At 39.1% G+C, this 139,074-nt stretch overlaps 1 protein-coding gene across 2 annotated transcripts; it reads right to left on the bottom strand.

The window, feature by feature from the left end:
• Positions 1–58,563: 58,563 nt before the first annotated feature.
• On the bottom strand, positions 58,564–134,461 carry HIPK3 (homeodomain interacting protein kinase 3). Of its 2 annotated transcripts, none has more exons than XM_061999790.1 (16): positions 134,247–134,461; positions 117,181–118,276; positions 83,099–83,222; positions 78,728–78,847; positions 76,841–76,927; positions 75,805–75,989; positions 74,951–75,110; positions 74,438–74,561; positions 70,263–70,384; positions 69,973–70,097; positions 69,703–69,864; positions 68,442–68,738; positions 67,448–67,588; positions 64,629–64,864; positions 64,232–64,359; positions 58,564–62,640 (listed from the first exon to the last, which is right to left on the bottom strand). In XM_061999790.1, exons 2-16 carry the CDS (start codon positions 118,272–118,274, stop codon positions 62,170–62,172), a joined length of 3,576 nt encoding a protein of 1,191 aa, XP_061855774.1. In that variant the 5' UTR covers positions 118,275–118,276; positions 134,247–134,461; the 3' UTR covers positions 58,564–62,169. The 2 variants fall into 2 exon arrangements, with proteins under 2 accessions (XP_061855774.1, XP_061855775.1); XM_061999791.1 differs by lacking the exon at positions 134,247–134,461 and adding an exon at positions 133,529–133,579.
• Between the last annotated feature and the right edge of the window lie 4,613 nt (positions 134,462–139,074).

Below are 139,074 nucleotides of genomic sequence, written 5' to 3'. Positions count from 1 at the left end.
GGGATCAGCAGGCAAATACAGAATATACTATACAGTGCAAGAGAGGAAAATAGATCATGCTGTGTCTATTTGAAGATAAGTTTCTTCTTGTGGTACCTTTGTGCTACACTGCCCATCACTCGTATGCACAGGCCAAAATACATTATTAGACTAGTTCCTTCAAGACACTTGTGTGCATCCAACAGGAACACACTGGAATTATTGTCAGTATGGCATTTTCACTCTATCAAAAAAACAAACCAATCCACCACCAATGAAAAACAACAAATAAAAAAACCCAATCACACCCCAGATCTTCCCTTTACCTGTTTATTTAAGAGCTTTATTAAGCCACAATGAAGAATGGTATTATTATCTTTCCTACACTGAAATTCAAGAATGATCATAGAATCCTGAAGCAATTTGTTTTAGAGAGGCTGCTGCAGAATGGGTAGCAGAACAGAGTTCTGCCCTTCTAGTAACCCAAGTAGTCTCCAGGCCTTTCACTTAACACAGGGTAACTTGCATAGCAGCACTCAGGAGAAAAGCAAAGGTAGGCAGACACAGGGGTACCTACAGCAATGAGAGATAAGCAGGCTATGGGGAAGCTCAAACAGCCTTTACGAAGCTGCACCAGAAGAACAGCAGGCTGGACAGGAGGCTACAGAGTCCAATGGGGAACTTGACCCACCAGGAGAGGTTTGCAGCATAGAATCACAGAATCAGAGAATCTTAAGGGTTGGAAGGGACCTCAAAAGATCCTCTAGTCCAACCCCCCCTGCCAGAGCAAGGCCACCTAGAGTAGATCACACAGGAATAAAGCTTTTGTATTTATGCTATGGCTACTGATGTGTCATGGGGAGACCAGAGACCTAAGCAACTACTGTGACCTGATTTGTGATGTGCTACACACTCCAATATGTGCTGGGAAGCACACTGTGACTTAGACTGGTTTTGGGGGCCACTTCCTTTCCTGTTACAGTCAGGCAGCTTTTTAGCAGAGGTAGGAGAAAAGATGATTCGTATTTTGCTCAATCAGAATGGATTCAAACATATACTTGAAACTTAAGAACGAGAGTATGCTTTGAAAAAATCAGACCTTAGGCTATCTACAGTTTAAATTTCTGTGAGGTTCTCAGTTGATGAAGTTAATTACCCAATCTGTTACATCTCAAACTGTCATTTCACCTCTAAACTGAAAGGCCTTACTGAAAAGTGAAGCCAAAGCCTTCGCATGGGATTCCTTCAAGCACTTAGCAAACATGAGTCCTTGAGGGAAATTAAGCACATCAATGTTTACTTGCTTTCTAAAACAGCAAAAACTGACAACATCAATCCACACACAGTGTGTGCTGTTCCTCATATTTCTTCACACTTTGGTTTAATGAGAATGAATACGCACAGAGAGACAATACAAACCTGGAAAAAAAGCAATGAATTGATGTTATCACATTTTGACAAGAAGTAAAAAGCTCAAATACAAAGACAACAAAACATTAAATAAAAAAGTCCTCTAAACACTGCTTATTCTAGTCCTTCAGTTCTTGTTTCTTTCATTCTGTACCAACTGGCAATTTTTCTGTTTATATCCATTAATGAAGCAAAGTTCTCGAGTTGCCTAAGGTTTAAATGCAATTACATAATATTCTTCAAGCAATATGCTGATATTACACTGCAGCAAATTTCCTTTGATTCTGTCTTCACAGAAAGATACTATCAGTATCTATTTCAAACTTCCACCATAAATTCAACACCCTGGTAGTAACTGGATGCAGCATACAAGGCACAAAAAATCATCTTCGCAGTATATGGAGTGTAAACTGCAGCACATATTTTTTGCTGGAAATTGGTAGGATGATATCAACAACTACAGATCTTCATGAAATACTATGCAAATCAAGACTGTATCATGGAAGTGGGGTGGACATGGGAAAATATTTCACTTCTACATCCATTAACAGCTGAAAACACTTCATGAAAGGAGAAGACACCCAATTCAAATCAACACAGAAGTCGTAATGAGAGAACCACCTCATGTGCATTATGCACTGAGACATTGCTTGTACCTACCAATAGCTGCTTCTCATGTCTCAGAACTATCTGTTATTCTTTAATGCTTCAACCTATCCACAAACTGCCACCTTTAACAATCCCAAAATCCATTTAGTACTAATCTCATTACAACAGTTATCACGGATCAGGGATCTTTCCATTTCGAATAATGAGAAACATCTCCAATATCCACAGCAGGAAGTTAAAAACTGATCCCATTTAGAGAAAAAAAAACCCAGCTTTATTATGTCTGAGCCCTTTTATGCATATGCATTAGCACAGGCACCTGTATTTGTCCAGAGGTTGAAGGTGATGCATATATCCAATGTGCAAGAGTAAAAAATGATAACAAATTATGCCCCTCTGGAGCAAGTGAGAGGTTTCACTTACTGTTCAACTTTTGTCCCTGCTCCTGAGATATCATAGTTAAATGTTATTCTTCACATAGGTTTGTTTTTCTCAAGTAAGACAACTCATTGGTAAGCAATAATTTCCTGATACAAATAGACAGGCATTCACTCTCATTACCCATTACTTTTTATTTCATGCCTGCAAGATTTGTATTTCAAAATCATAGAAAATGTCAAGCTGGGGCTCATAAGGATCATCAAGTCCAACTCCCTACTCCTTGCTGGACTACCTAAAACTAAATCATAGACTAAGACCATTGTCCAGATGCTCCAATTCTGACAGGTTTAGCTTCATAATCACTTCCCTGAAAAGCCTGTTCCACTGATCGACCACCTTCTCAGTGAAGAACCTTTCCTAACATCTCATCTGAACTTCCCCTGACACAGCTTCCTCTAATTTCCTCCTGTCCTGTAATTAGAGAGATCAGCACTTTCCCCTCTGTTGCCCACCATGAGGAAGTTGCAGACTGCCATGAGGTCACCCTTCAGCCTTCTCCAATTCCAAATAACCAACTGACCTCAGCCATTCCTCATTCTTTCACTATCTTCATTGCCCTACACTGCACATACTTTTTGATGTCCTTATCCCGAGGTGCCCAAAAACTGCACACTGCACCCAAGGTGGAGATGCAACTGTACAGTCTACGAAAAGATCAAATTGCTTATCTGTGCTGCTAGTATTTGAAACCATGATCCTGTTTGCCTTATGTCATAAGGCAAAGATTTATGTGAGCAATGCGAGCATTCTGCAGATGCTGCAGCACATGCATAAGCCTGCAGGACCCCAACAGCAGAGCTTCTCTTGGGACAGATGAGTATCTGTTAATAGGCTCACTAAATTAATTCAGCTCCAATGCAAATTAAAAAAACAAGAGACAAAAAACTTCATACCACGTTTGGAAGTCAAATGTTTCCCTCCATAAAAAAATCTAAACCCAAAGTTTGAGAATCTCAACTGAGTCACAGCCTACAACTCTAATGAAAGAAACATGATGCCTATCCAGAGCTTTCCTCATTGTCATGGCTGCAGAGTAATATTATTTTGCCACTTCTGAGTAATTATGAAATACCAACTCAAAGGAATCTTCAGTGACAAGATTTTTGTTGTCTTTACCTCCATTTCCTTACTCGCAGATCATCTGGATTAATAACATTTAAGAATGAAGCTGATAAAGACAACGTTTGGAAATTTTATTATTTGGCTGACCAAAGCATTTTCCCATTATATGTCAGGTATATTTCTTTCCAAAATCTTCAACACACTGAAGGCAACAGTTCACTTTTCAAATTCATTTGCTTTAATTATTAAATTGAGACAAAAAGAAATTTACTAAATATATTTCCCAAATGCTATTAACTATTGAAAAGGCTCAATTTTAATAATACAGTAGTACCCACAGAAGAGCAATGACAGACATCAAACAACAGAAATCCAAACTTTAAATTACACAAGCAATCTGGATTTTATACAGGTCAAAATCAATCAGCCCAAAGGCAAAGAATTCCCAATACAGCCAAAAAAAAAAAAGTCAGTCTATGAGAAACATAATTACTTACAAACTTTATAAAAATATATTTACAAGATAAGTCCTGCTGAGAGAGACCATTTACCACTTCACCCCAGTCTACCCAGTAACAGATAGTACTATCCTAGGGCTGTAGCATCTCTTAAAAACAATGCTACTAGTGTATTAAAAAAATGCTTGCTTCTTTTGCTTTTTTTCCTCATAAGTATAAAGTTTCCTGCTTATTGTTTTACCATGAGATACTGAGTGATAAGGAAAAAGGCATCACTCTAATCACAGAGTTCTGCAATAATCTTCAACTGAAGTCAGTTAAGCCTACACAGTATGATAGCATCACATTGTCTGAGCGACTTCAGAGTTTCTTCAAGTGTTTTTTTTAATTATTGCTTAAAAGTTTACAACTGGAAAAATGGCACAAGTAATGCAGAGATTTCATGGGTCAAAGGATGTGAAAGATGCTACCACTAAAAATACTCGAAGTATTTATAAAAATAGCTTTGTGGGATATCAAAATTCTGCTCTTTCTTACTGTGCAGAAGAGTAAAACTTAATAATGCCTTCATTATATCTGTTATTCCAGCCATACCTGGATGAAGTCATTACATCACAACCTATGCATCCCACACGTCTCACTTTTGGCACCATTCCACACAAACATTTGCAGCTTAAGTTCACACCTTTTGCGTAACATTTAACCTGCGACTTCCAGCCATGTTAAAAAGCCTACCACAAATACTTCTCCTGAGCCCTAGTTCACACATCCCCAGCTGTGCCTGTTTCTGTGGTTGTTGTGGTTTGACATAATCCCCCACAGCAACCTGCCCAGAAGGATCACCAGGCTCAGCCAATGCACTGGAAGAGAGAGCACACAGATACACGGATTTTTGGCAGTTGCCAACCTGCAGCTACTATAGCAGAAATGGATTGTGAAGGGGTGAAGAAAACAGCTTCCTTGGGATTGCACAAATGTAAACAAACCAGCAAAATAAATCCTGTTCTACATCCTCCTTTATATCAATTTCCTTTACACAGATTCTGGGAAAGGTTTACAGTAATTCAGCAGACCAACTCTCATATTTGTTTCATTTGTATCTTTTACCAAATTAGATATTGACCTTTCAAATCCAAAATTCTGACCTGGAGGATCAAAACACAGATCATCTTGCCAGCACCTGAGGTTGTTTACATCCTAGCCTCTGACCGTGGTGAACACCTACAAGAACCAGCCATTAAAAACAAGCACTGCATCCCATCAAAAAAACCCCTCTTCCCAGTGATCTTCAAAAAGGGTATCAATTTTTAACAACTAGGGAACATATTTTGTATCCATACCACCAGAATTCTTTCTGAAATAAACAGTGTTTCAGTGAGAGAAAAAACTGTGTCAAGAGGTATCATATTGCACATAATTTAAGAAGCAGAAAAATGTTAGAAGACAATATTCAGTTACTTCAATTGCACTGCTGTACTTTTGCTCATGTGAAAAATCAGAGCAGCAATCTCTTCTGTTAGGAATGTTTGCCCACTTTCCTCCCTCTCACAAATTTCTCCTTGGTCACCAAGGGAAATGCACCAGCAGTAAAGCTTTGCATTGAGGGCAACCTTTTAGCTATGAAAATAAAGAGCTGTAATGAAAATGTACTTCCCTCCTGTTTTCAACATACCCTGCCTTCACTGCATACTCAGAACAAACATAAGCTGGCTGGAATTCAGGAGGGTAGAGCTGAGCCCTGGAAATACTTCCCAGCTGTCATCAATATTGCTTCAGGAACTGACAGACTGGAGTGACTTGTACCAAGTGCCAGCCTTGCCTGGGGGCGAAATGTCCTTGGACAGGTGCTTTGTGTCCAGCACAAGGACAGGTGGAGGTGAAGAGCAGTATAAGAGACAATACATCAGCCAGGGTAAAGTAACACGCTCCTGTCCTCACAAAAACAACTGTGCCACCAGCAAATCGAGCTGCATCATCTACATGTGGTATTCACAGAGCAGATGTTCAGCAGGATCATTAGGAAACACAGGAAAGAGGAGTGTGGTACAGGAGGATTTCATTGTCACACAGTGCTGGGGGATAACCGCACATGATCATGGAGAAACCAGGATGTGGCATGGGGGGCTCTTGTCCATGCTCCCAATGAATGTACCTGCTACCTCTTCTGCTTGAGTTTATCAGATGATTCACAGAATTGAAGTTAAAGACACTTTTTAAAAATCGCTTGTTCAGCAATATTTTAGGATCAATGCTTGTGAGCCTCACAACCTGCTTTACAAGTAAATAGGTAAGCAATGTGCAAAATACATTTGTACAATCTCAGGTTTATGCAGAAAAGTTTATACAGACACTACTAGCATTAGTGTAAATGATTTAATGAACAGTGCATCAAAAAAATTCAAGGCCATTTGGGAACATGCAGTACCCAAGCTGAAAGTTCTCATGATTTTTTTTCTTGAGTCTTACAATATCCGAGGGATCATTTTTACAGAAAAAACAAACAACAAACCACTTAAAAACACAAAAAGCCCCAAAGAAAACAAAACCCACAAACCTACCAAAAAAACCACCAACCACAAAAAACTCCAACTAAACAAGAAACTCATTCCTTAAGTGAAACAGACAGTTTTAATATCTCACCTGTCTTTTTTAACATGAAAATTACAAATTCTTTTGTCCCTGGTATAAAACTAAAACATTTTTTAATGCCATGATTTTTGCACAACACCCATTTTGAGGACTGGTGTGGGATTTTGTTTTTAATTTCCAGAGCCAGGACAGACTGTAAAGGTGGTACCAAATTCTGACTGAGGACGAGAAGACGAGAAGAGTGTTGGGGCCAAACCCTGATCTATGCAGACTCTTTGGGATTTAGATAGCAAAGTATGGGAAATGTGGACTCAGTTTAGTTTTTCCACTAATAGTTACAGTTCAACAACACAATAGCTATTTTATGTAATAACTACAAGCTACTATAACAAAGCTTTCAGAGTTTAAACTCCCCCTGCAAAATCAAATACAAGAGATTACTGAAGAGAATCCCTGCTATATTATTCTACAACGGAAAAAAAAAGGACTCTAGAACTTTTTTAAAGAAACAGTGGTGCTTTCAAAAGGTCAAACTGTGCACCAAATTACATAATACTATATATTTTACATGCTGGTTGATTAATTGTGAATGTCCCCTTGAGCCAAAAAGCTTTCTGGTCACCAAACCAAGCACATCTTCAAAGGAATCTTTTCTGCACATAACAAGGCTGTAACCTGCAAGAAGATAAGGCCCTCTGGACCACTCTCTGTCGGTGCCAGGTCTGCAACAATCTACTGCAGCTTCTGCCACTCTGCCTGAAATTCCACTCCGAAAGATGGGATGCATCACTTCAAGGCTTCAGCAGAGGTCCAAGCCAGGACACCAGAACACCAGCATTCAAGTACATGTTCCTCTGCTGCTGCAGCTGCAATAATCTCCAGTAGCGAGCCAGTAACAAGCAGGTACGTAGCACAAGCACTTAAGCACAAGCCACTCACACTTAACTGAGTCACTGAGTGTTGCACATTTTACAGACAAGTAAGCCTGGGAGCAGGGAGCATTTGGATTACTGCACATTATCAACCAAAACATACCGCTGATGATCACAGCATCACTCTACCCAATACATATGTACTAGAGGCATCAACTGTGAAGGGCTAAACCATGTGCTACCCAAACGTGTAACACCCTAAAACATCTTCATTTGTTTCCTGTATTTCAGAGCTTTGAAATGACAGTTGTGAGGTCCAACGTGCACACAAGCACCAAGGTTGGGGGAGGACGAGCTCTCTGTGCTTTCCAGTGACTACTTGAGGCCAAGACATGAAGAGCAGACAGGGAGCCTGTGCCATGAGCATCTCCGTGATTGTCCTGGAAGACACTGAGGTAAACTCCTTGGCATGTATCTCAGCAAGATAATCAGGACAGAAGTTAATCCTCTCTAAGGAGAGGATAGCACAGTCTCAGATGTGCCATCTATACAGAATCAATACAAAGTTTCCACTATGACTTTTGTTTTTCCTAAACTCTTTCCACTGCTTGTGGCCTCTGACTTTAATGATGGATAAAAAGGTGAAGACCAGGAAAGAAATATAGGTCACACAAAGAAATATCCTGCTTTCTCTATCTGCACAGTGTTCAGTACTGCTCCACTGATAATGCTTTCCAAATATCAGTCATTGCTCTTAAAAAGGGGTTTTTTAAACAAATATCGGTATCTTACTGCATTTTAGAGTTGAAAAATTCCTGGTCACAGTGAGAAGAGTGTCCAAAAACATCACTCAACATTTGAAGTGGACCAAACTAATTTTTTTTAGAAATGTTACAAAACAATAATCAAGTCCAAATTGTATTCTCCCCAGGATTTGCCCAAAGTAACTAGTGTTTATCCATCCTGGTACACAAGGCAATTTTCAAATCCAAAACAGCAAAGTCCATTACTTAGCCCCAGAATGCATGAAGGTTAAAATCACTGAATGTTTATGATTCACTACCACAAATGAGCTAACAGAGAAATACTAAGCCAAAATGTGACACATGCTTCTTTGGTGGGGACTCCTCTTAATACCAATGAAGGAGTCCTAGAATTATAGAACCATTTTGGCTGGAAAAGACCTTTAAGCTCACCAAGTTCAACCACTGACCTAACTAAACTCTTGCTAACAAAAAGTTCATGTAAAATGGATGGTTTTTCCTTAGCCTAGGAAAATTGTTTTCCTGAATAGGCTTGACAGCAAAATAAAGGACAGCATAGAGAGCTGCTTTTTAAGGATCTCAGATTTTTTTCCTCCCTCTCCACTTAAAAAAAAAGGACAGAAACTAGGAATAAAGCCTTCTGCATATCATTTTAATCTTTCTTATGTACTGACTTTCTAGAAATTAATTCCTTTAAATAAAAATCTGTTATTTTCTTTAAATCGACATTATCCTTTGATTACAAAGGCAGCAAGGGCTCTCTTTCAAGAGTAGGGAAATCACTTTTCGATGAAGGAAACTTTCAGCTTCCAGCTGTCAGCTTCTTGAGGACAAGTCAGGACAACAGAGCAGAGACTAAATTCTCCTGAACAATAAAATCAGCCTGCAACTTAGCTATGACTTGCAGTGAATAGTCAACATGAAATGCAATTCATCTTACAATTTAAAATTACATCTTAATGAACTACGCATATCAACTAGGAAATTAATTCTGAAGCTCCTTGTCTGTTCTACAGTAGATGAAGACTTGGCTCTGACTAGAAACTATCATGCAAATTCTTAAAAATTGTTTCCATTCTCTACGACTTTCACTGTGCTTTGCACAGCTCATTAGCCTTTATTTTCAGGATCTTTGCTGCATAAAAGTGGCAATAGTTCATGTTTACAGCAGTATGTCGTCTCATTTCACTTTCTCACCTCTTGGAAATTGCTGCAAATGCTTGTATGACAGGGCATCATTACTGTCAGTAATTAGAAAAAAATCCCACCAAACCACCCTCATCCAGAGACTACAAGAGGGTAAAAGCATAAAAGAGGTCCAGTCCCTGGTGCTACAAAATTTAAATAACTGCCCAGTCAAATCTAACTTTTCAGTCATGGATTAAAATCCAGAAGAAATGTTATACAAATGAAAATATGAGAGTCTGAAATGTAAATGGTAACACTGGCAGACGTAGGGTTCCCAAGAATGCTGAAGAAATCCTTTAGCTCCCAGCCCAGCGCCAGTATGAGCAATGCACACTCAGAACACCACCCAGATGCACCCACTTTTCATCTATTTCCCTGCAAAAGCAAAGGACGTCCCTGCATCATTCAGGAAGCCACATTACTCATACAGAGCTTGGTCCTATACAGGTTATACCCCTGCACTTCTGACACATTCAGTGCCAGTTATATATTCTACAGTGGTTCAATATTTAATTTACAGGCATCAGCATATGAGTACAGGCATCAAATGTAGCAAATCCAAAGCTCACAAAGACCCAAACACATGGGTTAAAGAGGGTAGATATACTTACAGACTGTAGCTCTGCTCTTGGATTGGTTGCCTAAACACAAAAAATGTCAGTGTTCATCACTGATATGGTAGTAAAAAGTTCATTCTTTTCCCTAAGATATAGGTATTGACATTTTCTGTCAAGTAATTAGCCAACATCTTCTATGTGAAATGACAAGAGCTCTTTAAAAAAATAGCCATATCAAAAAAGCAGGACTGCAAGTACAATCAATTTTTAGTAACAGCTGAAGTCATTTTTAATTATAAAACCAGTAAATAGTTCAAGTTACTAAAGTGAGCAGCTGGGTTCTCAAAAATAATATTCATTGCCTGAACAAAGGGCATTATTAGAAAGAGAAGATGCTGCTATTTCCAGATGATGCCTGAATAGCACTGCGCAAGTCCTAATTTTAATTTACCAAAGCCCTACAGAAAGGTTTGGAGCTCATGATAGAAACAATTAACATATTACCTCTGAAAAGTTTTTAACAAGCTAAATAATATATATCTTCTCCTCCATAGCAGTATGGCTTACTTGGCTGTCTTCTGCTGTTCACAGGACTCACGTGCACCACCACATACAGCTTACAGAATGGTAAAAACGGCTCTGAGAAGAAAGCGATTGAAAATTTTCCCCCCTTGGATCCCTGACTGAAATCTGTCCCTCTAACTTCTAATTTCACTCAAAACTAAACCCCCCAAAACGCTGTGTCTGTGAGCCGCTTTGGGTACTGCCACAATACTTGTCACTTGATAACTGCTCTTTTTGCTCAAGTTTCGTAAGATTTTGTTTTCTAAAGATTTCTGGAAGCTATTTCCAAAAACAGCCTCTAACCAAAACAGGTCCTAATATCTTTCCAGCCACTCAGCTAATCTTCAGAGACATGCATGGTCACTTTCAACAAAAAGAGAAAGACAATGTCCTACTCAGACAGGCTTTTCCTTTGTACATACACTATGCAAACATTTTGCACTTATGTAAGCATAACTGAATATCTGGATTTTAAAGCTCTCAGTTTAAGACTTCAGGAGCATTACTGCTACACTGTCAAACACATACACTATTCAGCATTTAAGAAGCTTTTCCAATGAACCTGTCCAGTGCTGGTATTGCTACTGAAACAAGATAGGGATAACTGGGGGAAACCAGTGAATACAGAATAAGTTTTTTTTAATGGAAGAAAGCTATATGAAGAGAAAAGGTAAGAAGGAAGAAGGTGCTAAAACTGCCAAGTCACCCAGTCATTCATTACTCTTATTGTCAATTAAGAGTTGTTCAGGTGTCACAATACCAATGTTGTATTGTGACCCAAGTGATGCTACCAAAAAAGTTCTGACCATCCAAGGCTTTCCTTTAGTAAGATCAAAAGTATAAGGTGAAAGCTTCTTCCCATAACCTTCCTGACAGGTGACTTATTGCATAGATCAGGGCTGTGCTTAAGCAAATTCCTTAAGTCAGATTTATGCCACTTCCAGGTACTTTCTCAACACACACCCTTCCTCACTGTCGAGATTTACTGGCCTGGATGCCAGGAAAACAGGGAACAGAGCACAAACAGATCAGACACATGAGAACCTATGACACATCAGACCTATGAGAAGCAGTTTTCGTTCAAACATTGCTGCTCTTTGATCAGTCATGACACTGTTATAGTAAATGGGTGACTTCATGGCTGAGCTGCCCTTAAAGTAGAACTAAAATTCTGAGTACAGTAAAGAGTCAAAATGTGGATGCTGAATATCAGGGGAGAAGAGGAACACTAGCATGTGCTCTGGGACCTACCCTGCCCCTCAACAGCTCTCACTACATCTGCTGCAGCTCTGTCTGCTTTCCTGCTGCTTTGTGATGCTCTAAGACTCCTAGGTATGAGCTTAGATCACCTGGAGAGTAAAGGTGAGGCTGCACAGAGAGCTAATACAGAATTAGAGCCAAGGAGAAGCCTTGTTTGCACAACGGCAAACATTTGTTTGAAAGAACAAAGAAAATCAAAACCCAGAGGATGAGTAGTGAAAAAACACAAACAAAAAAAACCCAAGAAAAAGTTCTGGCTTCCATTATCTATGCTTAATACCAGTTCAGATCCCAGTACCAATGGATCTCCAAGGGACACCCAAAATACTCCTTTGCACCTATGCAACAGCAGCACAATGAGGTGAACACCACTCTGAAGGCAGTCTCTCAACCTGCCAGAGGCTCCTCTGGCACCATGAGGAGAGGGACACACCAGAGACACCCACCCGGCATCTGAGCTGAATAGCAGGTGCTGGTTTGAATTACCTTAAACTGAAGGCAAATGCTTCATTTGCAAGACAGGGTAGAAATGGGACTGTAGATTCTGGTCCCAGTCTAGAGGTTTGTCTTGCTGACTTTCACGTTAATTCCTTTTTCATGGTTTTATTAATTGGAATCTTTTAAAGACTAATAATTCATTTCATTCTTCACTAACCACCACTTTTTCATTAACAGGTGATACTGAAAATAGTACAAGGGATGTATCCAGAATTCCAATTAAAACACTAAATAGTAAATTTTCTGTATGAATCAAAGATTTGTCATCTCAGAAACTGTAATTTCGAAGTGATGCTTCTGTTATATTCCCTTTCTGCAAGCCACCGGGCACCATGTTTCTCATCCAAAAGCCTCTTTTATAGCAGCAATTATTTTTAAAATCTGCCTAGACATATTAAAGTGTTGACAATAACAAAATTAATTTTGACAACAGAAAACAATATATTACATGACTTAATAGCCTCAATCACAGGATCTCTGTGTTTGCAACTATCACAGTGAGGCTGAACTGCTATGAAATAAGATGGTAAGCTGGCAGCACAAAATTTAGCTTGAAACTAAAACACTAATGCTACACACTTATTCCCATGATAAAGAAACAATGCAATAGCATAGCAGTGGATTAAAAAGGGAGCCTACACTACAGGGTGAGCCAGGATGCGTGTAAGCTCCGTCTCCCTGTGCATGACTAGTTGTGTTCTACCATGAAAGCACAATTTTCTTATCATGCAAACACAGTTTTGCACAGCAGGAGAGGTGAAAATAAAATAAAAAAACCCACACATTGCTTGATCCAAGCTGTCAATTCAATTTGTTTATGAGAACCACTTCAATCTAAATATGGCCTTTCTTCTTACTCAATTTTTTTTTAATTACATAAATACATCCCAACCTGTGGTAAGCATAGTAAATATAGCCCACACTGCCCTGAACCTACTGTTACCACTTGAATTCCTGTAAACTAAGCATAAAGCTCAGTTTAACTCAGATCACTTAATACCCCCTCACCACAGGAGGTGACTGAAAGTGCTAGCTAGCATTATTTCTCAACTCCTGTTTTAAAGCCCACTCTTTCTAAAACAGTTGCATAAATCAGCCTTAATGCAAATACAAATGAGCACTTATCTTTGGATCCAACAGCATTTCAAATTTGCTTTGCACAGCTGCAAGCAGCTGCAAGAGCAGCAGGGCAGGGACACATCAGGCCCACTGCAACTGTAGGTGCTTCAGCAGTTTGCTGCATCTCAAATCCAGTGAGAAACTGGCAGGATGTGCTCTTGAAACTTAATGGTATTTTTTTAAAAACCCATAAAAATATCTCAAAAATCATCAACAACTTTTACTTTATTATTTACTTTATAGTTTATTTTTACCTTTGGGATTTTTTTATTACGCACTTTCCCAGAGACATGAGGCTAATGAGAAATCACTCAGTACCACAGGCAGTCGGGCCAGGTGGAAAAGCAACAGAAAGTAGTACTTGGATACCACTAAGGGTGAGTTATACATTCTGTATTCCAACAAGAAACTTATTATTTTTTATTTAAGTTACCGATGGCAGCTTTTTTTTTTTCAGTAAGCTATTGTGTTAATTGCCTTCAGTCTCCAGGTATCATATAATCATAAAATGGCAGGGTTGGAAGGGACCTTTAGAGATCATCTAGTCCAACATCCCTGCAGAAACAGGTCAACCTAGATCAGCTCACATAGGAACATGTCCAGGTGGGTCTTGAAGACCTCCAAGGAAGGAGGTCTCCACACCCTCCCTCACCTGAACAGTAAAATAGTTATAACAAAGCATACTATACATATGCAAGTAATCTAGGTGGAAAAAATTCCCTATTTGTATTTGATACTCAGTAGATCAAAATTACTGCATAGATTACAGACAGCAGGTTAAAATGAGACTGCACCTCTGCTCAAGCCAACTCAGGAAATCTAATTTACCAAGAACAACATAATAGATGCAGTGCAATTACTGTAACTGTCAACATCAAAGTATTGGTGCTATCATACATAAAAAAGAAATCTTCAGGAACTTTATTTAATTGTAAATGCACATTAGTCATGCTGTCACCCTGTGCTTAGCTCATACAATGTGCCTAGAGGTATGCATTTCAGTTACTTGAGACATATCATTGCAAGCTAAGTGAAAACAACATTTGGGAGGCAACAAATACCATTGAGTGGGTTCTCTCAATGCAGTGAAGGGTTCTAACATTAAAAATAACCCAGCTTGTGCACCCTTCCATAAGAGTTGAGGCATACTGTGCTGCACCGATTCAATCTCCAAGCTGACCTGCAGCCAAACTCCATTTGCTGGGGGGATTTAAAGGAACAGACACTGGCGATTTGCCTACATCTTTTCCTCAGGCTCCAGCAAAATTAGTCCTCACCAGCATATAATTCCTCCAGGAAAATGTGCTCTCTTGAAAGACAAATAAATGCCAGGGTAAGGTTTGCACCAATGCTGAGAATAACATTGCTCCCTGCTTATAAGACAATGTCAAAGAAAAAGCACACCATTTACACAAATATCCTGAAGGAAATACCATTCCCTCAGAAGTATAGCCAGTGGAGGAATTGGTGTTTAGCCATCAATGACCTCCAACTCACTTCTAGGCTACCTGCTAGCCCATGCTTCAACACAAACCAGTGCATTTTCAGGTAGATGATGTATAATGTTTCTTTCTAGATTTTATTAGATGTTGAATTTTATATATATATACATATATATATATATATATATATATATATATATATATAAATTTCTTGGGTAAGAACTTCAACATCCAGGTGAGTCATAAAGCATCATCAAGAAAGTTTCTATTGAATATATTGAGTATTTACTTTAACTTAGCACAAATTTATTTATTAATAAGAAACAAGTCAGCTATCCAAACTTTCCTTTAGCATACCAATTTCTCCTCTTCATCTTCTCTGCTGTCTCTAGAAGAATTTCAGACCTAGTCATGGGTACCAGGCATCCCAGGTAATCTAACATTAACCACAAACCTCACAGAAGGACCAGTTTTCAGGAGTGGTTTGGATGCTTTGGGCAGCTCACCCTTTCCAAACCCATTTTTCTGCGAATTGTTTCTCTGCTGAGGCAAACGCCACTTCTGCGCCCATCCACAACTACTACCTTGTGAATATACTCACTTAGAAAGGACATGCTGAGCACAGACATGTAGATATGTGCTGTATCTTCGTGAAGACATTTATCCTCTCTGTGAGAAGAAGGTGCTTACAGAAAAGCACTACTGAATTCTGTGCTCAACCTGCCCTCCTACAAAGTGTGTAGGGACCAGCCTGGAAAACAGTGACAGTGTTGTGTGACATATTCAACTAAAACTGCTCCAAGTCTGACAAGTCAGTGATAGTATTCATTTATGGCAACATGTACAAGTTTGGTGAATTAAATTCCAGATTCAGGTGCTGAAACAGAGCAGTCTGATTTCCAGTGCTACTTACCTTTTGCAACACACATTCATTACACAGTGGCCTGGAGATGCTCAACACATGAAAGATATGCTATTTCTACAAAGATAACTAACTGTGGAATTATCATCCCAGAATTAAGACCTCCAAATGCATGCCTTTCAGCTATTTGGCCTACAGTATATTTGTTGCTGAATATAGACAAATTAATTTCTAAAAAATAAAACCCCAAACCATAAGCCAAGGAACCCAGAATTAAGAATATTGCACTGATGTGGAATTTCATCTCACCATCCCTTTACAATGAGGCCATTAAACAGTAACTTAAAATTTTATGCACATACACAATATTAGAGATTCATACAGTAGATAAGTCTCCAGCTTCTGAAAATTATAAAAACAATATGAAGAACTCTCAGACATTTATCACAGGGGCTTTGAAAGTGATTTTGAATTTTTTCCTCTCTCACCAGCCTCACAGTGTCCAGATGAAGAGCTGCAAATCCCAGTTATAGTCCCAGTTACCCAGTGAGGCCCTTTGGCACTTCAGAGAGAGCAGCCAGACTCTCAAGGGAAATGCCACTACAACACAATGAAAGGCCAGGCAAGAAATACTGCAACAGAATCTGTGGAAGAAGGTTGAGACAACGGCAGCTAGGAGGCAATGAGGAGCAAGGTGATAGTGAGGGAAAGGGAACACCCAGGGGGGTGAGAACGAGAGGGAGCACATCATGAAAGCACATCAAAGCACACTCATCATCCAAAGAAAGGGAAAAGTGCCTTGGCATTTCTGGCAGCGTAAAACAGGCATAAAACCAGAAAGCTTTGCTAGTTGTTTTAGACTACCTCAACTCACTCAAGTCAATCTTGATGTCTTGATACCTGGCTCACCAACTTTGAAAGTCCAAGAACAACAGCTACACATACACACCATATACCCTTAAAAAGACAGGCTCAATTTGAAAACTACTCACCAGCTGAAGTCTCTGAAAATAATTTGGTACATATCTAATAAGTACTTGGCATTTACAAGCTGCCAGGCACACGGTGATCAACATTTTCAAGCAGAGCATGGCCATTTGTCCTCTACTAAACCATTCTGATACTTTATTTTTCATATATTTCCTTGTGAGTTTTTTGCATTTCAAATTTTCATTTTTAAATAAAGCATTCTCTTTTAAGATATGCTTGGCAAGTAAACTGAAGGCAAATAATATGAAGATTTAGTTCAACATTTCATTCCACATCAATCTGAAATACCAATGAGAGGGCTAATTAGCTTCCTCAACATTTACATTTCCAGTGAATCTTGAAGAAAAACACTTTTTGCTACTTTGGCCAGAGCACAAATAAAAGGGCCCATTACTCTAGGGAATTTTGAACAGTGTGTTTTCTGTCTTAAAGTGTTTTATACTTCTCATCAGGTAAAGACAATTAAAATAATCAGTCTCTGAGCAGAGACGCACATTTTGCTGTAAACATTACTTATTGACAAGGTCAACCATTGGACTGTTGTTTCTGTAGGCTCTCACATGTAGCATCAGGAACGTAGAAGTGAAGTACCAGCCAGGGAATAAAAGGTCATACACACCAGTCACACCTGCATCCAGGCTTTCAAACTGTCCTAGTTTAAAAACACTCAGCATTTGTAACTAAAGCCATCTTCTGCCCTTGGCTTGGACCCTTCTCTGTGGCCCAGGGACCCCCACAGCAACATTTCCTGGAAGACTTCTCACCTCTGTCCTCAGGTGAAAGGATGCACAGCTCCCTTGAAACCTTGGCTCTTAAAGCACTGTCCTACTACACCTTATAAAGCAGTTCTGTTTTTTCCAGAATATTTGTATCTGACAGCAAGAGAAGATAAGGGCTCATGAGTGGTGTCTCAAGGTAGCCCATAGACCCAATAGAGTTAGAAAAAAACAAACCACATCCTATGTCAATTTAAACTGCAGTGCCAGATGCTAAAGGTGGTAGTGAATTTGAAACAGCAATAAGGAGGAGCACTAAATATTGTTAATGGAGCAAGACACGGTTAATAGACTGTGTTAACAGGTTAACTCCCTATGAAACATGAAGGCTTTGTTTGAGTATAATCTTTTCAAACATACCAAAATGCACCAGTCCAAGTTTCATGAAGGTATAAAGCCACTCCCACTGCTAGGGCCATAATTAAAGCCCAGACATTTAAAGACCTGACATACATACCATTACAGAACTACCACGTAGCGCACACACGGCAGCAGGCACAGCTTCGAGACCATCCTCTTCAAGTCCCCAGGGCTGCCAGTAGTGTCTGGTGCCAGTGGCCAAGCACACTCCCTAAGCCACTGCTGACTCCCTCAAGCCTTTTGTTAATCACCAAAAAAAAAGTGCTCTCCTACCTATGGGAGTCTGTAATCATTACCCTTGGCTGTGCCTGTTAACTGCAACACAAAAAAAACCAACCTTTGATCCTCTCACTTCGAAAGCTTCTAGCAAATAATGGGCAAACCACCTAATTGTTATCAATGGAGTTTAATAGGCAGCTTGTTGACACCTAAATAGACTCACAGAAAGGTAAACACATATTTCTATCTTGGATGTTCGTTTTGGACACAATTTATGAAAAAAAAAATAATCCCACAAACTGTGAAAACAGATGTGTTTGTAGACCAGAAATAAAAGCAGACCATGCTTAGACAGGGCTTAGGCTGAGAAAAGAAGAAATATTTTCTTCTGACATTAATGGAACAAAGTCTCTACATTTCCACTGAGATTAAGAATAACCTTTCCTGCACACGGAGGGGCAAGATTTACCGAGCATTCACCCAGAACTAATGTCACTACTAGTTCCCAGTAGCTGCTCATTTAAATGTTACAGCATTAAAGACAGGGCATAAAATACACATTTTCCTAAGTTCTTCAGATGCCAGAAGATGAAGAAATGCCTCTCAGGATGTCACTCAGGAGAAGAACAGTTATAACTAGAAGACAAACAGGACAGGTTCTCATTTCAAATTGCTGAGCCCATATAAGCTTGCATTACTCTGGTTCTTTAGTTTGAATTCGGTGACTCTGGTGAGTCCTAAGTGGGATGAAGCGGCTCTGGACAAGCCTGTTGACCATACAGCAGGAAAAAGGAGACAATTTCTCTTTCTCTTCCAGCACATTTTTTTTCTAATTCAACAAGATAATTATTTACTCAGAATCACAAGAAAAAAAAACCCAAAACATTATTTTCTTTACACAACAAGGACAGAGTCCTGCATGCATACCCAGACCCCTGAAAAATCCCTAATATTAAAGACCCAGAAGAGATCAAACCACCCACACCGTTTTTTACACAGTGCCTCATGCCTCTAGAAACCAGCTCTGTAAATTCTGACTGGGCTTTACCAGAGTTTATATTGGTTTTCTGTGATGATCTAGCTGTTCTCTAGTGCAAGTTTTTATTAACATTAAAACCAACACTGCACCACAAGCAAAGTCACGGCAGGATGATTTGCACAGCTGTAGAGAGAAACATTTTGGTATTCTTTTCCTCTGTCTCTAGCTAAGCCACTCAGCCTCCTCATAGCATCTGCTTCACACTGCAATGACCATTTTTCTCCTGCTAGTTCACGCTGCAAAACAAATTTCCCCTCTAGGACAGATACTTTTCCAGCTACATATGTTCTCAAAGTACCAGCAGAAGCCCTTCAGCAAGTTGTCAGATCAGCCAAAATATATGGGTCCAAGACCTCTACTAGGCACAAATCAGCCTGGAGCCTGAAATTAAAACAGGGATGAAAATCAGTTCACACCAATAAAACCAATACTTACCTTTATTTCAGATCTGGTCTATACAAACAGCTGCCTTCAGTCAGGCAGAAAATTCAGCCTTCGCTAAAAACAGGCCATTTCTTTCAAGGGTAGATAGAAGCAGAGAGTGTGGCACCAGATGACTACACACAGACAGAGATTTTTCAGCCTATTGCTGTGATGGTCCCAGAGACCAAGCAGCCATAGACAGTGCTGCTGTAACCTTGAAACAAGCATTTGCAGACCACAGCACCTGATTAATAGCCCTGCCCTCATCTTCTCAGTGGCAAACATTTACAACAAGAAAACTCATTATGGGAGTGGTAAAAGAGACAGCAAATCATCTTCAGGGGGCAACTGACCTCATTGTGATGAAGCTTACTAATAGGTTTAGTAAGCTTTTACTAAAAAGATTTTCTATGTGAAGGATTTTCTTTATAATCCACAGTCCCAGGACACACAGAAAACACACTTTTCCAATTAGTTAATAATTATAATTTTCTTTTTCAAACTGCATAAGTAGCCACAGGATGATAAAAACACCCTGCATTAAATGATTCATTTATGCTCACACACCTACCTCTACAGAACCTCCCACAGGACACAGTCCTACAGAATGAGTACACCAAAATGGCACTGAAAGAGAACTTTAAGAGTCAGAAGCCCAATTTTGCTCTGATTGAAGACAAAGAAAATTTACAACTCAAACCTCCAGGTATCTAGAAGGTCAAGTACCCTTATATTTATCACCTTCCATTTCTTGTGTACTCACTGAAAGACAGGCATTGGCTTTAGCAGTTGAAGAGCAAAGTGATACAATATATGCCTATCGTATTTTCTTCTAAATGAAAGTACAGTTTTTAAAAACTTCTAAGAATACATGATGCACACATTTCTTGCATGTGTCTTTACTATGAACTCGTAGACAATTGCAGACTGATAGGTCCTGAGAAAAACACCTCCAATTCCTCCAAAAAAAAGGAAAAGTAGAACATGTGACAAATTAAAAACTCAAAAAATGATTAAAATGTTGTTCTTTTCCATTTACCAGGCATGATGCATGCCGCTTCATTAGGGAGAAGAAGGCATGTTTTCCCATTATCATTAATACATCTGCATGATTCCTCAGCAAATTAAATGTAATTACCTGCCACTTCCTTTGAAAAAACATTACATGAAGATAGCAAATACTTTAGAAACTGTTTTTCCAGAGAGAAGTAGTTTCATTTTGGACACACTGAATGCTGTGTGTATGCAAAGGTCAAAGCACATTCCCCTGTGAAGCACAAATACATGTTGATGCTTTACATTCTGAGGGGTTTTTAAACTGCAGAAACTTAAGGACAAGCTAATCCACAGAGGCCTAAGGTGAGGTGGTTATACAAATCTGAGCTGTCAGCATCACAAAACCAATCCCTCTGCCTTTTGCTGCTAGTATCAGTTTATCTGTGCAGCTCTGCATTGGGGCATAGGTATTTTTACAATGTCAGGTAGAGTTTTCACTACACTACTAATTCAAACAAATAACAGGAAATTCTAATCTTCTCTATGTTTAGACCAAAGACCTAGAGATGTTCAAATGTCATTACTTCAAATCATAGTAGTATCACCCACATTTCATGCAGACAACCTGAAGCCCTCAGTTACAGCACTAAATGCACCTTGGTGCAGAGATGGTACATTTAATGTGTGATTGGCTAAATATACAAAAACATGTTTTATTCCTTTAAACATGATTTCTTTACCTTTTTAATTTGTAGACAAATCAATACACAAAAACTTTAGCAATAACATTTGTGATAGAATGATGATTTGACTTGCATGACAACCCTGTGTTCCCTTTTATTCCCTGTCTGTGGAGCAGATCTCCTTTCCTTCATCTAGAAAGGAGATTAGAAGTCTATGATGATAAAATCCTGGAGTTTGTCCTGATTCTTCACTCTTCAGATAGCCACAAGAGATGTAGGGATCTCACCAGCTCTTTGCATGCACTCTAGTCCCCTCCTCCAGCCTGACACTTAGGAGCCTGGTGAAAGTAGAGCTTCGTCTCTCAGCAGTTGCATCTCACCTTTCCATTTAATGGATGGAGAGAGGAGTGAAATATCACAAAGGGCTTTCTCAGCACATATAAAGAAACTGAAGATGTGTGAGGCTAATAAGTGGTCACTGCCCTTCTCCATCAAACATGGAGATCAGCGCCACTCCCGAAGCCACCACCCTCCACACCACTTTTGCTGAAGGCAAAAATCAAACTGGTGCTTCCAATGTGCACATCAGGTTCGTATTTCTTTATTGTAGAATGAGAAAAGATACAGCATAAGGAGTAAATGCTAAAAATACATACCATGCCAGAAACGGGACTCACACCCACAGCTGATCTCTTGCCAAACTTTTTAAATACTCCCTCTTCCCCTCCCATACCTGACACACTCCTGTTAATTCTTTTCAGACAAATAACTTCTAGAGGGCACAGACTCAAATGTGAAAAATGTGCTTTATTGGCCATGCTACACTGTCTCCTTACAGGCACTGCAAGGTCACAGCATAGCAATTACATTTGCCATACCGTAGCCAGCTGCACACAGCTCAACCTGAGGCTTCAGGTCAGAGTGATTTTAGGATGATTTTATGTTAAAAACAAAGCTGATTTCACTCGCTCACCTCTCCTGACCCATACCCCACATGTATTGAGAGGAGTGTGCCCCGGCACATGCCCTACGGCTGGCAATAAGGAGCACAGCCCCGGCCATGACATTTGCACCAGGCTCCCCACAGCAATGCTGAGGGAAGGCCCCATCATACCTCCAGCACCTTCCCAGACTTGCAACCTGATGATTTTTGGGCTGACATGGGGCTAAGATTTCTGTCTCTTCCTGGACTCCAGCCTTTCTCTTTATCCTCCTGCAATCACATCTCAGTGAAGAGCTGAGCAATTCACAGAATCATAGAATGGTAAGGTTTGGAAGGGACTTTTAGAGATCATCTAGTCCAACCCCTCTGCCAAAGCAGGTCCATCTAGATCAGGTCTCATAGGAATGCATCCAGGCAAGTCTTGAAGACTTCCAAGGAAGGAGCCTCCACACCCTCCCTGGGCAGCCTGCAATTCCCTGTTGCAGTTTGTGCTTCATTTCAGTCTGAGTGCAGGCTATAATAATCCTAGAATTTGCAATCTTTAAAAAAAAGTCTCAAAATTGTCAATATAGAGTGGCACACTCTGTAGCCCTTTCCACTGGAGCTGGTGCTAGATGGGAGGTGTAATCATTTCTGCTGAATTTGGAAAAAAATAGCTATTGATTGCAAGGGGTAAAAAATAGCTGAATCAAGTCATTAAAAAATCATTAGGATTTGTATTTTCCTTTGTTTCCTTTGTTCCTGTTGAATGACACAAATATCTCATTTAGCAGAAATATTCATAGTTAAGAGATGATTTCTCTGCAGAAGAAAAACAGACAAATGGCACATTTTTAACAAATGCTTTTAATTTACAGAACGGGTTTTGATGTGCCTCCGATTATCTATATTTCTGGTTTGCCCCTAGTTACAGAGAGATCAGTGCTCTTCTAGAGGAAGCTGACTTCATATGTATGCTCTGTGGTATTTTACAATTCAGCATTAAATCAGGAGGCATGATTGCTATCCTCTTCAAAAGACTGTATAAATGAAAGCCATTTCTACATTTTATATCTATATATATATTATATATATACATTTACCATTTAAATAACACTACAAAGCGTTTAACAAGTAGTGCAAGCCAACAGCCAACAGCCTATTTGGTACTGTTGCAAACTAAATGTAGACTTACCTCAGATTCACACACTGAAAGTCAGCGGCAGGGTCAATACTTGGCTGAAATATGTATTAATCATTTATATTAAATCAAATTGGTCAGATTTTTATCTTTTATAAATCAATATAAATCCACTGATCTAATAGCCAAATCATGCCAAGGAAAGATCTGTCCACTTTGATACTGTTTCATAATCACTTAAGTACATACTCTTAATGGAAGCCAGCATGTAATGTTCTCCTGCAATTATTTACCATTTTAATGGTTTTCTTCCTTGTGATCAGCTTATTCAGAAAGTATGATGTTTAAGAAAGAATTTTTTATTTCCCTTTGAAATAGATTTAAATGCTTGGGAAAAGAACAGTGATGCCTTCAGAATAAACTCTGACTGTAGTACCTGAGCAGCACCAGCGGCATCTCTGCTGTGGTTATGGTGTCTTTCTACTCAGAATAGAACAGAAAAGAAGATCTTCCACCAAAAAAAAAAAAAAAAAAAAGCAGAGGCCTTGCCCAGACAAAGGGAGCTTTCATGAGCCAGAGCTGGGGGAAAGCGGGTAGGACAGTCAGGCCAGAAGGAGATGGGTAGTAGGTAGGTGGTGTGTGCCAGCAGGAAAAGTGTGAGAAAAGAACTGACATGGAGGGATCATAAAAGTGAAAATTATGCATCCACACATTTTATACAAACTGTTTCCAAGTACAGGCTGAAATCATTCTTCATATATGCAAAGTGAAAACAGAGTCCTAAAATCAGTCTTACTGGGTGGACAGCAATAAAATACAAGAAAGATTTACAACTGAAATTGGCAAGCTAGGAAAGGACTGTGGTGCTCTCTGATAATGGGTGATACATTTATTACAAATGGAAAGGATCAAATGAATGCAACATTACAAAGCAGCTGACAGTGCATGTGAGAAAGACTAGGATATCTTTTAAAGACCATCTCAGAGGGAAGCAGGCATTTGCACAAAATGTACAGACATTGTACAAAAAAATATAAAACTATTAAAACATTATAGAAACATAAGCTAAATCAGAATGTGAAGAGACTCAGCATTTCATCTAAAAATGAGGGTGCAAGACGAAGTTTTTAAGGGCAGTAGCTCGAGTTGCATTTGACAGAGTGAGCAGATATTCATCTGAATGTTACCAGCTAAAAGTGCATGTGCTGCAATTCTATTCCACTTAGAAAGGCGTTTTCTGAATGAGTGTTTTAGAAACTCACCTGCATTAAAGTCACAGAATGCTTCACTACTGCAAGAGCCTTTGCAAATATATAACCATGCCCCATTTTTATGTTATGTTAGCTCCTACAAACTTGAGATGCATAAATCAAAATTCTGGTATCTTTTCTACAAAGAATCTTTAATTAAGCATGTCGTAGTTAAATCAGAGATCAAAGATATTTTCATTTTGTGTATATTCAGCACCCAAGGGAATCATGTGAGGGATTTCTGAAACTCTGAGATGGATTCAGGACTCCAGGGCTCAGCTTCTGACAATAATTCATTGTGTGAGCATCTGCTCCACTTGCAGTATGTGTAAAAAGTCATCATTTGAGAGGCAGTGGTATCATCTGAATAATTAAATGTTAACAGTTCAGTGGGATTCTTGAATATATGGAGGACAAATAGAATAGGAAATGCTCTGCTTCCCTTCTTAAGAAAACTGCAAGGGGGTTGGCATACATCATCCTAGAAAAGCTTTACCTGAATAGGTAGAAGAGTGAGGTATTTCAAATCTGAGTAGAGTAGGCTTTTATTGGGATACTGAGTCTGCCACCTAGGATAACAGCCTCATGACATAGAAACCTTTCCAACAAGTACAACACATCAAATGAGAAAGAGGTAAAAAAGAGCATCCTAAAACTGTAAAATAATTAGCTTTTGATGTTACTGTACAAAAGAACAGATCATGAGTCAGTTATTCTGGATGGTTTTTTCTTACCAGAGCGGACATAATTATCAGTTAGTAGAGCAAACACCTCCATGCAGTTCCCTGGAAAAGAGCTCCCACTAATAAATAAGGCACAAAATAAACATATCTTGCAGGAAATTCACTCACACCACACATAGTTTTAGAGATGCTTTTATAAATCCATTGCAAACAGTCAAAGCTCCCATCAGCCAAAAAGAATCTGCCCAAAACATCTGGCACATGCAAGAGGTTATAGGAGGTCTATCATGATGGGATTAACAACCCATGTCTTTTCTTCCTCACTTCTTGCTCAGAACATTTGTATCATCAAAAACTGTGAACTGAGTCTTTGAGGTGGTCTCCCTATAATAAACCTTACTGTTTTTTAACCAAAGGATATAGAAATTGCAACACACATGTAAAAATCATTATTTAGTTGGCCCTTTGATACTGTGACTGAGGCAAAAGTATTCATTGCTCTGAATAAAGTAATAATTTAGTATTTGAAAGACTCATTTTACAGCATGCAGGACCTAAGCAGAACTCCAATGATTTATTTTATGGCCTTAAATAACTAAATATTGAATATCTGAGAAAATGAGCATTTTTCAGTATTATTTTTCAAAGCAACTCTGAAATGACTATTCTTTGTATTTACTGTAATGTAATTGTTCCTGAATGAGAACTGCTGATGTTACTGACCAGAGGTAGAGTCAAGATCCCTGTCAATAAGATGCAGATCTTCATGTTTCTCTCTAATTCCACAGCTAAGAAAATATTTTTATTGAGTAAGCTGTTCTGAGCAAACAGCTCTGAATTTTCTCCTCTTCCAGCACAAGCAAGCCTTACTCATGGCAATGAAACAAAAAAGAGTTATGAGTCTGGATCACATCACTGAGAAGTGCAGCAGGATTCACCTGTTTGGATAAAGAACCCTAATTTGTCCCTACTTTCAGTCACAAAGCCCATAAGACATTATTACAAAGTGATAAGAAAGGAAGTGAAGTCAGTGATTCCTTTCAAGTCTTTTGTAACTTAAAGCCTGTAAAATAGTCCATGGATTAATGGAACTTTTACAGTAACACTGAACTTTTTTGGGCTTCCATTCTACTCATAAGGTCTCCTTCTCAGTAAATCCTATCTGAAAATGACTGATTGTATGTACCTCACAAAACAATTATGGTAATACATAGATTAAATTTGTATTTATTCTGTGGAGGGAAAAAAACCTGCAGCAATAAAAGTCATCAAAGGCAAAAAAGTGTGCTAACAGACTTCCCATAAGCACAGATTAACATGAAGAGTAGCTGGTGAGTGGGAGGTTGCCTAATAGCTAACAGCAAGTGAGTTAGTAGATGCTTCACTAGAGCCACATCAGCTAAGCAATGAAAAGATTAGATACTGGTTACATTTTGTCAGTATTTCCCAAAGGCCTTACAGCTCCTTTTCTGTCCTCAGGCAAGAACATAATCATCATGCAGTCAGAAAATCTGCATTACGTGGTGCACTGGTATGTATCCAGTGGGACAGAGAAACCTGTGTTAGCTGTACCACAGAAAATGTGCCTGTAAAATGGAAGTCAGTTGTGAAAAGACTCATGAGTTAGGAGCAGTAAATAAAATGGTCATTCTGGTACCAAACACTGATTCATTCCTCTAAACCTCTCTACATCATCAAAATTACTATTACAGGCAGCAAATGCAGAAGAAGCATTAGGTAATACCCTCTCAGGCACTATAACAATGTACCGTTCCCATCATAAGTTGGTGACACAAGAAGCTTCGAGGTTTGTCTGGAGCACTGAATTTGTCAGGCTATCCAAACAGAAATGTATCAGCAATTCCACGTTTTTCTTTACAGCCCAGCTTTCTTACACCAGTTCCTTCAGCTCCCTTTCTAGTATGTTCAGATAATGTTAACTTTTTTTCTCCCCACACACACCTCCCATTGCTTTTCTTCTTGTGAAGTGTTTAAATTACTAATTTCATGGCCTTTCCAGATAACTTCTGAGTTAGCCTCCAGAAAATGCACTGCTTCTGTCAGTTCCTAAGATATGAGAACAACTAGGAGGCAGTTCTTCAGATGGCAAATGATTTTTAGTAAAGTTAATTCCCCTCCCCAAAAAAGCAGTAGAAAGGATATACTAATAAAATTTTCTACCTAGACAAACCTCAGGACTCAGCAAGTGCTTTGAATGGACACACTCAGTGTTTCCACTGACTTGGACATAATTGCACTGGAAACAACTACAAATACATTTAAAATAAAACACAGAATGAGGCCAAGAAATTTAACAGCTAATCTATTCCATAGCACAATGGGTATTTAAATAGAAGCAAAATTCCTGTGCTAAGATTGTAGCAGACTATTCTCATAGTCTGGTTTATCGAGATTGCTAAACATAGTTCAGCCTATTTGTGAAGGTCCAAATTGTATACATTTTTCCTGATCCATTTCCAGCACTGGATTTTTTTGCATAAAGAATTTGCAACACAGAATTTCTAAGGAGTTTCTTACTCTTCCACCACTACACTATAATCTGTGTGCTATGCTGTCCTATTTCTCACTTAAATGCATCAGATTTTCTTGCCATTTGTTTAATTTATAATGAAATCTGAAAATATTGACATATTAGAGTCTAAATGTACCTATACTAACTGCAAGGGATTCTCTATAGATGTTATGAGTGATGTCAAATGACCAAATTAGGATTTTCTTTGTCAATAAGCATTTTTCAGTAGTATTTGCTAGATCCCTTACAACGCTCTGACAGTAAATGATACCAAATCAGACTGCAGGGTTTACATGCAAAACCAAGTGAAAATCAAGTACCTGTATACTTCCCGTATACCCTGGAGAAGGACGTTTGAGGTTCTATATTGATTCACTCCCAGAAAATACCAAATCAAATACTCATAACTGTGGTTAAAAAAGATTTCTCACCACCAGAAAATGGCAGACGTGCAGTCAAGGACTTCTCCAGCTCTAAGTAAGCTCCACCGTCATACTAAACAGTCAGCAAATACTGTGGAAAAGTAAATCATCAGGCAAAAATGTAATTTCCAGTTGAGTGAAACAGTTAACAAGTTTGATCAGTTATTTCAGAGAACATTTTGTTAAATGTATTGAAAATTTCACTGTTTCTCCCTGCAACCATGTAAGTTGAATTCTCCTCCAGCTAGCAGTCCATCTAAGGACACACCATTTTGGAACAAGTAAATAAGAAGTGACAGGTGTGACTCAGCCAACTCCAACTAAAACTGAAGCATTACAGTAGCTATTGACAGATTGAGGAGAAAAATGGGAGAAAGTAGAGTTATGGTGATGGTCTCCAGAGTCCTAGAAGTAATCACATGGTCAGCAGATTGACTGGTACAGTCAGGTCTAATTCACAATAGGACTACTGCAGCAACAGACTATGTTTGTAAGAGACAGAGAATGACAAGGCCATGTCAAGATTTTTGTGTTGTGCCTAACTGCAGTACAATCAGTCCTGGACAGTAATAATACCATCAGCTGTCACTGGCAAATAGACAGATTTTATTTCTAATATGAAATTAGAACCTTTCACAATGAAAAAACCTGATGAATCTTAAGTATTAACAGAGTCCACAGTATTGTGTTGTCCTTTCAAAATAAGTCTACTAGCTGAAGAAGTTCCTGGGGCAGCTTGAAAAGGACATCCTGATTAGGCTCTGGGATTGCAAGTGCAAGGTCAGCATCATCTCATGTTTTCTCTGTTGTCTACTGGAGTTTTGACAATTCATATAACTCTGTTCCTGTATACCAACTGTTTGGATACCTTAGCTGATTTTAGAATTACAACTAACATATTTTGTCTTGTCAAACAGCACTTGTCTCGTGAGAAAAGTCAAAACTGCAGTGCCCCAGAGCAGAGAGGCCTACGGGGTGAAAACTCTTTGATATCACTTGACATCCTATGGACAATAGCAGGAGAGAAAGAGATATGGCAGCTGGGAAACATGCCAGTGAAAATGTAGACCTTCAATCAGGTCAAGTGTGCTGTATCAAAAAAGAACAGATTTTGACTAAGTGGTCCACTGCTCTGCAGCAGAGGAGAGCTAAGATACCAGAGCAGGCCTAAGAGTTTGTAGCACTGCAAACCATGTAAGACATCACTCATTACTTCCACTGGAAATAATGGCTTCAGGAAACTGCAATACACCAAAAATCTCCAAACCAAAAACCCACAGATGCTTTATCTCCTGAGAAGACCATTCACACTAGCAATACAATTCTGCGTTGCACTCAAAACCAAAACTTTGGAGACCTTTCAGAGTGGGAGCCTGGAAGCGGCTGTGGGATGAATTCTGGAGGTTGCATCACAAAATGCCTGGGCTGCACAGAGCCAATTTACTGCAAAGAATTTTGCTGCAAGGCAGCAAGATTGTCTACTTTCCTCTCCCCCACTCTCTGTTTTGCTGATAGTATTTTTAAGGTGTTACTGGATCACTCTCTGTAATGACTCATGTTGAAATCATTAGGAAACAGTTCAGGTTTTTCTACCTTAACACATGACAAAATAAACTGTGTCTTATTTAGCTTTTCTATCTTGTGAGCTTACAAATGTAACTTTTCAGAACTGCCTTTATTTTTCCCTGCCTTTATTTCTAATGGCCTTAGCCAAATCACATGAGGAAACTTCCAGCACGAATTATAAATTTACGTAATTATTCTGTGGAATAATTCTGATATGCACATGGATAGCAGAAATTAAGCAACAAAGACAAATTTTACCACCATGTACATGCACTGGATGCAAGGTAATGTTATTTAAATCACTATCAGTGGTGTTGAAGGTCTGAATTTGAATGCCTCCACTCATTCTTTTTGGAGTTATTCTACCAAATGCTACTTTTCTTTGGGCTAATCCCATATAACAACTAGGTCTATAATAATATAATCATGCATGTCCAGTCTGAGACCTCCACTTCTCTGTAGCAGTCCTAATACCTCCAACCTGCTCCACGTTCAAACATCCATCAAGGAACTTTGGGGTTCAAGCTCAGATCCTGCATTCTTCCCTCTGCACATATGACAAAGAGGCTTGGTGACAGGATAGGGTGAAGCACTCACAGGGACAGCACTAATGACAACAAACAAAACAAAACAGAAGAAAGAGCCAGCAGCTTCCAGGGCTGCATTAGGCAGCACATTGCTACTTCCCCTCTGATGGGGACTGAAGAAGATAGAGCCAGAGTCCTCTCTGGTGCTTGATGACAGGATGAGAAGCTATGGGAACAATATGAATACAAGAATCTCCATTTAAAAATAAGAAAAAAAGTTTTTTACTGTCAGAGTGGTCAAGCTCTCAGTTTACCCAGAGGGGCTTTGGAGTTTTCATCAGTAAAGATATTTGTCTTACCTGGTGCAGTAAAACTTCAAGTATTTCCACTGTATTTCATCACTAAATGTTCAGGCATCAGCTTGTGCATTGAGGACCAAGAGAGCTGGCCTCAAGAAGAAAAAGTCCATGCTCACTATTTGGCCACAGGTTGCTGTCCCTGTCCATACCTCCCAGCAAAAGTCACCACAGGAATGTCATGCTGCAAAACTGCTGGCTGCTGAGTGGGCTGATTTGATGGAGATCATGATTATTACTGTTACTCTACAGGTGAAGAGACACAAATGCCATTCTGATGTTATTTACAAGGAAAGGTTTGCCTAGCTCATGTATCTCCCCTCAAAAAGCCTGCCTGACCCCTACTCAGACACCACCTGAGCCAGGCTTGCAGTGCCTAGTTAAACACATCATGAAGACCACCCACCCATAGTTGTGCCTCCACCCCTGTTACCAACACGACTTGCCCCACTGCAGAGAAGGAGTGTGTGCAACTCTGCCTCCCAAATGTCCTTTCAGACTGTGAAACTGGAAAGGACCCTGATGTATATAGTTTTAGACAGACTATCACATCAGTCAATATGAACCCATTTTCTTACTGCTTCACATGCAACATAGGTACCAGGAACGGGTAGTGATGGAAGGACAGGTTTGGGTGATGCAACAGCTGCCAGGTTAGCTGGGGACCAGCTTCATTGCAGTGTTTTGTTTGCAGCCTCCTCATTTAGGGATTTCAAATCCACCAAACTAAGATTAAGCACCATGTAAGCAAATCTTAAATTCTCTCCTCTGATATAGGACTTGAATATTGTCTTCTGGGAATGAAATAAACCATAACCAAACAGGTTAAATATAGTTTTGTTAATAATTTCACAAACTGCTGTGGAGGGATTCTTGTCTCTGCAGTGATTCTGTGACTTTAAGTCTCATATACTGTGTCATTTTATTTTGTGGGTGACCTCCAATTCTGCAAAGGCTTTTAGGTGTGGTGTTATAAATTTAAGCCTGAAATGAGCTGACCTGCTTAATTGGGATGTCTATAGAGTTTAATGAAACAATTTACTGCTTCATTTTTTTTCCATCAAAAGGACTGTGATTTCTCACAGCTACAACAGAGATAACTAAACTCATATTGCAATTTATAATGCTGTTTAAAAAACACTTCTGCACAATTTGGCCATATCTATAAAGCTTATTTCCCACAATTGCGTTCATTTTTCCTTTGTCATTTTTCTGATATCTTCCTAGAAATTCTTGTCTCTCTTTCCACACTTAAAGGGGGAAAAAAAATGTATTTGTCAATATCAGGACATCATGAAGCCTCAGACTTGGTTTTGCTGCAGCGCAAGACCTGTGGTAGCTGGCATATTGACTTGAAAAGGTATAAGATCCACTTGTGTAGTGCAGGGGTTAGCTCCTGGCAGGGGAAGAAAAAATGAGTAGGTGGTTCATATGTTTCTCTATAAACTTTTGTTCAATTCTTTCTTGCTGGCAGATACAACCCTCTGTAGACAACATCAACTTGGACAAAAGCTTTGGCAGATCATGTCTATGAGACCTATGAGCAGCACGTCACCTTCCATGCATGGGCCTCACACAGTGGAGCATGGTACGCTGGGATCCTGTTCTGCACAATGGAGTGCCTCGCAGGAATAGGCCTGTAAGGAGAATAGGCAGTTCCTGGTTCTGTATAGACAAGACCTAGCATTGTACATCAATGCAACGACACCATTGATTATCTTTAGTCTCTATACAAGTACTAATATTCATTCTTTGGAGACCTTGACAAAGGGAATTGTTCAAGAGAATGAGATTGTGGGTCAGATCTCTTCTGACAGACACAGAGTTGTTGTGAAGGGTCTCTGCAAATCCTATAGAATAGACCCTGGCACTTTATTTCCTTACTATAGTTCCAGTTGTATACCTGTGGGGTAACTGAAAGAGGACACCTTAAAGAAAGTCCCACAGCATGGATGAGGTTAGCAAGCACTTCTGGAGATCATCAAGTCCACCATCACCCATTAAAGCAGGGTCAACCAGAACAGGTCGCTCAGAGCCATGTCCAGTCAGGTTTTTAACATCTCTGAGGATGGAGACTCCATCACTTTCACAGGTATATTTGGAGCATTTGACCACCCTTACAGTAAAAAAAGGTTTTCTGCCAAAGAGAATGGTACTTTGGCACAATGAATAAGCTAAGGTTGTAAATTATTCTTTTATGGTGAGATAGCATGAAATTCAACAGAGAATGATCTGTTTTCTATAGAACTCTTCAACCCTACAGGAATACACAGGTTGCTCTCTGCTGAGCTGTAGATGGAAAGGAAGTTTAATTTCTGTAAAACCTACCATTACCACCTTTCTAAAATTCTACAGGGCTGTTCTCCTAGGGTTTGTTATCCCAGAAATCCAGGTCAAGAGCAGTATTCATCTTCTGCTCACTCCAAAACCTCAAAACTAACTGGAATAGCTACTATGTAATGTCTGCAAACATTTACCCACAGAATATTCTACAGCTGAGCAGATGCCTTGATCAGCATTAGTGCTAACACTGCAAGCACTGCAGATTCAGATTTCTGTTTCAATAATGAACCAAAACAATTTAACCTGAGCTTAGCACATTGTCACTCTAGAATTGTTCACTATGAACTAGACATTTTCAAAAGAGACATAAAGCTAAATGCCACTTAATTTTTGTTGCATATTAACAGGCTTTCAAAACCAGTTTATGTGAGCTTTTGATGCACCAGGAAGTTTAATAGGTCGAAGCAGCCAAAATCACAGCTGCATTTATGGTGCTAAACTCTTGCCCCTCATGCCACAGGAGTGGCAGGAGAAGCATTTCCAAGCAGGAAAAGAAGGACAGTGTTTCTGATCCTCTGTTTATCATCACAGCCTCAACAAATATTCTGTAATTAAAAATTTTCATTTTAACAATATTTAAGAGCTCTGGAGAAATAGCTGTAAATATTTATTACTATTTCAAGACTGAAATACTTTGTTCTGGTTTGGCAAGGAGCAGCTTTTGGCTTAGTAACAGGGGGAGTGGGTTGCAGTCAAGACCCGGTAAAGAGTTTGCGGACTCTCCCCCGGCTCCTGGGTTCACACCCACCTCTGGCCCGGCTGGGCCAATCTGGCGCCTCTGCCATCACTATTTAGGGGACGGGAATTTGAAGTGCTGGCAGGAGGTGTATGAGTGATACAAGATGGAGGCGACCACGCGGACCCTTCAGACAGAGAATGAGGAAGGAAGGAGAAGCAATAGACCAGAGACCCCTCTGCAAGCCGTGGCGAGAATGCAAGCTGTGCCCCTGAAACCTGTGGAGATCCATGGCAGGACCGAGAGTTACCAGCAGCTCCGTGTGAGTGAGCCCGGACGGGCGAGGGACTGTGTGGGGAGACGGCCATGGCCCAGGCCGTGTTGGAGAGCCTGCACGCCGCAGAGCAGCCCCACACGAGAGGCAGAGAGGAGCTGCAGCCTTTGGAATAAGTGCACGTCGGAGCAGCCCGTGCAGGGCTGCCATGCGTGTGAGTTACCCCACAGACTTGCAGGGAGGACTGGCGTGGAGTTCACCCGTCCTGAGGAGGGACAAACGGCAGAAGCTCTCGGGAACAGACCAACTGAAACCCCCACTCCCCCCCCGCCCCCCAAACCGTTCAAGGGGGGACAGGGTAAAAACACCGGGAGGAGGGGAGGTGTGGCAAGAAGGTGTTCTTAAAAAGGCTGATCGGACTCTTCATTGTATTACTCTGTGTTGTTTTATCTTGGTTATGTTTTGGGTTTTGGGGGTATGTTTTAGTTGATGTTGCATTAAATTATTTTCTGTTTTCTTCCCCAAACCGAGTGGCCTGGTCTGTTTTGTCCTGAACCTTAAGCGGCAATTCAGCTCTCCCTGCCCTTGGGCAATTCTCAGCCACTTCGGTACTCGAGGCTAATCGTGGTCTTTGTTCCCTGATGAGCCTAAACCACCACATACTTTTACACATTGTATCCAGCCAGGTAACCTCATTTAGAGGGTGAAGTCCTTTTCCTAAAGCATAAATAATAACCAATTGAAGACTCAAAATGAAGGAAAGGCAAAAAATACCCCATCACTGATGGACTGGACTGGGACCCAGGACATCCAGCTTCAACTCCCAGAGCTCATCTACATCTTTCATGTGGACACAATCAATGTAGCAGAGGTGTCACTGGTGGGAACTACTGTAGCTGAGGTTGCTGAATTCTTTCCATAACACCCTATTTTCACTCCCCTGAATGTTTGCTAAATGGGAATATTCAAGAGGAGGTTTTATATATACATGGTTCTTAAATCGCACTTGGAAGTTTAGGGATGTGAGTTTTCAGTAAAACAGATTATGTTTTTTTAAGAAAACAAAACTAGGGAGGAAATTTGCTATTTTGTCCTCTCAAATATTACTGCAGCTCTTTCCGTGAGAAATATAAGCGTACAGATGCTTTTGAGCAGGGGTGTGAAATACAGAAATGGAGTTATCTTTCTGTAAGAAATGTGTCAGTTACTGTCTTTATGACTGTCCAGCCAAATCTACTCATTTTAAGCCTCTGAGAAATGCCATTAGAATTTGGCAGTATTGTCAAAACTCCCTCTTCTCAACATGCATGCAAAATTTGGCCTTATATTTCTTAAGCTAGACATTCAGAAAAAAAGAGGCCTCAAATTTGGTTTAAATTATTTGCATTAGCATCACGAACTCTCTTGTGTTCCCTCTTTACACTCAAAAGCACAAAGCCATCTCAGCTGCCTTGTGCCAGGAGACCTCTCCCTTTCTGTAGTTCATTGTCCACAGCAGAAAATATCTTCCAAATCCTACAGCTGAGGCAGCAGTCTTGCAGACAACAACCTGCATTTTACAGCCCTGGTTTATTTCTAGTGCTTGATCCATTCTTTACTCAAACAGATAAAAGCCTTCAAGCACTTAAAATACAAATAAGGAAAGAGAAAACAAAACGAATGACAGAGAGATCTGTAAGTATTCAAAAGGCAACATTAGCCTATTTATTTGCACACTTCTGTACCCTCTTCGCAATGTCATTGCTATGTCAGTGCCACTACTCTGGTTATACACTAATAAAACAACAGCAACAACAGTTTCCCCCCACTGCCAAGTGATTCTCAGGTCTGAATATTGTACATTAAGGTAATAGCATTTGTCTACTCCAAATATATGACCATAAAGGGGAAGCTGGATCATACAAGGGTAAAAATTAATAGTACAGTTTTAATGCATTAATACATCACTTTACATTTCTCAACTGTACAAGGTTAGGACACTATAAATTTCACAGGAAATATACATAATAAGCAATCTACTAAACAGAGAAACCTATTTTAAAATACTAACTATAGAACGATCCCCATTTACTTTCACACATAACACATCAAATAAAACACTAATGTCACATTAAACATAATAGCAATTTCTAGGAGATAAGAAATTAAAACCTTTAAGACAAATCCTGTGAAATGACTTTACTCCATAATTTGAACTGCTGTCTGGTAATATTATGCAAGTAAGAAACAAAAGCAAGTTATCTATCTTAGTTATCTAAGCAACTATTGTGAACTCCTTACCTTGGCTATAATTAATGCAGTTTTGAGCCATAAATTCTACTGGTTACATTTGCAACTTAAAATACAGTCACCTCATCACTTAACTATCAGCATACATAGTTAATAATTGTTCACCTATTTCATTTCTGTAACAGGGAATTCTGCTAAATATGTTAAGAAGACAGTAGTTAGTAAATCACAATGTATCACTGAAGTGCCAGGATCAAACTAGACTGCTGTCAATGGCAATTCAATAAAAAACAGTAACATGGAGGCTTCTCCCATCCTGATCAGCAATATTTAGCAGCTTTCAGTAAATTAGTAGCAAGTGAATTCTGCTTGTGATGCAGAAAGTCCCCACGCTGAACACACTTCAGTGGAGACAAGCTGCACAGAAGGTACTTACATGCCTCTCCCCAGCCACTCAGCCCACCCAGTAAGCCTGTCCAGATGCTGCCATGAGAAACAAACTGCCTGGAAGGTTGAAAGCAGCCAGTGCAAAACCAGGTATCCCATGTTAAGACAAAAAAAATCATCAGGTGTGTATCAAGTTCAGGTTTCCTAATGCAGTAAACCATTAAAAATAGTAACACTATCACTGTACACCCTCAGGCATCACTGTAAACTACTCACACCATAAATAACACACTGATAACACAGACAGTACACTGAAGGTGAGGAAAATCAACACCACAACAAAATCAGTGAGAGGTTCCGTAGCTGTATTTAGAAATTAACTCATTAATAATGCAAAAAGAAGTAATGATTAGTGCTACCCTACACATGCTTTTTCATTTTGATATGAACATGAGTTTATTACACTGCACTTATAATCCAAATATCTGCCATAGCAATTTGATGTAATTGTTTTTCCTGTTAATTTCATTACATTACTTTCAATGCTGTAAGTAATAAAATGCTGACTCTGTTTCACTGCTGGCTGACAGACACTGCTCAATGTATCTTCTTCCCTATCAAGATTTAAACTAGCCTTATATAATTTAAAAGCTCTGAAAGCCCTAATCCAGCAGAATCTAATGTTTCCTGAGGCTAAGCAGCAGCCTACCATCATGTCATGCTTTACAACATCTATTCAGAATTCATGAGTCCAACAAGAATTAGGAATACTGGAAAAACAGAGTTTATGGAATAAATGAGAAGAGATTTGATTAAAAAAATATCAGCTTGGCAGAACAGAAGGTATTTATAGAAACCCTTCCTGTACTACCTCTCCTCTACATTTACACAACGCTAACTGGAAAACAACCCAAAGCCATTGAGTTTAGTTCCCATGATCTCAATCATGTAATGCAATTTCAACTTTTATGGGAAAGATTCATTAAAAAATATTCCATAAAATAAATTGGCTTTACTTTCAGCTAGGAAATGTGGAAGACAGACATTTTCTCATTTGCAAATCATGTCATCACCAAAGCAAGCATCACTGGGAGAAAGGAAGCAAAAATCACTTCTGTGGTACCAGAAGTAGATTGTTCACATTTTATTTCTCAATACTCAATTTAGGAAATACGTTACCTGGATAGTACAAAAATACACATAGTCATTTGGGAATCTGAGCTGAAGATAAGAGGAAAAGTACTCCAGATTAAATTTAAAGCAATGAAGAAGGGTTTGGACTATCAGCAACAGACTGAAGAGGACATGGAAGCCCTATGAACTTTTGGAGAAGGATTACCTTTCAGTCTGGTATTTGTACAGCAATTAGTGGTAAAAAGCTTGGGTTTAGAGAGATACATAATAATTAACTACAAATAAATGAATATAGTTAATAACGATTCTCTATTCACTACTATGATCACTTCCATGAATGATATTTCATGATTTCAAAATCTCCTTTCCCATCATCCAAGGATAATGATGGTGATGGAGATATACAGAGAGTTGAGCAGACAGGATAAACAGAAATGTTCATCTATCTCCTCTAACAAATCTGTCACTGTTCCCAGGATTCTGTCACATTAATTCCATTATTGAGCACCAAAGAAAGAAGTATGAAGAGGCACAGGGAGCTACCAGGTATGTGTACACATCCCCTCGTGGCAATGCACAAAAGACAAAGAAGAATTGGAAGATAAAGTCTGGAAAACTAAAGGAGCAGTATGAGGTTAAATATCCTGATAGCCAGAGAAATCCTACAGACAGTTCAATTTAATACCTCAAATCAGTGTTTTACTTCTGGCACCCACTGGCCAACCTGAAAGAACAGCCTTGCTCGCTGCAGGGTGAAAGGCAAGCGTACATCCACACAGAGAGGATGGAGAAAACACTTGCTCTTTGCACAGCTGCTGCATAGTCTTTCACAGTTATAGCAATCTCAGTAGAACCAACCTGTGTGAAGCAGTGTGGGTGGCTCTGAAGTCAAATGCAAATCACAGGTGAATAGAAATTTGAGGAAATAAAGACAGGGAAAGAGCTTGTTTCCATTTCTTTCATATATTCCAAAATTGCAGTGATTGTTAATCCATTATCATATAAATTATAGAGCTAGGCACCTTAGATCAAATATTCATGAAAACAACAACTTTAAAGCTATCATCAGATAAACAGGAAAAACCTTACATAAACATTAGAAAAAGATGCAGGACATAGAGAAATACATACATGTGCATACAAACAATACATTTACATACAAAAAATGTATGCTAGTATACTAGTCTATCATAGCTACCAAAACATTCCTTGCCATATGAAAGGTCAAGAAAGACATATGGACATATGCACGGGGCAAATATTCTTCCCACCTATAAAAGGGCATTTGCTCACCATCTTGAGAGCCGTAGACCAGAGACAGAGAAGAAAACAGCAATCTTTGCGCGCAGCAGTGCTGAATAACCCAAGCATATTGTATCAACTCTGCTTAACCATTGCAAAATGTTGTTTTGTACCAACTATGTTTAATTCTTCAGTGTTAGCAACAAGAAGGGCTGGTGCTTTTGGTATTTAAAACTAAAGGCAGATATAGATACTTCAAGCTGAACAAAAACTAAAAGAGTAACCTGCAATGTGTAACCTTGCAGACAAGATCAGAGAAGCCAGTACCTGCACAGATGACAAAACAAACACGGAACTAATACAGCACTTGGAACAATTCATCACAAGTGCCTCAGGGGCAGATTTACAAAAGATGCATGTAAGCGCTTCACAAGACTTTCAGGAGCTGTCAGCTATAAAAGCTGCCTAACACCTACTCACTGCAGAAGCCACCAGCCCCTTGAAAAGGCAATGTAATTTCTGTGCCTAAATTACTCCATTGATCTTGCGGGCTCCCATCTGCAACTGCAGGCACCTAAATGCCTTTGTACCTCTTACCAGTCTGGTACCTACTGTCTCACTGAAAATTACTGCGCACTGCTGTCTGAAGTACCTATGGTACTTTTAAAACTGTGCCTGATTGATGTTCGGGTACTTTTGAGGTTTTTTTCCTTTGGCAAAAGGCTAAAAAAGACAAATGTAAAAACAGGATATTGTAAAACCTCATCTTATGGCCCGTGAAAGCCTTGATGTAAATCTTAGTTGCAATATTATAACATCTCATATCAGGACACTGAGAGCAAGGCCACAGGTTGCCACACCTGTTTGTCACATCACAGGAATTAGAGATATTTCATCAGATTTGTAAAAGGAAATGATTTCTTACTGATATCCTCCCTTTGCCACAGAAGCATCTTCACAAGGCCTCACCCAGCTACCAGGCAGTGATGACAGACCTGGAATTAGTTTTGTTCCAGCAGCCAGCACCTGGGATGAGTGAGGAAGAGAAGCTTCCAAAAGCCTGACTTGCTATTTACTTTTCAATATTTTCTGCAAGCTCCAACTGGAACATATTGCTATTTTTGCACCAAAGTGCAAAAAAATTATCACCAAATCTTAAATCCCACTTTGTTATAATGTAAACCACTGATCTGAAAACTTCATACTGGAAGTCTCCTCCTTTTTTTCTCTCTCTGACAAAAAGAGGGAGTAGCAGTGATTTGCATCCCCTCTTTCCGGGATTAACCCATAAACTTCATTCTAGTTAGCAATTCATTAATAATCCCCCAGAGAAAAAAAGAAACAAAAGCACAATTTATTTTCCAACATCAGAAAGATGTTGGGTGTTTGACATTTGATATCTTGACTGCAAGATGTCTTGAAAGATAGAACAGAATTTTGTGTCTTCCCTCAAAATGTGGACTGAGGGGTTTTTGGTGGGGGCTTTTTTTTGGCAGTACCATTGTGGAAAACTGCTGAAAAGTTTCAATTACTGCCACTGTGATAAATACTAGAGCTACAAGTGAATACTCAGCAGGAAAATACACATGGAATAAAAGATGACTATTGCATGTATACATGTGTTTGTGTAAACAAGACCATGTACTGACAGGATTTTTGTTCCAAACAAGAAAAGCCTGGAGAAATAGGTCATACCTTTTAAGAGCTAATTTGTATTTCTTTGTACCTTCTATTGGCTGAATTAATCAGCAACTATGTTTATAATGTCTTTCCAGTTGCACTTATAGCTGGTTCCATGGAAGTAGTGACACATCTTTGTTATTACTTTCTGTCTCTAAGCCCAGAACTCACGGCTCCCTACCCAGCATCACAGCAAAACCCAGGTTTGCTTGCCAGGGTTAGGGCCAGGACCCTCGTGCCACAATAAAACAGGAATTGCTGGGGAATGTATCCTCCCAGCACAGTAATCCCAGGTGCCCACACAAACCCTCAGAAGCCCCATCCCTTCTTCTCACCCAGCTCTCCCAGCTACCACTGCCCATGCCTCTGAGCTCCACAGTGTAACCCAGAGACCCCATCCCTTCCTCCCTGTTTGGACAGCCTGTCCCTGAGACAGTTGGCTCAATCACACACTGGATTCTGCTGGTTGGGAGCATCAGGAAACAGCAGATAACAGCTGAGATTGTTATAAGCTCCCTTCCATCTTTGCAGGCACAGACTTCTATGAAACACAAAGAACCTGAGACAGCAGTTGTCTGTATCTGTAAAAAAACCCGATGGAAACTGGCTAAGGGATTAAAAAGTTACTGAGGAGGGTTGAGGGAGGTTGAATCAAATGATCTCTGGAGGTTCCTTCCAACTCCTGCCATTCTGTGCTTCCATGTGATTCTGCAAGTTTGTTGGTCTCTCAAAGGGACTCACGAAAGAAAGGTAAAACCCATGACTTAGTTTTGTTTCCCTAGGAAAATAAGCAAAATATTACAAAATGTTAGCTTCTGTTTCTTGCACGTTGCCTTTCAAGTTGTATTGAAAGTTGATGCATTTACAAAATCTCATAGAAGCCAATATTATTCTTGTTAGAGATTTCTGCCAGCACCATCACTCAGTGAACTGACTAAAGGAGGATAACCATGTCTCAGAGGGCTTCAGGCAGGCTCTGGAATACATCCCTCGTGGTTTGGGTATACCAAACTTCAGGGTCAGCGCTCCCTCCCCTTTTCAATGGCTTTTGTGCCAACAACTAAGCAGCAGAATCCAAATGTAACTCAAGAACAAAATGCTACATTTGTTTTGATCACATTAAAGTCAGAAGCAGCTATTAAAAGAAGATGTAGCAGATGACTGGGCCCCAAAGAGCCACAGGCAATAAATTCACATGGCAGTTCTGTTTCATAACTTAAGTCCTACTTATTCTTTGTCTATTCTAATTACTCCCTGATATGGAATTAATGCAGAAATCAAATTAAATGCTCAGGAAAATATACAAATCAGCTGGCCAGAAAAAAAACAACTATTAAAACCAATTAGGTAAATATGTCAATTTAGAAATACGTAATGTGTTTCTGCCTGAGCAAATGTACAAACACGAAGCTGAAATTGAGACTCATGATTCCAAGAAAGGAGCAGCTTCTCTGCATCTTACAGAGAGGTTTGATATTACCATGCTGGTGGCCATGTCTCGGTGGCCCACTGCCTTCAGAGAGCACCACTGCTTGCAGATGGTGCTGAGGAGAAGTACATTCAGATCTATAGTGACTCTTTTCTGAAAAACCTCCCCCAAAAAGAGCTATTACACTGAGATGGATAGCACTGTAAACTTGTAGCATGGATACAGCAATACACTGATTGCATAAATTGAGTTTATCTAAGTTAATATAAAGTGTAGATGAAAAATTGATGTTTTACACTGAGATTATCTCAGCAAAAGTAGCCGCACGTAGAGAAATAAGTCACAGTAAAATGAGAGAGGTGCCTTCTCTCCTCTGCATATACAGTAAGAGAACTATCCCATGAGAACTCTTTCACAATAAATATATAAAAGAAATGGTTTTGAATACAGCAAGATCTGTGAATGTGTTACTAACTCAGACTTGGTGATGCTCCTACAATTCATGACATTTTCGAAGCAAAGGGTGCAATAAGATGGCTTTTAAAAGCCCGAGTTCATTGAATGTTAACACAGTGGTCAACGCAGCAAACACAGCTGCTGGTTAAACTAATTCTTTAAAGCTGATGATGTGAAGAAGTGTATATAACTTTATCTCTGAGTTTCTATAATCAGGAGCTATGCAACAAAGCCCAAAGAGGCAACAGCAGCAGTGTAGTTAATACCCTCCAGGCACTTGCACACTCCAGTACAGACTGTAAAGTTTGACATGTGCCAATACAGCACTCGAGGAAGAGGAAGTCCATGCAGAAAGTACTTACTATGCAGAAGCCCCACAAAACTAAATGCATAGCATATGTGGCACAATTTTCAACCTGGACACTTTGCAGAAGAGTTGAAAAACTCCAGACAAACCAACAAATTCTGGCATCACAAACACTGCCTGCTTCTGGGCTTCAGCCCAGACCTGGCCACTGAGTGTAGGACCTCTGGCGAAGTACCCATGGCCAGGGCCATGTTCAGTATAAGCAAAAGAGATGCTACCCTGAAGATACTGCTTATGGTAGTCTCTTTTATTCCAAACTATTGGAAGGATATTTATTACTTCTTGAAGAAGCTGAAGAACACCCTGGTTTGGCAGCTGAGAGAACACATGCTGAGGCAGCTGCAGGAGATGCATGTTAAATAATTTTGTCTCTTTTCTTGAATATTGCTACATTTTTTTCTATCACAGATAGCTTAACCAGTAATCCTAAAAATGCTCCTAAGAACAATCTTTACTGCACAATGGGATATGTACACATTAGCAAGTACTTAAAAATAACCCTATTGATAAAAACATGCACCAGAAACCTCATCTAAATGGTACTCTTTCATAAACACCACTAGTATATATTTTGAGAACAAACTTGTGCATAAAACTTCATTTAACCAAAGTTTTCCAAATTATATTGCCACCTCCATTACAACAAACCACTTGTATTAAATAGGAAGCAAAGTATGTTCCTTGCTCCAAAGTGAAATTATGTTTCCCTTTTAGATGTGCAGATTTTCAAAGATGCAATGGTAATATTTGTAAAAAGTAGCTTCCCTAAGGAGACTGTGACACCAGCTAAAATGGCAATCCTTCAAATGTTTACAGGAATAAATGTCAATGTTGGCATTGAGAAGAGTACTGATATAACAACAGTGTTATGTTACTCTGATAGGAATAAGTCTTATTTCATACAGATATCAAGTAACAAAAGAATGTTACTTTTCATTACATAACTGCTGTCTCTTAAAACTTTTCATGTGTTTAAGTAATACTGAAGAGAAAGAATGGCATTTTCTGTAAAGACTGTAAAAGAGGAAAGTGCTCTGTATTAATAAATCTTGGTTTGCAGAAGTACACATTCAATGCTTAAAAGGCAAAGCCATATTATTTAGCAGTTTTCACACACACAAATTGACTGAAGGTTTTAAGAACCGTAGTTTACTAGTGGATGATGTGAGGTAAGAAGTATGTGTTTTTGAAGTTATTCACTCCCAAACTACTTTCCTGTGAAAGTAAAGAAACCAAGAGAAACCAGAGAGACCAAACTTTTAATAAAAACAGAAGCACGAATCAATGTACTTGAGTCTCTCCACTCTCAAACAAAGCGTGTTTGGATATCAAAAAAATGGAAAAAAACATGAGTGAGAAAACTTAAAATACACATATTTCTGTATTTTTCTCTTCCTTCTAGAAAAAGAAGCCGAGAATATCAAAACAGCAATTACGTGCCACTCTAAACTGAAAGTTCATGGTATTCTTAAAAATGTCATATCCACCTAAGACCAGAAGCACAGATCAGTTTAACTAACGCGGGCAACCGTTGTCTGGCTAACAACTAATATCTACCAAAACAACTTATCATTTTTTACAGAGGAAAACCAATTTTAAGAAGGCATACATAACTGCACTACAGTTATCGAGCTTCCAGATTATTCCTTACTGAGATTTATTGACATTGTCCTAGTCACTGAAGGGCTCAACTGATTAGCAGTACAAGTTGTTGGGCACCTTAAAATGGCAACTTCAACTTGTTAAAGTATGGGCTTTAGAAGAGCATCGTGTCATCCTATATATTTAATGCCCTCCATAGTAGATTTGCCTTTTTCTTTGAATTACGGAATCATAGAATTGTTTTCATTAGAAAAGACCTTTAAGATCATCAAGTCCAACCAATAATCTCACACTGCCAAGCCCATCACTAAATCACATCCCTCTATCTACACAGCTTTTAAGTATCTCCAGGGATGATGACTACCACCTCCCTGGGCAGCCTGTGCTGTAATTGGTCATTATTGTAGTAAGAAAAGGAAAAAATCCTCCTTCTAAAAACATCTCTCCCTTGGCAGTATCTCACACGTGAAACAGCACATACTTCAGATCCAGCTCACAGGTCAGAGACTCAGTCCACACTCACTGGGCTCCCTGGGACTCCCGTTGCTTTCCATGAAAGCAGGACCAGGCCAGATCTGCAAGTCTAGCCATGGCTAGACCTAATCAATCATGGTAATATCCAAATAGTTTAAACAATTCAACAAAACCAATGGAGTGAATTTAGTCTGGCTACAACGATATTAAGAATTGTTCTCTTTGTGCACAAATAGATGGCTTTGATTTCAGCAATAATTACCAAGACAGGCAATTTTAGAATCAAATTAGCAGTTTAAATAACTGTAGAAACTTTACACAGAGATTTCTTTGATTGGGCAGCTGAAATAAAAGCTACAGACATCTATCCTACATATACTCTGCACAATATGCTACATTATTGTGGCCTGTAGTTAATACTGTCGAAAACAAATTTTGTTCCAGTAATATATTCCTATAAGATTATCTCTTTTGAGTGATTTTAATTATCTGCATTACATTGAAAAATACTGGATATATTAAAATATCCGATAAACTCTGACTATTCCATACTTTACCTCAGTCCTGTTTCCATTATCTACTGCTTTTAATTCATCACTGATGTTTCAAATGAGCCATTGGCTTTTCAACAAAATACACACTGCCCAGTTAGTTCATCTAACAGGGATCAGCATTCTGCAGCATGCTAGAGGACTGTAGTCTAATTACAGATAAGTATTATATGTGCTTCCCTTCGAGCGCTCAAAGAGTTTCATTAATTGCAGTGGCTGGCTTGGGGCCTCTTTAGAGGACAAAAAGAAGATTAATATTAAAACTCCACTCTAGTCTCCTACCTAGGACACTGAGACCCACACTGCAGAAAGAGGGAAGACAAAGTCAACACAAAAGGAAAACAAACCACCTGAAATCTCACCAGCACAAAAAAACAGCCGTAGAGTTTCTGTGGGCTTTATGTGAGGCAAGATTTTCAGCAGTGTATTTCTAGCTGCCAGACAAATTGTAACGAGAAGCACGATCGAGCTCTATCTAATACAATCGTAACACTCTAACTCTTCAGTTGCATTTGAGGAGTAAAGTCTTAACAGTGTTCACCTGGCATCCCGTTACCTCTGCCTGAAAAACCTGCAAACCAAAGAGCACTATGTGGTCTGCAACCAAAAAGTCTATTTGACTCAGTATGCTAGTTGTCTTTAATCCCTGCTCCCCATCCTTCTTAAAGTCATTCCTATGCATAGCTTTCAGAACTTGACTTAATAAACTGATACCAATTTTCAGCTTGAGATACCCTAACACCAGCTGAGCACAGAGACACTGGGAATAGGGTGCACCTTGACTTCCACGTTGTTCATGAAACAGGAGGCACAGAGCCCTCAGAAGTGTCTCCAACACCAAAGTAGTGTTTGGTTTTCCAGGAGGTTATCTTCCATTCACCTCCTTAAGAGTTGGATATTCTTTAAGTGTTAATTATTCAAATTTTGGATGTTCTGTTTATCTATACAAGAACATAGGAAAAGCCATCCTGAAGCAAACAGGATCCATTCAGTCTCCATCCGTCAGTGCAAAGCGACGGGTGCATCAGACCTACATTTTGGGAGTTCTTCAAGTACCCATTCTGGGGGCAGAAAGTCCTACAGCTAGAGGAAGTGCGAAGCAGCATTGACTGGTTTTGAATTAGACTTTCATTTTTTCTCAATTGCCAATTGTCCCCTTATCCCTAGTGCTAGGACAGAAAGCAAACAAAGAACAGTATTTATCTTTGTTCTATAATATGCTGACATCTAAACAGGGTAAATGGGAACTGTCAAACAGAGATTTTGATATTGCCAATGATGATGGACCGGATTAGCAGAGGAAGGATTTGATTAATGATGGACAAAAAGGGTTGGAATAATTAATGCCCAGTAACAAATTTTTACAGACAATGAATCACTTTAATTTTATATTTCTATCAGACTACATATTTGATCTAATACTCTTAGATTTCAATGAGGCATTTGACTTTTACAGCTCACATTTTTATTAATAAAATATAAAATGAATGTGGTACATATGCAATAGATTTTAAATTATTAAACTGAGCAGCAATACTTCTAATAGATCCCCATGGGGACTGATTCTCAGCCTTGCACTCAATATTTTTATCAGTAACCTGGAGGAAATCAAAACTATCTCTGATAAAAGTTCTCAGGTGATGACTAGGAAGGCAAGGAACAATGAAGTGGGCAGATGCAGCCAAGTAACAGATCACATGTCTGGAAATAAAGACTACAGACCAATTTCATGGGAAAAGATTGTCTACAGTGGGGAAAAATGATGAAGGATTATGTCTACTGAGAAGCGTGCACTTTCCACAAGTAGGTGAAGCATTGTTGCGTCGGGGATTGTTAACCTCACATTTGTTGATTTTACCAAAGTATGCAGAGTAGACTCACTCTAAAAAGGAATAGATCTTGGAAGCAGAGGTGAATAATCAGATCAATGGGAGCTTGACAGGAGTAACAATTCAATTCTCATATATGGAGAGATGAACACTACAATAAAAAATAGTATTACATCTGACAGTGATGCTGATGCCCTTTCCTGATGAACAAGGAATACCAGACCAGCTCTGGAGGCTGCAGTTCCAGAGGGACATCAGACTGGAAAGACTTCAAAGAGGACTCACAAGAATGACAAAAGATATGTAAAATGTGCTTTTGATTGAACCATCTGAGAACTCAAAGCAAAAGGCATCATTTGATCACAGTCTACAGATAGCTATGCATGGAAAAGAGATTTCAGAGCTCTTCAGTCTGCTAGATGATGTGGCTAGAAAATGCAGTGGGGCAAATTCAGCTTTGAAATTATATCATTTCCAAACATGACAGCAACACCTTTCACCAAGAGTTGTGGTGGACTGCCCAGCCCCTTCAAATTTTCAGTTAGGATCACATAGTCTTTTAAAAGTTACCTGGAGTTGCCATTCTGGAATCATTCAGTAAAACTAAGAGAAATTCTATGGTCCACCTTATGCAGAAGACAATTTTGACACTAATAACTCCGTTGTAACCTAAATGCCTAGAAATCTTTCACCAATACAATTTTTTCATGTTCTATACTGATTCTTATGGCTGATCACTACCTTTCTCCAACTCGTACTATTCTTTCAGATGGGGCATGACCAGAAGAAATGCTGCCATGTGCTCAGGAACAACCCAAGCTGATTTACAAGACTTCATATACAGCTGCTAGGTAAAACATAACGGTGTCTCAGAGCTCTCAGTAGGTAGCAATCTGGTAAAATTCCTTTTGAAAATAACTCAATAATTTTATATTAACTATGCTTGTGGACAGGACTCCACAAGCTTTTTACAAGTGTTTCATTAGCCAAAGAAAATATAAGGTAGGTATAGAAAATAATGATTTTCAAAATATCAGTAGAGCCACAAACAGGACCCCATAAAATATCTAATCAATACTCTCGATGATTTACCTTGCAAAAGACTGCTGCCTATAGCCAATTTAGAGATCAAGCTCGAATCCTCCCATAAGTCAAACTTTTGAGTCTGAACTTTGGGTACTAAAATTTGCATAGGGAAACATATTGATAAATTCAGCTGCTAGCAGCTTTCAAAATATCTCTATTACTAACCACTCCATGCAAAATCTGGGCAGTTCCTAGCATGTTATGGACTATCAACAATGGACAGTTTTTTCCAAATCTACTTTTACATGAACATCTAATTCAGCAGCTACATTCAGTATAAGAATAAAGAATCAAAGACAAACTACAATGACAGAAAACTGTAAAGATGCATTCCTTTTCTTAACTAGCTATGACTCCTGTAACAATCCAATTTTTCATCACCAGTACATTTGTCTGCCAAAGCTATTCATCAGATTAGAAGAAAACTACACAAAGAAAGAAGTACACAAATCTCTAGTGCTTTCTTTCAAATCAGCTTTTCTGAACTGCAGAGATGAAAATCACATGATGTAACTCATTTCTATTATTTTCAAAACAAATAACCTTTTTTTCCTAACAAACTGATCCCAAGGATAAACTTCTATTTTTCAACCTTTTCCTACAAATTTTACCCTGGTTGCCAACACATTTTGCTTATCTCAGTTATTTCATTGTTTAAAAAATACCACGGAACACTGAGAGATCTTTGTTTCCCATTCTTTTGGAATCTGGCTTTTGACATTTTCATTTCCACACATTTAAAGGTTTAGCCTTTCTTTTCTCATGCTAACACTTAAAAAAATCTGACTCTTAGCATTGTGAGTTACACATATTTATGTAACAATCTTGTGTTATCCTAGCTAGCAACTACATACGGTTTCATTTTACAAAACCCACACCTCTCAAACGCAGAGCAGCAATTTATTTAAAGACTTCTTACTTACTTTCAACTAAAGACACTGTAGTGAAATCATCATATCACTAAACAGTACAGTGATGCAGGATATTTCTGCTGTTTTCTTATTACCTGAGTACAGATGGATTTTAATTTATATTGGCTTGCTTCAGGAACTTTTTATCACCACCTATCTGCAGGAGCACTTAGGAAAACACATGATCAGTAGGTATATTGTATACAAAGACTTTCCTAGAGAGCGACCATAATCATTATATTCAACACAGAGGCTTTTTTAGCAATAATAAGGCCATCACATACACATGAAGGTAATTCAGGAGAAATTTCAAAAGAAGAGAAACTGCTGCTTCCCTGATAGATGCATTAAATCTGATGATAATACCTGAAAATTGGAGAATATGCCCAGAACACTTATATTCCCTGTTTACAGGCTTGCATAGCTTTTCTTCTAGTTTCTCCCATCTGTTCTTCCTAGTCAAAGTGAGTAGGAATCCATCAGTGTATTTCCTTTAAAAGAACAATACTAGTATATTGGTAACAGGTGATAAAATCATAGACAAGGTATTGTCAATAATTTCAAACCTACAGCAATGTGTGGTGAAGAAAATGTGGAAACAGGCAGACAGTCTTCTAATCTGGATCTTTATTTTTTTCCATCTTTGAATGTTCTGTCATGTCTTATCCATGGCCCTCAGGATCAGCAGTAAGATGCAGATCAGTTCAGTAAGTGCAGTAGTTTCTCCCTTGGACTCAGTAGAAGGGAGTTAAAACAGTGAATTTAAAAAAAAAAGTTTCAGTGATTTATTAAATCCATAAATGAAAAAGTACTCTCAGTCTCCTTCCTCTTGTTCATCAACCTGACCTCAAGCAAGTGTAGATTTCAGAAAACAGTGCAGCAAAAATGTGGAGGACACAACAGAGTCACAGAATTGATTCTATGGTTTTGGTTGGAAAAGACCCTTAAGATCATATCCAATACACTCGTGGATGACTGAACGTGACTGAAAATAAGATTCAAAAGTCCTTCTCTAACCATGGGTCTCAAACAGCCAGTCATCATTCCTTAGAGGCAAAACAAGAACACTCTTAAATGTCACCCAAGGTACCAGATGTTTATCTTAATCTACAGCAAACAGTGTCATCAAAGTTGTTTCAGTATATATGAATTTTAAGTACCCTGCATCTATATGAATACTAAAACCAGATTATTTACTATCAGCTAATGTGGAGAACAGCTAAGATCCAGAAATGCAGTGGAAGAAGGTAACTCATGACTGGTGGATCTATACCAGGTGTACCCACCCAATCCATCCATGCATCTTTTTGCATGTTCCTGGTGGCCCAATCTTTCAGCCCACGCTGTAGATTCCTGCTTTGTTTTGAACAAAATGAGTCAGAATTTGAACTTTTCACTATTCTTTCTCAGGATATCTGAAATACCTGCACGTATTTTGTTCTCTTGACATAATCAGACAGAACATTTAATGTTCTGAGCAACGTGACCAACACAAAAATATTGCTTTCATTAAATTGATAATTCTAGAGAGCAACCACAGGAGATGTAGAATGCTTTTTAATATGTCCTTAACACAGAGCTGGATCCAAAGAAGGACTCACGCCTCAATACAGTAGTGGCCCTCGCCTTCGCAGCAGCTCCTTTGGCAGTGGGAACCAACCCATACACTTCCAGATGTACACTTCCAATTCTCATGCTTTTTGTGGAGTTTCAGGAGCTGAGAGGCATTGGGTTAGTGCTCAGGTATGAGCCATCTATCAAGAGCCACGGTCTGTGGGAGGTGGGACTGGAAATTTGGCAGCTGGCACAGAGCACTTTCCAAGTTGTTCAATCAAGGCTCCAGCTGGGAGAAGCAGCCACTGCGCTGGAGGTGCCGTTATTGTTTTTGAAATGGTTGTTAATTAAGGTGAGATCTCACTGTGCTAGTGTTCAGCAAACACAGGGAGAAAAGGACCTTTCCCTGACAAGTTTATTGTTCAAACAGGCTACACAAATAAGTATAAAGGATGATAGGTCTATTCTAATAAGGTCTATTCTAATGTTCCTTAAAATGTCATTTCCCCAGCTCCCCTCCCTCTGATAAGCTCTAAAGCTCACAGCTGTGAGCAACATGCCTCTTTCTCCCTTTTACTCAGCAATAGTACAAGTGTATTTACCAGCTGAGAAATCATCCACCAAGACCAGATCAGCTTTCGATAGCTGCCTCTCGAAGTTACACCCATTTCAGAAACTGCCTCCCTCTTCTTCCCCCAAGGAAGATGGTTGCCCAGGGTTCATGCCTCTGGCTCACGAGGGAGTTTTACCTGGATAGAGCATGCTAAGAGTCAACCCAAAACAACACATTCTCTCATTCATTTTCCGGCTCGCGACTTTCTGCTTTCTTGACAAACATATTGAGTTTGACTGAATTTTTGCACTTGTTATTCTATAGTCCATCAGAAATCACAGTTACACACTTCTGATTATCGTGGGCAATGCAATTTTGTTTTAAACCTGAATTAAAGCAGTGGTCCGGGGGATGACATACTGTGGAAATTAAGGGTTAACTCCACATATCACTGAGCGGTTCTGTATGTATCCAGCTAAAGAAGCATAAAATACTTCTATAATTAAGAATATAGCTTCTCATCTTCTGTTTGAAACCTAATCACTCTGTACTTGATGGCAGAAGTGCCCTGAGGCACTGACAAGCACTGAGGTCTGGTTCTGAACCCCTAACACAGAGATAACCAATCTCTCCCCTCTTAACACCTGGTAGCCCAACACCTTGTGCTCTAAGAATCCCTTTGCAGGGAGATCTTTTCCCTTTGTGTTGAATTTTTATCAAGGTCATGGGAAATAATTGTTACCATAGGTATTTTAAATCATCTGAGAGATCAGGGAGCTCTGGAGTTGTCTACAGAAGCACTAACACCGATGGAAAACTTCTGTCTTTACCCTCCATGCCTCAAATTTTCTGCATTGTTACACACCCAGTGATGTCACGTGTTGCAAACAAACCCAACAGAAGAGCCAAACATTCATCTGTGAGAGTGTCTACCCATGTAGAGACATAATTTTCCAGTTGACACAAGTATTGCCCAGCAGAGAAAGCTGTAGTAAACAGAGTGCATGACAAATTCTCTTCCTAGTGTCTAAAGCAACACTTGCTGCTATTTGGACTTCATGGCAGTAGACCTGCTCTATGAACCATTACAGTAATCATCACAGAAATCAGTAAAAGCACGTTTGCTTAAAAGAATTCCAGACCTACACATAGACTGCTCTGTGCAAACATATAGAAATTAACCTTCTGAGACAAAACTAATGTTCTTGATTGAAAAGCTGGCTCTACTATGTGTTTTGCCCCTGAGTCCAATGGGAGACAGCATTTCCTATGCTCTGCCACACTGGAAGACAGATTTTTCTAGGTTGGTCAACATCCAACTTCTGCACCTTAACAATTTTAACTACTGATAAATGCTGCACATGACTAATAAAGTTTTACTTGCAATTTCAGCTGTAACACTCAAAACTATTAACTACAACAGATTACATTAAGTACCTTAATGTAACTACCTGACAGCCTAAAATTCCCAGGTAATGCCTACCAATGCAGTATTTTCCACTGTGTGTGCTATTTATACTATTATTATGTACTTTGGCTTGGCCCTATTGTAGATTCTCACCTTCTTTCAAAAGCTGTAGCCTGTGAGACACTTACAATGTGTTTTTTTAACTCTATTGGATTTCCTCACTTAAAAGAAAGATAATGGCTGTGTCATAAAGACATGCAGACCACAAAGGAAGACATGGAATATTAATACTTCTCATTCTACTCTTGAATCTAGTGGTCAAGTGGGAAGAGGTGTCTTGTAGCATTGTCAGAAAATACCTCAGCTTTTAAAATTCAGCTCTGAGAGGCCATCTACCTCTGAGGCAAGACACATTTCATAACTTAGATGTGGCGCGTGAGTTCATGCGAAATCCAGACTGAATTGACAAGCAGAGGTGAAAAATTGGCCATTCCTCTGATCTCAGGTCAATCCATCTTATAGAGACAAATCAAGCCACAGTATTTACACATTCAGAATAAGTAATGAAGTATGAGGCACTGTTCTACCAACCTACAACCTACAAATGAGAATCCTTACTATATTATGGCTATAAAACTGACATCATTTGTATATGATTACTGTACATTCACGTTAACAGCTTTGAAACGTGGATCCACAACCCTACTCTTTTCTTAACTCCACAGGATTACTCCAGCCATATATCAATTGTATCCTCTTTCAATTATTTTAACATAGCCTTAAAATTATATTTGGCATCTCTATCTGGCACATGCGATAACTACTAGCAACAGTAATCATTTCTGCATTGAGGTCACCAAGTATATCGACTGATGTAAGAAGTCAGAGCACACAGAATACAGCCTGACAGTCGAGTGAAATAGGTAAAAAATAACCGAGAAATTGTTGGATCTCTCAGTTGTATGTGAGATATAGCACTCAGATCTCAGCAGAGCTTGCCCTCTCCTAACTCCTCCTTGTCTTCCCCTCCTCCCCGCCACACACAGGCAGAATCACTAAAAATCATTCTTCGCTTTAACAAAAGCCTCTGCCCGTACCTCGGTCTCTGCAAGAAACAAGACTTAATCTAACTAGCCCGTCCCAGAGGAAAAGCTGCTATTGTGCGTTACCCAGGAGGACCGGGGAGGCGATCGCAGCGCAGGCTGCCAAGGGGAAAGGCAGAAAACCCGAGCATCCCCTTTTCACAGACGAGTCTCTGTTCAAAGGGTGGGTAAAAAAAAAGGATGCAGAAGACAATAAGGAAAAGCCTGGCTTTCTCCATGCTCGCAGAATTACACTTTACGGTGTAGATTTCATGATTCCAATCTCTCGCCTGCGAAAGCGCGGCTTAGACCCACCGTAGACCCTCTGCCATTGCAGCAGGTGAGGCTGCTCTGCAGGCGGCGGCAACTCCCGCGCAGGGGAGCCCGCGCATCCCGCAGAGCCGCCCTTCCGCGGAGCGGCTCCTTCTCCGCGGGCGACAGCCGCGCTCGGGCCGCCCGCCCCCCGCGCTCCTTACCCGGCTCGCTCCGGGCGCTCGGCAGCAGCGCGACGATCGCCGCCAGCAGCAGGACGGAGCAGGCCAGGCCCGCTCCGCCGCCCGACGGTGGGGCTCTGCGCGGGGCCGCGGCTCCGGGCGCTCCGCCGGGCCCCGCGGGGCTCGCCCCGCCGCCCGCCGCCCGCCGCCACATCCCCGCTCCTCGCACGGCCCCGCCGCGGCTCAGCGGGCGGCGCTGCCCATCGCCCCGCCGCACCGGGCTCTAGAGCAGCGGCTGTGCCGGGCGGTGGCGCCGACGGAGGGGCGGACGGTTCTGCATGCTGCCGGAGGCTCTGCCCGGGCGCCCGCCGTGCCGGTACCGGGGGACGCGGAGCCCGGTGCACCTCAGCGGCGGCGGTGGCGACGCGGCCCCTCCGGCTCCGGTGCGGAGAGCGCGGCGGAAAGCAGCTTCATCGACAAAGGGCTCACGCCGCCGCCAGTCCCGGCCCCGCTCCCCGCCCTCCGAACGCGGGGAGGCGGGGAGCGGAGGCGGCGCTGCCGGGACCGCGGAGACCCCTCCGCCGCTCCGCGGGGCTCGCAACCGTCCGCACACGCCCCGACCGCGCCGGCACCGGGGCCTGGTACTGCGCGGGGCAGCGGGGAGGGAGACGCCCGGGCGGCGGCAGCCCACTGTCCAGCGTCGGCCGCGCCTCCGAACCAGCGGCCGCAGCAGCTGGGGCGGCGGGGGCTGTCTCTGCCCCCCCGTGCCTTCGCAGGCACGTGGAATGCAGCGTCAGCTTTCCACCCTCGTACCTCCTTATTGGTTTTTTTTTAAGCAATTAGTACCCAACGCTGCCTTTTAGGTATAAATGAAGTTGTGTCCACTCACGGTGGTCCCACTAACTGACAAAAGCCCTTCTCTGCTCACTTCAGGACCCATTTGTTGCCAGCTGATGTACCTGTAAGTCTCGGGGCCAGGACATCTCCAAAGGTGGCCCGCATTATGGGAGGTACGAGCAAGCACCTTTCCTTGTGAAGCAGCCCAAGCCCTGCACAGAGCACCAGTGGCAGCATTTCTTCAGCTGCAGAATCAGCTCCAAGAATAAAGAAACTGGAGCATACCACAGGGGTTGACCAAATTGGCAGCTACGCCCTTAGCCACCCATGTTACTCCCTATCTGCCCATGACCACACTCAGCTCTCCAGGCTGAAAGGGGACCTTCAAAGAAGAAAAAACTTGCCCCTACAATGCTTGAAGGTATAGCAGGAGAGCAACCAACATGTAAGATTTATTATGGACATCATAGGAGGTGATCCCCAGCAAAAGGCAGAAGCTGCCTCAGTCACAGTCAGACCAAATGTCACAGCAAGTCAAACACTAAAGTGTTTTCTGTCATTAGCATCTTCAGCAGAGGTAAAGCGACTTATTTATCCTAATATCATCTCTTTCCTGGCACTGCTTCCTTGAGGTCTTTTAGTTCCCAGATCACGTCTGTGGGCAACAGACAGTGACAGTAGGAGGAAAGCAAAGGTGGGCTTGGGGCAGAAGGCGCTCCAGGACCCCAAGAACAGATTCTGAAAGGGTGCAGCATCACCTCCATGCAGGAGGAAAGCTGCCCCAGCTTCCCAGCAATTCCAGCAGAAAGGAAAATAACATATTTTTATGATAAATTCTTAAAAGTTAGATTTGGGGTAGCACAAGCCTCAGCATTATACAGAATATGAAGGGAATGTGTATGTACACCTATATATAAAATACCTTTCCCCCTCCCCCAGCTATTTAGTTATTTCAAAGGATTTTAAAAATGCATGTTTTCCAGAATAATGTCTGGATAATATTTAAGATTTCAATGATTTGTCACTGGTTGGATTAAGTAACTGTAGTTAACTACTTTCTAAACTTCCCTTTCACACTTTTTTTTTTTTTTTTTTTTTTTTGCTATTCAGAGAGGTAATTTCAGCCTCTGGGGGTATCTGTGCATCCACACATGATGCACAGATTTGCTTTCCTATATAGGTTTCTCCTTAAGTGTGAATGTGCTCTGCATACCTGATTCTCCAGTACTTTTTTTGTAAACAGCACATATGGTAGCTGTGTCATCACTTCCATGGTTACACATGTGGAAGAGGGAGGTGTAAGTGTGCATACTTATGACCTGGTTTCCCCTCAGGCTGTGGAATCCTTCCTGCTAGAAAGTAATCCATATTCTATATGTCTCATTATGTATAAAGAATCAAGATGCTCCATGGTAGTGAAGATCTACTCTAGTTGACTGACATATATTGGATGTTTCTTCATAAGATCAGATTTATCAACATCTCCTTCTACAAATACAACCACAGAATGGAGTCCAGTCTCTAGGCAGATCTACCAATGAGGTGTAGATGCTCCTAACCTGCTACGTCAGGATTTGAGAAGAAGATTCCCTGTATTTCAGTCTCTCAAGCACAAAGCTTCATAGTTCCGATAAGGAATATCCAGGGCTGATCCCCAAAGGCGGGGCAGACAGAGGTATCTGAATTGGCTAAGAGCACATACTCACCTCTCTTGAGAGACAAAATGCTCCTTCTTGCAGGTGAAAGGTAGGAAAAGATAATCAACATCCAACACTGTCAAACCTCATCTATGATTTAATATGTACAGCAGGATGCCAGGCTGACCATTTCTGTCACCATGTCACTCAGTGTGGGAAGTGAGGCAGGAGGGGCTACGGCATTTTTTTCTGTCATTCCCCAGAGACAGGCATGCTGAGCAGTATAGGTCTGTAAAGAACCTACAGCTCTTCAGTGGGGAGTAGTGGTATTTCACAACCCTACCAAAACTTTGACTCACACTGCCTCACAGTTCCTCACAGGAGCTGAAGTCACCATATGCATGAGTTGCAGTAATGAATGTGAATCTACCACGATCACCAGGACTGTAGCTGCTTTATGAGTGATATCAAACAGTAGCCTCTCTGTTGCCTCCCAGAAACTGGTAATCTCTTCAGGTGAAAACCTAAGCTAATCCATTGAGAAAACATAGCATCACCCTGAACTCGTTTGGTCCGCTACAAATCTGTAGCATGTGACAGCCCCATTGCCTAAAGCTTCTCCCTGAATGAATCTGCCATCGTAACTGCAGCACAAACTTGTGCTTTGCATTTAGTGACGGGCAAAATACTCTGACCAAGCTTTAAACCAGTATTAGTCATTCTAAAGGCAGGTGAGGGGAAGACTGATTACTCTGTCCTAGTCCTATCCTTTCACAGGATGGGAAACAGTGCAGGGGACAGTCAGACTATTTCTGTTACTAACAGGAAGCAAGAACAGGAAGGACTTCACATTGCATTCCCTCTGAAAGGCACAGACTGCCTTTCCTTGTTTGTCAGATGTTGCTAAAAGTGAGAGTGTAAAATACACCAAGGCTATTTTCTATAGGAAACGTGGTATATAGACACCAACAGCAATATACATTTAAAATATGAGTCTGACTGTGAGGAATGACAAGGAAGCAGTTTTTGTAGCAACAGAGGTGTCTGCAGAATTGGGACAGACACCTAAGGTGCAGTGCTGCACGAAAAGCATTGCAGACAGCATAATCAAACTGCACTGAGGAGCAAGCAGCTGTGAAAGAACAGCAGCAGCACCTCATATCTAGCAAAGCTTTGTCAGCTCTGAAATATTTTGGTATCAAAAATATATTGCACTCTTGTTTAAGTCCTTTATGCTTCATTTATGTCAGCACCTTAAAAGCCATGCTAAGCCCAGAAACCATGCTCCTTCATAAACACATGTACCCAGTGACAGCTTCCAAACTGCCCACTAGATTTCAGACAGCACGGTAACCCCAGGGCAGAATGAGCACATTTGGCTGGCAACAGCACTGGCAAATGCACCTTCCACGGACCTCTGGTCCATACCAGGCTGACCATCTGGAGCCACTGCCCACGTGAGGCCGTCTGCTGCAGCCTGAGCACCTTCCTGCCGCTCAAGCAGCAGTTGCCACAGGCTTGGCATGAACTTCAGCAGCAGCCATGTATATATCTGCTGGTATCTGGGCCAGATAACCTTTTCCTAAGTGTTGTAAAAGTTGGACAGCAAGAACAATGAATCTTCAAGGTTTGGCTACGCAAAAAGCAGAATCTCAAAATCCTCCTAAGCAAACCTTGAAAGTTAATAAAATTCAACATCTTGGACAGAAGAGCTTAGTCAAATGATTGTGTCAGAACTTCAGAGGCCTCCCTGCCAATTTTCATCATCTTGACCTTCATCCAGCCTTGATGCAACACAAACACCAAATGAAAGCCACCAAAAGTCATCTGCTGCAATATATATTTTAATCCAAAGTGAATCTCGACAGTAATACACCATAAACTCTTATTTTGACACTCACCAAAATAGTCACCTGGAAAACCCGCTTTTTGTGACAAAGTACAGAAGGCTTGGTCACATTTAAATCACTGAGAACTAGAAAGAAATACTATCGCAAACTGTAAGAGACATTACATCCATAAAAAATTTTCCCAGTCCTCATATTGTAATATTGCACAGTGCAATTGCTACATGGCAAACTAGTGTAGCATAGAAATTCAAAGCAAAAAAAACCAAAAAGCCACAAGTCTACAAATTGTTAAACAGTAACAGTTCAAACTTATTAATCAAGTCTCTATCATTGCGTATTTCTAGAACAAGTCTTCCTACAGCTTGCAGTGTGATTTAACTTTTACTTAACACAAACCAAGTTAATTAGCAGTAAAAACAGAAAGTTTAAAAATTAAAACCAAAAACAAAAAGTTAATACAGTAGCATAATTGACCAATAAAACACCCTGAAGTCAATTTAAAGATCGAACACAAGAAATTAATATAAAATCTTGCAAATTAAAGTAATATGCAGATATGCAATCCCATAGTCATGCAGTGTTTTATTTAAAAAAGGCATTAAAACGGTAAACATGTACAAATGCTTCTCAGGGGATGATTTTCTTCACAGAAAAGGCTCTCTCCCTGGAAGCTTTTCTTTTTTTTTTTCTGCAGATGGGCCCCGGACACTTGCAGTGACAAGAGTCCATTCTCTCAGAGTGTATTGTGGGGATGTGGGGAAAAGTCAGACAGTGTATTGAATTTTTAACTGTGGCAGGATCCCAAATGTTTCCTTCTTTGAAATGCAGACATTTCTAAAATGACAGTACACAGAAAGAGCAGCAGATCTAATTTGGGGCGCATTTCCAGCAACTTTTCCCTGCATACGATAGGATACTGTTGTCATATACAGAAAACTGTGTCAATTTACCAAGCACGTTAGCTTAAAACCTTAAGCACAGTAAAAAGAAAGTACAGTAAATACATTAGACCAATGAAAATCCCCATGGCCCTAGGAAAAAAAGAAAAAGAAACAATGCGCTGTTTTGTTTTGTTATCACAATACAAAATTCATTGACACCATTTGCATTGGTGATTCTTGGTGTGTCCATTGCCTGCAATGGAAGAAGCACCAAAAAAAAAAACCAATACCATTGCTTCCCAACACGAGGGAGTGAACACAAAATTGTCTGCTGGACCATATAACACAGGTTTGAAGTGGTATGGTGGATATCCAATTTGAGCATTTTCTTGACTCCCTTTTATTTAGGTGTTCTAGATTTCAAATTCATCAGGATACTCCTAGTTTCTAATGTATACTTTATATACACACGCTTGTATAAAATGCATAGAGTTGATTACTAAAAACACTGAAACTTTTGGGAAAAATTAGATTTCTTAATTTTCAGTGTGATTAAAAATGTACTGCTGGTATTTTATTATTTTTTTGTATGATCAAATACTGTTGTATTTTAGCTATTACTTAAAAAATAAATCAAATGTAGGCACATTGATTTCATTCAGACATTCATTAAATAAAACACTGCTTGTGTTAGTGGAGTAAAGAAAAAAAGATCACCAGTTAATAGCTTATCGACAGAGTTAAACTCAAATGCTTTGCACTCTTATTCCAGTCAACGTTGCAAGGATTGTATTCCAGATTTTGTTTTAAAAAAAGTTAAGTCAAGCCTGCAAGATGCAGCTTAAGTGTCTACACAATGCCAATATGAAAACATTAAAAAAAAATTAAGTTACACCAATACATCCACTTATATGCAGTGATGAGCTCAAAGTTAATGGAGATAAAATACTGATGCAAATAACACACCCCAAAAAAATATGTAATCGTCTTCCATCATTTACAGTATAGTAGTTACGACACTTCAAACATGAAAATAAAATTAATAAAAAACAAAACAAACCCAAAACTCGGCTTCTATTTCATGTAATTAGACTTGTACAGAAATTAGAAGGCTAAGAAAGAACTAGTTAATCACCTAATTTCACAGCTATCTGAAGTGGCAATCATTATATAGCAGCTTATCTATGATACATTCAAGATAAATGATACAATTTATTACTTGCCCATAAGCTAAAACACAGCCTCAGCTTAATACCTTCTGTAAAACCCATCTCTACACTACAGTATACTTGAGGTCTATGAAAAAGTAGCTACCTTTTATAGGAAATGGATGATTAAGTCTTTGGTGCTGCAAAAGCAACTTCATTTGAACAAAACAAACAGAAAAAAAAAAAGGAAGGGGAAAAAAAAAGACACACTTCCTAAGGAAAAAAAAATAATGCAAAAAGCATGTAATTTACGTCCCTGACGGAATGTATTAAATAAGCAAACACCCGCAACAGGCTAAAACAAACACTATCATGTAAAAAGACTAAAATCTCTCCCATGCATAAATGAAAGATTGCACACAAAGAACTCACATCTTTTCAAGCTTCAACAGTAAATATTCTGCTACTAGTTATTAAATACTGCATGGTTTGCTTGAGCTAAGATGAAACCACGTCATGGATCAATGAGCACTTGGCTTTCTCTTTCATTAGCTAGTCAGTCATGCCTACTGCACCTCTAAACATTTTATTATATCCAATTAGACAAACACTTTTAAAATCAACTACTTAGGTCGTATTGCAGTTCCATTTACCAGTATGAAATACTGTGTTGTGTCACTACTCAATAGCTACTGAATCAACTTCTCTTAAAGCACTATTAAAGTCTTGTCTTGAAGCTAGATCATTCTGGGGGGGGCGGAACCAAGACAGCAAAATTTGGCTAAAGCAAAACATGCTGCCTTCTCAGTAAGAAAAACATACCCAATACTAAAATCATACCACACAAAACCCAAAATGAGCATTACGCTATCAAAAAATCAGCAGATCTGATTTTTTAAGTGCTGCAGTCCTCAACATTTATATATAAGAAATAACATTAACAACCTCAAATATTTAAGGCACTATGTGTGGGAACAGTTTACAATGCAGCTGAGATTATTAGGACAACAACATTTAAGAGCAACGTTTAGGCTTTTCTTTTTTCTCTTTTGTTTTTTTTTTTCCCCATGCAAAAGACACATGCAATGTGAAGAACAGCCCAACCTTTAGATAAGTGACTCAACATTTAAACATCGAGATATGCAATACAAACGAGTTACTTGTATACTGTACTGCTGACACATGTGCATCTGTTGCTCTAGTTCTGTACACTGAATGGCTTCCCAAATGTAGACGTGTCTTGCACTAGTTAGAAGGCAATTTTATAAAAAATAGCAGGAGCAAAACCATATTTCTGCTCCCATAAGTCACCTGTCTAAAGTTACTATATAAGAAGATAACATGACCAAAGACAAGTTATACCAAATGTGCAAAACACATTAAAAGTGAGTTTTTTTTAAAGCTCAGAGTTGTTTAAATTGCACCCAAGTCTACATGATTCAAAAAAATAATTTTCCTGTTGTGCCATGGCTAATATTTAATAAATACCATGTTTCTTCTTAAATCAAAACTTCTGTAGCATTGAGCTTCCTCAACAGACCCCGCACTTGAGTTGTCACATAAACGGATACTGGCTGAGTTTCGTCGGACTCAGAGGGAATCCCGTGTAAGCAGGCGAGGCTGCAATGTACGAGTGTGGGGCGAAAAGCGGTTTGTACTGAGTCTGATGGAGGGTGGGGGAAGGTAAGAAGCGGGGGTTTATGCCAACTGGAACTTGGTGTAATAGACCACCAGGATGAGAGATACTGTACGTTGGAGGTTGTAACAAGGGTCTTGAGGTACACGGCGAGGCAAGGAGGTGGGCGATGGGGGTACTGAGGGGTGCCGGCGACGGGTAGGGAAGGATGGCAGGCTGTCCTCCCAGGTGGGCACTGCCAGAGAGCGGGGCATGCAGGGTGGTTGGGTTGGGGCTCCCCTGTGGAAGGGAGAAAGCATGCCCCGCAACGCTGGCTGGGATGTAAGCCTGCTGCCTCCGAGGAGCGTAGTTCCCGTTCCACTCCTGCGGGACAGATCCAAAGGGCTGAACCTGAACACACAGAGAAACAGGCGGGTCTTAATGTTTCGGAGAGTCAAAGAGAGTTTGAAAAATGGAATAATGCGCTAAAACCAGTCAACTTAAAAATCAAGAGAAATATAGAGACGGGAATAATTAAGTGCTTAAATGAAAAAAAAGATTAGCTATTGAGACAGCAGCACAGACAGGAAATCTGACAATAAGAGATGGTAAACAGAACACAAGTTATTGTAATGCTCTTGCACAAGAAAAGAAAAAGAAAAAAGATTCAATGCCATGCTGGGTTGTTTTAACAGAAATACCATGTATCACATGAGCAAGGTGCTTATTCCATTCTACTCAGCACTGGCTTGGCATCAATTGGAAGTGCTGCATTCAGTTTGGGCACCATAATGAGGCACAAAGAGGACAAATAGGAGAGAAATTTTAGAGGAGAGCAGAAAAAATAAAAGGATTGAAACTATCTGAGACAACTAGGCAAACGGAAGTCTAGGGCTATGATCACAACAAGATGTGGCAATCATTAACAGTTACAAAGAAGACGACTAAAATCAGTTACTTCCATTAAATAATGCAGGCTTCAAACTGCATAGGGCATCTACTAAAAAAGGAAGGATCAGCATAAATTGTAGTAATGAAAATAACCTTCTACACTTTCTGCTACGAGGCTGAGGAGCTGCCGTCGTTGAAGAGCTTAAAAATTAATACTACGCTGATCATATTAATGTTTGCTTAGAATTAATTAAATCAATCCTTCTGCATAATCATGCAGAATGGGAGACTGACAGAAACATTTAGGTGGGTGACACAATCTAAACTATTCAAGCCATTATTGGTAAATCCTCTTATCTACATATAGCATGCCTGCATTTAGTACTTAACTCTGCATGGCTTGTACAAACAGGTCCTGCTCTTTCATTAAGTGTACCTCTAGATATCTAACCCAAAGCTCAATGAAGCTACAACACAATAATTAATTAAAAGGGGCTTATACTTGATGTCACATGCCAACTTAATTTCTCAGCCACAATAGATAAATTTTCCTGTGTGGCTGGGTAACCACTGAAGTAGCTTTTAAATTCAATTTGAGTATCTTCCAATATTAGACCGAACTACAATTACCACCTCTTCACCTTCTGGCTTCACTATCTGGCAGCAAAGTTTAAGAAACAGTTGGGTTTGCTAAGCTTCATCTCATCTCTGGACACCCAAACCACAAGCATTTTCATGTGTAGTGCCAACAGCACCAGACTGAAATATTACTGTACAATGTAAGCATTTAGGCATTTGGACATAGGGGGAAAAAAAAATAACACTGATTTATTTCATTTTGTCTTGTGCTTTGATTTTGTGTAGGCATGGAGAATTTTTCCCGTGTGGCTTATCTATAATAAAGTCAGCTCCTTTAAGAAAACAACCAAAAGTTAAATATACCTACGACTTGCTCAGTAAGTTGGAAATCCATTTTTCAAGATTCAAACACTTCTGCAACCAAACTGTTGAAAACCTGCAGTTGCCATTGACAGCAATTGAAACTGTGAGCATTCAGCATGTTTGGAAGCTCACAACAGAAAAAATACTTTGTAGATGTAAGTACACATACCTGACTGAAGTTTACATGTTGCTGATGGAATGCTGATGTCAGTTTTTGCTGACGGTTTCCTATGATAGAAGACTGGTTTATTCTTCCCAGGACAGATCGACCCTTTTTCAGTGGCTGGCATGTAGCATCTTCAAAGATAAAAATTAACAATGTTAACTTTTGTTAGAATAGTGACACCAAAACTCTAAGACAAAATTTCATTTGCTTCAGCACAAAGGGAGAAACAATAAAATAATCCACTAATTAAAGTAAAAATCCCAACACAATTTAGGAGTGTTTCTTGAAGATTAGGAGACAGATGAGAAGTTAAAAAACTTAATATGTATGACTACTGAATAGTCAAATTTATGTTCTTATCTACTGATACAGAAAAAAAAACCCATCTGAACTAACCAACCTGTATTCTCTATCTGTTCATCAAGATGTAACCTGTTTCCAAGTCTCATTGGTGGTACTACTACCGTGCAAACAGCTGATTTGGTTTCAGGATTAACCGATGCTCGTGCTTCTTTATTTTTATTGGTAGTAGCTACAAAGCCATTTTCCACAAATGGGCTGTCATGTCCTGAAGAGTCTGAAGTTGGGGAACCATCCACTGTATCACATCCACTTTCCTGTTCATCATCTGACATACTATAACAAAAATGAAAGTATTGCATTGAAACACACACGTTTTCATAATATCGATGCACTTCATTAAATTACCACATAAAACTTCTGGAAGTGAAACTACTCAAAAGTGGATAAAAATGTTACATTTTAATTATATAAGCACAGAAATTCAGATGGTAGTTCAACGTTCAAACTCATTGCAGTCATATATTGCACAGCTCATAAAAATGAGATAACTTCTACATAAAGGCTTAGATGTATAACCCAACTTGCACCCACTCTGTAATTTAATTTAAGAACAATCTTGTACTTATCAAACCACCTGAAATTTCGATTTGTAGGTCAAATAAAAGGTTGAAGACGACTATTTCATTTTTCCCCAAATCAAAACATAAAGGCCTCCCTCTGGTTATTACACTACCAAATGAGAACATACATTTCCTTCTAGAAATCAGCCACATCCTGGAGCCTGCGCAAAGCAGTCCCTGGGGCCTGTGGGAGCCAGGATGGGATAGAGAGCACTGAGGAAGCAATCTGCACAGTGGCAAGCAGCTGCTTCCATCTGCATATCAACCACCAGCAGCTACACTAGAACTTATCCACTGAAAAATTAGGTCTCTTAAGCTCCTCGAGAGAGCACTCCCTGCGTGTGACTGACACATTCTCGTTCACATACTTAGGTTAAAGAGACAAACACAACCCTCTGTTGACACAGTGGTTATCTTGGCTCTCCTAGTCTGTGAAATATATGATGGACAAGTGGTGCAAATTCATTCATTTGACCACTCCTCTTACCAAAGCAGCTGGAAGGGCAAAGAGATGGAGAAACCCACTTATATTAATCGCCTTTGATAACATTTATTAAAGCTTCACGTTTGTATCAGAAGAAGAAAGAGCTAAGAAGATGGTAGATGCCAGCTGCCAGAAGCAAAGTCACAGTCCAATTAGTGGTACCAGAACCAAATGCCTTTTAGGCAGCAAGTGGTAAACAACCTGGGACAGGAAACTAATTTACAATGAAGGATATTGCCAGGAAAGATATTAATCTCCCTTATGCATTACTTACTTCACAAGCAAAAAGGTACCTCACAGAGGCATTACTAACAATAAAACCAAAATACAACTAGTCCTCAACTGGGAGTGTGCCAGGTATGGATTGTATAGATAGCAAGAGACATCTTACACTTAAGGGAGCTAAAATGAATGCTGTGATGTGATGAATAAGTAAGTGTAGATCCTACCAATGTTCCCAGTTAGAGAGGGCATGAGAGTTATGAGAATTAAAAATTTCTATAAAGAAACATGAAAACCCCAATTTACATTAAAATTGTTGGAACACATGCTTAACTCAAAACATGCACGAAACAGCACTGAATTCACTAACACCTAAACATATGGTCAGGTCCTGAGATGATTTTGTAGCTATAGTAATATGTCATTATAGCACAGTGATTAAACTTAAGCCATATAAAACTGTCTGTGCAGTTGCATTTCTTTGTCAATACATGCTGTGATAGACCTTTACTTGAAATAAACTTTTTTTTCATTAAGACTCCAATGTCATTAAGACTCAATCTCATTTTGTACAATGAAAGTGCTCTGAGTTTGAATCACTCTTTTTTTATACATAAAAAGCTATTTTACAGAAAATAGGACAGGAACTATAGAATAAAACTAAAAAATTGGTCATGCTTATGGTATCCACAAGTTGCTTGAAAAATAAAATGAAGTCACAGAAGTTCAATGGGATACTGGGTAAATGATATTAAACCAATACCAGCAACCACGTATCCCAAATATTTCACAAACTCATATCTAGGAATCCACAAGCTGCCACAAGCAGCTACAATTAACATTTCAACATATTAACACCAGGAGGGTAGGGACTGAAATAAGAGGAAAAGTCATCTGCAGGGGCCTCAGTTCGAACATCCTAAGTCAGTGGGAACTTGTGACCATTTTACTAGTGTCACACAAATAGATGCTTTAGTCTCAAGCTCTCAGGTACTGAAAGAAAAGAATGACAATAAAAAGGTTTCAGATTTACACTAAATGTTTTTGTAAGACTAAATTTGGAATAATATGCAAAAACGAAGGCTTAAGCTTGATATCAAGCAGTGAAGATAAAAATGTTTACAAGCTGCTCATATCAACAGTGTTCACATAAGTGAGGCTTATGTTTGGTAGCAGAAAAAAAGGCATCAATGTCATTAAAGATTCCAGTACATAATGAGAGAACAAGAGAGTACAAAATAAAGATGTACTGGTGACCTCAAAACTTCCACATCCTTCTTTGGTTTACTTAATTTTGCAACCTTAGAAGACTTTTCTGTTAAGGAGAGTTGTATGCAATATATCTAAATTTTATGTGTAAACACCACTCATTTTGCATTCTAAAAACTCCAAGTGCATCAAGATGGATCTGTTAGGAATGACAAAATAACAGTCTACGCTGTGACACTAGAGGCCAAGGAATTAATTTTAAAATGTATCTTTTAGGCTTACCAGATGGTAACATAACAAAGCTTCTGCATTTTTTAGTATAAACTGAGTCTGCTGTATATTAGGATCTTGCTTTTTATTGAAAGGAGCTCAATTTTTTACCTGTTGGATCTTTTGCAAGGAGATGGACTAGACTGTCCTGAGGAGCTGGTACTCAGAGAGCTGTCAGGACTGCTGAGAGAGCAGACGCGGTCGATGTTCAGGGTATTCTGGCAGGCTTCACAGTCAAGGCTACCTTTGCACCTACCACATAAAAAGAAAGTCAGTAGACACACCAACTATAATTTCTTCTCTCCCTACACCAACTTAGGTGTAATTATGGAATAAAAAGGGAGCAAACATTAGGAAAGGTACCTTAAATGTAAATTAATATCCATTTCCCTGTTTCTTTTACATCCAAAATAGACTTTAAACTTCTACACTGTTCTTTCAAGAATTGTAGACTAAATTTGCATTTTTTGAAACCTATTAAATGATTTTTTCTTTTACTGAGTCAATAATAAAACAAGCAGATAAACGATTCTACTACAACAATTCAGAGCCTTGAAACATTTGACAAAGTTTAGATTTAAAATGCAAGTTCCTCCAGTTCAGAACCATTACAAGTAAAAATAAAGTCCAACAAACGTTAGACTTGGAACTTCTCATTTAAAATTATACATTCTTCTTTGATAGCCTTGTGAAAGAAAACTCCTTTGGGGGACCATACTCAGCATCTGCTTTTGCATGCAAATGTACACCTTTTCATATTGTTAGAGAAGTAGTTTTTACCCTCATGTATGTAATATTATCTACTGTAGGCTACTGTTAGAATGGTAACATTAATTATATAAAGCCAGAAGACTGATCTCCAATAAGCAAATAGAGTATGACAGAGTAAGGAAAAAAGGAAAATACCTAAGGTATGTAGATTAAGAGGTAGACTTTTGGAAGTATCTTTCACTTTCAAATAACATACCTCTACAGAGTTAACTTCTCAGTGACATTTGAAGTGTGTTGTTTGTCATTTTTAAACACCTCTTCACTAAACACAGTAGCTATGCTAAGAGAGTTCTATGTAAGTATCACCTGAATCAAAGCAAACCACAACTCTTACTCTCTCAGTGAATGCATTTGCCCTATGTCATCTTCATCCGTGTCGCTGCTGATGGTGATGACGCTGACCGCAGGGCTGGGGGAACCAGCAATGAAGATGGCCTGACGCTGCTTGGGTGGAAGAGATGAATCAGGGTCCAGCCTGACCGATGCTTCACAATAGTTACTTTCCTGTCCTTCTGAGTTACGATTGCCCTGTGCTTCTATGCAACTTATTCTCTTTACAGCCTTCAGGTTAAGTATCTTTGGAGATATAAAGGCGGAATTTTGGATATTGGTGTTTTGTAACACATTGCTCCTGTGAAGAAAGCACAGCATTTAACATTTAGTGAATCTCTATCAACAGACCTGAAAACTGTACTACTTTCAACAACAAAAAAGAAAGCAATGCAGGCTAAACCACCAATTTTCTAAACAGATACAAAGGAAAACAGAAAACCATAAACATAGTCATAAGCCCTTGGCATAGATGATTTCAGACATCAATAAATAAACCCAAACTACAAAACATCTGAAATTTGCAACAGTATTGAATACAACACCCTGGAAATCCCATTTTATTATTAAGGAAAAAAAAAAAAGAATAAATGAAAATCCCACTTGGGTGAAAAACAAGTAAGCAAAACTTGACCAGATTTCCTCTGAAGATTCTCCCTGAAAGGAACAGCTGGTAGCTTGCAGATGAAATCCTTGCTTAATACAAGACTGCTGACATAGCCCTTTGTAAACCCAAGCTTTCCTCTTTACTGAGCATCCCACAGCTCTGCAAATACTTTCTGAGGCAGTGGGATACATTCTCTTCAGCAAGCACTTCCAGTATTTTTGGCTTCCACTGAAATAAAGACTATTCTCAAGATGATTAAGGCATACTGTGACCCTGTTACATAGTGTCTCTCTATTTTTACTTGTCTAAACCTGACATATAATCATGCACATAAGATTAGGAATATCTCATTAGATCTACTTCAATATATTCTCACACCTTCTCAAAAGCTATAAGACAATTTTGCTATCATAATAGTCACATACATGAACTCCACAACAGGAACTAAAATCTCTTACTATTGCTAGTATTTTTCAATCTAAACTGTATGATCAAAAATAACACTGAAAAATTAAGACAGAAAGGAAAAACTTTCCCAAAACACCATTTAAGTAAAACTATAACTAACTAAACATGCTACTTCTACAGGCTATTCCCCTACCCACTGAACAGCAACTACAGACATACTATCTCTGAATGTCAGAATTATTCTACCAACCTGTTCTGACACAGTTTGTTCCTCTTTGTAGCTGCAGGCTGAGGCCAGACGACATGTGCAATGCCCACACTAATTGGCTGAGGGGCAGACAAGGTTATCTGATGTGTTAAAAGAGGCTGCGGTATCATGGAACTGTAATGGGTGCCCTGGGTAATCATCTTCCTGAGGAAACGGAAAGGAAGTTTTAAATTGCAAGTCATTTGCATCAGCATCTATAGAGAGCAATAAATCAGGGCCACTAAGGTATTGCACAAAAATATGTGGACCTACCCCCAGTCTCCAAGCCTCTGTGGGCCAGCCACAGGATCAGAGGCCAGAGATGTAGCAGGAGCTGCCACTGGCGCTACTTGCTGCCATGCAGGAACCAGTATTTGCTGGGCTTGATTCGACCACGTCTGTTGTAAAGCAGAGAAGATTTCACGACAGAGGGAATGATTGAATTTACATTAATTGCATGTAGTTTAGCATAAAACTGAAGAGGCACTATGCTAGAACTCTACAGGGCAGAAGTATATACTAAGCAGTACAGGAAAACTTTTGCTTTATTATAGTAAGCCAACCTGAGAAAGGATTCCTGCTCGAATCTGTAGCGGCTGAATTGCGTGGGCTTGCGTCACCAGCGGAACTGCATTATCCACCCTCAGGGAGAAACTGGCGGGTTTACTATGGTTTGTAGGAATTCCTATCAGGAAAAAAAAACACTCAAGGTTTAAGTAAACCACCAGTCTTGCATACTTTTTTTTTTTTTTGAGCAAAACACAAACATAAATGATGATTTTATTTTACTATCTTTATCTTCACGTGTTTATGATCTAATTCCATAATTTAGACTTTCAATCCAAATAAATCATAGAATGAATCATAGAATGGTAGGGGTTGGAAGGGACCTTTAGAGATCATCTAGTCCAACCCCCCTGCAGAAGCAGGTTCATCTAGATCAGGTTACATAGGAACATGTCCAGGTGGGTCTTGAAGACTTCAAAGGAAGGAGACTCCACAACCTCTCTGGGCAGCCTGTGCCACTGCTCCCTCACCCTCATAGTAAAATAGTTTTTTCTTATGTTTAAGTGGAACTTTTTGTGTTCCAGCTTCATCCCATTATCCCTTGTCCTGTTGCTAGCTACTATAGAATAAAAGGGATGTCCCAACCTCCTGACACCCACCCTTTAGATATCTATAGATAAGATCTCCCCTCAATCTCCTCTTCTCCAGACTAAACAGCCCCAGTTCCCAGAGCCTTTCCTCATATGAAAGATGTTTCAAATCAACACCTAAAAGATTTTTGTGCCATTATCTGCACAAATATTTGATGCTGTAATTTCCAGAAAGAACCACCAGTATCTACTATTTGGAAACAAGTTACCAGAAAGTGGAATGGCTTTGGCAGAACATTCTGCAGAGCTAAGCATTTACTCTTTATCACAAATTACATTAACAGTATTTTAAAGGGAGCAGACAAAAGTAAGATAACTGAATTTCAAAGCTTCTCACAACTGACAGCTGCATATCTCATGCTCAGCATTTCCAGGTAGCTGAAATCCATTCTTGTCAATATTTATAGCTGCCAATGCCACATGTATAATGCTCCTATTTGTTACCATCTCCTGAGTGGGAAACAATGTAAAAATTTCCTGTGTATGCCTTCAAATAACTGCAGTAGAATCCTATTCCTCCTTTTGTTGCAGATACACAATTATTTTAGTTAACTTCTCATCACAATAAGTAGTCAAGCACTTGTTAAGCACTTGTTCATCACCTAGTAATAGTTCAATCAATTAGCTCAGCACTTGTAAATAACTCAAACACCTATTAAGTAAATATTAATTTGAATCACATAAGGATCAAACTGCAAGAGTTACATACCACACCTGATGGGGACCTGTTACCTTAGTTGTTACTAAAACAAAGGGACTGATATATTTTTTTGACCAATTACTGTGATTTTGGAAGTTTTGTGTTTGTTGGGAACAAATCAAGGTGAAGGGCTAAATTGATGAACATTTTATGCATGCTTGTGTTGGCAAATGTGATTCTTTTGTTTCAGCTGTATAAAAACCCTGAAAATGGTAACTAAGGACGAAGCTATGGAGGAGCTATCCCAGCGCTGTGTTTTCCCAGCGCTGCATAATAAAGAAGTGCCTGCTTATCTGCATTCCTGTGTAGATAAGCTTTTCTGATTGCGGATCCCTCAACACTTACATCAAAATAACACAAACTCTAGCACTGTTGGAACTTTACCACAAAAGCATAATAGGAAAACAGATACATTTTGCACCCTATATAGATTTCAATACTGTCACAGGAAAATAACAGACATATACCAATGCTGCAACGTTTAGTGCTAACAAGGATTTTTGACATAATGCTAAACTAAAACAAAAGAGAGAACTTTTTTCAATGCTATTACATCACAACAGCTATACTAGAAGAAAATACTGTCTAGGCAAATACACTAATTTCATCTTCTAACTGTATTTTGTGTCTTATTGTTTAATCAAAGATTAAGCAACAGTTGTTCAGAGATGACTACTGAAGATTAAAAGTGTTTGGGTTTTTCAAAATCTTTACAACAAATGATGAAAGAGAATCTTCATCTGATGTAAATCCCTCATGTCATAACACAATACTAAGTTATAACCATGCGGTCCAAAGCTTTTCATTTTTAAATGCTGTTGACTAGTTTTTTCCACACAGCCATCTAGGACAGTAACTTCTTAACTCTGCCAGAAGTAGCGAGCTTTAGTACTTCAGTTATTCAACAGAGCAGCCAAGCAAGGAAACATTGAAGCAGTGCCAGATACCATTAATATCCCCCTTTCCCTTCATGCCAGCAACTCATCACCTATGTGATGAAAACAATATATACCCTTAATTCAAGCTGTAACAGAATTTAAATTTGGGAATTAATCATCATATTGACAATACGCTATTCAGATCACAAATAAATTATTTGTCTGTACTGTTTCCTTTTCTATAATCACTTTACTCATTTGAGTATTATGAAAATAGCAGAGGTTTATAAATTATGGAATGTCATTGTGTAAAGCATACCGTTTAAATGAGAAATTACATAACCATAGTAAGTGCTCAGAAAGAAATCTGCATGAAGTTAAAAGATTCAGCAGCCACAATTCATACTACTGATAGTCTGCTGTATCTGTCTTTATCTAAAGAGAGAAAGATTTCCTGGGCTCTGAGTTTAGGTTAAAAGTGTTTTACAATGTTATTTTTCCAGAGTGAATCTAGCGTGGTTTCTATAACTTCAAAATGCAGAGGGAGAACAAATGAGGAGTTTCAAAGTCATTCTTAAAAAACCCATTAATCTACTTCCTATAAGCTCCACCATTTCCAGATCCAATCTTAACATGAAGCTGAACATCACCAAGAAAGGTAAATTACATTTTTTGAGATGAGGACTGTAATAATCAATATACTATATCAATATATGTAAGGCAACAATATAAACTACCTTTCCTTTTCCATAAACGGCTATTACTAGGACAAGAAAGGTTGTTTTCATCAGCTCCTCTCTGATCTGTCCATTATAAACAGAAAAAACAAGTTCCCTTTGGTATGTTCAGAGATCTAAATGAGGTTTTAAAGACTCTTCCAAAAAGTAACACCTACATTTGCATGATGCAAGCGCATTTGTTTAGGGAATCAGAGGTTGACTACATTAACATGTATCCTTCTAGAAATGCATATGCTCCTTTGGTTGTTTTCTACACTGTAGAAATACTTCTGTGCTAGCCATTCCATCCCACAGCCTTCCAAATGTTTCTGAGAATTGAACCCTCAGACAATTATTTCTTTCAATAAATACAAAATTGCATGCCTAAAGCAATCTCATCCTTTGTAACACAGAAGAGTTCAGCCAAGCTGCCCTTTCCTCCTCACAGCACAATGCAATAAAAATTCTCCAAGATTTAGTTATGTGGTTTCCAGCCATTAGAAAGCTGCAGCAGTTTTACCTAGCTGCCCTGGTTCATCATAAACCATAGGACAGTACATGTGACACTGTTTACATAAGGCAGCTTCACAAAAGAAGTGCCAAGTTTCCAAATGTTTTCTTAAACATTCACTTGGAAGTCCAATTAAAAAAAAAAAAAACAAAACCAAAACCCCACAACTAACTTTACTATCCAGAAAGATTTATCATGAGAACTGTTACATTTTATTTTCCTTATTGCTAGGATACCCTAGAGATGCTACAAAAAAATTGAAGAAAAAAAGGCAGAAAAAATCCATCCCAAAACCACAACCAAACCAACAAATAAAAAATCCCCAACACACACAACAAATCGAAAAAGAAACAAAATCCCCTACCACCAAAAAAAAAAAAATCTACAGCAACACGGACATCCCCTTAATCTTTGTTGTTTTCTCTCAGATTTCATTTCTGAATGCTCTCCTTTTTTGCTTTAGCTTTCATATTTTGGCCTTCTATTATATACATGAGATAGATAATATACACAGAGATATATATATGTGTGTGTGTGATATATGAAGATGAGCTCTGGATTGCTTAAATAATTTTCTGCAGATGCTGATTTGCCAATTCTTTCAGAAAGGTGTAATATATCTGGATCTGACTCACATGCTAATTTCTTAATGACATAATTAAGTTCCTTTAAATACGTATCTGAAGTGGATATAATTGCAAACTCAAATCCTGCTAACAGCCGAATAGTAACATTCGTGTTTTAGAAACTGGAACAGTTACAGTTTGACATACCTTGAATAGCTGGAGGATATATAATCAATGCCTGTTGGAAAACGTCACTGCAACCAAACTGAGCAGTCCCTGTCTGCAGTGGTATCCCTTGGTGCAAAATTGAATGGGCAGATGCAGTTAATGCCTATGGGAAGAGATTAAACATAACTATCATTATAACTGGGAATCTAAACTGCTTGCACACCTGCCCCACCAGCTTATACAGCATACCACCAAGATAATTTCTAGAAGTTCAAATCTCAAACACATTTCACAAGCAGCAATCGCGTCTCACCACCGGAGGGCACTCTTTCCCTACCCAGACCCAGCTGGGAACTTCACTTTTGACACGAGTCCTAAATAGTTTAAGAAAACACTGGGGGGGGGGGGGGGGGGAGGAATAAAAGACAGAAGATTCTGTTGCTCTATAGATGTACTTTTTTCCAAGTAGTAAATTAATTAGAGAAACTGCATTAATTGAATATATAATTATTTTTTAAAAAAGAAAAAAAAAAGAAAAAAAAAAAGGTTTACCTGACTTCTTACTGGACCAATTTTGGTAAAGCTTGCAGTCAGATTAGCTGCACTGCCTGAGGCAACTGGTCTCACAAGCGATGTTTTATTGCGATTACTTAAGTCGTACAAATTTGATCCGCACTTGCAAATATCCATGATATGAAAACATGACTTCACTCTATCAAAACCAGAAAATAAGGTGCTTTAATTAGAATTTCATGTTGTTAAATGCATAGAACAATTCCCAAGGAAAAAAAAAAAATCACAATACTTCAAAGTCTACATTTCCCAGTTTCACAGAACAGCATATTACATAAAAGCAGAAAAGCTCCTTTCATCTAATATCATTTTCTAACAACTGCATACAAGCAGGAAAGATAGTAAACTAAATGTATGGAAAGCTCTGTCCTTCTGTGAAATGCTTGCACTTTAGGAAATCCATGAAACATGCAATTCCAGTACTACAAGAACACTTTCAATATATTTCACATGAATCAATACATGAAAGAAGATATCCAAGATGTTAATCTCCAGAGGAAATTATCACCTTAGCTCTCAGGGACTGACACAAACTAAGCCTCTTCATACTTCCAAAAACTCAGTCTAAGTTTCTGCTGAGCTGTAATTTTAACAGTCAGGCCTAAGAATGGTAATTTACAAGTGTATCGTTCTAAGTGTCACTCCTTGGAAAAATATAGTTATTCAAGCAAATTCCTTGACTCAATAGGTGTATCTAACACTTGAAAGTATTCTATCAGACGTTACAAAAATGATCCAAGATTTTTCTATCTGATAGCAGAAGAAACAACACTATTATACACATGAATCACTACAACAGAGATTTAAAGAAATAATTTCTGTGTGTTACATACTGGTTGCTATGAGGAAAATCGAGGAGGTGCTTCATGGTAACAAAAGAATGGTTCAGGGTCTCAGCTGGAGTGATTCTTAAATCAGCGTCAATAAGCAACATTTTCTTCAACAGACTGACAAATTCCCTCCTATCTGCCTTCTCTGCCAACAGGTCACTTCCTTCCAAATCCATCACCATGTTCACCTGGCATTGAACAAAACAGTCAGACAGAAGACATACATGTTAGTTTAACTCTTTCTGTTATTGCTTTCTGCCATAAAATACTAATATTCAATGGTTTTATTGTGTGGGATATGGTGAATTTGCTGGTTCATCCCAGTATGACTGGCTTGGAATCGGTGACTTCTTTTCTTGTACATGTACTACTCTCCTTGCATCCTCTCCAGCTAAAAATCTCTGAAGGCTTTACTTCAGTCTGGCAGTTGGAATCTAACATGTAAGATTTAGGATAAAGTTCTTCCTGTGGTCTAACTTAAATTACAGAGGCAATCTTCAAAGAACAGTTTCAAACACTTATTAATGCAAATCTTGCAAGATTTGATTCTCATCTCTGGACATGGAAAACAATGAAGAGTTTCTTCTTGTTATTGCCTAGAGCGTTATAAAGCTAAATAAAAGTGAGGAATCAGTTCTGTGGAGTTTTCTTAAAAGAAAAAAAAATTATACAGAGAATGATATTGTTAAGATAGCAGAGTTATACTGGAAATTATGTAACTGAGATAGCAGGATTTTTACCCAGAATCACAGATAAAATGGAAGAGAAAGTATACATGATACCTAATATTAAAGGCTTCCCCCATCATATAGGCAAGCATCATTGTTTAACACAAGCAATGACAAAGGAAGATCTCTAAGCCCAAAGGGCTGACATAGCTGGATGTTTTCCTCAGAGCAACATATCAAGAAGTATGGATATGACTGATACACAATAAACAGTGTTCTAGAAGGTGTTTATTTCAAACCTAGTCAAATGATTTTAGTCATCATTCACTCCCACACATTTCAGTGCAAAGGAAGAATGTTTCAATACTCACATGCACTATATCATCCAAACTGTTGAATATATACTTTCTGGCCTCTTTAGACTTCATACCTGTCTCTGCCTCGTGCTCTTCCAAAGTCTCAAGAAAGAAAAGAAAAGCTGAGTTTCCAAGTTGATAATAAAAGTCACTTAAAACTACAAGGTAACTTCACACATTTATTTACCCCCCAAAAATTTATTTCAAAAATTAATTACTATTTTAATTGTATGCTTGTATGGTGCTTTGTTGATTACTTATCAAAATATAAGAGCTACTCAGTTTCACATCTGACTGATCACAGTACTGGATTATGGTTTGTAAATTACTCAGGAAGTGTTGAAAGCCTAGCAAAAAGTTTAATGAAACTCTCATGTGCTTATTATTTTTATATATTAACAGGTTTTCTGTTACTTGTATTTTACCCATTTCCTGAAACTCAGACTTTTAACTCCAAACAGGAGCAACATCACATCACAGCAAAAAACAATAAGCCAAAAACCAGGCAGACTGTTCAGTTTCTCTTTTGCTTAGTTTTTTTTTTGTTATTGTTATTTTTATATGCTTATTCCTCCATATACACAGCAGTTGGTTTAAGCACTTCAAATATCAAAGCATGAAACAAGTAATTGTATCCTAGAGAACTAATGGGATCGCCCATCAGTGATTTATGAGCTGGTATATCACTTTGTTACAATTTTCCTCCTTCAACACAGACAGCACCAGTAGGCTGGTGTTACAAGAGGTAAGCCAAGACTGCAGGAGGAGAAAAAAGAAGTTTCTAAAATTAACTTGACAAAAAACTATGAGAATGACCAATGGTCTATACCCAAAACTCCTTCCTTCCCCCAACAGAGAATTCAGCCTGAAACCAAGAAATTAACCACTGCAAGCTAATTGCTTCTGTAAATGGGGAGGGCTGTTTGCATCACGAACTCCTTTAGGCTTTCCAACACAAAGAAGCCAGATCTGAACTGTCACCTAACAATCAACCACCCGACAAACTAGTACACTGCATAATCCGAGGGTGTAATCGGAGAATCCTTACATAACACACCCACCCGGCAGGCTACAGCAGAGCCGCACCAGCCCCTGGCTCAGCCCAGCGCTGCCCCAGCATTTACCAAGTTATGGCAGGGAGTTACGCAACTTGTTCTTTGAGCTCCTCAGCTGTTTGTTGCTGCAGAAGTTTAATGTCAACTGTAACTGTTTCCTGACTCCCCGAGTCTTCCCTAAATTCGGTGAAGCCACACCATGAAGCAACACAATTTAAAGAAGCCTGTATTTGTATGGGAAGTTAAAGCTCTGCTTACAGCCAGGGTGCAATAACGTTGCTTACAGAGAACCAAGGCATGTAGACCCTAAAAGGACATTTTTAAACATTTTGTCTGCTTTCATTGCATTGCAGCTTTCAGGCTGTTTTAGAAGGAAATCTGAAGGAAATAAGCTGTATACATTCACGTTGTTTCTTAATCTCCTTTTTCTCCTAGGAACTTCTGATCCTGAAGCGAGTTTTCAACAAATTTTGACAGAGCAGTGTGGGCCTCAGAGACAAATTCTCAAACTTAAGAGCATTAACTGAGCAAGAAAACCAAACACCTTTAATACGTCTGGAGATAGGAGGCTTAATTTGAATTCTCCACCTGGCAGCCGTGTGCTGGCCGTCACACAGCCTGGCAGCTGCACCAGACCAGCTGATGGGAGGAAGCATGAGCATGAGAACTTGGAGCTCATTCCTGTTTTGGAGAACAGGAAAAACAGAAGGGATATAGAGTAGGGATTGATAAAAAACCCACATGATATACAGAAAGGAGCTAATGGTATTGTAGTGCACTTTGGCCTCTCTGGTTTCTCTGCTCACAAAACAATATGCTGCTTTCTACTACACTATATACTGTTTACCTTTAATCTCCAACTAGAATATGGTGCATCCGTTTCTCTACAGAAAAATCTTGCAGTTTTCGTTCCCATGCTCAACAACTGCTCTCCTGGCAAACCTTGAGTCTGTGAAATGTAACGAATCTGAGGAAGGAAAGAAGAAAACATGAGAAAGAATTTACTTTTGATTTTAAAAATATTATCTACATGGTTAAAAATTTGTCATTTCATTTTAAAAATGGCAAAATGAAACCACTCTCAGAGCACTGTAGCTGAACAACTACACCTTACATAGAGGTTAGAAAGCTAACACTGAGCGCTTGATACTGCTCTCTCCATCTCTTGGACAAAGCCATACACAGACAAATCTCTGAAGTGACCTATACACATTTCAGACAGAAATGAGGAGTTGAGAAGAGTGGCTCTCATTATCTCTTCAGCTCATTCAATGTGGTATTTTCACTCTAAACAGGAAAATTAGTAGGAATGCTTTGTTTACATACAGAAGTCTGATGATTTTGTTTTTCATACTCTCACTATACAGATTGATAAAAATCAAAATCCTTCTTGTTTGCTGTTTCCAGTGTATCAGTCTTTTAGACATCTGACAGAACTGCATCCCAAGGAAATGTTCCACTTGGAAAGGGAGTGTGAGTACAACCTCTAGGCATCCAGCAAGACACTGTCCTCATCTGAGATAATCTAATAATGTGATGGGAACGCACTAGCTTTATGCCTGGTCAGATGTTCCTTTCCTCCAAAATGGTCAATGTGTGGCTATTTCCTATGCATTTTGCAATACCTTGCTTATAGTTGATGATCAAAGAATTCCCTAAAATAGTTAGGATTTAAGACTTAAATGGAAATGTGTGGAAACAGCATGTTGTGATGTGTTTCAACTACTGTGCAAACAATGTTAACTCAATGTACAAGGAAGTTGTCCCAGAAGTAATTTTGTTTTTAAATGAAAGACAAAAACACCTTAGAGAAAGAAGAGTTGGAATAATAATTGGCAACAATTTAAAACTGAGCTTTTTTATATGATGGCATGAAGGCAATGTGAGTTCCAACAGCCTGGGCAGAAGGTCCAAGAGGAGTCATGGCTAAAGGGTGTTGGGCAGAGTTCCACACTACACACCTCCACAGAGGGGCCAGGCCCTGGAAAAAGTGGAGCAGTTGGGAAATAAGAATGGAAGAAAGGGGGGAAAGAAAAAAAAATCAAAATGAGAGAGCAGTGAACTACACTGAACCAAAAACTGAGAGCTAAGAGCACGTGAGATGAGAAAAATTGATGGGCAGTATAGAAGAGAGGTACACAAGACAAAATGGGAGGAACTAAATGCAATGCTGCTAACTTCTGGTATTTGGTATCCTCCATAATTCCCTGTATCTGGGAGTAAATCTCTGGTCAAGGTTCTCTTCCCCCTCTACCCTGCTCTGTCGAGGCTTCATCTGAAGTCCTGTGCCCAATTCTGGGCTACCCAGGTCAAGACAGACAGGGAACTTCTGGAGACAATCCAGCACAGGGCCACCAATATTATCAGGAGACTGGAACATCTTCCTTATGATGAAAGGCTGCAGGACCTGGGGCTGTTTAGCCTGAACAAGACTGAGAAGGGATCTCATAATCACTTATAAGTACCTAAAGGGTAGACATTAGGAGGAGGGGGTGACACTTTTTTTTGTTCCTTTATTGTCAGTGACAGAACTAGTGGTAATGAACATAAGCTACTGTGAGGGTGACATAGCACTGACAGGCTGCCCAGGGAGGGTGTGAAGTCTTCTTCTCTGGAGGTTTTCAAAACCTAGCTGGATGTATTCCTGTGTGACCCGATTTAGGTGGACCTGCTTTACCAGGGGGCTGGACTAGATGATCTCTAGATGTCCCTTCCAACCCCTACCATTCTATGATTTAGTTGTTTTCTAAGTATATTATGGTCTTAGAAATTAGGAGGAAAAAGTCAATGCATTAATTCATAAATTTAGCAGTTAAGCACTTGTGCTTGTTTTCAATGACTATTAAAGCTCAGAAGACACAGCTATTTTCCACTGAGAAGTACAGCTGTTACTGGTTACAATCACAAATTAATGTAATAACTCAGAGCTTCCCTTCGAGGACTAGCATGTTGGTTGCCACATACCAGGAGGACAGAGGAAAATCCAGCACAAAGCCCTTGCCTGTTCCTATACTGAGTAACACACACCACACAGCAGGAGGAAAGGAATTTTCTTGTGAGTCATATCCTACTACTGCTGTATTGATGTACACTGAGGAAAATCCTGAATCAAATTTCTCTAAAGTAATTTTTGCAAACCTGCTTGAGCACAATCTTAAACCTGACTAAAATAAGGGAACTGCTGCTGGTGCAGAGAAGGTTACAGTTCCTCTTCTACTATGAATTCTCATGAGAAGTCAACATGAGGATCAGACAAGTTGCTAGACAAGTTACTTCCAGCAAACTTGAACAACATGTCTGTATTTAGACAAGTGTGCTTCCAGCAAGCTTGAATGACATGTCTGTATTTAAATATATCTTAAACTCAGCTGTTTTTAAACTTCTGAATTTGTAAAGCAAGTAAAAAAAAATCTTATGGGCATCAAGATTAAACCCTAATCTATGTAGTCTTCTGCACAAAGTGCAGTTTGAAGGTGGTTGTCATTGGTGACAATGCTGTTTACTTGCACCATCTGGCAGTATTTAGCCACGTTGGTTCTGGGCCTACAATGGCAAGAAACAAGTGACAGAAACACACTGTCACAAAAAGTCAGAGGCTCACAGCTACATAAGTCCATTGGCACATGTTAATTAACAGTCTGGGCTGATGCCATCATGACAAATCACAAATTAATTTGAGGAAAGAATCAAGACACAGGGAGTATTTTCTACCATTCAAACCTTGTCTTCATCATAAGTGACTAAAGTCCAAAACCACACTCCACATCTAGAAGGAGCATCTGCCTATATGTTATCATGATCAGAAGTTCATGAACTGGATTTAAAAAGTCCTTCCTCACCCACAGCAGCATCCCTTTCAACAGCTATTTACAACCATATGGGCTTCAAAAGTGGAAGTAATCCTGCACCCTCCCCCTTTTATTTTTGGAAGTCCAGATCTTTTCCTGCAGTTTCTTTCAAAATAAAAGGTACAGAAATTTTCCAAGTTCTTGGAATTTTTTTTGAGATAGTATTATGGATTCTTTCCAAAAACCAAATGCTCTCATTTTTTCCCTAAAATGGCATAATGAATTATACGGTCATTAGTATTTTCCTCTTTCATTCTACATTTTAACAACAGTATCCTGCAACAAAGGTCTTCTGAATGCATCGAAGTATCTATTCATGTTCCACTCCCAGCTCACTTCCTACTCATGAAACACTGAATTTTATATTAATGAAGTCAACTGAAATATGGAATATTACAAAAAATCAACAACAACCAAAAAAAAAAAATTCCCTGACAGTGGTTTTAAATGAATTTTAGAATAGTAGGTCTGATCTGTAAGCAAAGAGAGTCAAGACTCTGCTACATGATCAGGATTTGAATAACATAAACAACATGCTAGGGGAATTGCCACTAAACTGAATGTTGAATCAAAGATGTAGAAGTTGATAAGAAGCCAGTGCTGTTGCATCTGGGATTTTAAAAGAATGTCTTTATTTTCAGAACTCAAAAGCAGGCAGGCAGGGATAGTGAGACTGCTGATGACATTCCTTCCAGATTTCCATATTACACTAGAAAATTAAAGGCTATTTAAAATGCTTGAAAGATGTAAAAGATTTCTCTCTCTCCCCATCAGAAACAACTTCTTTTAAAGTTAGCTCACTAATGCCAGTGGTGTCAGTAGCTGAAAATTCCAACAAAGCAAAGGCACAGTTTCAAGCTTTACCACTGTATATATACACAGTATTACTGAGACAGGTGATCCATGTTACTTATGAAGTATAGGCTCTCAAATCTTTGAGCTATACTGGATTTCCAGAAAGCATCAGGAAGTGTTCAGAACACAACTAATTGTGATATTTGGACAGATATTCAAGTCAATCCCATCCATGGTAAATGAAAGAGAGTTTATAATAAAACTATGATGACTATGATCTTTGGTTTCCAGCAGGAAAAAGCAGTTTCTATACTAACATTTGTTTTGCATAATAGGAGGGAAAAAAAGGAGGACAAATTGAAATTTAACTCAGAAAAGCAGTACAATATACAGTTTGGTCTAGAAACAGGATTTATGTTTCTAGGACAATCAATACAACTAAATTAAAAGCATTAAATAGACTGAAGAAATACTATTTAATAGGGACATTACTAACATTTGAAAGTCTGAATTTAATGATTTGAAATTCTTAAGTTGAGGAAGTATGCAGATGCTTGTGAAATTTATTCTACTACCTGGTCATATTCCAGTGCTCCTGGGTACAGTGGCCATCCAAGAAACAGCTCTGCAATCACACACCCTAACGACCACATGTCTATGGCTTCACAAAACGGCAATCCCAGTATGATCTCTGGTGCTCTGCAAATTAAACATGGTTACTGAATTTTTTTCCTTGGGGGAAAAAAGATAATTCAATAATCTAACACGACAAAAAACACCCCAAAATCTGAAAACATAGGCTAAATATTTCAATAAAAACGTAACATCAGAAATTGCATTTTTCTTTATCTAGAGAAACTGAGGTATAGTTTTTGCAGCTCAGATGTTTTTTTCCCTACAAGTGCCAGTTTGCCACATTCAGGAAAATCATTTGATATGCCTGAAAAACAGAATGTCACTGATTCAATACATTTGCCTTTCCTCCACTATGTCCCAAATGATTCATCCACTCAGCATCATATGCCTGTAACTATATTCTAAACACAATAGTAATTTATCTCAAAACTAAAAAGTTCTATGTGAAAATCTAGTTGCACACTTCTCAATTGAACAGCATACTTAAAGCTATTTAAAATACCAATTTAATTACACAACTGCAAATCCCTTAATGCACTCAAATCAGTTCAATGCAATCAATTTTTAAATCACTTAAATGAAAACATTGCACTTGCCAAAGAGACTAGGTCTTATTTTTCACGTAAAATGAATGTGAATTATTTAACCAACAGCATTTGAATTTATTTCTGTACTCAAGAACCAGAAAAATTGCTACTGACACAGCTGCTAAAGGAGTTTTAATATTTCTGTTCTTGTGGAACAAAACTCAAATATATCATAGACAGTCATTTTAATTGCATTTGTTCAATTCAAACCTTCCCTCTCACTTCATTCAAGCTACTAACAAAAAAGGAAAAGAACTAAAATATATCTATGTGCTAATATAAAAAGACACCTGGAGATGTAAATTATTATTTAAAGCATCAGGCTACAAAGTGATTTACTTCTAAAACAGACTACCTGTTTTTACCTTAACATGTCACAGAACAGTAGGAAGGAGTTTAAAACTAAGAGGGTCATTCCCATTGCAGCTGAGCAGAACAGCAGCATTCAACTTACCAGGTAATATGCTCCTGAGTAAAACTGCAATTTCTCACCTGTGCAAAAGCTTAAAAACCTTACACTTCAGCATATGCTGGTACATCATGTTGGCACTACATACACAACACAGAATCTCTGACCATAGTAAATTCCTATATATTTATCTTCTCCTTTGACATGTAATTTTATCAAAATATTCTTAAATTCCCTAACATGGATTGGATTGGGAACAAATTCCTATTTTCATGCTACATGGGGACAGAGAAGCTATTTTGTAGCTAAACAGTAGACCAAGAGCTGAAGCAAATCCAGTCCTTTTTACAAGGAATAGTTGGCAGAAGCTTTAAGTACACATTCTCCAGGCTACAAGGATGCACTGCCAAAGAAGGACTCCCAATGCTCAGCCCCATCCTTGACCAGTGAAGCCACCCAGGCTTCTGCTATCAGGAAAATCCGAGACGTTCCACAGATAAGAAAGTCAACAGGACATTCCGTTAAGTATTTATGAACTTTCCATTCATGCCCATGCTTCAGTTGTTCCCATCCTCATCACAAACCATTTCAGATGCAATTATATGAAGGATAAATCATGTCACACTGGCAGTGAAACTGGAGAGGCTCAGCTTTCCACTGCCTTCAAATACCTGATTACAATGAACTTTTGGGGATCAAACATGTATTTTTGCAATGTGGGATCGTGACACTGCAGTAAGAATTAGCTAGTTTTGTTATCTGAGAAATAAATGCAATATATCTAGATGTCACAAGACTAGAAATAGCAGTAAGAAACATTTGCCTTCAGCCAGTCTGCGTATGGTTGTTACAGATCTCTGTTAAAATATGCTTCCTTTTGTTGGATTATGTTACAGCCCTGAATAGTTAATGAATATACACTCAGCCTATGGATATAGGGGCTTTAACAAATGTTTCTGCTAAAATAAACTCTTTAAAACCTCTTACATTTACTCAACTGTATAAAAATAGCCACAGTCAGTTGGTCTGTTGTTCACCTCTTTTATGTGACAGGATTGCAAATAAAACAAGAATAAGGGCAGATATGATGACAGAAGAAAACATTTACTGTATTTCAAAATATAGTAATCTGTTAAGTTTTTCATGAGTACCAAGTAGTTCTGCAATACCAATGAAAGCACTAACAACTCTAAGGATAAGGGATATTTAAGGAGAGGCAAGAGCAGAGTTCCTCACTTCCCATCACCTGTTCTACCACCCAGAAAGGAAGAGGAAACAAATGTGCTCTGAAGAGGGGCTACTCATAGCACCATACTCAAAAACAGTGAAAACCACACATTTTCAGCATATCTGGAAGTGAGGAAGAGCCACTGCTCCACAATACCTAGTTAGGTTTTTTTCAGGTTCGACATGTCCTACCATGGCCTCACGCTAGTCCTCAAAATAGAGCAACTCTCACTCAGCAAAGTTACAGGAGAACATGTACTGAGCTTGGTTATGTCTAGATTGTTTTAACAAGCTCAAACATTTTAATAAAGGAAAACAGTTTGTTGTCATGCTCAAAAGCACCTTTTTTTCTCTCTCTCTCCTTCCTTTACACTTCCAGTCAAAATCTCTTTAGACAACTGGGAAGGAAAGGGTTGAAGAGGTGGGAGTCATTCTCCAACTTTTTTTTTTTTTAATATGGTCCACAGCTCCTTTTTTTCATATAAGAAATATTTTTACACACAGTGTAAAAGGAAAGTATTCCCTTTCCTAAATACAACCCTAGACATTAAGTGATAGACACTTCCGATGTCCCAATTAACACCAGGTTACTTAAAAAAAGCTTAACTTAGTACTTGTCTCTCAAAATAAGACACAAATACACACTGCTGCTTGGTATTTACTGCAGATTACAAGATATTCAACACACCAGGAGCTACCATAGTCCCCAACTCGGTAATCAGTATCTGTTATCCAATCAACAATGCATCAACAAGAACACCAGAATTTTCTGAACTTCTAAAGCACAACAAATCTTACTTAAATGAAAAGTAAGATTTTACAGAAAGCACATCTATTTCCTTCTCATCAATGCTATTTTCTTATCAATGTTAAATAAATCATTAATTAAAAATTAACAGGAAACTTAATTTAGCATTTAAAAAAATATTACTACACTGAAAATATTCACTTTATTAAGCAATAATTCCTAGATTAAAAACATCTGAATTCCCCCTTTCTTGCTTGACACAGCACAGATCAACTCTTGAAGCAGATTTTTCAACTTGAAATAGCTAAGATGAAAGAAAAATATTTGCTTCAGCTCCTTGTTTGGATAGTTACATTTCTATTTATTACATCACAGACCATGAATATACATATTATTCTATAGGCTTTTGTAAGCTTATGAGGAAAGAAACCACACGAATTTGTTCTGTTAACTTGCTTGAAGACCAGAATGTTTCATAAAATACTTCAGCTTCAGCATGTCAGCTAGCTTAGCATGAAGCAATCAATTAAACTAATTCAAAGAAGAGTGAAATAATTCCTTGACGAAGGACTTAAAAAAATGAAAACCCAACAAAATCGAAGAACAAGCATGAACTAAACAAAAATAAAAACCTCAGCACAGTAGCAGAAAAATTTTCCCAACCTTTACAGGGGGGAAGCAAAGAGCAAGAATTAGCCATATTAAAAAAAGTAAGTCTTTACAAAAATTGTAAGAAGTCAAGGCAATTCAAATGTTCATTACCTAGAAGTCTTCAGTTAAAAATCCGATTTACAACAGAAGTTAAATGAAAAACCTAACAGTTAACGTACATAACAACAACTGAAGAGCAGCATAAAACCAAATGAGTAGCTTCCTGGAACTGCTAACATTATGAAAAATTCTGTGCAGGAGTAATTTCTCAGATATGTTCTCATGGAAGGCCTTATAACATATATACACACTGCATATACCTTCTCACACATCAAGGAAATGAGATTAAAGATTGAGTAATTTCTATTTGTCTTCTGGCACTATGAAAGGATCAATGTATCTATTGTTGTCATGGTTTAGCAAGGAGCTGGTTTTGATTGGTAACATGGAGAGCTGGTTGCAGTGAAGACCAGGTAAGGAGTTTTTGGACTCTCCCCCAGCTCCTGGGTTCAGACCCACCTCCGGCCGAGCTGGGCCAGTCTGGCACCTCGGCCATCACTATTTAGGGATGGGAATTTGAAGTGCTGGCAGGAGGTGAAAGAGCGATACAAGATGGAGACAACCATGCGGACCCCATAATCAAGAGAAAGAGGAAGGAAGGAGGAGCACCAGACCAGAGACCCTCTGCAACCCATGGAGGACAATAGCAGGACTGAGAGCCACCAGCAGCTCCGTGTGAGTGCACTCAGATGGGCGAGAGATTGTGTGAGGAAGCAGCCATGGCGCAGGCCGTGCTGGAGAACCTGCACACTGCAGAGCAGACCCACACGAGAGGCAGAAAGGAGCTGCAGCTTTTGGGAATAAATGCACATTGGAGCAGCCTGTGCAGGGCTGCCGTGTGTGTGAAGTACTCCACAGACGTGTAGCGAGGACTGGTGTGGAGCCACCTGCCCTGAGGAGAGACAAAGGGCAGAAGCTATCAGGAATAGACTGACTGAAACCCCAATTCTCTACCCCCTTGGGCCGTTCAAGGGGGGAGGAAATAAAAACACTGGGATCAGGACTCTGAGCCCAAGAAGACGGGAGGAGTGGGGAGAAGGTGGTCTTAAAGGGCTGATAAGACTCTTCATTGTTGTACCATTCTGTGTTGTTTTATGTTTGTTATGTTGGGGTTTTATGGTTGTGCTTTAGTTGGTGTTGCATTAAATTATTTTCTGTTTTCTTCCCCGAAGCCAAGTAGCCTGGTCTGTTTTGTCCTGGACCTAAAGCGGCAATTAAGCTCTCCCTGCCCTTTGGCAATCCTTAGGTCTTTGGTACTTGAGGGTAATCGCGGTCTTTTGTTCCCTGACGGGCCTAAACCATGACAATTGTCTACCACATATTTTATTTATTGGCCACTGGGTTGCCACTTCAGATGAGTGAAGAGTATATAAATAGTCTTCCTCTCCTCATGTCTCCCACTACTTTCAACACATCTATGTGATTTCTTTCCAAGACCAAAACCTTTAGCCACCCCTAAAACCAACATCAATGCTAGAAGCTGAAGGCAATAGTGTCATATGAGGAACATGGAGCCACTCTCCACAGATGCTACTGCTTACACCAGAGGTGCTGGACACTGGGAATGCTGATATAACCTTGGCAGTGTTACTTTTTCATCACACATTTTTCCAAACAGGCAGACAAGCCTTACTGAGCCATTTTAACTTTGCAGTTTCAAACATATTAAATAAGAATTTTAATATTGTCTCTATCTAATTTTTGGCATCTATTACTCATGCAGTTGAAGGCAAACGGAGACATTGTTTCTGATATGAGCATGGAATACAAAACTTACACTTGTTTCGTATAAGCAAAAAGTTATTCCCCCTATTTACCACTGTTCACAGTGACAATGCTTAATAATTGTCTACTCTGGTTACGACACATTGTCATAATGAATACCAATGCCCATAAGCTATCAACAGGATAGGATGCTTATCTTTTTTTTATTAACGATCTGGACAAAGTCATCCTATGGACCAAGGGAACCCATGTAAAACAAATCCCATTTGCAAAAGTTAACGTTCAAACAGATTACCAACCTCAGGATAACACTCCTCCCCCTCACTACAATTACTAGCATGATGCAAGCACATACTTTGAGAGGAATAACCAGATCTGGGTTGTGAGACATGTAATTCTTCTAAATAAAGGAGGTCTAAGAGAAGGATCAGATGCAATTAATAATAATAATGAGAGATGGTAATGGGCATTGCAATGAGTATTCTCATATTCTCTCTGCAATTCATTTTCTTCAACTACCAATATTTATCATTAATGTAGAGGACTGCAAACCTTTCTAAGAGAATTGCAAGCACAAAAGACTCCAGGCTACAAGGATCCAAATCAAGGTGGCACTACTCAGAAAAACCCCACATGCAAGTACACTTCAAAAATCTGAAGGATGCAATGGAAATGAACAATGTAATGACCAAAATCTGTGGGATGATGAAGGATATAGTTGGCTCTCCAGTGTATCTGTGATAGACTTCAGAAGGAATTTCAAGTATGCAATTAGATACACAATGACAGGCAGCAGAGCATACATGGTGTACAGTAAGCCACAGTGAAAATAAATGTACGTTATTCACTCATTAATCACCCACAAAAATTAATGTTTTAAATTAACCAACTTTCCAAATAAAAAAATCTAGACAACTTTACAGATTATTTGAGAATCGGGATATCAGCATTTAAAGGTCAAAGACATATCAAGAATTATTAGGCCTTATATAAAACTAGTGATATTCCCTCACCTTGAATACTGTGTGTTCACTTTTGAATTCTGTGTTCAGTTTTGGTCACCCCCATCTGAAAAAGGATATATCAAACAGAAAAGACGCAGAGGAATATAACTTAAAGACTTGAAGAAACTTAGGTACAAGAAGAAACCTTGGTCAGAACTATAAAGCTTCAGGAAAGAATGAATGATCAGTAACATTATGCAAATTATACATAAAATAAGAGAAGTAGCCAATGTTTCTTCAGTCTTCTCACTATAGAAGACGAAAGAATCCCCTACCCACTTTGACACTGAGGACTGCTGTAAATAAAAAAGTTTGGGTGGTGGTGTTTTTTTTTTTTTTAAAGATAGAATACAACTAGTCTTTGAATCATAGGCCACTGTTGAGGTAAAAAATATTAAGAATGCTTTAAGAATGGATCAACAGAACAAATGTCACAACTTCTTCAGATCAAACAGTAAGGTTCATATCAATGTGCAATAAAAACAGCCATCAGTTGAGTAGAAAGGGGAGAAACTTGGCTCAGAAGACATTGTGTACAGCTCTCTGGTATAGTAAATTTTCTCCAGAAACAAAATACCAGAATACATCCATCACCTACCCATTTGATAACATATGTGAATAATTTCCTACATATTAAAACCACTATTGTTGCACAAAATAAGAGCTACTCAAGCAAATCTCTTGATACAAACTAATAAGTCTCTACAATTTCTTCATGGTCGGAATAATGTTTGTTCATAATGTCACTTTGTTACAGTAAGAGTTATATCAATAAAACTTATAGAAGTCTTTTAAAAATCACGTTACAGATAAGATTTTTTTTTTTTTTTTTTAAGAACACCTTAATTGAATTTTCTCTTGCTTTTAATCCTATTGAGATCTCAGAATACAGATTGGTAGTCTCAGGTGTTAACATACATTTGGTCTTTGAAATGCATGTATGGTACACTATGCCAGACAAGCTTTCCTCCCTATCTTTTGAAAGGATTGTTCCTCTAAATCTATAACGCAAAAACTGCATTATAGATTTATATTCACAATCCTGGCTTTTCTTATACTTTTTCTAGTGTTCTTTGGACTCTGCTATGATTAAGTATTAGGACGTATGTAACTAGCAAACTCAAGATTTTATATTTTTTTAAACTCTAAGAAGATAGGATTTAAACTGAAAACAAAAGTGTAAATGCTCAGAAATAGACTGGAAGTATCAGTTATGCTAGATGGAGGCATCTGCTTCTTCAAGGTGGCAGAAAAGACTCAAAAATAGCACTTGCAGTTTAGGGCTATGTCACCATCTATCATGAAACACAGGGAGAACAAATACGTTCAAGATGATATGAGAAGTTATCCCCTCATTCATAACTTCATTCCTCCTTTGAAGGAGGTCGGTGCACTACCAGACCCTCATGTGGCAAGTGATAGTGAAGACAGGAGAAAATGAGTCACTGTGTCTTCTGTCTACTTTTAAGGCCACGGTACTGCTGTGGTGGTGTCCACATTGCTGAGAAAAAGGAATTCTCACTTCCTGGTAGAAAAACCTTAATTTTAGCACAATATAAAAATTTTGCATTAAGCTATGCAACATTCAGTGGCTTGAAAAGACCATCTTAACATCACAGCCTTCTGAGGCTGATATACAACTGACTTGCAGCTGTCAGTTTAACTTTAAACCTTGATCTGACCCACAGAAGGTGACAGGATTTTACATGGAGAGTAGCTCAAATACGTAACTACTTACAAAAAGAAGCAATCATTGCAGAAACAGTTCACTAAAACTTAAGGCTCACAACAGAAGGGGGAGGAAACAAGACAACAAGAAATTAAACCAGACAAATAATAAAAGAATCCTAGGTCATTTCATTAAATAATATAAAATTACAAGCAAATTATCCTAGCACTCTTAGCTGATAATGAAAAATAATGGTTTTGAAAGAGTCATCACAAATTTTAACCTCATACACCTTCTCTTACCATTTACCAGAAGCACTAAATATAATAATTTGGTTATCCCTTTTTTGATTTTTTCTTCAACTTACAATAGTAAGTGATTTCAATACTCTTTTCTCCTTATTCACTACCTCTAGTGAAATGAGATATTGACTTTATTAAAATTACATGTTTGTGCTTCTGCCTTTTAATTTCTTTTTCATAATTCTTTGTTTTTCCTCAGATAGACTGCAACTTATCAAGTGATTTATTCATGTACTTGATATGTTAAACAGTTTTTGAATTACATAAAAATTAAGTATACACTGATGTAGCAATATAAAAAAAAAGTGTACTGAGAATTCTTCAGATGTTTTATTGGCAAATAAGATCTGCAATTTAACACAATTTCACAGAATCTTAAGGGTCAGAAGGGACCTCAAAAGAGAAGAGTGTCAATACTCAAAGCATAAAATTAAGTTACTTACCAATAACTGAATTTTTATAATATCCTTTTTGTACCTACACTTGTAAAATGTACTCTTAACTGTGAAACCACCTAGCAGTGTTTTATCCTTGAAAGCGTTGAAGGTTGCAAGAGATGATTGCACAGACATTGCCTCTGCCTTTGCAGCAAGGAGTGTGCTCGGCCTAAACGCCACACTCTGGTCATAGTTACATCAAGGTGCTAAGACACACAGCTCAGATGGCACACCGAAATCACGTGTGACAAAACTTCCTTCTCAAACTGCAGTTTCCTTATCTCCTGCCTTCCTAAAGAGAACACAGTGTTGTGTACAGCCTCCTAAATTCTGTGGCAGAGTACAGGGGATTATAGGCTGTCATAGGGGTGTACATATGTGCATATACACAGGCACACAGGTGTCTAATTTCTGTTTTGCAACATTTTTACTAGAAAGATCTAGACACCTTTTCTTCTATGGTTTTGCATGCAGTCATACTAATTTTCTGAGCTACAACAGCCTACATATCTACTTTAATGAGATAGTCTCCATCATATAGTGTGTTGCCCCTAATGTGCCACCCTATATGTTACAACCACCTTCAGAGGGTTTTTCCTCTCCTACTTCTTTTTATTGAAGCAGGATGGGATGGGGATAGGAAGGTAAAAAGGTACACACAAAATAAAACCACCCAAAACCATGTGCCAAAAAACCCCCTAAACTGAGCTGGTGAATTGTACAGATTATTTTTGAAGAACACCTATCCTGAAATTATCTCATTTGGACTAGAGATAGAAGTTAGAGCAAGCATAGGTAACTGCATGCAGTGGGGCAAGCTGGCAACCACAAATTGGCCTCCATGAGGGGAGGATAAAACATAAGCAATGATTTCCATCTCTGAACAAGCATAAGAAAAAAAGTAATAATCGAACAGTGTGAGAGATTTCAAGGTCTCACAAGTCATAGATGCCAGGTTTTTATTTCCTTAATTATTTAGTGGGAACATCAACTTTAACTCTGTAAGGGTCTGCATGAACTTGCAGTGCCCAATCACACCAGTTGAAGAAGAGACAGTGAGTTTCTACAAGAGAGTCACAAGCACAGCAGTATTTGTAGCATACCCGTCAAGAATAGCAGGACTTTTTAAGTCAGTTTTGTGTGAAGGCTCCTCACGCTTTCACTCCTGATGATGACACTCCTACTGAGGGTACAAAGTCATGGTGGATATAAAGAAGCAAGCAGTCTGGTCCCACCACAAAAGCCCTACCAAGGGATTGTCAGCAGACACAAGGCAACAGAAAGAGGTACCAGTTTCTGATATGATTATCGTGAAGGTCTCATTTCATAGAATCATAGAATGGTAGGGGTTGGAAGGGACCTCTAGAGATCATCTAGTCCAAATCCCCTGCAGAAGAGGGTTCACCTAGATCAGGTGACATACGAACACATCCAGGCGGGTCTTGAAGACCTCCAAGGAAGGAGACTCTACAATCCCTCTGGGCAGCCTGTGCCAGGGCTCCCTCACCCTCACAGTAAAATAGATTTTTCTTATGTTTAAGTGGAACTTTTGGTGTTCCAGCTTCATCCCATTACCCCTTGTCCTGTTGTTAGCTATTATAGAATAAAAGGGATGTCCCAACCTCCTGACATCCACCCTTCAGATAATCATAAATGTTACTAAGATCTCCCCTTAAGTCTCCTCTTCTCCAGACTAAACAGCCCCAGTTCCCGCAGCCTTTCCTCATATGAAAGATGTTCCAGTCCCCTGATCATCTTGGTGGCCCTGCACTGGACTCTCTCCAGAAGTCCTCTGTCCCTCTTGAGCTGAGGAACCCAGAACTGGACACAGAACTCCAGATAAGGCCTCACTAGGGCAGAGCAGAGGGGAAGAACCACCTCCTTTAACCTGCTGGCCACACTCTTCTTGATACATCCCAGGATGCCATTGGCCTTCTTGGCCACAAGGATACATTGCTGCCTCGTAGTTCAGGTAAAATACTAGAGAATGCAAGGATATGGCTGTTATGTCAAGAATCATGTGAACCATATTATATTACCTAACATTAACTAGCTATAGAAAACCAATCAAACAAAAAACAACCACTCAAAAAAACTCCGAAAACCCCAACACTAAGATCAAAGGAAAATCTACTCTGAAGACAAAGGAAAATTTCTTTCATTCTGCAGCAGCACTTGCAAAATAGTTTGCCCTCCACCATAAGGCAACAACACACCTGTCTACTGCAGATCTGCAGCTGAAACTAAAGAGCTCAATAAACCATGAAACTATTTTTCTAGCATACATCTGTTGCAGAAGTTTTACAGGTAGGCAAACTGCACTGGAAATGAACATGCCATATAGATACCTCAGAAGGTAAGAAAATCTGCACACGTCCTTGTCCATCGCAAAAATATTTTCTTTCTAATTACTAATGTGCATCCATCTGGATGATGGCCAGTGATATTCTCACAAAATTTTGTAACTCAGAGATTTTTACTAAAAATTACATGGCTTGAACTACAGAAAGGTCATAAAAAAATCAACACAGATGTTCCTGAACAGGCAGAGTGCCATCATGTCACTCATCTCACTGACCTCCCGATCATTCTGTATTCAAACAAGTGCATTTATCTTATTTACCTTCTTCACGGAATCACAGAATCTTAAGGATTGGAAGGGACCTTGAAAGGTCATCTAGTCCAACCCCCCTGCCAGAGCAGGACCACCTAGAGTAGGTCACACAGGAACTCGTCCAGGTAGGGTTTGAATGTATTGCAATAAGGCTTTCACAGGTATTATCCTGACTTGCAGACTGAAGATTGTTTCCTGTGATACAATCCTGCCCTCAAAGGAAGAATTTATCAGACAAAGAAAAAAAAAAAAAAACAAAAAAACAACAAAAACAAAAAAAAAAAATCAATTTTAGCAAAATGTCAGTATTTTCATTACAAAACATTTATGTAGTAATACTGAATTATAAAAACACTGTCAAATCAAGAATCAAACACTAAGAACATTACATCAGGATAGATAGTAGGCTTGTTAAAGTTGTTCTGTTTTAAAAGAAGAACAAGCCAAAGACTTGTAGAAGAAATTAACATTTAAAAATAATCACATTGGATTATCACTTAAAATTCAAATATTCAAAGCATTCAACACAACTTTTTGAGAAGTACTGTCAAGCAAAACGTCAAGTCCTGATGCTATAGCTCCATATAGGAGATTCATGTCCTGCTTACTAAATAGATGGAACACCAGATCCATTTCACTTTGGATATTCCCTTATATAAAGTATTATCCAGTCACTTAATAGCCATGTCAGCTGCTAAATAGAAACTAAATAATATTAATATTACAAGAAAGTTACGACAAAAACTACAGAGCAGCAACTGGGGCACATGAAATTAAATCTGCTTTCTCAAGGTTACAAACAGTTGAGACTTTTTGGTGAATATTTTTTAATGCTTCTGGGTTCTAAATCTCCTGCTAGATTCACACCCAAACAGATCTTTCTGGCACAAGGTTTTATTGGAATCTGTTGCTTCCATACAGCAATGCAGAAAGATACACTCCATGTACAGAACACATTTTCAACTACCTTAATTTTAATTAGTATACTGCTGTAGTAATTTACAATGCAGTGGCAGGCTTACCTCAGGATTTTTTCCCATACAAATTTCTATGATTTGATACCTGGTGTAAATATGAAACCACCAGAACAAGTCATATCCTTATCCGCAGTTTAGTGATTCCCCTGACTAATCATGGGGAAACACTGAAAAGCCTAAGTTTTAAGGCACTGTGGAAAACCATCCGTCAATATTTAGACAAAACTAAAAAATTAAATTAGAAAATTTACAAGGTCATTTTTTTTAATCCTCCCTGATGGAGTAAATCTGTGCACTACTAGCAAGGAAAATTACAAGTCTATTTTGGTAGGCTAGAAAGATTTCAGCCTTCCAGTATGTCATATCACCTGCTTATCACTGCTGAAAGAATCCACATCTAACAGTCCCTTCACATGTTTCACTCCAGCCTTGAGCGCCATACCAGCAACAGTCTGATGCTTTTCCCCTTTTTTGTTTTCCTTAGGAAAAAACAGAGGAAAATGGATCTATTTTTCCTTCCCTGATATCCCATTTATTTGTCCTTTCCTGTCAAAAGGAGAGTCTGTCTATTCTTAGAAAAGTTTCAGAGCCTAAAATAAACTGTTTAACTATGTATCTATTACATCTAGATTGATGTCACATCAGACCCTGACAACATGCTGCAACAGGAATATTACTACAGCAAAGAACCTCAACATCTCTGCAAGCTTTGCTTTGCAATTTTTCAAGTAACATTATATGCTAAAATCTAACACACTCTAATCAAACATTAAAACATAGGGTGGCTTTTTTCGCATTTATTCTTCATCTCACTACATAAATGTTGATATCCTTTCTAAAATAGCTCTTGCCTGATACCTAGTACTAAAAATGAGACCTTCTACTACCACACCAAAGAGGAGGAAATCGGAGTAATCAAATTACACTAGAAATACTTTTTAATCAAGCAGAATGCTATAATTTTGCTGACAGAGAAAAAAAAAGTTAGAAATATATAGCAGAGTTTAAAGAGAAACAATAATAAAGCGATCTAGATAATTGGATAACAATGGAAGACTTTCATCCAACTCTGAGTCCAGTCCAGTACACTAATAACTGCAAGCAGCTCATGATTTACAGCTAAAATCTTCATTCTGTTCCCAGTATAGACAGACATCCATGATTGAAAAAGACATGCTTGTTGACAATATTAACAGAAGCTACAAGGATCAAATAGGCAGGGGACTTTCCCCTGATTTATAGAAGTGCTACTGCTCAAATACGGCCGTTGCACACCAATTGTTTAGTTCCTTGAGCTGGTGTTGCACATAGTTTTTGTCTCCAATAGAAAAAGCAAAGGTAAGGTATCATCACTGCCTACTCTTCTCAATGTATGGAGAAAATATTGCACAGAATTTCAGACGACTTCACAAGAAACTGCCAACAAAGTGTGAGAAGCAATAAACATTTCTTGAACTTTAAAATATAACAGTAGTAATTACTGAGAGAAAACAACCATATTTTCATTTTAACTATTAAAAATACATTAATATAATAAAAAAAAATTAAGCACTCTCAAATGTGTCCTAAACTGAGAATTAACATATACACCATATAAAATCCATAGTCCATCTAAATGCCATAGTATGTCGGGGAGATACTCTAGTTTCAACTTTCAAATGACTTGTACCAAAATACAACACCAAAATACATCAACTAGAAATGTATTCAAAATGCCAATAACAAAAACTGTAAAAATAACCCCCTTGGGAAGTCTGACTTTGCACATGATACAACATCTGGCCAAATCCTGAACACTGTACTAGTGGCCAATGTATTATCAGAGTCTACACAGCAGGAGTATTTACTGGGAACTGCTGCTCTTGGAGAAGATGAAATCTATAGATCAGTTAACAAATCTCCCCTAAAAGGTATCTGATTTCCTTGGAAGTGTGGAGAATTCACACTTTGTTTCCAGCATATATGAATTTTCAAAGAAAAAAAATATCTTCAAAGCATTACATTTTCCTAGGCACAAGAACTATTTTTATATTATGTTGTCATACCACAAATTAATAGGACAAATTTTCAAAGACCAGCCCTGCATTATGTCATCACTTTTGAGTAAGGCTCTCAACCCTGGCCTTGCTGTACCCTCTTGAGTCAAGTCTCCTAAGTCTTCTCCGATTTTTACATTGTGCTTTTCACTTTTAGGAAGAAGGAATGTAAAAATGTAAGTGTAACCTGTGAATGTTAAAACTGAGAGAGAGAAAAAAATATTTCTCCTCTTGAAAGAAAAAAACCTACCTCCCAAAAGCAGCCCACCACTGCTCCATTTCAGCAATGTCCTGAGGTTGCCACCTGCAACCTGACAGTCCCCACACACACACACAAACACACTTCTATTGGTGGGAGACATCTTCTATATTCATGAAATTCCTGTAGTTCCTTTTGGTCACTGACATTGGCTAAAGATTATAGGCGAAATCCAACACGATAATTACCATAAACTCAATGGGATTTTGTATCATGTGAATTTCCCCATGGTCAGTTTGCTGAATGTTTTCCTTGTGAAATCTTGATATTAAGACTGATACCAGTTGAGAGTCAAATTTTATCAACTAGACATGAAAAAGAAATTATATTATCCATGAATAGGCTAACATAAACTATCACAGAGCAATATTCTCACAGAAATCCTTGGCAGTAATCCCACTGCCAAGACAGACTGATAAGTTTTAGTTACTCAGAAAGAACTGTTGTCAAACATCCTTGAAAAGGCTCTATAAGCCATATATACATTAATGATGATGCTGAGACATGAGCAGTAAAATTATCCAGTATCAAATAATTGCCAAGATGCTGGAATAGTTGAAGCCTTATATAAAAATAACCCCTTGAGAATAAATAGTTAGAAACAAGAACAGTATCAGATCCACATCAAAATAAAAATAGAAGAGACTTAGAGACTAGTAACAAACTTATGAGGAAGACAGTCCATTATAGCATAATGATAAATAAGAATATTTTCATTAATCATTTGAAAACTAGATGACAGTGGCAAACTATTTTTTTATCATTATTTTCTGTCTCTGATGCTGTAAATGCCCTTGAGCAAATTAGCTTGTACTATGATGCAGGATTACAGACTTTTTAAAAACACAAATAACTAAAAATAACCAACTGGGAGAGACATAAAACCCAGAAGACATTAAAAAAAATCCCTGGTCACTATAGTCTAAAAAAATTATGTCAATGACTTATCAAGTCTTGGCAGGGTACTGTAAGTATCTAAAGACAAAAAGTTGTTCTGAAGTACCAAGAAGAGAGGTCTTTGCCTACACTTAAGAAACTTCAAGCAACTATCTTCTGAAATAAAAGGCAAGATGGTCCTGTTCCAAAACAGAGATCATTACATTCTACTACCATATTCTCCAAGGATGGTCATGTCATATTATAATGTTCACTTTAAGGCTTATTAAGCATCACATAGCAATAAAGTGCATTATGACTACTAAGTTTTCTCCCATCAGTGGTTACAATTCCCTAGAACAAGTGACCATATACATGTTTGCAAGCTACAATAGTAACAGTGCGGCACATTTATGGACCCACTGCAGTTAACCTGATGTAAACACGTTTACATGACTTATAAAACTGTATGCATCAAAATTTCTCAAAGATGCCAGAGTTGTTTCTAAATAATTATTTTAAACATGACAAAAATAGACTATTAATTGCATATCCCTGATTTCAGTTTAAGTTCACATGCAGTCCATATCAACTGTGGCAGATGACCAGTTGCCACTTGCTTCCATTCTCTTTGCCATGTCAAAGCAACCTGGTGAGCTATAAGGAACACTAATGAAGTAATCTAACAAGTACCATATTTTATCTGCCAAGATCAAGGGGGAGGGGATGTTCAATTTGGTTGATTAGATGACTTAGTTTCACCAAAATAAACCCCAAAACAACAAACCCTACATTCAGCCTCAAACATGTGAAACAAAAAGATTATGTTCAAATGTTCTACATCTGGAAGGTTTAAGGACTCCACAGCAGCATCTTGTAATAAAGAATGACATGGCAATCTTAACAAGGCTTGTTGTTACCAGCTCTATCAACTTCAAGAGAGCTACCAATAGTCTTTGTTCTACAAAATAAGCACATACCTCACTGTGTTGTGTATTTCTTATCCCCCATTGGTGTCAGTATATCCACTGAAACGAGAAACAAAGTGAAATCATAGTTTCTTTGTTTCACTGTTCAGTGTAGAAAAAAAAAAGAAGTATGTTAAAAATTGAGAGACTGAAGTTAGGAGTGAACTGAAATAAGTTATCATGCATTTAACCAGCTATCTTCTTCTTTCTACTTGATTTGAACCTTAGCTGTTTGAACCACTGCCCACACTCCCAGGAGGGGAAGAGGACAGGAGCTGAACTATGTCCAGGGGAACTCTATGGGTAAAACTGACTCCTGGAGACATTTACTTGTCAGGCAGTAAAGAGCCCTAACTTCATAAAGTTCCAAATCACCAAAGTGTCTCAATGCAAGCTTGCTATGTTATAAAAGCGGTGTATAAATGCAAGTGTAATTACAAACTTCATCATCTTTGGTATTTTCTAAACAGTAAACAGGAACAGGCAAAAACTAGCTGACTACGCCAATGCTCACACGTACCAACACAGATTTAGATAAGAATGTTCTGAAATAAATACTACCCAAAGCCACTGCATGTGCTCCCACTTCAATAAGGAGTTATTGCTGTGTCATAACCATGTCAAAAAAAAGCAAGCACAAAAATATCAAGGCAAATGTTTACAAGTTGCATGATTACTTTAAAGGTAATTATTTAGCTAAAACACATGACTTGTATTTCCCTATGAAAGGCTCTCTACTTAACTGGAATAACACACTATTGATAGCTAAATTCCACTGCCAGAGGCTACTGTCAAGTCATCATTTCCAGAACAAACCTACAAGCTATTTTCTTTATCCTGTGTGTGACTATTAAAACAAGCTCATCATGAATTTGCTCTCAAAGTACTCTAAAAAAAAAAAAAAACACCACCCAAAAAAATGCTGCAAAGAACATTCAAGAGATGTATGACACAGGATTACCTGTTCTAATGAAATTAGATCTCCTACCAGTCACAGGTTGGAAAGCTCAATACATTTTGCAGCCAATCAAGAAATTAGCATCTAATTTTTCAGATTTTTGTTGTTGTTTAAAGAGAATTCAATTTTGATGATGTGAAAACTGACTGCCACTTAGAACTCAACTCAAATCCAGCTCTGCATTTTCATCAAAATGTTTGTTTTTCCTATCAAAAGCAACAGTCACAGAAATTTATACTCATTTTCTCCACCCACTTCTTTGCATATATGCAATACATAGGAAATTTATGAATACAAGAAGTTTGCTAGGAGAGAAGTAACCTTCCTCAAAATAACATTTCTTGCACAAATATGCATTCAGAGTGATAGTACTGGAAAACACACTCCATCCTGCACTTCTCACCTTTGCAGAGCCCTCCCTCACCCTTCCATTTCTGTGGGATGGTAATGCAGAGGGAGAGTAAGGAAGACTCCTCCATTTTCATGCAGTCACCAAGAACTATGCCAATACAAGCAGCATAGCCTTGATTTTCTTTTGTTCTCTCATTCCCATTCATAGCATCTAACTAAAATCAAACAGCAGTAAATTTAAAGTATAGTTATGTTCCAACTGTGCTTCAGACAACACAGAATTGGTGTTAAATTTAGGTTTTGTAACAACAAAATGACTCAAACGGTTCCAAACTGGAGGATTCTGAGTTCTTAACTTTCTTCCTTCTCTCCAAACAACATTCTTGTTTCTTCATATTGCTAACACCAGGTAGGAGGCGGAGCACAGGCCTTCTATTTAAGGGCCTCAAAATGCCCTTAAGAGGGGCAAAGGGGAATAATCAAAAAGGTTAAAGTACACAAGGAACACAATCCAAAGAAAACATTTTCATTAGGGACAGAACAGACTGATGTGCTAGCTGCAGACAAAAAGATTCAGAAAACAATAGTCCCTCATTCTGCACCAGCAAAGAGTACTACCATACTGCACTCAAGCAGAGCTGCTTAGAAAATTTCATGAGACCATCTTTCCAACACAATTTACCCTGCTTTCCTGGGCTCTTGCCTGGCTCAGCAACATGAGCAGTCAACGATCACATTTCAAAGCTAACAGTCACTATTAGCAACTCGTACTGACTGGGTATTCGATCAGAGCTGGGTTTATATTCTTTATAAGGTTATTAGAAGCTCACACGTATGTTCTGCATCGCTTTGTTTCATCCCACCTTTTACTGAATGGGGTATGTTTGATACATGAGAAATAAAGAGATTAAGGAAAGGAAGAATTGCCCTTTACAAAGAAAACAATATTGCACTGACATCTAGGTCTATCTGAAATACATTTGTTGTTTCACAGGAATGTTTGTCTGATAGTTATTTTTTAATGTTCATCACCTCACTTTGAGCCAGCAGTGTGGGAAGGGTCCAGTTGCATAAGATATTAAGGCAGCAAAGGTGGCTACTTAACTGAAGATACTTAAATACTCGAAATAATTACACAGATTACCCAGTGATTCTCAGACCAGAGAGATGCCTACCTGTAGGTTGATAAGGAGCAGTTCAAACACACCTGCCCCACATGCATTCTCCATCAGATATCCATGCCCCAAGGGCTGATAGTGGGAGATGCTGGGCCTTGCATGTTTACCATGAGGCAGACTAGGACTTACCACTATTCCTGGTACATCCACACACATACAAGTGATGGAAGGATTCCTCAACCATGGAACTAATTATGGTGTATCATAAGATAAATACATCCCTCAAAAGAAGTTATTTTAGAGGTATAAAGGACTTTTCCTTCAGAACTGAACAGAAAGAATATCAATCCCTAAAGGCTCTCTAGCAGTAGTAACATTCCTAAGTTGGCATCTGTCTGAAATGCTGAGGCTAAAAGACAGTGCCTAGTGGAAACATGAAAAATCCCACAAGGCAGTCCTTCATATGTCAAGCACTAGAGTATATGTTAGTATGATCTGGGCTAATTTTCATTTTTCACATACTTTCTCATGGGTTCAGACCCACAGAAGTTTGACACAAAATACTAGTTAAGGCAAGTAAGACATAAAATATTTATTTCTACATGGGAGAGTAAAAAGAAAAAAGAGCAATAGGGGGAAAATTGAATACAGCAATGTTTCTTGGGAAAGGGAGGGCAGGAGGGGTTTGTCTTATATTTTTAAGTAAAGTTCCCTGCCCTGTCTGTGAAGTTTTCTGTTCTTCTTGCAGTAGCAGTGCCAGTCATGAGAAGCAAGCATTGAGCAATGAGCTGGAGAGAAAACTAAGAACACAGGCTCTTCATAAACATCAGTAAATTATGTCCATTTTAGAAGTCAGGAAGCTTTTCACACACTTCTTCACAGATCTTTGTGCCAGATACTTCCATGTGCTGTCATGCCACACAAAGCAGCTTATCAACAACCAACTTAATTATACTTTGCTGCTGCTGTTTTTTTCAGGATTTGCACTTCTCTCCCCAGACAAGAATGAACAACCCTAGATCTCTATTTTGCCTTCTATAACATGCAAGAGGAACAAGGATATAATTTAGTTAGTCCAGAACTATGCACATGCTGTCTAGCCAGCTGGTTACTTCAAAAGATCAAGGACAACCACCAACTTCTTCTCTTTCACCTTGCAGGAATCACTAGTTTGCATCTTCCCTCTGCTCTGCAGTTGCTGTTCATACTGCTGACATTGGCAGCTTTGGGACTGTCATCTGCTGTTTGATTTGGTTTGAAGAACTTGTTTTGATAGTAATGCACACTTATGTGCTTAAGATGACAGCCAAAAAACCTTCAAAGTCAGTTGTCAAGTTTTGCCAAAAATCTCCACTATGTTAGAACCGCTCAGCAATCACCTTATTTCTTATTTCTTGCATTATGTATTTCAGAACTGTGACTGCAGACAACCAAATGTCCCCTCCAAGAAGCTGGTCATGGTCCATCTTCAAAACGGCTGCTTTCACTTGTCCTCACAGCTCACCACTGGACAGTTACAGATGCAACACACCCAGAGAAACTTCTGAGATTTAGCTGTAACCTTTTTCTAAAGATTACTGAAGAGGTCAGAGAAAACATTCAAAGAGTCTTTAATAGCAACTACATAGACAGTCTTGTGAAGAAGGAAAATTAGGCTACATCACTATAACTTAAGATCTGATGATTGAATCCACTCAGATCACTACCATTAAGCTTGTACTTGCACTTGAATACTTGTACTTTCAATTTTTAATATGTCCCAGCCTTTGTACTGCCTTTCATTTTTAATTTCACCTCAAACCTCTTATGTCAGGTGACTGACAAAATGCTACCTTTGCCTCTCAGAAGAGAGAATTCTTTAAAGCATAGCTCTAGGAAAAAGTAAGGGGAAAATGTTTATAAAGATATTTTGAAAATTTTTAATCAAAGCTGAAAGCAAAGCACAGCAGCAAAGGGAAACAAGCTGTTGCATCTGATTTTATGCATGCCTAAGACACACAAGCAATGCCATTCATGAAAAACAAAAGACTGAGGGCATGCATGCACACATGTACTACATGGTGGAAGGATGTATAAATCAAACACAACCGCACCACCATATGCAGCAGCCTTCCATGTTATTCAAGCAACTAGAAGTTACTACAGTAGCTTTCTAAAATGTACAAATTTTGTTACGTAGTCCCTGGCTGTCCAAATGGTGTATGTTAGCCCCACTGCTGCAGAACAGCACTGGAAGTAACCAGGGGGTCCAGTCCACACCAGCCACCACTCCAGTGTGGGCAGACAGGTTTCTAGTTGTTGCGCCTCCTTCCACTCCAGCACCTCACTGGTTCCCATTCACTTCTGTGCAAAGCACAGGGACCCTTCAGAAGCCACCCTGAAGATGCCTGAGGAGCTCCTCCCTGGCACACGTTTGGGCATGCCAGCGGCAGACTGCATCACCTGATGGCAGGAACACTGTTCCTTCACAGCAGTCGCCCTGCTGAGACTCAACACACCTCCCAGAAGCATCAGCCTGGCACCCACAATCAGAAACCCATGGCAATCCAAACCAAGCACTGCACACAAACTAGGAAATTGCAGGGCTCCTGGGTCAGAGGGGAAACAGCACTAAGGACAAAGTAATTAGCTTTTAGTAGAAGTTTAACTCTGTTACTAAGGGAGAGCAAGGGCTGAGGTCACTGTTCTGCATTTGGTATTCCTAATTCATGCAACACTGCTTTCCGTGAAATAGTTGAAGTTGATATAGATTACCTTGTGTGAAATAGGATCTATATGCACTGATTAACCAAACAATTTAATGGGTGTTACACTGGCATTATTTCAAGCCTGCAAAAGTCAGCTAGTGGTCTCACAAACTCAATCCCCCGTACACACAAAATGAAAACACTCAAGTGTCAAAATATAGCTAAAAACTAAGAAAACATATACAGGTATAAGCTCTATCCAATCTAGTAAATATGTATCTAGTAAATATCAGACTGAGTTTTGGGAGTTGTCTCAATTTTACACCACATCCCTCTACATTAGAACAAGAGGAAGTAATTTGACATCATTTGTACATAGGCTAATCGTAATTCTACATGTAGAAATATAAAGAAAAAGGTGCTTCTTATATATAAATGTTTAATAATCATAGTCAGTCAAAATAACTAGATTAAGAGAAATAAAATTTGTGGTAAAATTTGTGGTAATTAGGTTTAGGTCATCCTCAAGTTATTCTTTTAGGAAGGCAACTGCATGGCTACAAACTGACTATCCCAAATGGCATGCAGCATCACTCCACGAGCAATATTCCCTATCACACTGCAATTCAGAAGGCAGGGTGGAATACTTCAGGCACTAAGAACACACACTAATTCATTATTATCATTCTATGCAATACCATAAAAAGTTGCAGTCATTTTCTTAACTTTTTCTGGTGGGTTTTTAACAACTGCTGCCTATATTAAACACTACGCTTAACAATAAAATTACACAGAGCAAGACAGCACTACGGACGTAAGTGGTGTTGGTCATGAAAAAGCAGGTCCCCATCAACTCTGTGAGAGATGACTTCATCTCCTGGTAAGGCAGAAAGATCAGTAAAGAAACAGCAAGAAATAAGCTACAGTATCTGTTAAGCACTTGACTTTTGTTAGTGCCTCTCTTTACAGAAATTACCACAATCAGACAGACATCAACTTTAACTACAGAGCTTTCTCAGGTAAGTTTTTGATTTAAGAATACTTTCTTAGTGGAAGTTGTTGACATAACTCAAGGCTAGATGAAAACTAAAGCACAATCAGAAGCTGTACTGTATAATGTACAAATTACACCCCCTGTTCTACTTTCCAGGGCTCTTGTTACCAAAAATACTGAAGTCCACTTCTAGTTACTCTTCCAGAGAGGTGAAGTGTCCAAAATTGTCTGTATCTCCACACACAACACCGTACTCAGTGTGATTGTCTCATGATGGGAATAGCAAGTACACCAGCATGCAGACACCATCCTGCACTGGTAGCGGCTAACACCATTCATCAATTAGTTCTCTAGAGAAGCGGAAAACCCATGGTACAGGCTCTGGATTTACCATAGGACAAATTCCAAACCCTATGAACTACAGACAGATATTTTACCAAACCTGGAAACCTGCACACTTAGAAGATGCAGATGATGTTTTAAATGCACCTCAGAAACCATTCTGGAAGAAGGGGAAACAAGTGTGTGGAAATGTTGATGAAAACTTCCAGGTCTTAAAAAAACATTCCTACCAAAATAGACATAGACAAACAGCACACTTTATCTAAACAAATACACACTACATCTTGAGCTAAAACAGTAATGGATGGCAAGAAGTGAAAGATTTATAACCAAGATCGTGAAAATTAACCAATGCTTTTGACATCAGACCTTTTGGGCAAGTAACATTAAGTGCTACTAACAGTTTGTGAGCTACAGCACGCCCTAACAATCCAAATCAATTTTGAAAATTACTAAGTTTTCCATTTTGTAAAACTACAGTAATATGAAGTTAAAGGCTTCATATAATGTTACATTTACATAAAAGCTTTGTACATGTGATGCAATACACAAAGTTTTTCAAAGTAGTTATGAAACACACATATGCAATAGTTACCAGGAGAATAAGTTTTAATAAAAGTAGTAAACTAATCCAAATCAATTTCTAGAATCAAGTTTGATGAATCTGCAACATTAAAAAATTATAAAGTTCAGTTGTGTGCTACATGTTTTTCTACACTGACAGTGAATCGTTACTAAAGGACAGATCTTCCAAGATGACCTCTACATACTACACTTGAAACAATAAAGCACACTCTAGTGAAAGATTTCATCATTAAATATCTGGTGGTTTTAAATATTTTGAACACTTAGTACTGAATGATTTACTCTAAAAGGGTGAGTACCTACTGCTCTCAAAAATATCCAAAACTCAAATTACCAATTTGAATTGCCATTCAAAATATCAGTAAAAATTAAACTACAGTGCAATTCTGAATTAAGAGATCCACATAAAGATTTCTGTTCTGTCCTGGGACAACAGAAACATCCTGTATTTACAAAGGGGAAAATGGCAACATTTAAATATTTAAAATAGTCCTCAGAGCACAGATTTTAGCACCAAGAAAGCTTCCTGTGCAAACAGTCTTCACTGGCTACATCTCGGTTGCACAGAAACAGCACAATTGGCAAACTTCTCTGGTACACTGCTTTAAGTGGTTTTAAGTATATGCCGTGATAGTAAGGTAAGAGTGAGAAATCTTGAATCCCAGTGAGCATTCGACACAGGTTTAAAACAGAACAAGTTTGACTTGCCTGGTCTGAAAGTGCACTGTGACTGTCCTTCTTTACCCTCAAAGAATATGGGCTTCATAGCCAGGCTCCTACACTGCTGCATTCAGATAATGTAGCATATGCTGCAGACATGTATAATGTATAAATTCTTTGACACAAAATTCCAGATACTATGCATTTCCAAATATGTAATTTTTAATAATTTAACTTTGAAGTACATATTGTGCTCTAAGATATTTTGGTCATGTTTCTGACTTAATGCTAGTAAACAAAGCTGAGACTTTTGAAGGCGCAAGGAAATTAAATGAATCCAAATATATTCTGAATTTACTACTGTTTAAGTGAGTCTTCACCAAGCAATGTGGATGCAGTTGTTTTTCCATTGCCTAGCAGGCTAACCATCAGATTCTGGTGTTAAGACACAGCAGTTGAAGTCCATTTGCAGTCATACCATTCCATACAACACGTTGCACACCAGTACACAGACAGAAGACAACACTTCCCACCATTCATCCTCTCTGGAAGCTTAGTACTACTAGTTTGTGCTTCCACCCACTTCCAACAAGGGCATGAGACAAGAGGCCATAGCATTGCCCCCTCTCCCACATACTTTACACCCGTAGGGAGATTCAGAGTTTTAGTAAATGTTTCATTTTACTTTTTGCCTCACCAGCACATCCCTGTCTGCATAAAAACTCGTCTACATACACACAAGTACTAGGGTTCAAATTACATTATGCCTGCCCTTTAATCAACTGGTTTTTGTCAAATTACCAACAAACCAAGATTATAAAGCATAATGACACTTCACATGTTTTTCAAAATGCAACTGCTTGAAAAATCTCTTCTGTGAGATAATCTCTAATCTAATTTCAGTTGTTGGAAGGTATTTTATTAACACTCCAAGCAAAAATCCCTCAAAAATATTAACTAGCACTACAGTGTATCTTCAAACACATGATATAAAATATGACAGTATAGATGTTGCAGGCAACTTATTTTCATGCAAATTTTAATTTTACTTGACTACTTCTCAGATACTCATTATGTCAGATCCCTCTGCCACTTTCTTATTAATATCAGAATTCACAAAAGGATCTTTCCTTGTCACTGTTTTATTGCTGGTTTTGGTCTGAATTTGCACGAGTGTTAAACATTCCTAGTGTGTCAACATTATCTATTTTCATTTGTTCAACCTGCTGGACCTGGAGATCAAACGAGGCAGTTTGCCTTCTGCAGCTAATGGGACGAGCCCCTAGCTGTGGCACATCCTATCCCTTTCACAGGCTGCATCAGCAGAGTAGCAACTCAGTCAACCTTCATATACTCAGATATGCAGAAGACTTCTTCCCTCATGTATCTGCTTCATCCTTTTCACTCACTTGATGCAGTAAGCTGATGCAGAACATAGCCTTCATCCAAACAGCTCTCCTTTGAAGACAAGGATGGCAGATGGAAGTGACAGGGACTGATGCTTTCAATCACATTCCTAGTACTATCTGCTCTTATGACCAAAATACAGAGATGTATCTTCAGAAGAGGCACACTGGGAGCCATTAGACAGAATACTTACAAATGCAGCATTCTAGCTAGCCACCACTGATGTTTTCTGCAATTAAGATACCAAATAGATCCAGTCATGTACACTGAGATGTATGATGAACAAATCTTCGACAAATACCAATGCAGTGAAAAAAAAATGATCACATTTCAGTATGAAATGTATGAAAGATAACATATGAAAGACAAAAGCTGCTTCCCAAAACTCTACCCATGACAAATTTAGGTCCATTGTTCATCCTCAAAAAAATCAGAGTAAGAACCAGTAGCTCTTTTTCCTTTAAAATTATGAAAGAACTTCATAATTCTTTCATAATTTATGTTACTCAGAAAAATTATCATCTTGAAGTCCGTTTGAATTTGACCATTTCATCAACTTCCATTCCCATGACAGTTTCTCTTAATCTTTATGGGACTAAAAAAAAAACCTGCAAATTTACAGTAATCCTAACATTCTTTTCCACAGTATAAAAAGAAAAACCCAAAACCCCACAAAAACACAACATAATGAAAAAACCACACCATTGCCTCCAAAAAATCTGCTCTCATTTTCTGCTTCTATGAACAGAGAATAACAACATATTAGAGACCATATTATGTTGACTAAAAAAAAAAAAGATAATTGAAAATACATTTGTTATCAATAGCTGTTATCAAAACCAAGGGGTTTTGTTAGGTCCTAGTAATAGTGAAACAGAAGTTTAAAATGGGAAGTCAATTAAACAATTAATGAACACTATGCAAAATGTGCAAACAAAATCTTGCCAAATCAATAAAACAATTTGTTCACAGGCACAAGCCACAAAAGCTTATATTGACATTAAGCTCTGTTTGCTCAGATAAGAAAATAAGACAGCCATCATGGCCCAGCTACTTTAAAGTGGAAAAAAGATTTCTTAAGTGTCCCAATTCACTTGTAACAGCAGTTCCTTACAATATCAGCTCTCTTTTCTTATATATACTACTGACGGTTACCATGTTCACAAGTGTAACAGCTGACTTTGAACATGCTGACCTTGAGCAAGCAAACGACCTTAGCAGCATGTACTTCTGGCTTATTTCATTGCAACAGTAAAACAGCCTTCACCATCTATAGTAGTCTAGAGTCTCTGGCCACCTCCCCTGACTATTTTAAGATATCCCAATACACTTCAGTGATGCACAGTTCAAAGTGATAGAATAACATCTGCTAGCATGTTGAAGTGCAAGTTGTTTACAGAGACATTTTTAGCTTGTTCTCATACCACACTTCCCTAACTGACAGAAAACTCCATTTGTCAACAGAGATCCACCTCTCATTTGCAGGACTATTCCCCTTGGGTCAACCATACAAAGAAAATCTGCATTAAGATAGGTGCTTTTTTGTACACGGTTTTAACTGATATTTTAAACATATGTAAGCTGCATATTCATCTCAGGAGAAAATAATTGACTGGTTAACTCAGATGCAATAGACACTTTACTGAGTCACAATCACCCATCCTGCCGACAATCCTAACCTACAAAAAGAAAACATTCAACTTAACAAAAACACTCTAGGGAGGCACTGTCAGCCTGTGTTCACTAGAGTCCCTGGAGGGACAAGGACTGCATCTAATCAAGTTACAAAGGTCACTGAGAAAACAAGTCTCTCCAGGAATTTATGGCCATGAGAAATTTTTTCTCATTTTGAAGGAATGTGTGTAAAGAAGGAGTGCAACAGATCAAATAAATTTCATAAAAAAAACACCAGCATAAACTGCTGGTGGTTTATTCTGAAACTAAGTATGAAGCTGAAAAAGTCATAAATAAAAAGCTGTCCTAGTGCAACAGCCTCACAGCACACAGAGCTGGCTACAGCCAGCTCACAGACAGTAATTAAACCACATAACTACATTTTTTTTCAAAACCCTTTAAAGCAGAAGAGATCACACTGGATCAAATCACTCTTCTGAGCTGCAGCAGAACTCACTGGGCAATGAAAAGCAATGTCAGGACCATAGAACACAATGTTTATCACTCTTCTGTCATCCTCTCTGATCCTTCATGAGACAGGAGGGTAAGAGGAGGAGAGGGGGAAAAGCCTGCTCTCAGGAATACATCCAAGAAAAATTTTTTCCACTAGTGACATTTGGCATTTTGTCTGGAACAACTCTGTTGATTGGCAACTACCCTTAGCTGGAAGGCTGTCGGGAAGGTATCACTGTCCATTTCAGGAATGAGTTGACTCCACTGAGTGCACCTACTCACATCACTTGCTTTTCCTTATGGGCACATTGCTGAATAACTAGGATCATATTTTACTGCTGTCACCAGTGGAGCAGAAAAACATTTCCAAGTTATGAGCTTCCCATAATAACCAGACACCTTCCATTCTGCCAGCATCACTCAAGCTGTCTACCAGTCTATTGCACGTTCAGCTGGTGGCCCGTTTTATATGAAAATCAATTATATTGCTACCCAAATAGGAATTTGGCTACACTAAACAGCAGTTTGCAGATGCCAAGAGAAGCATCCTTCCATCAGGAAACTGAGGGCTTATTCTCAAAACATATTTTCAGCAAAACTTCCAGCTATACTCTTACAGCAATATAATCTGATACAGTATGATGAAGCAGATGTTTTCTTTGGAGACAGAAGGTGAAAGACAGGACATGTAACTATCAGGGCAGCTAGAGCATCGACTGTTCAACTCCCTTCAGAGGCACATAACGAGCACACAATGAAGTAATACACACACTCCTAAACCTTCAATGGCCACTGTTAAGCCTATGATATCAAAAGAATTTTATGAATTGTAAGGTTTTTTAGGTTTACTGAGGTCTCATTTTCAAAATCATATCTTTTGAGAAGAAAACCCCAAATTAAATCAACACTAAGGTGATTCCCCTTGAAAACTAATTATGCAATAACTTTCCCAAACAACAGTAAACCCTAGAAATCACAAAGCCCTGCGCATGCTGCTATAGTTCTCCCTTAGTGATTTACACTCAACACACCATACTGTCATGCTTCTTATGTGTCCAGCCGATGTTACAGCTGAGCAACAAGTGGGAGAAGAAACGTATCAGAGAAAGACGAAGCTTCATCATTACCAAATCCTGCCACATACACATTACCATCAGATGAACTGTGCCTCCTTTAAATACAACTTTACCTGCTCTGAACAATGGCTGAATGGTACAGATGACAGCCACGTGCAGAGGGCATCACTGGCATTTGGGTGTTAGCTCACAAGTAAACCAGAATTCCTTAACAGTGGGTGTTGTGTACAGCTATTTTTAAAAGGGGAAATGATACACAGGTTTCAACAGAAGTTTCTCAGGAAAAGAAAAAAAAATCATGGAGGGAATACCAGAAGAAAAAAGAGGTCTGCTGTAAAACCAGGCCTAATGACTTATCTCCCAATATAAAACACTGAGAAGGCCACTGCTTCTCACAGCAAAAGAAAGGAAAGCTATGCAACTCTGGGGCAGATAGGCAGGACTAGTTGGACCATTTCAAATCACTTGACTCTTCTTAGAGTCTGCCATTTTGAAGCCTCCCTTCTCACACCCACTTCCCTAAATACATGTAACCTCAAGAGAGAAGCAAAGGAAAATTATATCCAGAAGGAACGTCAATCATACCCTGGGAAAACTTTCTTCCTCATCAGATGATTGTAAGGTGCTAGACTTAGAAATAAAAGAAACATGTTGATTCCACTTCTCTGGAACCTTCAGTGTGCAATATGGGGGAACGAAGCTTTCAATTTTGGATGTAACTCTCTCCTTTTCATGACTTCAGGCCTAGCAGATTAAAAGGACAGCAACATACTTGTACTATTTCCATATCTAACAAAAGCTTAACCATCCACATTGTAAGAGTTTTTTGTTTTCAAAATGTATACACAGGCTAGTTATTTACCTACTTAGATCACTCATAATAGGTCAACACTCTTAACATGTGAGGATAGCATCAAAGGCTTCAAATACCAGATCTCTCTAGTCCACAGTTATTAAAATCCAGACCAGCAAAAAAACAGCATGTAAGCTCAGACACTGTCTTTTAGGGAAAGAATATTCAGCATAACATGTCATCTTTAAAACAAACCCAAAAATAATCTCTGACTCACAACAGTGTATTGTGGTTAGTATTACTCTCATTTCTAGCAATATATAACAGCCAGACTTTTCCAAAAGGTAATGAAAAGTCAAAAAGTATCTTTACACTTATTTTAACCATTTTCTTACTTTCTCTTTGCTTGACAAATCAGAAACAGAAAACCATCACGTCTTTATGACTCTATCCAGTTTGTCTCCATTTTTCTGCTTTTCTACAATCTTTTAAAATCCAATTAGTCTCGGGTTTTTACAATTGTTCCTCATATAAAAGTCCTGTAATGTCTCCAGCAGTCATTATGAAACTAGTTCTGATATAGACTGAGGTAGGTAAGGTAAATCAGCCCATTATCCATTCACTTGGCTGTATTATGTTCCCCGCCTTAAGTCCTAATCCTCTTATTACTTCTTTTCCCAATTCATTACTCACTTCCTCTTACTGATGTAAAATCCTGACACTACCACTCAAAATACAGATTGGAACATAAGACTTTGTGGCATTCTCCATTCTCAAGATACTTAGCTCATGGCAGTCCCGTGAACAAGAAAAAAAAATGCTAAGAAGATTAGGGAAAAACAAAAAACCAAACAAGACAACAAGCAACTTTTTTATTCACTTTTGCAGAAGTTCTTTATGCCTTTCTCTTGAGCATTCAGCATACACCTCCACAGACACTGGTGAGCATATGCTTTCCATAGAGAAAGTCTAAATCCTGTTCTTGAAAATAATCATGGCAAAAGTTCACAGTGCTGCCAGAAATAACAGTTCTTCCCTTCTCCACAGGCCACCTCCCTCCCCTCTGTCCCTCCTCACAGTGGTATGGGCACTCTGGCAGATGTGGGCTAAGCAGAACAAGGGACAGAATTGGGTCAGTATCACCCCCAGAGCAGGGCAGTATCAGCAGCACAGGGTTCAAAAGCAGCATCCCAATACAGCCCTGCTCCCTCTCAACCTGTGTTGTCATTTAACAGCATTTTGTTCCGTCCTCTAAGACTTCAGATCCTAAAACAGTAACCTTAAAACAAAATGTTTCCTTTTCACAACTTTTTCTTTAAATTCTTAGGCCTGAGTGCTTTGGCAGCACACCAGAAAAGGCCAGGTTCACATCATATTTACCTAGGAAATACCCATATAAATGTCAAAGTAATATATTGCGCCTGTCACTCAGTGAAGCAATGTTTCATGCAGTGTCACCTCTGACCACACAAGGATCCTCACTTGTAAGAGTTACAGGTAAAGCTCATGACAATACACATACAGCTCAGCACAAAAACATGTTTCAAAGACTGCATGCACTGAACACAATTGGGATGACAGCAATAAATGAGATGCTGTAAGGAATAAGCATTTTTTTTAAAACACATTTCCTATTGAGTTCTAGTTGGATTAATTTAGCTTGAATCTTGAAGCAATAATCTATTTATATAAATGTTTTCTTGCTAGATAACCTAAACACATAGCACCAATGAGCTTAAGGGGAAAAAAAAAGAAAAAATATTTCAATGGGCTAGCTGTTTGATTTTTTTAATGGTTTGTTTCAACATGTCACAGTCAAACAAGTCAAACCTGCACTATCACTCCCACCCTTTTCTAACACAAAAAACATTTAAGTACATATTTTATACTGCTCAGCTACTTGTTTGACAAGAACCCCAATCTCTTGCAAAATAAATTCCACCTCAATACAACATATTCTCTGAAGGCCGTTCTCATTCCATTCTAAGGCATTTCTCTTCAAATTCACCTATTCACCTATTTCAAGACCTTTTGGATCAAATCCCTATTTTTTTATATTATTTACACTAGTCAGGTGCTTCCAGAGCAATAAAAAGAAAGTTTTAGAAACTGCATGCCAAGCTACACAAATTTGAATCACTCAACTGGTAGAAAGCCACATATCCACAGTAAAATCCAGTGTGCTAAAAACCTTTTCACAACTAAACTTGCAGATGAAAAGAATTTTGAAGTATCTTTTCTTTTTTTAAATTAAGTCAGTTTCAAAATTATCTCAACGAATATTTAACTTAAATGTAATACCAAAACTATTAAAGTAGATAAATCCTAACCTTTTTCCATCATATCCTTTTCATTAAAAAAAAAAAGATTAGTTTAAATGCTACTTTATAGAAGGATTATAAAATTATACAAGATAAAAGAATATGACCTTCTACTGAACAGTCTGAATTTTTACATGGCATTTAAGTGCAACTTAGTAACCAGGGAATTTTAGGTGCACGTTACATGAGTCTATATGAATATCATTGAACATTATGAAACACCAGTTTTGCTCTTGGGGGGGAAAAAAAAAAAACTTATTTTTCAATGGACATCCCTAATGAACCCCACTTATTCATACTTCAGAGCATATAATACAAGTATCCAAAATGCACGCAAAGTGACAAGGATTTACACACTGATCTTGCCAGCATATAGACCTGCTCAACCTAGTATGCATGTCAAAACTCTATACATAAAGTATAGGTGCAAAGGAACATCACCCCAAGTAAAATAAAATCACAGCTAAAAACTGAATAAATCACAATAACACTATGTCTAATGAGCCATCTGAAACAGAAAAGATAATTTGAAACTGGGTAGTTGAGAACAAAGTACTACTATAGGGTCACCCAGTTTGGCTGCCTACAGTCTCTCCCTTTACAAGTTCTTGGGGAGGCAAAAGGGAGAAATGGTAATAGCTCACAACAATCTGCAATTGCTTAAATAAATAAAAGACAAAATACGTAAGGAAGTATTCTTAGACCACACATCTTGAGTATCTGCCAAATTACACGTTTATATAGAACAGTTGATGTTAAGTCATTTGCACTTGCTGAGAACCTCACAAAATTTATGCTGCTTTCAAGACTTGCACGATTTGATCCCGAGAGGCCTGGAAATATGATATCTTGAGTGGTGTACACCTATTACATCAAAATGAATTCTCAAGTTACTTGATTTCTTTTTTTGCTCTCGTGCACATTTTTTATTTTGTTGCTATGCATCAATTCATATGGTTTCCCAATTTCTTTTTCTATTGACAAAATGTGTGTAGTTTTTAAACTCTCAGCTCTATTTTGTAATTAAGTAATGGGGAAATGCAAGTGACAGAATATTTACGTGATCATGTGTTCCTGTTTACAAGCTACATTCAAGTAATAGATTCTTCTGGCATGAACTCCAATCACTAACTTCATGAAGTCTAGAACTGCAGTGCTCAAGTTTTTAATTGCACAATGAATAGCTGTACGATATTTAAATTTTTCTTCAAATTACTCAGTGTCCTAGTTCATTAGCTTTTTCCTGAATTTGCAGAGACAGACAATGCCCAGGACATACTATTGCCAATGATGCAAAGTAGAACTGATAAAGCTCTTCAATCAAGACTAGCTCAACTTACAAAGAAAATAAAGTACTTGTGATGCTAAATACTAACAGGTTTTACATGTCGCACAAATTGGATAAGTATACAAACTAAGGATTAAAAAGTGAAATCATAAATATACCTTTTTTGGGGGTATTTTGAGGCCAAGGCAGAACACAACCACACACCACAGTCACTTTATATTCCTGCCTTAAACATTTAAGTATCCTACCACTAACTCCAGAAGTTCACTGAAGCTCATGGCTGATGAAGACACTCAAATCAGGATTGAGTTTATCAGAAGTAGTCAAAATATTTACAAGTGCTGGAGAAAAACAGAGGCATTTACATAATCTTTGGCAACAGGATACAAAAATATGGCAGTTCCAGTACACTGTCCAGCTGCTTACAGAAAAAAAAAATCATTATGTTACGAAGGCAGGAAAGGCATCCTAATCAAGGAAGTGAAAGCTAATCTTTTCTTCCTTTTAAAAAAGTCTCAGAGGTTTCATAGTAACATTAAGTAATGTCTTCACAGTACAACACAAAACATACTTCTAGTAAAAAAAAAAAAAACAAAAAAAAATTTCAAAGCAAGTATTCATATTTAAAACAGTAACCAAACAATCTTAGTATGACTTTCATTCTTAGATGGTCTTATATAATTAGTCTTCCAGGTAACTACTAACTTTAATAAATGCTAAAACTTTGTTCCATTGAAAGTTCAAAAGAAAGTAAAGGATACCTACCTGTAATACCGAGACTGTAAATAGGTTGAACAAATAGTCTTTGATACATGGCTGGCAGACCCAAAATCTATTACTTTGACCCGGTAAGGCTGCCGGACAGGATCCACCAACATAATGTTCTCTGGTTTGAGGTCAGCATGAATTAAACCCAGACTTTTTAGTTTTTTCAGTGCAGTGGCCACCTGTTGCAGAATAGGCCGTATTACTTTCAGTTGCAGAGGGCTGAATTTGTTTTGTTTCAGGAAGTCATATAAATTCTGTTCCAACATCTCAAAAACCAGACAAGTATGGTTACGATGCTGAAAGCATTCATAGGCTCTCACAAAGTTGAATTCATCAGCATTTTCAGTACTCAGTCTCGCTAATATGCTCACTTCTATTTGTCCTTGGCGTGCATATGAAGGATGATTCTTCAAGATTTTGATTGCCACAATCTCATTTGTCCCCCTTTTCCAGCACTTCACTACTTGTCCAAAGGTCCCTCGCCCAAGGAAATCGAGAACTTCATAAGTGTTTTTCACAGAGCACAATACCTCATGCTGTACTAACTGGTAATCTCCATCTCCACTTGTACCACTTTGCTTTGAAGTTGCAGCCGTTGTCACAACCGTCACTGGGTTTCCTACGTTGGTTTGCAACATTGCAGGCAGGATGGACAGTTCGTCAACAATCTGCATTGTGCTGATTTGATTATCCAGCTCTTCGCTCTTACGCTTCAATCCACATCGCTGGGGTCCTTCCAGTATATCTGATTGGCTTCCTTGCGTCCCAGTCTGAGGTGCCTCTAACTGAGCTTGCTGCACCCGTGCTGCTAATGCTTTTGTAGCACCTGCAATATTTTTTAAAGCAACAGCATTTGACTGCAACAAAAAGTTCTGTCCTCGAGGTTTGTCTAATGGGTTTTTAGTCTGAAAGTACGTACTAACCCTGTGGGCAGAAATTCCAAAGTTTTTACCATTCACATAGATCTGTGGGTAGGTTCTTTCGTGGTACACGCAACTGCTTGGTTCTAGTTTGAGTTTCTTCACACTACAAAAGGCACTTGACTGGGTTTGATAAACATATGGTGGATAGACCAAGACTTGTGAGGCCATACCTGCAGCGAGAAAGAAAAAGAAGTGAGGATCTTGTATTCACATTTCCAAGCTTTGCAGCAGCTTCCTCTTCTAAAAAAAAAAAAAAAAAAAAAATCACTGAAAAACATGAAGACAAGTATAATTTTCAAACAAGCCAATCTAAAGTTATTTCCTATTTAGTTTCTTATGGCCAAGAGCAAGGTCCTCATGCCTTACCAGTGCACACACTACAGCATACTGCAGCAAAAACAGGTTACAGCAGTAAGCCGTTTTGCTGGTTGCACAGGTCAGGACTGAGACAGCTTGCAGCAGGTCAATACTTGTAACTTTTAAAGTGTAGGAATTACCTTTGTGCTACAGAAAACTCAGCTTCCATTTAAAAACTCCCACTATTTCTGCATACCAAAGTATCATAATGTTCAGTAGCATAAGTTTAATAATCCATTCAAATATCTGTCAATGATGATGGAAAATAACTTGAAAGCTCTTAATTGTGAGCCAATGATACCTGTTACACATGGTATACAACCTCATCATAACCACCAAGGGGCTTCTGAGAACAGACAAATGACACAACTGCTAAAGCCCAAAGAATTTCACCATGATCAAAGTCAAAGAGATCAAGCCATGTGATGGAGCCCAGAAAAACTTTAGGGGCGTGTGTGTGTGTTCACATAAACTAAGAAGTACAATAATCTAATCAATTTACAAAATGCAGAAATTATATACTATCCTATTACAGAAGTTTGCATATCAGCTGTAGGGCCACACACCCCACTGTCCCCTCCAATTCAGACTCGGAAACTATGTAATACTCATACTTTCAGATATCTTAATTCTCAGCTGGGCCATAGAAAACCTGCACTCTAAAGTAACCTATTCTATAGACCTACAAAATAAGTCCCTGATCAAGATAATTTTTGATAATTAGGCTGCTAAGTGTATGTAAATAACTTACAAGGACAGACTTCTCACAGAAAATTTACTGTCAAGTGAATGTGAAGAGAAGAAAAAGAAAGAATTTATCTATAATATTGAAAATAGAGATATTTTCTTGACTCTTTTTTTCTGCTCAGAAAGAATTGAAAAAATAAATAAAATACTATGGATAGTTTTAACTTTTTAATTCCCAGTAAGGCTAAGAGCAAAATTTCAACTTGATTGATTCCACCTTCATCAAGGCCACCACATTTTTGAAAGTCTATGCTTATACAGTCTCTCAGAAAGAACACTTGCACCTCAGAAATCAGCAGCAAAAAAAGAGTTTTGCACAAGAGGAGGCAGTTCGGCAGTCCAGGAAACCCCCAAGCACAACAGCTCTGTTCTGCACATCCCAGGTGACAGTACAGGATTAGTCCTGTTACCTCCCTGAATTTGTCATCAAATCAGAAGACTAGCTCTATGGAAAGCAGGGCCACAAGACTGTCCACATGGTCATGCTCCATGCTCTACCTCCCTTTTCCTGGCACAAAACAAGAGTGTGCCAGAAAACCACTGGATGGAAGAGAAGGACAAAGGTCTTTGGCCTGTACATAGGACAACGAAACTTAATTCCACTTTAAAAGGCATAGATCTTGCTTCTCAGATATTGTCCCTTCCAGCTCTTCTCTCTACACTGCCCCTGCTGTGCCTCCTTCCAGACCTATCAAACAGCAGTCTCAAACTTTTATGTCACATAACACTATAAAAATGGCACTGCATAGACCCCAGTGTAAATGACCACAGGGTTTCAGGGAAATTATGGCTTATACCAGTCTGATGAGCTCTCAGAGATGAATTCAATACCAATAATGCTTTAATCACTTTTTCATAGCAAGAACATGAAGATTCCAGCAATAAGTACTTAAATTGCAGATGAGTCACAGTAAACTTGAGCCAGACATTGCAATGACTCTGATCAAATGAAAAAATAACCAAATGCACAGCATAATTATTCTGAAGCTGTGATTTGATTTATGCAAATTAACACTTAAATATCTTGAAAGCTATTAAAATAATTATAACATCACCTCAGTTTAGTATCCTATAATGGTTTTGCCCCAGCAGTAGAAAAAAAAACTTGAAAGCCCCTTCCTTTCTGCAAAACTGTTTGCCCAGAGCCAAACGCTGCAGAAACCTTGGAGACTGCTGGCAGCTAGGCTCTCTTGCCACCAGACATCACGGTATTGTCACTAGCCTCCTCCTTCACACCAAAGATTTAAGACTAATTCTCTACCTCAGAATACAGGCAAAAATTCTCCAAGTTCTTGAATTATCTTGTAAACAGCATAGCGCATTACAAGTGCCTAGTGCACAGCATAAGTATATTATTGGCTATGGGACACTCTCTTTTCTATAATAACTATATTTAAATTAAGCATTTCTTTTGATCATGTTAGTTGGAGCTCTGAAATCAAGCCCTCACTGACTGTATCCATACATCCAAGTCTACTTGGAGGTTTCTAGTGCCACATGCACAGCCCAGGCCCAGCCAACCCTTTTGTCAGCAGCTAACTTTCCTCCTATTCTTCTGGGACAACTTAAATGCCAGAATTCTCACATTTAATGCAAAGATAGTAAATTCTCAAAATATTTTTTGTCTTAAAAATATTTTCAAGGTTTGTGTTAAAAAAATTCCATTTGCTTTTTGGCTAGAAACCCCACTTACCTCTTTCACGTGCATGTGAGTGAGAGAACTAAAAGATTAAACCTCAAAAAAAAAAAAAAAAAACAACCCATTTACACTTTAAAAGCAAAGAATCTGTCCCTCTTTTCAAGGTAACACTACTGTGTTACTCAACACCTTGCTGACAGGAATTCAATGCCCAGCACCACTGCCACGATTTGCACACAAATCTAAACACTGAGCAGATCTGGGAGCACAGCTAAGCCCCTGGGCAGAAACAGAGTCAGTGTGAGCAGCCAAAGTCATGTTGCCCAGCAGGAAGGTACCCGGACACCCGACCCACAGGCTAGAGGCTTGTTACTGCAGTAACCCCAGTGAGTCCACTCTCTTTGGATCTGCCATAACTAAACAGCCAACATCTTATTTGCTTTAACTTCTGGAGAAGGTATTTGCCCATATAAACATGTCACCAAAGCTGATGGCATAAAAAAATCATAGAATCACTGAGGTTCGAAAAGACCTTTAAGATCATAAAGTCCAACCAATTTCACATTGCCAAGCCCAACACTAAACTATGTCCCTGAGCACCTCATCTACACATCTTTTAAATATCTCTAGGGATGGTGATTCCACCAACTCCATGGGTAGTCTGGCTCCATTGTTTAACAACCCTTTCAGTAAAGTTCTTCCTAATCTCCAATCTAAACCTCCCCTTGGCACACCTTGAAGCCGGTTCCTCTTTTATCACTTACTACTTGGGAGAAGTGGTAGACCATTATTTTGAAAAAAAAAGGCAGTGATACATCTACACTACAATTAAGGAATTTTCTGAGGACAGCACAACCACTCCATGAGGAGAGAGAACAGGGAGAAGACAGTCCTCAAGCATGGACAGAGGACCATTCTAATCCTTATCTGAGCCTGGAGTTCAAAACTATCTAAGTCTTCTATTGCTCATGCTATTCAAACCAGTACAGAAGGGCTGGAAGCACAGTCCCAGCTCTCTCTTTAATTTTAGTCATATGAGAAAAACTAGGGTATCTTCTTCTGGAGTTTGTGTTATTCTTACAGGCTTAACTGTATGCCCCTGAACTCTGACCACAGTGACAGCTCTGTTCTCAGATAAGAAGTGTTTATAGAGTTATCAGAACACCTTTAGCAAGTCCAGGAAAAAAAGTCACTAAATAAAAAGAGATTACATACCCTGGAAGAACGACCTTTGATGTAATCCTGATAGTCAACAAAAAATTAACTCTAGAAAAGACACTTCAGAACTACATCCTTTACTATGCATTAACATAAACACAATGAAACATGCTAGAACAGCATGTAACTAACCCATAAAAGCACTTGCTGGAGGTCTTTGCTTTGAGATGTTTATTAATAGAATTTCCACCCACCTAGATGAAGACTCAAGACCCATACCCAAACAACAGAGCTTCACAACACTACTTGAAGCAAAAGGGAAAATACCACAACACCCTCTGCTACACATGCTGGAGAGGGCTTTTTTCTTGGTTTGGATTTTTTTCTTAATGTGGTTGGGAGTGGGAAGTGTTTGGGTTTTTTTGTTGTCTTTCTTGTTTTGGTTTTTGCTAAGGATAGTTTTTGATTGTTCGAGTGGGGTTTGGTTTTTGCTATTTTGGGGGATTCGGGTTACAATGTAAACCTACAGATAGCTACACTGAAAAGAGTAAAGTTACTGTGTTGCAGTGGGTTTCTGGTGGTGATTTTTTTTAAAGGTCTTGTGGTAAAAGAAAATAACACCCTATGTTTTCACCTCTCACAGACTGGTATCTTTCTTCCTCCCTTGTCAAAAGTCATTTTATTGAGCTTATACATATTTTTCTTATTTAGGCAATGCCTGCTTCTTTGTATAATCCGAAGGTAGAACTACATTAATAAGTCCAATAGCACAATAGGAGAGGGATGTATAGAGCAAAGCAGAGTGTTAAAAGAAAAAAAAATCTCATTCTGTGGTCATTTCAGGGAGGTTACTTGAGCCTGAACATTCATAAAAACCAAATCTGTGCACTACAATGCCACTCCAAGATGCAAATCAAAGCAGAGTAAACAAAACCATCAGAAGATGAACTGAAAAGGGCAATACCCATGTGACATACCACCGGCAGCCTCTGGCTATTCAAACAGCTTCACACTTCATTTTCAGTTTTAGTCTCAGAGAACTCTATCCATTTCCCCTAGATACATTTTTAAAAGCCTCATCTCCTTCCCCAAGTGCAAGATAATAACTTCACTACAGCACAGTGATCATTTCCAAGCAGTGGCACACAGAAGAAGAAGTTGACTCCTTAGTTCTTCAGCTTGCTTTGCTACAATACTGAGCTTCCTGAATCCTGCCTCTCAAACCAGATTCTGTTAGAGAACACTGTGGATGTGGACAAGAAAGTCTGTCTTGAGACATCCAAGTAACTATTATCACCTCTAGATAGGCTCCCATTGAAGGAAAAGAGCCTTCTTGACTCTAAATTTTAAATAAAGAGAACTGGGACATCTATATTTTGCTTATTAAACACTAAATAAAAATGCGTGAATTTTTATCAGTTTTTTTGATCAAGACTGAATTCCATGCTTCTGAAGAATGTATGAACAAAGTAATGATGTAAACAGTTTAAATAAGTACATTGTTTATTTATTTAAATTTAATGTTTTCACAAAGTACTGACAATAAACAGGATGCACCACACAGTTTTCCCCCTCACTGTCAAACTTCTCTCTATAGAGACTCAATACGGAACTACACAGACGTTGCTCAGTGAAATAGAACACCTCTAATAATATCTTGCTAATGTTCACCTAACTCTAACAATGCTCCCTAGTAGATCGTTGAAATTACATCTCCAGTCCTCTCAAACAGTTCTAGGCAAATTTATAAACATGACCAATTTGGCAGACTGTAACAACTTCGATAAGTACAGGCTGTTCCAGGCCTGGTCACCATTAATAATTAACTATAAATAGAAATTTCCTCATGGCACAGTAAGAGGGTGTGTAGTGGAGTAAGTCCACTGCAGCAGAGTTAAAAAGAAAATGCCACACTACACCCTTAACTTTTCTGCAAAATAAACAGTCCCTTTTAACTACCTGGAGAAGTGCAATCACTATGTTGCTGCTGCAGTTGTAAAACCCCCGGCAGGCACAGCCTAGTCACTGGCAGCTGCCTAATGCTGTAGTTACAGTTCAACTGAGAAAACTTGTTTTCCAACTTCATTCAAGCCTCTATCAGTGAGAAAGGGTTCCAACACAATCGTGCCCTTCCTGCAGTGCAGCTGGGCATCAAGGGAGGCTTTTGAAAAGCTCAGCAACTTCCAACAAATGTACAATTTGAGCAGTAGCACTTGCGAAGAGTTTTATTTATATTACACATTATTTGGAAAACACTGTGAGGATATTGTCATTTTTCCCAGCTGTAACCAAAAAAAATGCTCTTTTTACATTAGGTGCCACCAAGCTTTAAGTAATTTAGCAAACACAAAGCTGAATTAGCTGCCCTCTTTCCTCAGCAGAAGAAACCTTATTACTGATAGCAGCATTTCTCTGTTATTGTTTACTTTGGATACTTAGCTGAACAAGCTGTACTGAGATGAGCACTTTCATTCCTGAGAACTGCTCACCCTGAGGAATTCCCTTACTCCAGCTGTACAATTCATAACAGAGCACGGGCAGTTGAGGCTTCTTGCAATTTAGAGGAAAACATATCTACAGAAAGCACAAAGAGTTAATAGATATAAGGCCAGCAAAGCCCATCCCTCAAGCCCAGGAAACCAGTTCTTGGAACAGATCACTGACACAAGGAAAGGAGGGAAGGAACAAAGGAGAAGGCAGTAAGGTGCTCCAACTAACATGTGCCGTATTAATTGTTTCCTTGCATAACCACGGAGGCAATTCTGGACATGAACTGCACAGGCACACACACACTCCATCACAGAGAACAGCAAGATGCAGAGGTATTTTTGCAGAGGCAGGTCTGTGCTGGCTCACCAAAGAGGCCAACAACCAGTTCTAGAGGCAGCAACCAGAGACTCAGAAGTTTACTGACAAAAAGCAATGATTTAGATCTTTGGCTAAACACATAAGACATTTCAGAGTTCATGAATTTTAGCCCATCATATACCAACAAAACTAAGCTGAGCCGATAGTAGCCTTCGCTTGACAAGAAACCTCGCTCCTACTCAGTTTAGTAATGAAGAACTAGAAGGCCAGAGATTGGTTTCAAGCTTGGAGAGTCTTAGTGAGAAGTAAATGATACAATGAACCAATTTTGCAGTTGTTAGGTGTAGTTACTACCCACACAAAGAATAAATGTTAAAGCTGACCTTAGATTTGTGCAACATTTTTTTAATCAGATGTTGCCAAAGCTGCATTGATATCAGATATTGAAAATACAAGTTCATTGAAGTGTGATGTGAACTAGTTTCAATTGCATCATTGTCTCAACACTTGGAAACTGAACTGACACGTACAGGGAATACAAACATATTTTACATAAGCTATCAGTGAACTACTATGACTCAGTGCTGCTGTTTGTACCAGCATTGAAGAATACAATCTCTATATTCACATTTTCCACAAATACCAAAAACTAAATTTTGTGATGCCAGTATGACTGCAATCATAAAGAGAAAAACAGAACAATATCTCAAGCATTCATTTCTCTGTTGGGCAAGAAGCTGCTCTGCAACTGAAAAGAAAGCACGAGTTGCATGGTATCAGCCATCAGCCCAAAAAACGAGAGCATATTCTCTAAATCAGAATGTGCCACCATCAACACAAACAGCCAGTTTCAAATAGCCCTGACATCCAAAGCTTAATCTCCTCTTTTAAAAGACTAATTCTTTTTGAACTTGAAAACAGTAGGCACTGAAATAAAAGTCCTTAACAGTGGTGTTTAGGAGAGCACCTTCATCTCCTGGACAGTTCAGCACTGAAAAATGTATTCAAACTAGAGCTACCACCTGTTACTCTGGAGTGCAGTAAGAAGGATCAAGGTTAGCAGAGAGGCAGGACATAAATGCATGCTTTTTCCATCACTGTGAAGTATTTCCAATATGTTGTTACCACTTCCACTAAAATAGAAAAAAGTTTGATAGATGGGTTTAACTCAAACTTTAGCTTGTTGATAAACCACCTGTTCAAATGCCATTGTCTGGGGTTTAATTTATATATTAAAAAAACCCCACAAAAAAACAAAAACCCAAAAAAAAACCCCTCCTCAAGAAATATGTATGCTATTTCCCCCTTTTTATTTCCATTTCATTGCTCAATTTTCCATTCTTAGTCTGCTGGTCTTCTGTTAGAATTATAAGCAGGGTAACCCAGCTAAAGAACTTCTTTCAAGTTTCATTTTAGAAGAGTTCTAGACAATATCAAATGCAGCTCCTGTAAGAATATACATGCAGATGGCTATTTCCCTCATTGCTACTTCATCTTCACAGAATGCTGGCATGCCAGAATATCTGCAGGCCCAAAGAGCGGTCCTACTTACTTAAAGTTGATTTTTCATCAAGTCTTCTAAGTCACTGAATGTGGAGGAGGCTCGCTCAAAATTATCTTTCTTCCTCTTATTATAAAACATTTTCAACCAGACAGGGCACTCATCAGTATTGCAGAACAAAACTATCGTTGTCCCCACACATCAAGTTTGCAATCATGCACACTCAACCTGTCGAGCCCATCGAGTCTGACATGTGACATAAAAATTTGCAAGTTAGTTTCTACTGTACCAAGAGAGTATGGTTCAGGAGGTGCATAAAGTGCTTCTTACATGTTGAGAAATATCCAGCAGTAAATAATATTTGAGGGAAACTTTTCACCAATACATGAAAAAATCAGTCACTCTTTCAGCAGGACCAACAAGATCTTAATCATCAAGCAGTCACTGAGTTGCCAAGACAGAACATCTAGATCATATTCAATTCCTTCTGCAACAAAAATCTTACAGTAAATAACGACCTTAGATTATCTTTAAAATTTGATTTAACTGTAAAAGAATCAAGACATCTATCCCAACATATTTCTCTTCATTTATCTTCTTGCTACAGTTTTCAGGTCAGTAATTTCAGCTACACACAGTAACAACTTTTCAATATGTACTGAGGTGTATACATGCACAAATATAAACACGCACATAGAGTATTTGTTTGAAAGGGCTATTTTTATATACACAAAAAGTATTTAAACTCTTTGAAGTCCTTTTTTCAGAATGTAAATTCCTTACTTCGAATTGGGGGTTTACTATTTTGATTTTAAATAACAGGTTCTTTTCCTTCATTGCAAACAAAAACATCATAAAGGTAACATTGGTTGCTTACTGATAACATGTATAAATCAGACATGGAATACGTAGAACAAAGAACAAATGGAGGGAAAAATAAGCATTTACCACTTCTTTCATGAAGGAAGCAGTGTTTCCTATGGGTAAAAGTCAGTGTATTATAAATGCATATTCTCTCACAGAAGGCTCAGCCTTTTGCCTCATAACATATCAATAAGTGTAATAATCCATATTATAATGATTCCCAAAGCCAGCAGTGCAAGGAATTTCTCCCTCTTCCCTACACAGAGAAACTTGTTGATTTAATTACACAGAAAGATATGCAAAAAGGCAAGCTTACATGCAGCATATGACTCCACTAGCTAGACCATAATACTGATGTCAGGTTTTCCTCCCTTGTGTTCCCTTCCACATTTAATAATCTTTCAATTTGTAGCATAAGCTTTTAACATTCACTCTTGTTTTAATCTTTAAAACAAAGTTCAGACATCTCTTCAACTGAGCATTAAACACACATTTACAGTCTTAAAGAGCACTGTCACAAAGAACTCTCAAAATATTTCTCCAGAAAATCTCCTACACGGCTCAGAGCTGACACAGTCAAAGGAAGAAGTTAGCCCATAGCATCATTTCAAAAGCCATAAAGAAAAGGTATCAAAAAAACCCCCTCAGAACCTCATGAAAGCAATCTATTCCTATTAGGCTGAATATCAATTCATTTCTTTAATCACACAATAAGTTGATATTACTAGGTAAGGAAAGACGAGACAAAAAACTTTTTTTCTTCTCTTGGGAACAAAGCCTGTTCCTTCCAAAGGGTTTCACAACTCAAACACCAAAATTCCTGTATTAAACAGATATAAGTGCTGAAAAATAAAAACCTTGTGAGAACCTCCTCTACCCCTATAAATAGTATAAATATCCAAAAACAAGCTGTGGAGAAAACTGCTCAACTAGAACAGACAGATTGCAGATTATTTTTTATTTTTAAATGAAGAAAACACAGAATAATTGAAAGGAAAAGAGTAGGAAGTAGCAGATGACCAAAGTTTCTAGGAAACACAGGAAGGAAGAGGTTTACAAGGCAATGATGCACACTTAAGAGTTTTTCAGTCAAAACGGCAGAAAGACACCTTACAAGAACAAGTAAAAAGTCTTTTGGAAATTGTGCAAGTTCCACCAATTGTTGTGTATTAACATAGGCAAAACCTGCATCATACAGAAGAGGGAGAAAAATTAGTATGTTTTTGCAAACACTGATAAAGAATCAAAACAAAATATTAAACAAGAGAGACTGAGGAAAATATAAATGTGGGTTTGTATCTACATATGAAAAAATGTTACTAAGGTTTCAGATAAAAATTATCTATACGCACAATTTTATTAATATCTGATGCTACTGGTTACTCTCATCTTCCCTCTTCCAGAGGGAGCTTAAATGGCCAGTAAAAATAAAAAAAAAAAAGTCTTTCCTTATAACAAGCCTTATTTAAGTACTGAAGTTTATTTTCTCTCTGTGCTTCTGCATTTACATGACAGCCTTCTCACTGAGACCTTGAACTTATGCTAGCTCATTTCTGTTTGCAGTCACTTGTTTCAGTCTGTACCAGCAGGCTGGGTGAAAGGTTCAGATGCTGGTTCATATCCAAAGACCTCAGGGAGCAGGCCCGAAAGGAGCTGGCCACACTAATAAAAACAGCAAATATCTTTGCAGTTAAGACACCCCAGCCTCACACAAAGTACAGCTGCACCAGTTATTGCAATCCCAGATGAAGTGGTTCTCCTGGCAGTTTTTCCTGCCCAGGTACCAGTTCTGCTATCTCACTATCACATTTCAAGACAAGGTGAGCATGAGGTGAGGAGATTCACTTCCATCTCACAGTTCATCTTTTAACCAATAGTCAAGTAAACCTAAAATAACTCAATGCAAGTTTTCTCAAGTACTGAATGTCATTTGCCCCAAGGCAAGGCCACAGCCAAGCTTCAGCTTTGTGATAAAAATCTTGTCTCATTCAGCAATTTAAGTTCCCGCCCATCTCATGCCATGGTAGTTTTGTCCTGGTCACATAAGACAGCTGCAGGACAATATGGTACAGTAACTTGACAGAGTGCAGTCACCAGTACAGAGAAGGGTACGAAATGCTCCCATTAGTGGATTACAGAGAGTGGTTTCCCACAGCTATGAAAAACAGCTGTGAGCATCTCCAGCCTGCAGCCCCACCATCCTCTTCTAATGAGAATATTCAGGGGACTCTACAGAGGGTAGTTACTGCAGTGATGTACGTACCTGGCAAGTTACATTCATACAAATGCATAGGGATTTTCATTACATGATAGCTGACTATGAAAAGCATTAATCAGATTACAACTGTAATATGCTTTAAAAAGGGCTAAAATAGTTTTCTAGAACTGTTAGATCGTTTTAGTAAGAATGGAAAGAGTCATGAGTTTAAGATTACTGATTTTTAAAATAGTTTTTTTGATGGGAGTATCACTCAATATGCGATAATAATTCTCTATACTTAAGAATCCAATTACCTCTTAAATATTGAGATAGCTGCTGTAGCTTTGATCATACTAAAAATCCGCAAAACTTTATCTGTTTTATTTTTTTATATTTTACTGGGTCTTGTTTTATTGCTGTGTTTTGGAACTTGAACTTAACATTTTTCAAGGCTTCATCCCATTATACCCAAATATTGTAGGATACAACAGAGCTGGAAAAGAGGCCATACTTCTAAAAAGGAATATTTTATAATTTTTCCTGAAAAGACAAGGTGAAAAAAGACTCTGGAATAAGCTCACATAATGCTGTAACTATTCAATACAGAACTTCAATAACATATATAGAGATATTTTTAAATTAAACTGATTCCAAGCCACTGAATAAGAAACAAATCAAAACTAAACTACTTGAATTTACTTGCTTAACACTCCAGTTATCCATCTCTTCTTCCATTTTCAAGCAAAAATTGCTAAGCTAGAAATTAACTCAATTTTGTTAGAAAACTTACCCACTCTCAAAATTGAAGTGGCATATTATAACACTATATAAAAAAACCCACCAAACAGTGGCATAATGTGAAAAATACTACAAAACTATACAAATATTATCCCCCCAAACTACATTTAAAAGTGAGATTCACACCAACTCTTGCCATCATTCCCAACTTTCAGGATATTGAAATTAAACACCTGAAGAATTAAGGGAGGGGAAAGAACAATTTTTTTCTAAAAAAAGGAAGGACCTACCCTGTAGAAATACTACACTATCAAGTCAAGTCATGGACTAAAACTCACTTTCACAATTACACGTTGCACCTCTGCTCATTAGTCCCTCAAAAGTTAACGCTTCTGAAGAGAAGAAAGTTTCAATTTCTCTAGAAATCCCTAGAAGAGAGGCTCTGAATTAAAATGGTCTATAGAGCAAGACACCGGAAACAAAGAACAGGTAACAGGATTTTCCAGGCTTTCTGCTTCATTATAGGTTATTTTAGGTCAAATAGAGGGTGTTCACTGCCTGCAGAAGCCAGAAAAGGTAACACATTGCTAACTCATTTTATAGTACTAGCTACTGAAGGTTGCTTTCAAACACAGTAATTTAAGGTGCACTACAAACCTATCAGCCATCTCCAACATGCTCAGTGATCATCCTTGCCCCTTTCTTCATATTTGGTTTTACACACAACTTAACCAGGGATTGATTTTGTACTTCACCCAAAAAGCTTTTCTTCCAAGACCTGGATTGAAAGCAACACATTATTTTCCACTCCATCTCAGATTTTCAGTCAGGAGATCTGAAGAAAACTAGTATTTCAGTGACCATGGAACAGAGACATTAGCTAAGAGAAAGCTCCTCAGAATCGAGCCCAACTCTTGCCTTACCTTTTCAAAGGTAAGAAAATGTAATACTTAGAACAGCTGAAAATAAGTATCTGACAAGCCCTGAGTTTACATAACCCATCTACAGGAGCTTTGTAGTTTCAAAGAAGTGTTAAGGATGATTTCTTCAATCAAATTAATCCTACTCCAAGACTTTTGAAACTCTCCTGTAATTACACTGTAACATCATTAGATAATTGATGAAACTGCACCTTCTCCCTACTTCTACCTTTCTTTTTCCCTCCATCAAGTGTCACCATTTGATTATCAGATCTGCTCTACCAGATTCACACTCCTGTTAGTCAGTAGAGAAGTTTACCTCAGCTGTAATGCTTCTGCATATGGAATGAAATAATTATATATTCAATGAAGCTAAGACTTTGCTAATAAAAAAATTAAGAAAGCATAGATCTCTGCTTTTTTGCACAAAGTTCTGTGCAGAAAATAATACTGCCTACAGTAACTACCCTGTGCATGGCAGTCACATGACACAATACCTCACAACAGACCTTGCATTGCAATGGCAAAATTCAGCTCCACAAAAAGTTTTCCTTCTTCTTACCATTCCTCTGAAACACATTTGGCCTCAAATGACAGTGCTGTGCCTGTTACCAACACCATTCTTCCCATAGAAACAAAAAGCCAACTACAAAATTCCTGTTTCCAAATGCACCACTTTGTCAAAAGGATCTTTGTTGATATAATCAGCATGCTGGCAGAATGAAAAATACAAGAAAGGGACAACATACTGTTAAAGAGTAAAACCATCTAAAACCAGGAAGAGCGAAATCTCTTCAAACAGTAGAGAGGTACGTCCCTAAACACAAGCTTAGAGAAGCACAGACTAACATTCCTACACATTTAGACTGGGATTTTCACAAGCATTAAGCATAGTTAATACCATTCTAGCCACGAGCTGGTAAGCTAACCTTCTGCCTCTAAAAGTGCTGCTTGGCCAACCATCCCCTTTAACAGATACAATCCATCTGACAGATGCTTCCTGAAAAACCAACTCCAAAACAATATTTTTTTCTGAAAAAACTCTTATAAATCGAAGCACAGAAACTCTAACATCTCTATCAGTTGTGTCAAGTTCTGTAAGATGAGTTGAAAGCTCACTCTTCCTCTCCACATCCTTTCTTTGTCTCCGGCAGCTCGGTATGCACGAGCCGATCTCACTTCCCTGTTTCTGTAGGTAGCTGTTTGAAAGACAGGAGAGGAAACATGCAAACACACCAAAAACATCCTGAAACAAAGAAAAAAAAAAAAATCACAGGCACTGTCAAGAGACCCCAAACCAGGGACTGCTTCCCAAGTAATTTTTTAAAAGCATTTTATTCCAGATGATGAAATTCTTCCCATTAGAACGTGGCCTCAAACCTGGAGAGACACACACCACCACAACCAGAATTAGAGCAGCCAAACATATCTATGAAAAAACAAGTTACGAGCACAACCAATGCCACACCCTAAGTAAGAAGCAGAACTCGCACTACAACAGAAGTCCCTAGTAATAAATGCATTAAATGAAAACTCTATCTAATTCCTGTTTTACATGATTATAAACATCATCTCATCGTGCACTACCATAAATGGTTCGCAGCAGCACAGATAAAGCAGTCACCACTGTTCTATCAGTATCAGTTTTCTCCCCGTAAGTCCAAGTTAACACTTTGTTCTATTTATTTGCGATCTCACCGTGCTACTTCTTAATACAGTCTTGACCTATTTTCCAGGTGCTTAATCTCTTTGCTGGCTACCATACTTATTAGATAGTTTAAAATTCATACAGTAACTTTGTTTACAGAAATCTTTAGCAAAGTAACTCTATTACAGATTATTATTAGTCAGAAAGCACATCCTTACAGTCCAGTCAAGCTGTTCTACTTTGTTTGACATCAGAGCATTAACTTTTTGCACATGATGTAAAGGGAGGTAATACCAAGGGAGGAAAAATAGTCACAGCAACATGCATTGTTATCAACAAGTGCAGCTTCACCTAATGTAATTGTCTCTCACACTAATTATACGTTTTCCCACAATTTAAAGATACTCAAGTAATTGAAATAAACAATGCTATACACAAGCAGAAAGATGCAAAAACACGAGACAGCCATATAATTTCTGGGAAGGCAAGCCTGACAACTACCAAGTTAACAAAAAAGGAAACCATTGCAGTTTCTGGCACTGATATTTTAAGTCAGATGCAACAGTTACTAACAAAAGTATAGGCTCAAAAAGAAAGATATTTATACATACATAAGTACATAGCAAAGACAACTGAAATATAAGTTAAAAAAAATAAAATTACTGTTTCCTACAGCGGTAAACACATGCAAACACATCTGCCAGTTTTATAATTGATATAATGATGAATCAAGAACCACGAAAAACCCAGCACAGTCCCTGCTGCAATCATTACATTAAAGCCACCAGCAATACCCCCCCCCCCCCCCCCAATTTGTAAACAGCTAGTTCTTGGGAACTGACCAAATTTTAAAGCGCCAATTTCCTTTCCAGTTGTTTTTATTTACATCGACCCCCACAGCATCGCCTGCTTCCCCCGCCCCAGCACCAACTTCCCCACAGCGCAGAGGAGGGGGTCCTATGGATCTCTTCTCGAAGGTCAGATCCCACCGGGGCTGCGAGGAGCCACCGAGGCGGAGGCAGCCGAGAGCACGAGCGGCGGCGGGAGGAGCCACCGCCGCACCCGGGCGCCACCCGCGGGACCCCCCGCGCGGCGCGGGGGAAGCGGCCGCCGCCGGCCGGGCACACCATACAAGGAGGGGGCGGCCACAGCGCGCCAGGGAGGGGAGCGGGGCACCGCCGGAGCCCGCCTGGGCCCGCCGCCGCTAACGGGCGAAGCGGGAGATCACGCCTCCCCCCGCCGAGCGACGGCAGCCTCGCCCAGCTGCCAGGGCCGCGCCGGCAGGCTCAGGTCTGGGGAAGGGAAAACTTCGGGGACGCGGCAGAGCAGGCGCCGTCGAGGGTGACGGGAAGGGGAAGCGCCGCTGGGCTCCGGCAAGGGCAGCGGCACTCCGCGCCTACGCGGCAGCCAGCAGCCACCGCCGCGCCCCGGGACGGGGGTACGGTCTGCCCCGGCTCCTCGCCCTAGAGCCCTGTACGGGAAGGAGACGAGAGCCGCCGGCGGAGGCAGCACCTCCCCCCGCCCACCGGAGACGGCCCCGCTCCTCTCCCCGCCGCTCACCTTCACGGATCGGGCCACACTGGCGTCCGAGCTGGAGCTGCCGCCGCTGCCCTGGGCATGTCCGGGAGCGCTACGGGGAAGAGCTGCTCCGGCCGGGCTCAGCCCCTCACCTCCGCCGCTCCTGCTGCCGCCGCCGCCGCCTCGGCCGCTGCCATCTTGTCCTGGCGGCTGGGAGGGAAGAGCCCCAGCTCAGCCCGCTCGGCAGCCCGGGCCACCGCCTCATCTTCCCGGGGAGGGACCCAGCCCGCCCCCGACCGCCGCCTCCTCCGCCTCCTCCCGCCTCCACCACCGCCCTGCCCGCGGCGGCCTAGCGGCGCCCACCGCCACCCATCGTCCCGGAGTGGCTGGACGAGGCCCGACCGAGGGCTGCGGAGGGGGCCTGCGGGGCGCGCCGCACCGAGGCCCCGCTTCGGCGTGCCCCAGCCCCGCGCCCCCGCCTGCGGGGCTCTCCCGCCGCCCGGCCCGGCCCCGCGCCTCAGCGGCAGCGCCCCCGCCCGGCACCGCCGTGCGACGCCCGCCGCAGCCGGGAGCCGCCGGGAGCCTCCCCGCGCCGCCGCCCACCGCCGCCTCCCCCGGCGCTGTGAGGACTCTTTTTTTGCCGAGCGCGGCGAGCCCGCAGCCGCCCCGAACTCTTCTCTCAGCACCTGAGCGCGAAAACAAAAGGGCCCCGCCGACCCTAGCGCCTCTGGCTCGGAGGAGGACGGCGCCACCAGTAGCGGCTGGAACCTATTCTGCCCTGCCGTACCGGCGAAGTGAGCCAGGTGTGCGACCATCATCGCTCCTTGCAGCTGCTGCGCGGCAGGGCCGGGATAGGATCTTCTCTGCCTCTTCATCGCCAGCTGACCGTTTCCCAGGGAAGTCGTGTCAGGACAACTTGAGATGTTCCCACCACTAACCCTCCTTTGCCTTTCCCGGCCTGTTGCTACCTGGAGCTTTCTGAGAGTTCCCGAGGACTCCCACGCAAAAGCCCTAATAGTCCTTCAGTGATGGCAATCCTAAAGACCAAATGATGAGCTCTTCTTCCCCATCTCATTCACTGCTAACTCCAGTAACGTTTACAAGTACATAACGTGCACAGTGAGGAAACTGTCGTCAGGGAAAAGACCTGACTCTCAGGACCTGCAGCTTAGAAGATGACAATGTGAAAATAAACATGTGAGCTCCAAAATCGTTTAAATGAGTTCTCTTGCTATATAAGATGAAGAGACTTCCCTCCCCAGCCCTGTAAAAGAACCATGAAGCACAAACCTTCTAAATCTGGCCTGCCATCCTTCCCCGACAAGCAGCCCCTGCCATGTCAGTCAGACACCATTAAACACACCACTTGCTATACAGTAATAAGACAGGCAAATGCAATGACCTCTTTGTGCCCCACAATACAGTTCTGCATTTTGTCTTGTGCAACTCTTCACAAAATAACAGGAGACACTCTCAGTAACAACATGCCCCTAATATTATACATCACTTAAATATTCGTGGTTGTTTGTAGGACTGGTAAACTTATGCAAACAGCATTCTTGACCCTAAATAGTACTCAGCTGATGTGGGGTGAAAAAGGAATTACTGTTTGCCTATAAAGTGGTTAGCCCCCAGATAAATCCTTGGCTACAGCTGGTCATCACATGCTTCTCCACTTCTTGCCAAAAATAACCAAGAATTTCTTTATTTACTTGTCCAACTATATGTACTCTCCTATTTTTCTCTCATTGCTCGTTCCAGTATTTTCAACACGTGTCTGCTTGATTTTAACCTTTATTTAGGTTCAACCCTTGTAATAAAGATTGTCAGACTGCTAAGTCAGAATTTTAATTAATTGGAGTAAATAGTTATTGTATAGAAGTACTAAACCCTAACACTGAAGTTACTACCGTAACACCACCGATACTCAGCCTTGTAAGTAATGAGACATATAATTTAGGGGTGGGGAAAAATACGTGGGTGTCAAGTGTTAGTAAATTATAGCTCTAAAGAGCCGCTCATCACACCTTTTGCTTACTAATTTTATAAATATTAATCAAACTTCTCTTTATACATCTCCTAAAGCCCTATAGAATCATTCAGATACACATTTTATTAAAACATAATCTCTTACAAAAGACTTCGAATGTTGATAAACATTCTTGTTGATTACCTTACTAAACTAATTCTAAAATGACTTCACAAAATAAAGCATTAAATACATGCTGATTCAATCTTTATTTCATCCGCAATCATAAATTGGCATACGTCACTCCAAGTTACATGTTTGTGACCTACTGAAAAAAAAAATCCTCCTTCTCAGCTACTAACTAGTCTCAACATATTTTTTACGGCTGCTTTTTCGCAGCTATTTACTTTTCACCATGCAACTTCTTATAGTTTGATAACTAAAACAATCCAGATATGGTTGTAAACTTGAATGATGTTCATCTTCTAAAATCAGACAAAATTATTAATCCAGTGCTCCACTTATACCTTTGCACAGATTTCACCAGCTTTCAGAAATAGATTTTACTTTTAAGTTTAGAAAAGGAAGGAGTGATTTTGCGGTGACTAACCTCTCTCGTTACACTGGTCTGTCAGTTTTGAGATGGTCATATTTGCTACATAACAGAGCCTCCCAAAACATCTCACCATTGTCAGTTTTGTCCTCGTGTTCCAGTTTTTGCTAATTAGACCACACTAGACTTCTACTTAGCCTGCAACAGGAGTATCATCAAGGTGTAATCAAACTCTCAAATCTCTTTGAAACTCCTTCAGTTGTTTTTGTGGATCATAGCATCTCTCTGAAGGTCCATTATTTGTCCTTACTTGGGAGCTGTTTCGATTAAAGGCGTCCCTGTGTGCTCAGTGCAAATTTCATCATACTTAGGACTAAAGGGCCTAAACAGCATGAAAGGTCCAGCAAGTGCCATTGCAAGCTGAAGCACTAAACCTCCTCCAACAGTCAGCTACATATAAGGATTATTTTGGTCACAGAAGAGTTTTTAACTGCCCACAACACACGGTAAGACAGCATTAGCTGTATTGGTGAGTTTTAAACACTCAAATGCTTCCATCAGAGGTTAAACACAACTGTGTCTGAGAAGCCCTCATATGATTTTTTTGTCATCTGAAAAACAGTAAACTGTTCCTTATCCTATTTTTCTCTTGGCGGGTACAGTTGTGCTGGTAGGTGACTGAGGGGTTAATATGGAAACTCCTGTTACACCTCTAAGTAATGTGGACTACTGATACCAGTTGGAAGGGAGTGTTTTGTTTCAAAGTACTTAAGTAACTCAGTGGAAGGAGGCCCATGTCATTTAGATTCATTTATAATCTTCAGCACTGAAACATACACCTCCATAGTCCCTTTGTTCCTTGCTGTTTCTATACCTTCACAGAAGATAAGCAGCAGTTAGGTGTGAGTGCTCAGTGGAATGAAGAAACAGAAGTTACAGAAGAATATATTTCCAGTAAATGTACTCTATTATGCAGCAAAAAGTGATGATCTGAGGAAAAATGCAGACTAGAAGCTTTTGGCAGCGCACTTACCAATGACATTTTGTGCTATTTTTATTATCAAAATCTCAAGTATGGACACAGACAGAAAACACTCTGGACATAATAACTTGACTTACTTATCAAACTGCTACATCAAAACCCTTTTTACAGCCAGTATGAGCTGTTTATATCAGCTAGACTCTTAGTTTTGGAATGAACTTGAGTCCTGAAAAAGGCTGTGCTACCACAGCTGTGGATGAAACAACAAACCAGACTCAAGGTCCACCGCAGTGAAAAGGGAGGGAACTGGTCTCTTAATGATTTTCTTGATCTGCTCTCCACCCATCCAGTCGAATTCTCCCAGTGCTAAATCTCCACTGGTGCTGGCATTGAAGCTCCCATTTAGCAGATTCAACTTATTCACCAGAAAAGGGTTTTCTTGGGTGGGTAGCAGCAGCTCAGGAAAATACTCAATGGATGTCAGAGCTAACACAAAGAGGAAGGCAAGAGTTTTTCCTTGCCAGTTGGTAGGTAGAGCTGCGCAAACTTCAGTTCAGTTTTCTGGGTAGAAATCACAAAATTCAAACAAACCAGAAGCATGCTGGTTGCCAATGCATTGTTGTGCCCACTGAAGGTATCCAGCCTGTCATCACCTAACCTGAAGAGTACGAGCAGCAAGTACAGATCAACATAAGGAGGGTGGAACAGGGAAGGTTCCACTTCAATTTTTCTCTCTTAATAAACTTTCAAGGCCACAGTCTTTAGTCTTTCCCACAATATTTAGCAATACACGTTAAGGAGGATTTCAACTGACAGCATTATTTTACTGTTTTTCACATTGGCTAAAATGTTTTAAGCTTACAATATTTATCCTCCCAAATCAGAGATAAGACTTGACAAAGTTAAGAGCTTTTTCATCCTTATCTAAAGTACTTTTCTAAACTAATTTAACTGTCATCAAAATATGACTTGTATTATGAGAAAGAAGCATTTAATGCGATGCAATTGGATTATAACATTTCAAGATCCAAATTCCTGCTGAAACTTGTAATGGGATCAGGGTTAAACTGATAAAAAGTACTTTTTAAAAAACCTAAAACTCTAAATTGACACTTTCCACTGATTACCACCATATTCAGATAAACTTAGTTCTAAGTTCTCTAGAACTCCTCCATAGATTTGTTTGCTAGACATATCAAAATCCAACCTTCTGTTGCTGAGCATAAATGACTTTCAGATGTAAAGCAAACATACCCGTTGCTCTTTTGCTACAACTGGAAGGTCAGTTGAGAAGCACTGTCATTTCCTCAATTTAAAAACTGCCACAGGTTTTGCCGTGCAGTTTACATTATTTAAGATATTTGCC

Source organism: Colius striatus, chromosome 7 (genome assembly GCF_028858725.1).
Source record: "Colius striatus isolate bColStr4 chromosome 7, bColStr4.1.hap1, whole genome shotgun sequence".
NCBI classification, from domain to species: domain Eukaryota; kingdom Metazoa; phylum Chordata; class Aves; order Coliiformes; family Coliidae; genus Colius; species Colius striatus.
Note: the sequence above shows the minus strand (reverse complement) of the source record. Positions and strands in the feature narration are given on the sequence as shown.

What these genes read in the sequence shown, in the direction of transcription:
- HIPK3 (XM_061999790.1), bottom strand. Translation starts at nt 118,274, where the DNA reads ATGGCCTCACAAGTCTTGGTCTATCCACCATATGTTTATCAAACCCAG. An exon ending in TTGGTCCAGTAAGAAGTCAG is followed by an intron (nt 74,562 to 74,950) that starts GTAAACCTTTTT and finishes CTCTTCCCATAG; the next exon opens with GCATTAACTGCATCTGCCCA. An exon ending in AACATGTAAACTTCAGTCAG is followed by an intron (nt 62,641 to 64,231) that starts GTATGTGTACTT and finishes CTGTGTGTTCAG; the next exon opens with GTTCAGCCCTTTGGATCTGT.